This window comes from Amaranthus tricolor, chromosome 15 (genome assembly GCF_026212465.1).
Source record: "Amaranthus tricolor cultivar Red isolate AtriRed21 chromosome 15, ASM2621246v1, whole genome shotgun sequence".
Taxonomy (NCBI): Eukaryota; Viridiplantae; Streptophyta; class Magnoliopsida; order Caryophyllales; family Amaranthaceae; genus Amaranthus; species Amaranthus tricolor.
Window position 1 is genome coordinate 828916 of NC_080061.1, and position 144179 is coordinate 973094.

Consider the following 144179-nt stretch of genomic DNA (forward strand, 5'->3'; position numbering starts at 1 on the left):
AGAACTTGTCAGTCATGATTCATGATGGTGTTCTATGAAAAAAATTTGATGGGTGGGACATTGAAAGGAGGATTAATGTTGCAGGTTGTGGTTTTGAGGGTATCACTGCACTGCAGAGGTTGTGAAAGAAAAATGAAAAAGCATCTCTCAAGAATGGCAGGTAAGACTCCTTCGTCCCATTGAATTTGCATTATTTTTTTATTTTGGTTCGTTTTATTTAATTTACATCATTTTTATTTTTGAATAATAGTTTATCACTTTTTTTAATTCCATCCACACATTTTTACCCTCTTTTAATTTCATTCACACAATTTATTATTTCTCTTAATTTATTACCACTTTCTTAAAAATACATAAATTTCTTTTTGATGCAATTCAGAGAGCACGAAGTAGTATGAATTACTCTATTCAATTCAACACAATTCATTGTTTATATTTCTATAGTAAATATATTAAATGAGTTATTTTAGAGCATGTTTTACGGTAAGACTCTGTTATATAATAAATTGTAATTTTTAAATACTTTGATATTATATTTCTAGACAAATAAAATAAGCAACTTTTATATAAAATTCTCTGATGAATAAGATTTAGTGTAAATTTAAATATGAATAATTAGTTAATCTACACTTGTAAACGTATCTTTTTACACTTGTATGGTTGTATAGGCCCAATAGGCCTAGTAAATACTCAATAAATTAAAATCGTACACGTTAGAATGTGCTAACAACTCGCATGTACAACGAAAATCATTAAATTGAAGATGATTGACAGTTGATTAGAGGCCAAACATAATAACTCTCAGAATGGCATTTATACACCTTATTTCATAATGGCAATTTTATTACTACAACAGGCCAAAAGGCCCACATAAATTGCTTGGACTAACCGAACGAAACAAATAATTACTCATAAATTTTCAAATGAGTCATTTTTTTTATCTAATATATATTTATAATTTTAAATTATTATTTTTGATTTTATAGTGATTTACCTATAGTCATAAGATAATTATTATTAATTATAATTTTAAAGTATTAATTTTTTATTGTTTTAAAGTTATCATTTTTAATTTTAAAATAATCACTTTTTATAATTTTAAAGTGATGACTAAGGATTACTTGTAACTTTTAAGTGATCACTTATAATTTTAAAATAATTATTAATAATTTTTAAATGATTATATGAGTCCGTTTCATGGTAAAATATTTTTATACAAAACTGTTTAGATCTCAACTCGTCTTGTATGAGACCATCTAATCATAAGATGGACTTATATAATTAGACAATTTTTGTAATTGAATCACTTTAAAATTATAACTGATCACTTTAACAAATTAAAAGTACATAAACCAATATAATAGATATATATTATCTCACCATCAGACCGTCTCATTTAACAATTTGTAATAGTAAAGATGCCGAAGCCCACGCCTAATAGTTAGTACCGTCTATTAAAAAGATTAGCCCAATAGACAATAAGTGACTGTCAGATGATCTGCGTAAAATGAGCCCAAATCATATTAGAAATCAGTGTCACACGCCACTGCCAATGGCCAAGAACATAATTGCTGAAACAATCCGTTTTATATGAAATCGTCTCATGATGAAACGAGTCCATACAACTAAGCTTATTTCTCTAAGCGATCACTTTGAAATTGAAAGTGATCACTTTAAGGTTATAAGCGATAACTTTAAGACTATTAAAAGTCATCACTTTAAAAATAAATATAATTGGGTCAATTTAATTAAAATGGTCTAACCGTGAGACTGTTTTATATGAGAATTTGTATTGCTGAAAATAAATATGAAAAACTCAAATTCAATACAATTTAGGATGTATATTTTTTTCTTTAAAATAGAAGAATATAATTATTCAGCTACTTTTGTGAGAGACCGTCTCTCAATAAGACAATCTCAAAACAAGAAGCCTACATTCTTATTTTCTTTTTAAATTGTATTAATTAAGCTATTAGCCCATATATCTAATGTGTCTCTCGGATAAACAGTCTCTCACAACAACTTGTGATATTTTTTTATTAAAAAAATAATTGAATATTTAGTTCCTTATTCTAGTACTTTCTCTGTTTCTAAGAAAGCTACTCTTTCTAGTTTATATTTTTTTTATATTGACAATGTGACCCATAAATAATGTAACTTTTGATATAAGATTTCAACCCTGTTTTGAGAGGATTGGTCGAATAGGGGTTTAGATGACACAACTTTTTATGGGTTCAAACAAAATTTATGAATTAGACTTGTAATTTATGATTCTAACTTGTAATATTAATATATGAATTGTGAACAGGTGTAACATCATTCAACATAGATTTTGCAGCAAAGAAGGTAACAGTGGTAGGAGATGTAACACCATTACAAGTTTTATCAAGCATTTCCAAGGTCAAGACTGCCCAATTGTGGATACCTCCAATGGCATCTTCTTCTCAGCTCAACTCAAGAAGCATGCAACACCTTAAAAAATAGTCAACTCTAAATTTGAAAATTGCCTTTAAATTAAATTCTAGTTGGAATTTAATAAAATTATTTTAAAATTTGTAGATTCATGGATTTTTATAGTGTTATTAGCTGTGCTTGCTAGTTGCAACAATTTTATTAGGTTTGATCCATTTTGTTTTTATTTAAGACTAATTTATAAGGTTGTGTTAATTATCAGTTTTCTTTTATGCTTAGGTATTTTGTATAAAAATAAATGTACTCAATGACATGTTTGAGATTTTTTTAACTTCCTTTCAAGAGTAATATAATCGCTCGTTGAAATTTATATTTTGTTTACTTTTAGGGATGTTTGATTTGGAGAAAAATATTTTCATAAAAAGTATTTTATCTATTTTGTTGACTTGGTTTCTTACTTATAATTGACTCGAATCACACTTGATTGTTGACACTACATGAACTTAAATCAAGCCCAACATAAATCAACTCAACATTAACTCAAATCTACTACCTGACATATGCTTAATTCAAACAAAAAACGATCCAGCTAGAATTTAATCTGAAGTTTAAAAATTCTTATCTAAATTGCATTGACTTGATTTGAAGCTGATTCAACAAAAGACGAATCTAATCCATCTTGAAATATGTCAGATTAAAAAGTAGAAAAAATACCGCATCTCTACCATCATGTGAGTTACATTTTTTTTGACACTATTTATTAGTCAGTTTTAATTTGAATCACATTATTAATTTATAAGTTAAAATATACCCAAGTAAAATCTTATTTGATTTATGTTAATATTAATTTTATTAAGACCAACTTTTTATAATTTATAATTTTATATATGTACAACTAAAGATATTATAAATTACAATTAATTAATTAAATACTGTGTAAAAGTAAATAAAACTTGTGTACTCTAAATTAAATTAATATTTCAATATATGTTACATATTCTATACATTACCAATCCTTAATATGAAAGTATTTAATTATTATTAGGCAAACAGTAATACTATAATTTGTTTGTGGAAGAACTATGGGTACTTTAGGGTGGCATTCATCATGTTGGACCAAATTTTCTGTGGCTTGTTCTTGGATCTGCAATGTCTACCCATTGGCGCAGTAATGTCACTTCTTATAATCAAAAATTCCTAATTAATTACTATAATTTGTAAATTACCATAAAAATAAAATAAATACTAATAATTAAATAAAATAAAAGTATTAAATTAAAATCCTAAAAGCTCCACCATATCAAATTCTTCCACATAAGAGTGATTTGTCAATATTACAAATCACCGTACGTTATTTACTTATACTACTTCATTTGTAATCGGAATCACTTATGTGGGTTTATAAAACTAGTGTGCGGTTAAGGTTTAACTCGAATCTCGATCTGTCCTTAATAGATTGCAACCCTTATAATTAATATAAACTAGCGAAAACCGTGCAATGCACGATTTTTTTAGCATCGGCAAATATAAACACATGATTTTTAAAAAATAAAACCAGATATATTATGCAGTAGAGATACTTAATGTAACATCTCGGAATAACTCGGATCGTACGAAAAGAGAAGATGACCTTTTAAAAACAAGTAAATATCGTCCGAGTCAAAGCAGGATGTTAGAAGGCAGTAAAAAAAACGGATTTGAAATTAAGGAAAGCTTGCGGATCGAGTTCTATTAGTGTTATTGTGAACTACTAGATATAAGAAATTCTTAGCAGCGGATATAGAACGAAAAGTTAAATCTACTTATTACAATTTGAGAACGAAAATCGCCTCATAAAACCAAATATTCTTTAAACTTTATTAGAAGTTCTTATCAAGACTTCTGTATCCTAACGATTTATTTCTCCAAGGGACAATCCTCACTCCCCAAACCTGCAACTTAACTTACTGCTAGTCATTGCCCAGATAGGAATCAACATCATCGCAGGGTCGTTAAGACCAAAAGTACACGTCAGCAATCGTCGCATACCAAATAAATAATAACAAGAGAAAGTTTTAATTTAATAGCTGTCAATTCACAGAAAAGTACACTTCGATCATGCTGATAAAGAATAATTATTTTCATATAAAGATTAGTCAGCCATACTGCTGTACTATCCAGCCATACTGCCGGTACACTCCAATCTCCATAAGTGAGACATTACAATAGGGGGAGCTAACCCTTAGCAAGTCTCTACCATAGACACTCGCCTTACTTCGGTGCCTATGGTTAAGTATGCATACCCCCGCGGTGGCTCATAATGCCCCCATATACCGCGAGTATTTCATTTCCACCAATTGACGTCATACTACGTCTACTTTTAAGGTTAGTGAGGTCATACTACCTCTGCTTATCAAACAATGTATCAAAAATTATTTATTCGGAAAGATAACATTATTCATACTATATATATCCATGCTTTACTTTTGTATACCATTATTATATGATACATCGGACTAAATGCGAACTTCGCTGCATGTACATACCTTAAGCAAGATAACCAACTCACAAGCGTCTTAATCAATTCCCGGTCACGAATCGACTTCCTACAAGGTTCAATCGTATTCGGAAAATAAGCACACATACACATTTTCCTCAATTCATCCATAACACACATATACAATTACACCCATACCTAGAATACTACACACAACATGAATATCCATTACATACTATAACATGATAAACGCACAAAACAGGACAGCCTATATAATCTGTCCAGAAACTCAACTTAAAACTGTCAAACTGAAAATCCGACTTCACTGTTGCGTCCGAAAGGGGTCAAAACCCCCGGGTACCAATTTCCATAATTTATAACATAGTATAAGTATTTTTAACCTAATTTCAAAGCCAAAAATGTTCCAAAAACACATTTTTTTCACCATTTTCAAAACCTACGGGATTTTGTCATTTCAATTTTTTTATCACAAAAATATAAATTTCAATGCTTTATTTCCTAGTAAATCTAAACAATAATATTTACATAATTTTCATGACCATCTACAAAATAAATTTTAATTAATTATTATAATTTTTTTTCCTCAAAAATAATTCTTTTACACAAATGTATACACACACACACATCACATATATACATGTATATTTCTCTACCAACATTATAAATTCCTCCTATTAATCAATAAAAATAAATTTTCTAACACCACATACATTTTTTTTATGAGCATCCATATATATATATATATATATATATATATATATATATATATATATATATATATATATATATATATATATATATATATGTATATATATGTATATATATATATATATATATATATATATATATATATATATATATATATATGTATATATATATATATATATATATATATATATATATATATATATGTATATATATATCTATATATATATATGTATATATATATATATATGTATATATATATATGTATGTATATATATATATGTATATATATATATGTATGTATATATATATATGTATGTATATATATATATGTATGTATATATATATATGTATGTATATATATATATATATATATATATATATATATATATATATATATATATATATATACTTTTCAATCATCCATCAAACAAATCCTTCACACACATATAAACATATCTAAAACCCTAAAAAAACATACATTAATTTAGATAAAAAAATATATCATACTTTCACACATAAATTTTAAATCATGTACAAATCATAAACTATAAAATAACACACACATAAAAAAAAATCATAGAAATTTAAGTTAAAACTTAAAAATAAAACTAGGTTAAGAATTACTCACAATTGCACAAGAACAAAACACCAAAATTGATGAACCAATGGATGATTTAGACGTGAGGATTAGAGCATTTGGGAGTGTTTATTTTTCTTGCAAATGTTTTTGAAATGAAGGATGTAAGGTAAGAAATTAAATAAGGAATTATGGGATTTAATTGTGATAATTGCCTTAACCATCCAATTACCAAAATGGAAGTTACAATCTTCCCCAAAATCTCCATATGGCCGGCCACCCTTTCAAATTCCTCTTTTATTATTATTTTTTTTAAATTAAAGATAGATTAGAAAAAAGGTTTGGGTTTAAAATGGTTTTAATTGCCTTAAAAGTTGAAATCTCATGATCTAACCCACTAACAAAATAAATAATAATAAAAAAAATACTCTTCTAAAAAGAATAATAATAATAATATTACTAGTAAATCATTTAATATATCGGAAAAATATCGGGGTGTTACACTTAATTCTGACAGTTATATATATAAATTAACTCTGTTATTTTGAAAATTGTCAACAATATGTTATGCAATATATTCTTGGAAAATTTACCCAGAATAATCCAACCTATTCACGATTTTCCTACAATAATCCCAACTATTGATTAACCATGAATAATCCCAACTATTGACTCACTTAATCTGTGCTGTTGTTGCTTTTGTTTTTACCGGTGCAGCAGGTAATTTTCTGCCCGTTAGTCGTCTTCCACCTTCTTCATTCCCTTTATATTTTGAAGACCTCCATTGATGGAGAAGCAGCAACAGCTTCTTAATCATTCATTTTTTTTAACTTTCCTTTTCCATCAAATTAATCTCTAATTTCTTTCATGAAAAGCATCACTTATTCCAATTGTTGTTCAAGTAGGAGTTCAATTCCAAGAGAAACCCCAAGATGTAATCATGGTGTGAATGCCAAACTACAAATTGCTCGAAATGGGTCGCGAAAATAGAACTTGCTAAATATGTAAATGCAAATTACATTCATCATTAACCTTACATACTAAATTTGTCCAAAAATACACACTGCATATTACATTCCCAAAAGCTCATAAGTGTTGGAATAAGTAGTTACATTACAATTAAACTACTATCAAACTACACATTCATCATTGGTTTGTTGCAGATGCCTGAGTTAAGATAATATTTTGTGTGGATTGACTTTCTTTTCGTGGTCTACCCCTTCCTCGTTAACTTACTGTTTCGATGGTAGTAACAAAACCATGTGTACTTCCTTTACTACGACTACCAGTCACAGAACCACCTCTACTTCCTTGACCTGTTTGAATCCTTCTACCACCTCTTCCTATTGCACCTGGATTTGCAGATAAATCATGATGGGATGGGCGCGATGGTTGTGACTGTGGTGTTGTAGGATTTGCTTCATGTCTTGGTCTTCCTCTACTTCTTTTCAATGTTGGTTCTTCATTTTCAACGGATTTTCCTTTTTCAGGGCACTTTCGTTTGTTGTGCGTAGTGGATTTACAAATGCCGCAGCTCATTTGCATGCCATGTCTACTGAGCTTCCCTGGTTTCTTTGGGTCTTCATAAGGACTTTTTATTCTACTCTTTCTTGGTCTTCCAGGACCAATTTTTATTAGAGGTGGATCAATAGGCGCATTAACTTTGGGCCAATAACGCTCCCCTACACAAGGAGCTATGCTTCCTCCGTAAGCCCTTATGTATGCAGCTTTTGTGTAAGATTCATCCACATAGGACTCCACATCTCTATTCAAGTAACATATGGCAGCAACACCATGGCAACAAGGTATCCCTTTTAGATCCCATTTTCTACAAGTGCACGACCTTTTTTCGATGTCTACTTGCAAAACATCAATGTGATGAGCAATTTGGAAAACAGCAGGTGTTGATGGCAGTACAGTACAATTTGAAGCTTCTTCTTTCTCTTTGTCTAATAAAGCTTGTATTTTTGGACATAAAACTCCACTCCATTTAGTTGCACATTGTTCCTTCTTCGTAGCTAGTCTCTTCATTAACATAGTCCTAATGTCATCAAGCATGTCGATCAAGTGTTTTGATCTTGCGTGCATGATATAATTATTGAACATTTCTGCCATGTTACTCAAAATCACATCACACCTGGAATCCACCTTCACATAAGCTCGACAGAACAGGTGCGGATTTGCAAGCTTAAACGCCTCGACAGCAAGAGGGTTTACCTTTTCCATATCACTAATTGCCTCGCAAAAATCAGCTTCATTGTAAGCTTTTGCACACCTCCAAAATAATAACTTCATTTCTTCACCCTTGAAAGACTTGTTCCAATTGGTGTATATATGCCTCGCACAATGCCTATGTTCGGCATTTGGTAGTTCAAGCTTTACAACCCTTAAGATAATCTGCAATGTAATGTATGCACCAGAATATGCTATAATTAGTATATGTTGTAATGTAAACATAATGTGCAATGATATGGAATGATAGTCAGAATGCAGCAGTATATGGAATGATGTGCAGCAGTACATGCATCAGTTTAAGCTCAGAATGCAATGATATGCTATATGTCAGTATACTAACCGGATGTTCATCTGAAATGATAGTCCATCCCGTGCCATTCGCATGTGGAACACATTTTTTAAGCTCAGCAAGGAACCACTGCCATGAATCATTATTTTCACCTTCAACCACAGCACATACTAATGGATACATTTGCTCGTTCGAATCCCTTCCAACTGCACTAAGCAACATCCCACCCAAGAATGTTTTGATGAAACATCCATCAATGCACAAAACCCTCTTACATCCATTAATCCAACCTTCCTTAACACCTTCAAAACACACAAACAATCGTTGGAATGTAGGTGGCTTTGTCTTCTCATCGGTGACAACACAAAATTGGCTATTTGGGCTACTATTGTTCAAAGCTTGTATATAACTCATGAGTTTGCAATAATGTTGCTTCATTGAACCATGCAACTTTCTATGTGCGGCATATTTAATCTTATAAGCAAAGCCTCTAGTAATAATTATTCTATATTTTTTTCCTGACGATTTCAACAATTTCTGAAGATGGAATGTGTGGTCTGCTTTTGAACAAGTCAAGTAACTCCTCAGCACACCAAGCGGCCTTAAACTGCCTATTGGAATCCATATTCCTCTGACATGTATGTGTACCATCAACTGTCTTTACAACATAAGAAGCTGTCCTCTTATCCCAACTAGCAAAAATCTTAAATGGACACCCCTTAACACATCTTACTCCAAGCCTTTGCAATCTTTTTTTGTCACTCGCACATATGGTAACATTTCTACCTTGAGCAACAGCATATTTAATAACAGCTTGTCTAAATTCTAAAGAATTACCAAACACAATTCCAACACACCATTTAAACTTTCTAAAGTCAGTCTTATCATGAACTACAACAGGTGTTTCAGTTTCATCATCACTATTTTCATAATCAGAAAGTACATCATTTAGAGGGTACTCACCAATTTGTAGATTAGATTGGACACCACCATCATCCTCTTCCACTGACAAGTCTTCAGTTAATACAAGATCCAGTGACTCATGTCCTTCACAATCTTCCTCATCTGAGAAAATATAGTCCAGATCTTCACTATCATCACCTTCTTCAAAAACTTCGTCACTTCCTTCACGTACCTCATCTTCACCTCCATTAACTTCATCAATAGCCTCATTTAATTTTGCATCAGGACTAGGAATAGTCTCAAACCAATCATTATGAAAGTTCAGCTCATCTTCAGAAAGCCCACTTTCAATGGGGAGAAATCTACAAGTATTTTCTAGTATAGAGGTTGAAGGAAGATCTGAGTTAATACTTTGCACAGCAACTTGGTTTTCAAATTCAATTAAAGCATCTGAAATGGATGGTGGGTTAGGCTTCTTAGTTAATTTGTGGGGACCACGAGTCTTACTCTTATGTGGCTTCCTAGGAGTCAATTTCTTCCTTGAAACCAATAAACTATTGTCTCCATCCAAGTTTTCAGTTGCTTTCCCTAGTAATTTAGTGAGGTTGTCATCATCCATATTATTCACTACATATACATCTATTGCCTTAGACTCAATAATAGCCTTAGCCATTTCACCCACAGATTCATCATCATTGATTTTCCTCAACCCATCCTCAAAAGCCATAGAAGTAGGATGCAAATAGTATAGGGTAAAGGGAGATTTGTAACCCACATCTTGCTCAACAATCCCTTTGAGTTCAAACCAAGAAATTTTGTCTGGGTCTACACTAATTGTTTTACACATCCACCCACATACTCTACTCCAACCTTATTTTTCTTGAACACCCCATCATACCACCATTTTAGAGTAACTTCATCAAATAAACTACCCTATTAACAACAATTAAATTTAAAAAAAAATCAGAATCATATAGGGTTCGATTAAAAAAAAATTGCAGAAATTTAAAGCTTTCACTTACCATTTGAAAGGTCGACTAGCATCAAATACCTTGGAGATGAGAGTAATCGAGTTTTCTTCGCGAAATTGTGCTGTACTTCTTCAAAATTTCAGAAGAAATTGGATATGATACATTGATACTTGAATGGGTTTATAGGAGAGATGAATGAGAGTAATTGAGTAGTTGCAAGTTTTTTTTTTTAATTTTAAAAAAAAGGAAAAATAATAAATTTACCTATAAAACCAGTTGTAGGTAAAGTAACAACAGCACAGGTTAAGTGAGTCAATAGTTGGGATTATTCATGGTTAATCAATAGTTAGGATTATTGTAGAAAAATCGTAAATAGGTTGGATTATTCTGGGTAAATTTTCCTATATTCTTTAATTTACTCCATCTAACTATAAATAAATACTGGACAAAGATAATTTGATGGTAGATATATTGGTTAAGATTAAATGTCATGTCATTTTTCTTTAATCAATAAATAAGTTTATTTGATCAATTCTCTTTAGTTGTTACACTTTGAATTTTTCAAACTTTTTAGTATAATGTGTGATTTTAAGAAATTAATAAAAACTACTATAATAATGTGGGTATGATTAAAAATAAGAATATATATATATATATATATATATATATATATATATATATATATATATATATATATATATATATATATATACACACACACACCAGGGATCCATTGAGAAGGGGTTGAAAATAAGAAGGGTAAGAAGGACTCTACACCCTTGATTTCACTAAAATAAATAAAATCTATGATTACGATTAGCCAAAAACTCATAATTGTAAAAGTAACTATGTTACACAGAAATGAAATAATTTTTAAAATGTTCTTAATTTATAACATAGTATCCTTTTTGTATATATAGTAACCAAACAAAATTAAACAAAAATCCTTCTCACCCTTATCATTTGAAAATCTTTCATATTTGATCCTACGTATATATATATACAGTGGTTAGAATATATAACATGTATCGATCAACGACTTAAGCTTTTGGTTGGATTGATTCCTTGACGCACACGAGAGCTCGACTACAAGTATAAATGCACCACATGTCCTCCTCATACCTAACACTTAATATTCCATTCTATATAAAGAATGATCGAGATTCAAACTCGTGACCGCTTACTATGGACTCTGATACTATGTCAATAACTATGTTATACTCTAACATTACGCAAGGGGACTACTAGTTATTGGCATCTTCTAGTGTATTAGCTATTTCACCCTAATTCTAGTCTAAATTTTTGCTTTTCTTCTGATGATGACCATGGTGAATCTGATTGTTTTGGGACGAACAATGTAGGCTGTGGTGAACAATCTTGAGGATGCTCACGAGTTGATTGATACCGCGATTTATTTTGTTAATTAGGTTTATTTAAAATAGTCGACATTAATTAGGCTTCTCTTATAGACATGTCTCATACAATAATCTTTGTCAACCCTTTTATTTTGTTAGCATAGTCCAGGGGCGAAGCAAAATTATACGAAAAAATTTAAGCCCGGGTTTTATTTTATACTTTGGTCTAAAACAAACAATTAGACTAAAGCAAAAGTAATATAAGTAATAAAAACTAATATTTGAAGTTCCTTAATTTTATGGGTCTTGTATGATCGGACACCTTATATGTGCTCAAAACCACTATAGATCATTCCGGAAATCTGTCATGGTCTTTTACAAGAACTCTATTTTCTTTAATGCAGGTTGAGTAATAAAATGGGCTTACATGCTGCAGTGGAAGCAGCAGCTGAATTCCTCAACAAGGCTGTAAAGCCAGTCTTGGTAGGTGGCCCGAAATTGCGTGTTGCAAAAGCTTCTGATGCCTTTGTGGATTTAGCCGATGCTTCTGGTTTCGCCTTATCAGTGATGCCCTCCGCAAAAGGCTTAGTCCCCGAGCACCATGCACATTTCATAGGCACTTACTGGGGAGCAGTCAGCACAGCATTTTGTGCTGAAATTGTCGAGTCAGCTGATGCATATTTATTTGCTGGTCCAATCTTCAACGACTACAGCTCAGTCGGGTATTCACTACTTCTCAAAAAAGAAAAGGCAATCATCGTGCAGCCTAATAGGGTAGTGATCGGAAATGGGCCTACATTCGGCTGTGTCATGATGAAAGATTTCTTACAGGAATTGGCTAGACGAATCAACAAAAATGGCACTGCATATAAGAATTACAGCAGGATTTTTATACCCGAAGGCAAGCCTCTTAAGAGTGATCCTTATGAGCCACTTAGAGTGGATGTAATGTTCCAGCATATTCAAGATATGTTGAGAAGTGATACTGCTGTTATAGCCGAGACAGGCGATTCATGGTTCAATTGCCAAAAGTTAAGGTTGCCTGAGGGTTGTGGGTATGTTTTGTAATGTGAATGATCTTTTTGCTCATTTTTAATAATTTTCTGCTCTTTTTTTTTTGGACTTTTTAGAGATGGATTTGAGTTTTCAGGTACGAGTTTCAGATGCAACATGCATCAATATTCAATTGGTTGGTCTGTTGGTGCTACTCTTGGCTATGCCCAAGCTGTACCAGAGAAGCGAGTACTTGGAGATGGAAGTTTTCAGGTAAAAAACAATCTTTCAATTTGTAAATCTGTTTTGTATCTAGCTAAAACATGCATATTCCATTCTAGTCCGAGGAGATTCTGGGCATGTTAAATATATCTAAACATTAACGCCCAAAAATAAGGGGCCTCAAATATCAAATGAAGCAGGTCTTAGAAGATTTGATATAAAACAATAGGGTCCCTTAATGAAAAGGCACATAATTATCAAATTATTTTCATTTTTACCCTGATCCGGATAGTTGTACATATATATATGTCTAGAGACTAATTCAACTAAAAAGTTTAAGCGGATAGTTGTAACCATAAGATATGTTATATATTTTATCACGTTTCCCTATACAAGAGCCCTTTCAGCTAGTGTGGATGCTCGATTCTGTACAGACCCTTGTATTTGTTTGTTTTAATAGTTTTCTCATCAAAGTTGTTGGTTTGCTTATTAGGTGACTGCACAAGATGTATCCACTATGTTGCGATGTGGACAAAAATCTATTATCTTCCTAATTAACAATGGAGGATACACCATAGAGGTTGAGATTCATGATGGTCCTTACAATGTCACCAAAAATTGGAACTACACTGCACTTGTTGATGCCATTCATGATGGTGAAGGAAAGTGCTGGACTGCTAAGGTTTGTACTGAAACTCAGAATATTTACTTTGGTCATCTTATATATCTAATAGAGAATATAACATATTGTTTACATTATTTATCCCACATCCATGAATTAAAAATGGTATGCATACTTTATAACTCATTGAAGCCCTTTTTTTTCATTGCTATATGGTTTAGGAAGTGTGTCATCTCGGGATTATATGTTGATATTGATAATAAATCCAATTCAATTTACAGTCACTCTTTTGTGAGACGGTCTTAGTCGTGCAATTGATCCAGATCCAATAATTTTTTAAAATATGCTGACATACTAATTTTAAGACTTAAAAGGACAATGACTTAAAAATCCAATTTTAAGAATTAAAAGGTCAATTTTAAAGTTTTTAATATCAACTTTAAAGTTTGAGTCATCATATTTTAAAGTTCAAATGGGAATTTAATGCCCTACAATTGGTCTTTTAAGTCTTAAAAATGGTTTTTCAAGTATTGAAATTGATCTATTAAGTTTTAAAAGTGTTAAATTTCATGACTTAAAATGTCAATTTCAAACATTGAAATTGGTCTTTTAAGTTTTGTAATTGACATTTTAATTTATGAAATTGGTAAAAAAAAATATGCAATTGGATCGACCCAATAAGATGCGTCTCACTAGTGAGACGGTCTCACCCATATTTTTGTGTTCAATTTAACCCATATTTTGGGCTTTAACTACCAACTTGGCCAGATAATATTATATATTCACATTATTTTTGATAGTTTAGTTTTTTCACTATTTCTCTACTGAAGTCGTCTCACTGTGAGACGATTTTAATTTGGTCAGCCCAAACTATTTGTTATTTTATTTTTTCTGCACAAGTAGAAATTCAGTTTTTATTGTTTTTTTTCTTTTTTTTGTCTTTTCTTACTAATAGACCGTTTGTATTTACCCACCTCATGATGAATGGTCTCATATAAGACTGGCTGTTAGTTTTTTTATGGCCCCTATAACATCTAGGACATGGAGTATAACATAAACAAGGCTTAAAAATTTTGTGTATTTTGGTCGGTCTCTTAAGTATAATTGTTCATCAGGTTGTAAATGAAGAGCAACTCGTGGAAGCAATCGACATTGCGACTGGACCTAAGTCGGATTGTCTATGCTTCATCGAGGTTGTAGTGCACAAGGATGATACAAGCAAAGAGCTTCTGGAATGGAGTTCCAGAGTCTCTGCTGCCAACAGTCGGCCTCCAAATCCTCAGTAGGACTTGGATTTTTCTTACTTGGATTGTACAACTTCAATTTTGTCTTCCCACATTTATGTATTTTCTGATTGCAAAATTTAAGTTTGGCAATTTTAACGTTATATCATCTTTCAACCTACTTGTATGCCACGTAAAATGAATATTTTTGGGTACATTTCTCAACAAAATAATTGAAAGTTAAGACCGCTGAGTGGATTATCTTGATTCGGCCCAGTCAATCTAAGTGGATGTGAGCCAACTCTACCCGGCTTACATTGCAATGTAAATCATAAAAATAGCTCATAAATGTAACTCATAAAAACATAAATTTGTTTCGAGAGTCTATTATAAGAGTAGTTGATATTGTTATTCATTTAAAATTGAACTAATGATTTCATTTGGATAAATAACTAGGTTTATTTTACTTATTTTAAAGTCGAATAAACTCAATTCAAATAACTTTTAGTAAGTTAAATTAATTTTTTGTAGCATTAATTCTATTTCAGTGATAAATGAGGTTCACTATTATAATTCAATGTACAAATTTATGTTTTATTTATAAGATCTATTTGATTATTCATCATAGTCAATCCACGTTTTCCAATTCTTGTTCTAATCTTTACTCAATCAATGCAAATATTGTTACCAGTGCAATTCAATTTAAGATCAAGCACTACTGAACCTAACCTGTTCAGAATCTATCCGCACAACTCCAATTAAATTTGGAATGTTTATGAATTGGATTTGAGTTTGATCTATTAGACTTACTGGGTTTGATGTATATATGATCCTAAATAAGTCTTTATTAATTATTCTTACTCTTTACTTTATAAATTTTTAATGTCTAATTAGGTTTGCTATTGGTCTATGGTCTAATCTAGGGTTTAAATGAGCCCAAATGATTATAAAATGAGTCAAAAATTAAACATATGTAAGATCATGGATCGAGTTAAGTTTAAATTTGATAATAAAAACCTTAGCCCCATACTACTCATACCCATTATTTTTTCAAAATTCAGCCCGTCTTATATGAGACCGTTTTACGATTAGACGATTTTTAAATAAAAAACATATAAGTTAAAAATTTGTATTATTGGGCTATTTAACCCAAATATAAGACATGTCTCATGGTGAGACTGTCTAATACAAACATTTGTGTTCAAAATTAGACCCAAAATAAGATTTAATGAGTCTCAAAAAATGAGACTAAAACCCTAAGATTATGTCAAAGTTCGGGCAATTCCAAATAAATTTTAAACCCATAAGTCAAAAGAATTCAAATTTTAATTAGTCCAAAAGGATTCAGTTTGTGGCCATCTCAAAATTCCAACACTAGCTTTGACATTGTTAAGTATTTGAAGTAAGTAACACTTTTTTACATGACCATTATCCTGTGATCAAAAAATTATTCATTTAATTCAACCCAAATTGCAATGGCATTTGTCATCACTAAACATCCACATATATATGCTGTCAATTTTTGTTGATTTGTTTTTGTTTTTCCCCAACAAAATACTACTTGTTTTTCAATTAGTTTGTTTTCCATGTTGTGGCGGACCACTTTCCTAATGACTGATGTGATATAGCCATATAGGGAAAGCACATACATATTACTATACTACATATCCTCCATGGTCAAATAAAAGTTGAATTGTCCAAATTTCCTAAATAATAATAATAATAATAATAATAATAATAATAATAATATAATTATTTACTTTTGTCTTTTCTCGATTTCTGTTTCCTCTTATACGTATGAAGAGTAAGAGTCAGGAAACTCATCCTAAAAGATATGCGTTTCTTTTATGCTGATATAAATTAGAGAGATGATTCTCTTGTTAGTAGTACTATTTTATACTGTTTTGTTTCTGAATTAATGAAAATTTTTCTTTATCCAATAATAATAATAATAATAATAATAATAATAATAATGTAATACAGTCCACATAGAAATAAGATACTCCATATTTCTGTTTTTCTCATTTTATTCTAAATAAAATACTTCTAGCTAACAGGCACAACTAGTATTATTAGAAGTTTTTTTTAAGTTTCAATAAATACTAAATATTCAAACCTCTTCATCAATAATGTGGAAAATCAATTAGCTACCAAAATTTGAAATCATTGTACAAGATTAGCATTATTTTGGATAAAATTTTATCCTTCCAATGTTTAATCCAAATTAGTTTAATCAATTATTTTGAAAAAAAATTACCTACAATAATTCAACTTTCACCTAATTTCCTTACAATAATCCATCCAAACTATGGATTAATTATTAATAATCCGAACTCCTAATTTCCTTACAATAATCCAAACTATGGATTAATTATTAATAATCCGAACTTTAAGGGACATTTGTCAAGAGTATACTAGGGTGACCGGTTACCACTTGTAACAAGTAAATTTTAAAAAAAAATAAATTAAAATAGAATCAGAAATTACAAAAAAAATTAATTGAAAAATTACAAGAAAAAAAATTGATTACACAAACCCCTCCATCACCGCCACCCCTCCCCCCACCGCAACCCTCTCCCTACCCTTCCCCTCACCGCCACTCCCACCCCCTCCCTCTCCCCCCATCGCATCCCTCACCCTAACCCTCCCCACCTGCCACCCCTCCATCCCATCTCAAGGTAGATTAGAGCAATGATGGCAAATATATAAAAATTATACTTATGAGAGAAATTCTACATTACTTCCATGTCAAATGCACAAGGATTTCCTTCAATAGAATCTTTAACAATCAGCATTTCTCTTTGAGGCATGTGGAGGGTAAGGTGATAGTGAGGTGAGGAACCGGAGGAAGGATTGTAGAACTGGCAGTGCTTGAGGTAGGGGAAGGGAATTCTATTTTTTTCTTTTTTAATTATTTTAATTATTTCATTTTATTTTTCCTTTTTTCGTGTTAATTTACCTACAAAACAAGTCATACTTTGCACAACAATGCTTTGGGATAGGTGGCCTCTAGGAAACACGGACACGTCACTTGACACACGTGTCGTGCGTCAGACACGGACACACAAAAATCCGTGTACGACACGCAAAATGAAGTGTCTAATATTTTAATATTTTTCCGGACACGGCAAGGACACGGAAGGGATACGGCAAGGACACGTGTTTTTTTTTTTAAAAAAAAAAAAATCGAAAACAGATGAACAGTACAGTAGTACACTCGAATTCCCGCTCCACTGTCGCACTCCCGCACCACGCCACCGCCGGCTGCTCCTCCATCACAGGCGAACACTCGAACTCGGTGCTGCCCTGTGGGTTGTTCGAATCGAACAACAAATCAACTCCAATAATCCACCTAATGAAGCCATTGTTGTACCTTCTCTATTCCAGATCCAAGCAATTCAATAATGTCTACTGCAGTCTTTAATGGCGATGAAACTGCTCCTTTCTTCGGCTTCCTCGAGGTTGCTGCCGCTCTCGTCTTCTCTTGTTAGTCATCAAACCCTAGGCTTTCTTTTTCAAGTGTTCTTCTGTTTTTAGTTTGATTAGAGTCTAAATATTTTTAGATCTAGGTTTAATTTGATGATGGGAAATTGAATATTTGATTATAGGTATGGGAGCTGCATATGGAACGGCCAAGAATGGAGTAGGGTTTTTATGACTATTTTTAAATACTCATGTTGTTTATTTGGTACTTATTTGCATTTTATGTGAATTTTATGTTTTTAAAGTGTTTATGTACATATATCAAATGAAAGATTGTAAAATTATCTTTAATTTGATATATTTATTATATTACCATTTTCGTGTCCCCATGTCCGCCATTTTTAAGTTGGCGTTTTCCCGTACTCGTGTCGTGTCTGTGTCCGTGTTCATTTTAGTGCAACTTAGGGTGGCCTAATAGTTTAGATTATTCATGGTTAATCAATAGTTGAGATTATTGTAGTAAAATCGAGTAAATGTTGAATTATTTAGGTAATTTTTTCTTATTTTTACCAAAATTTTATTTTTTTATTGTACCTATAATTTCTCTAGTTAATCAAATAACAATTAATAACAAGTTTATTACTCCCTCAATTCCATTTAATTTAAATGTTATATATTCTACATATAAAAATCTCAAAGTAATTATTATATTTTTAATTATATATTATAGAAACTTGTGATATGATAATAAATTTATATATATTATATATAACAGAAAACATTACACAATTGATCTATCTAATTTTTTTAAAAATATCACCTTTTATATACGACACAAGCGTGAGCAGAGCAAAAATACACACTAATTTTAGAAATTCTGATATTTTATATTTTTTATAATTTTAAAGGCCAACAAACAAATAATTAAACTAGCTAAGTCAAAGATAATGTAAAACAAATAATATTTAAGACCCTTAAATTAATAGATTATATACAATTGGGCATTTTGCATATCTTCATAATCACCCTCTATACAAATGCTATTTCCTCCGTTTCAAAATGACCGAAAATATTTTTGTGCAATTCAATGCGTTTGAAGAATCGTTTATAACTAAAAAACATAAAAATTTGATATTATGAAAATATGCGACGAAACGAATAAATCAAAATCCTACGTGACTGTATTTTTTTCTTGTACAATAACTAAAATATGTAAATTACCATAAAAAAATAAAGACTGCAAAATTTAATTTGGTGGAAGTAATATGAAATGGAGAAATTATTATAGCGGAGAGTAAGAGTATACTTGGTAAAAACACAAAGTTGTCCGCATGTTTCATTTTTTAAAATCTTTTTAATGGATTGTCTTTACAAATATAATTTCCGCTTTCTCCTCTCTAAATTTTTCTCTTTCCTTTTCCCAACATTAATTTCTTCATTCCATATTTACACTTTTATGATTATTTGCAGTTTCCAAGGTGATGAATTTTGAGGAATGTTTATGCGTTTAATTTAAGTGTTTGGAATTTCTCCATCAAATTATTCCAGGTAAAAAGGGTAAATGATTTTTAATATTTTTTAATTATTTTTTTGCTTTTTGAATTTGTTTTTTTGTTGATTTATATAATTTGATTACATTCATATTTTTTGTCTCTGCGATTTTGTCTTATTTTTGTGACTAGATCTGTGTTTTTCTTTCCCACATGCATTACAAATTGTAATTACAGGTTGTTGATGTGTATTTGAAAGCAATACTAATTTATTTCTTCCACATGTTTATAAGAAAGACAATGCCCAAAAAAGTTGATGGAAACTTTTTTTTTTCTGATTTCCTTTTCATAATCTGGGTGGTTTTGGTGAGCCCAGATTCTCAATTATTTTATGAAAATAAATTTATTATTGTAGGTTGGGCGGGGAGGGACGACTAGGTGAGAATAAATCAAGACTTTAATGGGAAAATGATCTAACCGATTTGCAAGATATGGGGCTGACCTTGAGATTTGTGAGGCTTGGGCAAAACATATGGCCCCTAAGATTTGTAAGGCTCGGGCTAAATATATGGGCCCTACCTATTAAATATACGCAAATTTTTGTATGAGAAAGTTTTCACTACGACGTATATCTATATTTAAATAGCTTAATAATAAAAAATAAAAAATTTTAGCTTATGGCTTTCTATTTTGAGGTCGTGAGACGAAATCATACAAAACGGGCCGAGTTAGGAGTCCTAACTATTAACTATTAAAATGTTGTTTTTTAATATTTTTGGATGACCCGGGGCACGAGCTCATGCCGAGACAAAATCCAATTCTTAAGAAAATAAGATATATATGGATGCTAAAACATTTAAAAAAATAATTATATTTATGAAACTACAAAATTTTATTCGTGACATTTTGTTTAATAGGAAAAGAATTTGGAAGTTAGGAGGAATAAAAAAATTCGATATCATATAGGCTAAGCTATCATATTCACAAATCACAACTTTGAGGATGAGGCGAAGACAAGATATTAGGTCATGAGGGGTCAGGAATATAAGCCATTTTGGTGTGAGATCGTCTCTCACGTGTTCAGCCTATTATAATTGTTGTATTAATGGATTAATTAACCCATATACACATAGGTCACAGGTGTAAACAATAATTTGTTATATAGAAAGATTTTAAGTGAGGAGTCAAAAATAGTCATGATTATAAGATTATTAGAAGTTTTGCCATGTTTAAAGCGAGACCGATGAGCATCTTTTACTTATATTTTTAGGGTGGGTTGTGACCGATTTTCGCTCACTAACACTCTTGTTTTCATCTTTACTATATTGAGAATGAACATTAGAAAATTAACACCTTTTATTATTCCCCATTTCCCAAAACTCTATTTACCTATAGAATGAGTATCATTTGGAGTCACATTAACATAGTCTCAAGTTTAAGTGAAAAGAATTAAAGTTGTCAACAGAAGTCTCAAGTTTAAGTGAAAAGAACTAAAGTTGTCAACAGAATAGAGGGGGTTAGGAGGGCATATTGTTAAATGAATCCAATATAGTTACACAAATTCTTGTATGAAATGGTCTCACCGTGAGACATGCATACTTGGGTTATATCCCAATAATAGAAACTTTTAGCTTATGGGCTACTTGTTTTGAGGTTGTCTCACCGTGAGATGATGTCATACAAGACGGGCTGATATATTTATCATATTCACTATATTGAGAATGAACGTTACAAATCCCTATTATTTTAGCCCATTTCCAAAACCCTTGATTTATATTAAGATCGAGGATTGTGTAGAGTTACATAGACTTGAGTTTATGTAATATTACTCTCAATTCTCAAATCCATCTAATGCCTAAAATTGGGGTGACAAAACATAAAACCAAGGCTTGTTATTTGTTAAATGTTGCATTATGTTAGGTATTCTAAGAGTACTAGAATTACTAGAGTTTAGGAACATGGAATATCTTATTTATCTCAGTCTTTTTCATGATCATCTTATTGTAATGTTAATCAAGTTGTCTTCTTCCATATTCAATTATGTACAAATTGAACTCTGACGTTTGAAGCTGTTGAAAAGTAGAATTATATTATTACTAGAATATTTTGTGATGTTGATTTTGTTAAAATCTATAATGTGGGTCCCTCTTGACTCTAGCTAGTGGATCTACTTTTCATTTTCTGCTTGAGTTTTCCTTGGTGAGAAAAGGATAGTTTTCCTTACCAAAACTTTTGAGGATCATTCTGAATGTATGGTCTTCTTTTTGTTCATTTCTAGGCCCCTTTTTCCCTCTTACTCTTTAAGGTGTATTGGTAGTTAGTACAAGTCACTTTTGTTTCATGATTCATCAAGAAAACTTGGCCTATAAAGCATATTAATTTTTGCCTAATATGTTTTCAATCATATATAATTAAAACGAGTTAGTAAATTGTTAGTAAATTTTTTGATATATTGTCAATTATCGGTGATACTCCTTTTCCTTTGCAATTTCAAAGGGCCGAGTGAGCAGTAATTGCAATTTGTGTACTCTTTGACTGTCAAATTTCATTTCTTCACTAGCATTAGTTTCCAACTTTATGTTCAGATGTTACCATTAAGTTTTGTTGGAGCACCGGTTCAAATGACAAAGCGCCATTGGAGAGATTTAATGCAAACTTTGTACGCGAATCACTTTGATCCGAAAAAAGACGAAGAGTTGAAGCAGTCTAAAATAGGTGAAAACTTCTCTCTGCCATTAACACCTTAAAACACATGCTATGATATGTATGATGTATAAGGTCTATTTACTTCTACATTGTGTTGTGGATGAGAAAATTGGAGAGGACGGACTATGAAGAGTATACATTCGACTAGAAAATTTGTGTCCTTTATTTTGTTTATTTTGATTAGGGTCAAAGATTTATAGTTTTTTTATTTCAAATTATAATGGATTGTGTTAAAATGACTCATTAAATTATGTGCACTTCTGATTTATGTGAAATTGCTGATGGTGTTTGGTTGTTTGCTACCAAGGGTCAACACAACCTCTTTGTTATCAATAACAAGGATAAGGTTGCGTACACCCGACCTCAAACCTAGGTACGTTTGAGCTATTTATAGCATTGGGGAAATGAAATGTTTATGTTGCTCGACTAGAATGATTTGGATGGAAAATGCAAGTGCATGGCTCTCTCCTCTCTTTCGATACCTTTTCCTTCCCAATTCCCTCAAAAATGGTAACCAAACACACAACAACAAGAGTTCATTGCTCCAATGCCATAAGTGGCTGGATTTGAGGTATTCTTGATGTACATTTGTTAGTGATAATAAACACGTTATTTACAATTGACCCTTGGTAGTAAGTCTAAAATAGACTTAGTCCACACTATTTTTTATTGTGCACCCTTTCTTACTATTCCATTCACAAGTCCACATTCCTCACTCTCCACTCTACTTAATCACACTCTCTAACTCACGCTTAAAGGTGCTCATTTAAGTCATCGAGTCGATTCGGCTCACGAGTTTCCTGTTAGTTCAAAATCGGGTCTTGTTTCCACATTGATTTTTACATAATTTTAAATTCATTTTAAAGTGGGGTTCGGTTACAAGGTCGAATAAATATTGGGTCATCTGTTAGTTTTGAACACCTCTACTCACACAGTCACACTCTTTAAATTTAAGGTTGGTGCATATTTTTTTAGTATAAAACCAACTCTTAAAATTAACATTGCACCTATTATGAATATGTAATAAGACTCACATGAAAATCTGGTACATTTCAGATGTAGAGAACAAACTGCCAAAGATTTTGAAGCTCGTAAAAGAGCGACGTCATAACAGCAGGAAGAACAGAAATTCAGAAGCAAATTTGAGAAAAGAATCAGAACTTATTGAACTGATTGAGGATTTTCACAAATATTTTCAATTTGTTTATGACCAATATGAAGATCTGAGAGGACACCTATCTCAAACTGTTAATGGAGCAAAAGAAGATGAAGGCTACTTTACGGCCGCCACTTCTAGTTCAGATTCAGAGACGGAGTCAGATGTGGACGAGTCGATTCACATATCTGTAGATAAGGAATCCTTGATGAACAAAATAGAGGAAAATGAGAAAATTATAGAAAATTTAAAAGAAAAATTCGACAAAAAGGGAAGAGAAATTTCATCCCTTGCTGAGAAGCAGAAGCTTTGTGTTGGAGAAATTTCGGGTTTGGTTAAGAAATTAGAATCAGAGCTCGGTTCAGTCAATGTTAAGTTGGATGGAATGTGGTCAGGAGAAAAGGCGCTAGAACAGCGAGTGGAGAACGAAGAACTGCAAGATCAGGCGTGTAAATTGGAAGCGAGGATGAATGAGATCAACGAAGGGGTATCTCGACTGGTAACGACAAATGGGACTGATGGTGTAATTGAAGTAGATGTGTCGGTTTTTGAGGCGCCTGAACTAAAGGAGTTGGTATTACAGGTGAAGAATCTGAAGCAAAATGCGGATTGGTTGATCAATGCTCGGAAAAATGAAACGAAAGAAGAAAAGGGTCATCGAAATAATAGCAGCTCGATAATGCATGAAAACTTGCTCGATCAGGTGAACAAAATGAAGCGCGATCTAGGGAACATGAGAAAGAAGAATTCAGAACTCGAGTCGAATATCAAGAAGAAAACGAGAGAAAATTTGGAGCTCGTGTCGCAGGTAGAAGAACTTCGGAAAATGTACAAGGAGAAAGAGGATTCGCTTGTGAGAATGAAGAATGTAGATGTCGAGGTTCAGAATTTGCGTGGAAAGTTAAGTGAAAGAGAGAAGTTGATGGGAAGAAAAGAGCAAGAAAATTTTAGGTTATCGCGGGAAATTGAGGTGTTGCAAGAGAAGGTGGCAAAGATGGAGAAGATACTAAAAGAGCGAGAAGAACAATTTGTTGTGCTTCAAACGAGACTTGAGAATGGCGATGATGATAAGTCGGCGCAAATTGTAGCTTTGACGGCTCAGATTAACCATATCGAGCAGGAGCTTGAATTGATGAATGAATTTAAAACAGAGATCAACATAAAGAACAATGATATCGGTAAGCTAATTGAAGAGAAGGATTCGCTTCAAGAAAGAATATCGGCACTAGAGAAGAAGCTGGAAGATAAAGGAGACGAGTTTTCAAACTTGCCGATTGATATGTCTACGCAAATAGTGGCCTTAACTCGAGAGGTAAGCCAGCTGCAACGAGAGAAAGACATGGAAAAGAAGCTCGACGAGCAGATAAGTTTTCATGATCGAGAGATTAGCGAGTTAGGAGAAGAGAAAGAAAGCTTCGAAGCAAAGATTTTGGAGCTCGAAATAACATTGACTGAACGAGAAGATCAGATTGTCGATCTTCAGAGAAAGAATCAAATCGCGGAGAATGAAATAAGTTACTTACAGGAAGAATTGTCTGTCGAAAGGAAAAAGTTTTCGGAAAAACTTAGCCAGCTCGAAAATTTGAACTCTGAGCTGAGTTCCAGGGTTTTAGATCAGCAAATCGTCTTAAAACAGCATGAAGAAACCGCACACAAGTTAAAGGAGGATTGTAAATCGGTGAAAGGACAGTTATTACAGGCTGCAGACAGGAAAATGGATGAAGTAGCAAAAGAATTTAGGAAGAATTTCGAGGGTAAGCTTCGTATATTGAGTCAGCGTATAAGAGTAGCTGAGCAACTTCATGGCGAGATCAAGGAGACCTCGAAGAGGATGCAAGAGCGTTGTAAGCAAGAACATCCCGGTCTTGAGAAAAAACTTAGTCAATTCATGTCATCGGGAAAAGCTGAGCTACAAACAGTTTCTCGAGCAGTCGATGAAATGATGAAGGGAATGGAGTGTTTGATAACGAAATTTGAGACCAAGGAAGGGTGTTTTTTACAAAGGTTATCTCGAGTTTCTGATGAGATTCAAGTTGTAAAGAACCGAATGAAATCGTGCATGAACGAACATCAAGGATCGCCCTTTACATTGAAAATGGATGAGAAGGAACAAGATAAAATTTTGAAGGAAAAGGTGAAGAGGTTAGAGGGTAAGGTGAATAAGGAGAAGGGTGATAAGCTGAAGTTAATGAGAAGTGTGTATGAGATGCAGAAGAAGGTGGGCGATTTGGAGAAAGACATTGTGGAGAAGGATGAAGAGTTGTCGAGATTAGGCAATGAGAAGGTGGAGGCGATACGACAATTATGTATGTGGATTGATTATCGACAAAGCCGCGGATTTGATCAGCTCAAGGAATTGATGTTGGTAAACAAGATAGTTAAGGATCAAGGAGGAACTTAAACCTTGTCTTCCCTTTTGTAGCATTCATTCTTTCATCCACTCTTTGAATTTTGTTCTACTATTTCACTTAGGAACTCCTACATTCAAACAACAGCAAAAACGACGACTCCCGCCTAAACAGATATGGAGATCAGTTGTATGCAATCTTATCATTGTAATCACTTAATGGATTAAATGAATATGTTTATTAAAAGTACACAATTTTACTTTTGTAATGACAAAGAAATTGTTTTCGATAAGGAGTTCCTACAACTCCAAACTCTATTTTTGGGTTAATGCATCACTTTTTTATTTAGAGGTGTTTTGCTAAACCGTTAAGTAGAAAAAAATTTAGTTAACCTAATAGATAAACTATTTACTATTAATAGATAAATAAGATACTCTATGATATCTTGTTAGTAATGGATTATTAAGGTCTACTAAGTTTAGACATTTTTTTTTTTGATTTGAAATTAGTTTTACAAATTATTGTGTGCTTTAGTTGGCTGGGAATTCATGGGTCCCAATGTAGAATGTGCTCTTTTTGGCGTTGATGGTAAGAATTGATGCAGCCAAGGGCGGCGCTGCCTATCACAGAATCCCAAAATAATGGGTCTCTAATGGTCATTTACATTGTACATAAATTTAGCTTTACTCAAGTACTCCCAAATTTTTCATTGAACTCCCGAATATATATAATAAATAAAATGGCTAATAGTTGATCTTGAGAACGGAGTAATTTATTTGACCAACTATATGGAGCAACTAATTTTATCAGTTCATCATGATACCCAGTGTATCTCGTTTATAGAAAACTATGGTCAGGGTTTGAGGAGGGAAGAAAGACGACAGTTCATACCCATAGAGGAGAGTGCGGTCAAAGAGTCCCTCGGTTCGAGAAAGGTCTTTAAAGAGAGAGAACCCTGCAACTTACAAATAGAATAAATAGAATACGTACAAATAATTAAAAATAAAGAAAAAAGTAGAGAAGAAAGTAAAAAGCGATAATCAAAGGCAATGAACAATAACAAATAATGGGTAGAAGGGACAAGTTTAGTAATCTAGGACGTGGATAAGGCGCCGCCAACTGCTCCTATCCCTAGTCAGGTCCTTGGAGAGGTGAAGTTCATGCAGATTACTATTAATCTGTTCCTCCTACGTTCTCTTAGGTCCTCCTCGACTTCTCTTGCCCTCCACTATGATGCATTTGATTCTTCTCACTGGGGCGTCATGGGTCTTTCTCTGCACATGCTCAAACCATCTCAACATGTTCTCCACCATCTTCGCAGAGAGAGGTGCAACCCCTAACTTCTCCCTGAACTCCTAGTTTCTTATCCTATCCATCATAGTGTTACCACACATCCATCTCAGCATATGCATTTCTGTTACTTCCATCCTTTGTTCGAAAACCTACTTTACGTGCCAACATTCTGTCCTATACAACAATGTCGGCCTAATCACAATGCGGTAAAATTTACCTTTTTCTCGGGAACTTTTTATCACAAAGCACCCCGGTTGCTGCTCGCCACTTAAGCCAATCCGCTTGTATATGATTGGTAACGACTCCATCAATCTCCCCATCACTCTGAATCACCGATCCTAAATATTTGAACTTGGACGTACATGCAACAACTTCTCCCCCTATGGTCACCTCTGGTTCCCCTATCGATTCCGCCCCACTGAAATTGCATTGCACATATTCTGTCTTCGTACGGCTTATACGCAACCCCTTACCCTCCGAGGTTTTCCTCCACTCTTCCTTGGTTTCTGCGACCAAAACTATATCGTCGGCGAAAAGCATGCACCGTGGTGCGGTCTCCCAAATGGATTTAGAGATTTCCTCCATAAAGACCGTAAAAATGAAAAGATTTAGTGCTGATCCTTGATGTAGTCCCACTTTAATAGGGAAAGACTCTGTCATACCCATTGGTGTATGTATGTTAATCGACACTCTGTCATACATGTCATGTATTATCTCAATGTACCTTTGTGAAATATCTCTATTCTTGAGGCTATCCCAAATGATGTTTCTAGGGAATATACTATCGTACGCTTTCTCCAGGTCAATGTTTTTCGCTCCTTATACTTTTCCATCAGTCTCCTCAAATATGAATTGCCGCGGTGGTTGATCTTCCCGGCATGAATTCGAATTGGTTCTCTCTAATTACCGTCTCTCGTCTAATTCTTTTCTCAATCACTCTTTCCCATAGTTTCATAGTGTGGTTTAGGAGTTTGATCCCTCTATAGTTCCCGCATACTTGTACATCACCCTTGTTTTTAAACAGAAGGATAAGCGTGCTAACCCTCTATTCTTCTGGCATCTTACTAGACCTCACGATGAAATTAAAGAGGTTAGTGAGCCAATGAATTCCCTTATCTCCTAAACCCCTCCACACCTCAATCGGAATGTTATCAGGTCCAACTGCCTTTGATCCCTCCATATTTTTGAGAGCTTCTCCTACTTCCGCCGTGGTGATAATAATAATCGACCCATGATCCATAAATCACGCTAGTGACAACCATTTATCGTAAATCAACTGATTCTAACATTCAATTGTTTTAACTAGTTAATTTACCGAATAGTAACATTAGACGATTTAACCGGCCATTTAATCATCTAATTGTATCTAACATGAACAATTGCTGCATAACTATATATGTTGTGGTCAAGAAGTATTCTTAATCTTGTCAAATTTTAAGTGTAATATTACATCATAATAAAAATACTTGATAAATGATACTCCATTATAAAAACATTTAACTTATGTATCTTTTAACACTGTGTTTGAATAGAAAAGAGAATAATTTAAAAGGATGATAGAGTCCTTATTGGATAACAATACGGGAGGTTAAGAATTTGGATGAGAGGTATTTAAAGAGAAAATATGAAATAAAAATTAAGAATACAATATCACTTCAAGTGGAAAGATTTGAAGCAAAAACATTCATTTTTTTTTATTTTTCCTTTTATTTCATTCTAAACAAAAATTCTCTCTTTCTTTTTATACTTTTCCTTCATTTCCCTTCCTTACCATTCACTTATTCTTTTTTTTTTTATCCAAATTTACTATTAGAAATGACAAAAAATATAATATCCAACAAAACAATAAAACAACAAAAATTCTTTTTATGGATAATAGAATCATGGAAAGTAATCTTCCGCACTTACTCTCTATATTTCATATTTGGTTACAAATCGTTATTTTTTGATTTATTGTGCAAACATATTATATTATTAATAAAAAAATATTTTAATTAAGTTAGTGGGAAATATGTGAGACTTTAAACAATTTAAAATGTTAAAATGAAGTTAATGAAAAATATTTAAAAATCATAAGCATTATTATTAAAATGAGGATGAACAACGCTAATTATATCTAAAATTTATAATATAAATAGAAAAATTCTTTATATAAACAACAAATAAACTAACATAAAATGACAAAAAAGAATAACGTTAAGTAACAAGTACTATGTTTTATCGGTGTAAAACACTATCAAAAATCTACATTTAACAACAAAACTTCTAAATTATTACTCTATTATTATTATTATTATTATTATAAATAAAATAGGGAAAAATATTTGTAAGAATACAACACAAGTGCAAAAATGTGATCTTATTGTTAAGTCTCACATGTACAACATATCATTATGTGTATGACTGTATTCTCTATATTTTAGAGAATTTTACAACTGTTTTTTTACTTTTAAAATGTTTCATTTAACTTTCTATGAGTCAAAAATAAATCTTGCTAATCAAAGCCTTCAACATGTTTATTAACAAGGATAAAATTAATTTTAAATATTAATAAGAATATATTTTGTATCAATTACATTACCTATCATAACATAAAAATTAAAAATTATTATGAAACCACATGTTAAATTTTTAAGGTAAAGTAAACATCTATCTATATACAAACTAAATTTATGATTTATTGTAATGTACAAATTAACATTAAATTTTTATTTTTACTAATATTAATCAAAATATTTTCCATATTCCATCATAAATTTATTTTGAGATTCATACATAATATTCAATTCTTCCTTTATTTTCAAATGTATTTTCAATTTAAAATATATTCTCTAGAGAAATTCGAATAAAGTTTTTAAAAGATATATAAAAGATAAAATATATACATATAAGATCATATATATTCTTTTTAATGTATAATTTTTTGTTTTATACATTTATAATTTTTTATAATACATATTATTAGATTTTGAAGGCTAAGTTTAAAATTTGCTCTAGAAAAGAAAAAAAAACACTATTATTAATTAAATCAATTCTGAATAAGATCAATTTAGTTTATTAGAAACGAATAGTATTAATTAGATGAAACCCTCGCTAAAGATTCCAATACTAAAATTCCATAATTCCTTCAAAAAGAAAAAGAAGATAAATTTGGTTGTTCTGAAGCTTAAAATCATATACAAGTCATTTTATGCCCTTTTGTTTTCTAGGCTCCAAATCAGACAAATCCTCTTTGCAAAACGCTCTCTCACCCCCATCACTATTTCTCTCTCTTGAATCTTGGTGGTTCAACTTCTACTAATTCTGCAGAAGGAGAAGGAGCGGAGTGTTTCAGCGTTTCTCTTCTGGTAAACTTCATATTTCTGGATGACTAATTCATCAATTATCGTATTTTGGATTGATTTATCGAAATCAGATGATTTTATGTTGAATTTGTGATTATGATTTGTTCTTTGATCATTTTAAATTGCTTAAAAGATTGTGATAAGCTTTAACTTTTTCTGAATAGTTTTTGCTCTGCTTATGTGGAAAGCTGTATAAGGTTCTTTAAATTTCTGTTACTTTATTGAAGATTCATCAGATTCACGCTCCTGAAATCTTGATTCTTATTTTTTCTCTCTCTAATCAAGAATTTCGACGGTTATTTGAGTATTTGAACTCGATCATTCTGGATTTAGAAGTACGTGACATACTCAATAGTATCTGGAATTCTAGTCAATTGGCATAAATTTGATTAGTTTTAGTGACTCAATAATCGTTTTCTTTATTAATTTTACTCCATCACACAAAGAATTTGTTTAGCTTTTCGATCATTTTCGTCCTAATAATTCCGATTTTGATGTTTTCCGTAAAATTTTCCGTTTCATGCACTGTTTTAATATTTTGTTTTTAAAAATCTACGTCTGTCACTTTTCGTCGTAAACATTTATAAGCTCGTATTATTATCTGAACAAGGAGAAAATAAAACGAGGTGTAAATTAGCATATTTATTTTTAGTTTTCAGACTACTGTTCCCAAATTCTTTTGCATCATTTATTTTGTAATAAACCTTCTTTTTTTTTGCTTACTAATAAGTTTCTTGGTGATTATACTGTCACGTTTCGTTCAATTATCATAGTAATATTTTGAACAACGTTGTTTAAAATTTTAAAACTAATAGTCTTTGTTAATTTTAATTTTCTGTACTTATTATGTGATTCCTTAATAGGTGTAGCAAATTCAAGGTAAGACTACTTTGTATCATTTCAGAATGTGTAATAAAAGTATAAAACAAATCAAAGTTCAATAGTTAGAATTAAATTGGTAACAAGAATAATAAATTGCAAAAGGAAAGAGATAAGGCGCTAATAACTTAAAGCGTTTCTAGTGAAGAGTGATTACGTTTCACTGTTATCAAATTGCAAATTTATTCCTTAAAATTGCAAATTATTATCGGTTACTTATTTTGATTTATTCCTTTAATTCTTTTTACCTGAAAATGTTATCACAGTAGAAATCTGGAGACGTTGAAAATGTTCTTTTTACCTGAAAGTATAACTTATTGAGAAATTTCCTTTGAATCTTTAATGTTATCAACGAAGATTATGGGAAGTTTCATGTGAAATGTGACGTATGTTTGGTCATGTATACTGTGGTTGTAACATCCTTTTTTTTTAAAAAAAAAAAGAAAAAATTAAAATTACTTCTTATTAACAAATAATTTTTCACTTCTCCCTCTAAATCTTATAATTAACCTCATTTACCCACTATAAATTAAATCAATTACCCTTAATTCATTCACATTATTACCCATACTTCCTTTTTCTTCGACAAACTACTTTCTCTATCTTCCAATTGCTTAAAATTTAATCAAAAGAAGACAAGATTTTGATAATAAAAGTATGAATTTGAAAAACACCCAAAACACCCAAAAACACCCAAAAAAAAAAATTATACTATTAAATGAAAAACACCCATCTTTTTTATTTGAAGAATATATATATATATATATATATATATATATATATATATATATATATATATATATATATATATATATATATACTTCCTCCGTTCCATAATTGTTGCTACATTTGCATGGGCACGAGAATTAAGAAAAGTGATTGACCTATACTGTAGCTGATTGTTTACTTTATAGAGTATAGTATTTTATTATTGTTAATTGAAAAAGAATAAGGAAAAATAGGTTGTTAGGTTACTTTATAGAGTATAGTATATATTTTATTATAGAGTATAGAGTATAGAGTAGGATAAAAATAAGGGTAGATAGAACTTTAAATGATTGTTTTATTACTAAAAACAGAAATGTAGCAAGTAATATAGAACGGAAGAAGTATATATATATATATATATATATATATATATATATATATATATATATATATATATATATATATATATATATATATATATATATAATTTTTTCTGACCTTAGTTTTCCGGCGATACGGCGATCACTGGGATACCACCGGCGGCCACCGACGGCTGGCAGCTAGCCCTTCTTCCTTACTCCTCTCTCTTCTTTCCCTTTCTTTTCTTTTCGTGGGTTGGATTCTATATAACCCAATTCTATTTTTCCTAAGTTTAACTTTTCTTTTCTTATTTTTTCTTCTTTTCTTTTTAAATCCTTTTAATCATATTACGGTTTTAACCTTTCTCCTTTTCTTTATGCACTACTCTTAAAATTCCTAATTACTTTTTTTGGAACTGCCATTTTAAATATATATAAAACGAGAGTCTTTTAATTTATTATTGGTTGATTGGGGTATTAATTTGAGATATATTATTTTATCGTGTAGACAGCGGATTCGTAGACAAAGATTATTAGGAACGTACGTTTGTCTAGGATCGCGTGACAAGGTAATTCTCAATGTTCATCTAATTAGGACTATCCCGTTAATATTATGTGCTAAGTGATAATTAATGTGTTTCAATAGAATGCATGATTTTATATGACATTATTTTGTATGATATTATGTTTTATATAATCTCAAATTATATCTACTATTATTTTTGTCAAACTTGAATTTATAATTACTATTTTGATAAAATTTATATTATTATTTTGATAAAGAAATTAGATACGGTTTAATTTGAAAAAGAAACACTTATAATTTTATTATTTTGATGAAGTTATGTTATTATTTTAATAATGATTTTAAATGTGATTGAATTTGGGAGAAAATATTATGATATTAATATTGCAATTGAATATTCTTGAGATATATTTTTCTTGGAAAAACCTATGATTATAAAATAAAATGTGTAATGTATGTTTGATTATATGTTTGTATGCTCGCGACTAATTATTAAAATATATTAAATCACGTAAAGTGTAACATGAGGGAAATGAAGCTCTTATATTTATTGTAATCTAAGTATAAGGGTGATGAACAGGTTGTTTTGTTTGGTTAGTATAGCTGCCGACAGGTATTATTATTTCTGATACTTGATACGATGTTTGGTCTTCCTTTTATTTGTTGTGATCCAAGTAGAAGGGTTGTGCACACTAGGGTTCTCTGAGACTACCCTGCTGGCCTTGAATTATTTGGGGTGACGACCTCTTGATGAAGTAGGTATAGGGGTAAAGCCTCGGCCTACTGGCGTTCTCGTACCCTCAAATTAAAAAGTGATTATGTGTTTGTCATTATTAAGTATCAAATTAATAAATTGGTTTATGTGATATTATATATATTGTTTTCACAAATTGTTTTTTTTAAACTCAGCTATATATTATTTTCTAAAATTATTTCAATTTGATTATATTTTATTTTCAAACTTAATCGTTTTATGGGATAGAGTTGGAATTACTCAATTTCCTGATTTTAGGAGTTTTTCCCTTGTTTTTCTTGCATTCTTATGTTGCAGATTATTGATTAAGTGGGAATTGTGGGGTGAGGATCACTTAGAAACATAGCTTTTATAGAGTCGTATTTCAGTTTAAATTTTATTTTAAGTTATTTAAATTTTATATGGACATAGATTGCGTTTTAGTCTTTTCGTATGTTGTAAGACCCTTTGTTGGATTCAAAGTTATTAAATTATTTTTTAGTTGTTAAGCCTTATATTTATTTTATTAGAAATAAATGTGGTGGTAACACTTTCATGAGTAGATTTTAGCTCATGTTTTTCATTAAAAGTGTTTTTAAAATTCGACCTATTCTAAGTGTTTTTAAAAGTGTTACAGTTATAAGTGGCGCCAATCTCGATTGGTACGCAGTGTGTGTTAAAGACAGTAGACAATTCCAAAAAAAAAACAACTCATTTCTGTCATGCTTTCGAGCTGTTTTCATTGAGTTTTTTTCCTAAAAGAAAATGCTGATTGATTTAGCTTCTTGTGTGACATTACGTGGCACCACATGATTTTTGTCATTTTAAGTGCAGTAGACACTAGACAGTAAGTAGTCAATGATTTAAATTAAAATACTTCATGCGGTATTGCTTTTTTTTAGTCATTTAGTATTGATGGGATATAATGTTTTAAGATAATGTGATATTTATGTGTATGAGTTGTTGTCAGTTTTTTTTTTTTCAGATTCTGCTTATAATTTTATGGGCGGAATACACTGGATAAGATGATGATATTTAGAAGTAAAAGAAATAATATAAAAAGTATAAGCAATATAATTATATTGAATAATAGAAACGGAGCAAAATTATTGAAACATATTAAAACAAAAAAATAATGTAAATTAAGGAGAAAGAGTAATGTTGAACTATTGACAGAAATTTCGGAATCCTTTCTTGTTATTTGAGCTTCTTATGATGACCAGAACATTTACTGATGATGATTGTTTTTACGTGTTTTTAGGAATGCTAAACTGCGAGTATATGTAAGCTGTTTTTTTTTTTTTTTTAATAAGTATATGTCAGCTGGCTATCTTTAATTTTATTGAAATAAAGTTGGAGTCCGCTAAGTTTTAAATACTTCCTCCCATTTTTTTTATATGAGATATTTTATATGGTAGATATAAATTTTAGTAAAAATGTAAGTGGTGGTAAATCTTAAAATAAGTTCCACAAAAAATATTGTACTTTTGGAATTTAAGTTGTTGTAACATTAATGTTAAAAAACGTTAGATTATACATTAAGTTGTGAAATTTTATTTTACACTTGTCCTTTTTCATTAAAATACAGTAATCTTCTTTCCTTAAAATTCCACAAAATAATATTGTACTTTTGGAATTTAAGCTGTCGTAACATTAATGCCCAAAAAACGTTGAATTATAAGTTCAGTTGTGAAATGTCAAAAGTATAATGCTATTTTGTGAAATTTTTTTAGAATTTGCTACCATTGATGTTTTGCAACAGTTCGTTCTTATTATATAGAATATTTTTTTTATTTACACCCAAACACTTTTTTGTGCAATCCATATATTCGTCAGATTGTTTTTATTATGTGATTTGAGGTTTGCTTTTACTAATAGGAATAATATCTTTTCATTTTGGGGCTAATTTTAATTGCGCAAGCTTACATAATAGTTGGTATTGTTTATTTTGGGTCAGTGGATCGTTTGACGCTCTCTTATTAGAAAGTCACTATTTGTTTCTTTGGTGATGTCACTTATGTCAGAATACAAATTCACTTATGCATACAAAAGACAATCAAAATGATTGTAGTGAAGAGCAAAGATTTTGATTGCTATCCTTTGGATCCCTGTAGTGAAGATCAAACAATTGTTTAGTTTGGTTTTAAAACACAAGACTAGGTTGATCGACACCTAGGTGCAAGTTTAGTCTAATATGGGATAGTTAGATTCTAATTATACCCACTACTTATAGAGGTACCATGGAATCTCGTTGCGTTGTAACATAGGGTACACAATTATGTTATTGTACATAATATGCATGTAATTTTAATAGAATAAATGAGTTAATTTCGTAATAAAATAGGCTACTTAAAAAAAATTAAAAAAAAGCTCATTTAATTGATTTCAAATCAATAGAATTTATTTAAGAACGGGGCTACTTATAAAACACACAATGGTATTAAAACAATGCTATTATGATGAGGAAGTAATGTAGAAAATATAGCAACTAAAATAAAGTAAGTTCAATGAGAGAAAAATAACTTTTACACCAGTATACAATAAATTTTACGTTTATGTAGTCTAGGCACATAATATTTTATAATGTATAAGAGCATGAACATTCATGAGGAATTGCCTTCCTCATGAATGAGTCTAGGAAGGAATAGTGGAACCTTATTGATGTTGAAAATGAAGAGATGATACTCTCTTCAATAGGAATGTGGTTGGGGGAGAGAAAATCCTCTCTTGGAAATGAAATAATTTTTGTCATTGGAAATATGTAAAGTAGGAAAGAGTATTAAAAAAGATACTCTTGATGTGAGAAAAATAAAAGGTCGATGATTGGGGATGACGAAGGAGATAGTGCGAAGCTAAAAGGAGAATTAGAGAGAAAAACCATAAGATTGTTTGTACTTCAAATGGTGGTAGTACTGTAGCAAGCAAATGTAAACCAAAAGTAGTTGCCTTCCCGTGTTCCACTCAATTATTAACATTTCAAATTTCCTTTCCCTGTTCCACTCAATTGTTAACATTTCAAATTTTGATGCTAGAGCTTTTTAAGTTAAATGTTCAAAATGAAAGAGACAAAGAAATATATAATCAGGAATTTCTATTTGCTGCTGCCAGTAACAGAACTTAGCTTGCTAATGCATTTTTGTAACCCAGGTGCTACATCATCTTTCCTGTCTTGAGCTTCAACAGATGTATAAATTTTAAATTTGAAGTGAGAAGCTTAAGCCAAAATGACAAGGAAGCATCGCATCAGAAGTTCAATAAAGTCTTTTATTGAAAAGCATACCGATCCTGAACAACATGAGAAGTTCAAAGAAACGCGAAAAGGTACGCTCTTTCAGCATGGAAACCTCGAGTTTTCTTCCAGCCTTCTGTGTGTTTCAGTGGCCTATTTTGGGTGCTACAGCTTAGCTATGTATACAATGAAAAGATAATTTTATGAAAATGCACTGCAAATACGACAAGCGAAACTGCAGAATAATTGCATATCTTGGCTTCTCTGTATTTCTGAAAATACAATTTTACCATTTTTTTTGTAGCAAATTACATAATCAATGCATTCATTAACTTTACCTTCCCCATGGCAAGTAGCCAAAGGTTGTCAGTCTAGACAAGTCCACACTTGTTATTTGCTTTTGCTGAAATAAGAAGTCTTTCGTCTGGAATAGATCGATTAAATTCATGAACTAATTAAGTTCTTGTATGTTCTCAGATATGGAGGAGAAGAAGAAAAAATTGCTAAACCTTGTGGAAAGCAATGAAGAAAATGAGGAATCGAAAAAAGGGCCTATTGCTGAACTCATAGAGGATTTCCACAAACAGTATGAATCACTCTTTTCTCATTATGATCATCTCACTGGTAAACTGAAGGAGAAAGCTGACAAACCACAACAGGAGAAAGAGAAATTTTCTTCTTCCTCTTCAGAATCGGACTCAGACTCTGATCATTCATCCAAGGGAAAAGAAAGCAAAAACGGTAAACTAGAAGATGAAAATAAAGCCAGTGATGGATTACAACAAGAGCTTGAAGCGACAAAACTCGCAGTTGCAGATCTCAAGAATGAGCTGGCGGCCATACATAATGAGAAAGTGGCTCTTGAATCAGAGTACAAGGCAGTATTATCAAAGCAAGAAGATTCAGACAGAACAGTTGAAGAATTGAAAGCAGAGGTTCAAAAACTGGATTCTGAGAAATCGGATATCCTGGCAGATAGAGAAGCTTTGAAGTCAAAATTAGAGCACTCTGTCAAGGCAGAATCTGAACTGAGTCAAAAAATTGAAGAACTCATGAAAGAGCGAGATAATATAGCCACTGAAAAAGAAGATGCATTTAAAAGACTTGAAGAAGAGAACCACAATGTAGAAAAGTTAAAAGGCGAGGTTGATCAGTTGCGGAGTGAGAAGAAAAACCTTGAGCTAGAATTGGAGGCGACTTTAAAGGAAGTGTCTGAGATAAAAGTGGAGCTAGATTCATCAAAACAGGAAATTGAGAGCTTGAAGGAGTCCATTAGAGTTGCTGAAGAGGCAAAAGATTCTCTTTCTCAAAACATATTGCAAGTGACCGATGAACTCAAGCAGGCACTGAATACTGTGGAAGAGCTGAAAGCAGAGTCTGCCAACTCTAATGAAAAGTTGGCTGAGCGGGAAAAAGAATTCACTTCCCTAAGGGAGATGCATGATGCTCATACAGCTGGTTCGACTGAACAAATACAAGCATTGGAGAAACAGATCAACAACTTGAAACTCGAACTAGACTCATCAAAGCAAGAGACAGAAAACTTGAAGGGGTCCGTGAATGCTGCTGAAGAGGAAAGCAGATCTCTTTCTCTGAAAATTTCTCAATTAAACGAGGATCTCAAGATGGCACAAGAAACCGTGGAAGAACTGAAATCAGAGGCGAATAACTCAAAAGAAAAGTTGGCTGAGCGGGAAATCGAATTATCATCCCTGAGGGCGATGCATGATACACATATAACTGAATCTTCAGAACAGATAAAGGGATTGGAGGAACAGATCGACAGCTTGAAATTCAAACTAGACTCGTCAAAACAAGAGGCAGAAAACTTGCAAGTGTTATTGAAATCTGCGGAGGAGGAAAAGAAGTCCCTTTCTCTGAAAATTTCTCAATTGAACGACAATCTAAAGGTGGCACAGGATACTATTAAAGAGTTGACAGTAGAAGCGAATAACTCGAAAGAAAAATTAGCTGAGCGGGAAGTTGAATTCTCATCCTTCAGGGAGATGCATGATGCTCATAAAACTGGATCTTCTGAGCAAATAAAGGCATTGGAGGAACAGATCAACAGTTCGAAACTCGAACTAAACTCATCAAAACAGGAGACAGAAAACATGAAGGATGCCATGAAATCTGCAGAAGAGGAAAACACCTCTCTTTCTCAGAAAATCTCTCAATTGAACGATGATCTCAAGGTAGCACGGGATAGAGTGGAAGATCTTGAAGCAGAGGCGAATAACTCGAAAGAAAAATTAGCTCAGCGGGAAGTTGAGTTCTCATCCTTCAGGGAGATGCATGATGCTCATAAAACTGGATCTTCTGAGCAAATAAAGGCATTGGAGGAACAGATCAACAGTTTGAAACTCAAACAAAACTCATCAAAACAGGAGACAGAAAAAATGAAGAATGCCATGAAATCTGCAGAAGAGGAAAACAGCACTCTTTCTCAGAAAATCTCTCAATTGAACGACGATCTAAAGGTAGTACATGATAGAGTGGAAGAGCTAGAAGCAGAGGCGAATAACTCAAAAAAAAAATTAGCTGACCGGGAAGATGAATTCTCATCCTTTAGGGAGATGCATGATGCTCATAAAACTGGATCTTCAGAACAAATAAAGACCTTGGAGGAACATATTAGCAGCTTGAAACTCGAACTAGATTCGTCAAAACAAAAGACAGAAATCTTGAAGGAGTCCATGAAATCTGCAGAAGAGGAAAACAGCTCTCTTTCTCAGAAAATCTCTCAATTGAACGACGATCTAAAGGTAGCACATGATAGAGTAGAAGAGCTTGAAGCAGAGGCGAATAACTCGAAAGAAAAATTAGCTGAGCGGGAAATTGAATTCTTATCCTTCAGGGACATGCATGATGCTCATAAAACTGGATCTTCAGAACAAATAAAGTCCTTGGAGGAACATATTAGCCGCTTGAAACTAGAACTAGATTCGTCAAAACAAGAGACGGAAATCTTGAAGGAGTCCATGAAATCTGCAGAAGAGGAAAACAACTCTGTTTCTCAGAAAATCTTTCAATTGAACGACGATCTAAAGGCAGCACATGATAGAGTGGAAAAGCTTGAAGCAGAGGCGAATAACTCTAAAGAAAAATTAGCTGAGCGGGAAGTTGAATTCTCATCCTTCAAGGAGATGCATGATGCTCATAAAACTGGATCTTCAGAACAAATAAAGTCCTTGGAGGAACATATAACCAGCTTGAAACTCGAACTAGATTCGTCAAAACAAGAGACAGAAATCTTCAAGGAGTCTATGAAATCTGCAGAAGAGGAAAACAACTCTCTTTCTCAGAAAATCTCTCAATTGAACGATGATCTAAAGGTAGCACATGATAGAGTGGAAGAGCTTGAAGCAGAGGCAAATAATTCGAAAGAAAAATTAGCTGAACGGGAAGTTGAATTCTCATCCTTCAGGGACATGCATGATGCTCATAAAACTGGATCTTCAGAACAAATAAAGACCTTGGAGGAACATATCAGCAACTTGAAACTAGAACTAGATTCGTCAAAACAAGAGATAGAAATCTTGAAGGAGTCTATGAAATCTGCAGAAGAGGAAAACAGCTCTCTTTCTCAGAAAATCTCTCTATTGAACGACAATCTAAAGGTAGCACATGATAGAGTGGTAGAGCTTGAAGCAGAGGCGAGTAACTCGAAAGAAAAATTAGCTGAGCAAGAAGTTGAATTCTCATCCTTCAGGGATATGCATGATGCTTATAAAACGGGATCTTCAGAACAAATAAAGACCTTAGAGGAACATATCAGCAGCTTGAAACTCGAACTAGATTCGTCAAAACAAGAGATAGAAATCTTGAAGGAGTCCATGAAATCTGCAGAAGAGGAAAACAACTCTCTTTCTCAAAAAATCTCTCAATTGAACGATGATCTAAAGACTGCACATGATAGAGTGGAAGAGCATGAAGCAGAGGCGAATAACTCAAAAGAAAAATTAGCTGAGCGGGAAGTTGAATTCTTATCCTTCAGGGAGATGCATGATGCTCATAAAACTGGATCTTCAGAACAAATAAACTCCTTGGAGGAACATATCAGCAGCTTGAAACTCGAACTAGATTCGTCAAAACAAGAGACAGAAATCTTGAAGGAGTCCATGAAATCTGCAGAAGAGGAAAACAGCTCTCTTTCTCAGAAAATCTCTCAATTGAACGACGATCTAAAGGTAGCACATAATAGAGTGGTAGAGCTTGAAGCAGAGGCAAGTAACTCAAAAGAAAAATTAGCTGAGCGAGAAGTTGAATTCTCATCCTTCAGGGACATGCATGATGCTCATAAAACTGGATCTTCAAAACAAATAAAGACCTTGGAGGAACATATCAGCAGCTTGAAACTCGAACTAGATTCGTCAAAACAAGAGACAGAAATCTTGAAGGAGTCCATGAAATCTGCAGAAGAGGAAAACAACTATCTTTCTCAGAAAATCTCTCAATTGAACGACAATCTAAAAGTAGCACATGATAGAGTGGAAGAGCTTGAAGCAGAGGAAAATAAGTCGAAAGAAAAATTAGCTGAGCGGGAAGTTGAATTCTCATCCTTCAGGGACATGTATGATGCTCATATAACTGGATCTTCAGAACAAATAAAGACCTTGGAGGAACAGATCAACAGTTTGAAACTTGAACTAGATTCGTCAAAACAAGAGATAGAAATCTTGAAGGAGTCCATGAAATCTGCAGAAGAGGAAAACAGCTCTCTTTCTCAGAAAATCTCTCAATTGAACGACGATCTAAAGGCGGCACATGATAGAGTGGAAGAGCTTGAAGCAGAGGCGAATAACTCGAAAGAAAAATTAGCTGAGCGGGAAGTTGAATTCTCATCCTTCAGGGAGATGCATGATGCTCATAAAACTGGATCTTCAGAACAAATAAAGTCCTTAGAGGAACATATCAGCAGCTTGAAACTCGAACTAGATTCGTCAAAACAAGAGACAGAAATCTTGAAGGAGTCCATGAAATCTGCAGAAGAGGAAAACAGCTCTCTTTCTCAGAAAATCTCACAATTGAACGACGATCTAAAGGCAGCACATGATAAAGTGGAAGAGCTTGAAGCAGAGGCGAGTAACTCGAAAGAAAAATTAGCTGAGCGGGAAGTTGAATTCTCATCCTTCAGGGAGATGCATGATGCTCATAAAACTAGATCTTCAGAACAAATAAAGTCCTTGGAGGAACATATCAGCAGCTTGAAACTCGAACTAGATTCGTCAAAACAAGAGATAGAAATCTTGAAGGAGTCCATGAAATCTGTAGAAGAGGAAAACAACTCTCTTTCTCAGAAAATCTCTCAATTGAACGACGATCTAAAGGCAGCACATGATAGAGCGGAAGAGCTTGAAGCAGAGGCGAATAACTCGAAAGAAAAATTAGCTGAGCGGGAAGTTGAATTCTCATCCTTTAGGGACATGCATGATGCTCATAAAACTGGATCTTCAGAACAATTTAAGTCCCTGGAGGAACATATCAGCAACTTGAAACTCGAACTAGATTCGTCAAAACAAGAGACAGAAATCTTGAAGGAGTCCATGAAATCTGCAGAAGAGGAAAAGAACTCTCTTTCTCAGAAAATCTCTCAATTGAGCGACGATCTAAAGGCAGCACATGATAGAGTGGAAGAGCTTGAAGCAGAGGCGAATAACTCGAAAGAAAAATTAGCTGAGCGGGAAGTTGAATTCTCATCCCTAAGGGCAATGCATGATGAACATGCAACTGGATCTTCAAAACAAATAAAGGCATTCGAGGAACAAACGAATAGTTTGAAACTCGATTTGGAGACATTGATGGGGGTAAAGAGAAAATTGGAAGAACAGTTTGGGGGTAAAGATGCAGAAGCCAGAGAGCTGGGTGAAGAAATAACAGTTTTGAAGGGACAGATTTCACAAATGGAGATGATGTCAAAGGAGAGAGAAGAGTATATTTCTTCTCTCCAGGAGAAACTAGAATTTTCCGAGAACGAGTCAAATGTCAGAACTGAAGCCCTTAATTCCCAAGTAAATGAAATCACACAGCAAATAGAAAAGTTGTGCACTGAGAAAAGTCAACTGGAGGAACTGATAGTTACAAAAGGCGACGAAGCATCAGCTCTGATCGAAGAATTGCAAGACCAGATCAGCTCATTGGAACATGAAATGAAGACTTTACAGATTCAAGAAAAAGAGATGAAATTGGATCTCGAGAGAAAAGATGAGGATATTGCAGCATATCGGATGCAGGTAGAAGGTTTGCATGAGAAATTCACTAGCAGTGATGTTCTTCTGAAGCTATTTTTTGAAGAAAAGGAAGCCCTGACAGCCCAGTTGAAGGACCGAGATCTGGAAGTTGAAAAGCTTCACAGCCATAAAACTGGACTAGAAGAGCAATTGAGGACAACCAGAAATGAGGTGACTCAACTAAGAGAGGAGATAGAAAAGTTGCAAACCAGGATTCAAGAGCTGGAGAAGTCATTGCAAGAGAAAGAAGAATTGTCAACTGCTATGCAGAAAAGGCTCGAGGATGGGGAGAATGAAGCATCTTTGAAGATCACAGCCTTAGGGGCAGAGATTGACTATTTGAAGCAGGAGTCTGAAGAAATTCGGGCCATAAAAAGCCAGTTGGAGGCTCAGATTGAGAAGGAGAAACAAGAATATTTAGAGGGTCTGAATCTGCTGCAAACCGAGAATGCTGAACTGAAAGCACAAATAGGAAATCATCTCAAGACAGTGAAGGAATTAGAAGATGAAATGAACAACAGAAAAGAGCAGTGGGAACAGCTTGAAAGTCGTGTTCAAGCAAGGGAGTCGGAGATCCAAGAAGCAGAAAGGAGAATCAAGGAATTAAAGGAAGAATTGAGCATGAGTTCTGAATCAAAAGATGAGAAGATTATAGAACTTGAGTTACTAGTTGAAAACCTGAAAAAAGATCTAGAGGTCGCTACAGATGAAGAAAAGACTGCGTGGGAGAAAACCCGCACTATTGAAGTACAGCTTCGCCTAACAAACCAAAAGTTGAGGATCACAGAACAACTACTGATCGAGAAAGAAGAGGGGTTTAGAATTGCAAAGGTGAAATATCAAGAAGAATGCAAAGAGCTAGAAGATCAAGTCACAAGGCTCTCTCAAGTACTTGCTGCTAATAATGAAGCTTATCGCGGAATGATAATGGACATTTCAGAGCATATGAACAGATTGCTAGCTGAAATGAAGTCCACCACCAAGAAGTTCGAGGATGATCAAGATAAGTTTTCAAATATCATCTTCAATATGTCAGAACAGGTTCAAATTCTGAAGCATTGTGCAGTGGGGAGGAATGTTGAAATATGCGAGTTAAAGGATCAGCTAATCAGCGTCACTGAACATTTGAGAAACGAGAAGGAACAGAGACTAATGATGAGTGATAAGATTGGAAAACTCGAAGTCGAGTTTGACAGTGAAAAGGGTGAAAAAGAAAAATTGTTTGTAGCAGTGAGCGAGCTAAAGAAGGCAACTGGTGAGATGGATGTTGCACTAAAAGAGCAAGAAGAGCGGCTAACTACCCTAGGGGAAGAGAAACGGCAAGCCATTAGGCAGTTGTGTTTGTGGTGTGATAATGTGCGGATCCAATATGAGGAGCTGAAGATGATGGTCTCCAAAGTGAATGCACAGAGAAGCCAGGGTAGATAGAATACCGTCTGGTAAATTTTGTTTTCCCTTTTCTCGGGTTATATTTGGTTTTGAATTTTGCATCAAGTATTGTTCTTAATTCTTATAATTTTCAGCTGTCATCAATAGATGTATATCCTCTAATGTCTTTATCTTGTCTTTTGAATTTCTAATAAACAGATAATTTTTTTGGTGTTTTCTCCTAAATCCAGAAATCTGAGAACTGGATTTATTCTTTTACCTGATACTATCAAAATAAATGTCTTCAGTTTCTTAGTTGATCTTTTTTTCCTAAGATGTTCACCTTCAATTCAACTTGTTTTAACCAATATGATGATGCAATAATGCAGTATTGGTAGCAATTATCATAACAGTCATTATGATGCAGTTTCAGTTTCCAGGTAATTTCGATACAATATTATATGCAATGTAGCCTTATCTTCGCACTTTGTTCAAAACTATTAAATGAAATACATTTTCAGGATGAAAATATCCATCTCCACTGTAATCGTTGCTAAGACACGGAGCATCTCTAAACACTAACAGCAAGTCGCAATAATCAATAATATTACAATATATTTAAGCCTCTAGAACAATTAAACTATTTTTTAGACTGAGCAGAGCTAAACTGAAAGAGCAATGAAAATATTAAAAGCGATATGCTGAACTAAAAACAAATCAAAAAAATAACGCTAAATGATTATAATGCCAATTTCAAATCAGAAGTCTTAGAGCATCCAGCAAAATGGATAAAATTTATTTCTTGCAGATCACTAGTTTAAGCGATGCAAAATTACAAAGTCTGATACAAATATAGCTATCTAACGACAGCCTGCTCTATCACTGACGATAGATAAATTTTATCGGCAAACTACAAAGCAAATAGTGTTGCAAAACAACCTATGAATAGTAGTACGAGGGTTATGGCATCATACATCTCCTAGGAATTCTAGAATAATACAAACTATTCTTTATTTATATTATCACATGAACGAACTCCGTAAAATCACAAGGGCAGCTCTAGATGATCACCTCAATATCAAAATATAACTTACATAAAGGGTTGTGAACCACTTGCGATTAACCTTTCTGGAGTCATTCAAACTCTAATACAGAAACTACATATTCCGTCCGTTTTCATTCAGATATTCTCATCTCCACCCCAAGCAAATCTTTCACCACTTCATAAGACACGAATGCAATTGCAATCGACGGGACCACCTAAAGTAATTAGCATTTCCAAAGTGAGAAGGTGACCAATACCAGCACTAGATTTGAAAAAAAAATATATTTCTCAGAAAGAGGAAAGGATAACTACTTTTACCTTTACTGAATTTGGGACCAGGCCTTTGTATAAGGCTCCAAACCCCTCGTATTGAACTGTCTTTCTGAAGGCATCAACCATTCCAGTATACTCAAGTGCAACCCTTTTACCATCTCCCGTAATAACTGTAGATGCATCTTTCCAACCAACCATCTGCATTCTTCGACGTACAACATCAAGAGGGTAAGCAACAGTCTGGCCAATTGTTCCAGCAACAGCACCACATGCAAGCCTCGTTGTCACACTAAGCTCATTGTCCTGAACAATTCCAAATGGTTTTTCTTTGATCAACCAGTCTTTCAGAGATTCATATACTGCAAAATTGAGACCCACATAAGGTACCTGTAGGAAACAGATCATTGTTAAATTTGTCAGATAAAAAATATTTTCACACATCAGAGATGTATGTGCAACAGTATCATAACAGCTACAAACTATTAATTGTCAACTAAAAGAATACAACACCAAAGTCCGATGGACAACCCGTTCTACCTTTACTTTGATTTGCATCAAGATAAAAGCACTGCCGAGGGTTATAAACTCATAAAGGTTAATGGTATATTCTTTTTCACAACACCATGTTACATTGCCGCATAACGTCTATTTTTGTGTGTGTGTTGGGGGGGGGGGAGAGGATTAGGACCATTGTGAAAAAACGCTGTGACGGTCATAGTTGCGGTAACAATCATGAAACAGCTCTCACAATTAATGCAGACAGTTTTGCGGTTATGTCAGCCTTTGATCACGAAAAGCTTAAAAATAAAATTGCAGTTCGGTAATGTGGACAATAATATGCACTATGATCAGCAGTTGCAAATTCACAATGCAGGCTAGGATCACATCAAATGTAGTCTGTACCCTGTAGTGCTAACTTGTGCTGTTGTGGTTGGAGATCTAAAGATAGTGGACGAGGAAAATGTTACAGGAAAAACTTTTTTTTTGGGGGGGGGGGGGGACACTGAATCTACTAAGTAGCAGGAAATGAAATAGTACGATGCTACATTTTTTGAAAGAAAGCTTGGATTCATCAAAACTGTAAAATAATCGACTTCCAAATCAGAAATCCTTTTCTAGAAATGACAGACATACTAATTTGGGATGTTCGGAAAAAGTATTTCCCTTTCCTAAAATAAGATAGGTTTGTGAATGGTTTTTTCCCTTAGTACCACAAAGCAAGCAATATACATGGGATCTTTCCAGCAATGTAAAATGTTTTAGTAAAAATGTGACGTGTGATGTATGTTATTATGTGGGGATGGAAAAGGCGACAATTATTGAAAATTTAACCATAACGTGAACCAATACCATAATTACCAGTTTCTTAAGAAATTACTACACATTCAACACACAATAGATTGTAAGGTAGACCAGTAGTGCTACAACTGACATGTAGATCAAAATATCAGGTTCAAAGTGGAAGGGAAATGCAACACACTACCACTTCAGATGGCACTACTGAATGTATCTAAGCACGTGCAAGGGAACATTCGATCATCAACATCTCATCACTAGTTGACAGTAAGCTATCTAACTCAATGCAAGTATGCAGCAAGTTGCCTAGTCAGATACACTCATTTAAAAAAGTAATCAGACTATTCAGATATTACTTTGAATACTTACCACACCGATGACAGAAGGAAGCCACCCTTTATACAAGGCGCGGGCACCCTCTTCACGGAAAACGGTTGTGAGAGCATGGTATATCCCTCTATACTGTTGAGGAGATGTCGCAGTCTGTAAAAGGATCAAATTATAATTATAAGTTGTTAAAAGAGTAATGTTATTCATAAAGGTAGGTGATAATCAAAAATACTCTGCTTCATACCTGAACAGTCAGTCGGCCTCGTACCATATCCATTGGATAAGTAGCTGACATGGCAATGATTCCAGCACATGCTCCCGCCCCAAGACGTAAAACAGGAGACAGTACAGCATCCTCTGTAAATGCAAAGCAACAACAAATCTGAATCTCCTCACCGAACAATTTATCATCATAAAATACATTGAATCCAAGGCGTGTTGATAAAAAGCTTGTATAAGCAAAACGCAATGAAATGTATCAAAAAAGATATGACGATGGAGTATGAATGACCACTGAAATTTTATACACAAGTTTAGAGTAGGTGTATCAAAACATTAAAACAAACTCCTAGTAATTGACTCCTCAGATATCTAACTCCTGACAATAAGTGCAAATGAGCTCTTGATTGGTTAAAGTTTGATTCAACTTGACTTCAGCTAAAAAGCTCTGGAGCAAACTTAAAACGTTTGCCAAGTTATATAGATACATTTGAAATTGTTAATCGTATTAATATGTTCATTGATGTGTATACATTTACTGACCAAAAACATATACATAAACACACGGGACATTTTTATGAAGAAAAGGAATGCATCAGATGATCAGAGATAAAGGACACAGTTCTGCTATAATAGGTTAGAATGTTAAAATCCTAAAGCCTTTTGCACAATTGCACCGTAACTGCTCTCTCTCTCTCTCTCTCTCTCTCCCTCCCTCTCATACATACTCTTTCTTGCATTTGGGGAAGTGGCTCTATCCAATGGCCACAGGCCCAAAGCAAATCAAAACCAAAACTCAGAAGTGATAGATCATACCAAAGCAAATCAAAATCAAAACCAAATTCCTTCCCCCCCCCCCCCCCCCCCCCCCCTCTTTCAATAATAACGGGTATTGTAGTCATAAAATTTTGTTTCAGTTCATGCATCATATAATTTGAATGTAGAACAGCAAGCAAATTATCCCACTCTCCACTATCAAAGTCATCATCATACCCATTATAATCTGCTCATAGAAGCTACGATTATGGTCTAAAGAGGTTAGATGACAATAGATCATACCCTCAAAGAATTTTCTTTTAATGTGAAAAACTCGATCTCTAATTTGTGCAAAAAAAAAAAGAAAAAAAAAGCCAGTTTTACGTCAGTAAAACTTAGCATCACACTGAATAAACTCTCAAGTGTTAAATATGTGAACAGTAACTTGGCTAGCCCAAAAGAGGTAAGAGCTGCAGCTTGCTAAGCTGAACTCAAAGCAAGATTTCCTAGGCCAAACTTTTTTAGCTCAATAGACTTTGATCTCAAGCTGATCCTACCCAAGATCAAGTTTGGTATGCTTATTTAGCACCAAACTGTTATGTCCATCGAGTAAATCAGTATTCATGCACAATTAGGAGAATTCAAATGACATTAAACCATTGCTGTATAAGATGAGGTCCTAATGTATGCTCTTACCCTCCCCCCCTCCAAAACTATCTAAGACTTTATATGTCACCTGTAAAAATAAACGAATCTAAAGCTGGCAATAAAACTCGCAAGATACAATCTAGTTAAGGTAGTCTATGAGCAGTATGGCATTTGTATGCAACAGAAAACGCTGTTGCTCATACCATTTCCAGATTGCTGCTGATAAAGCCACAGAATTCCCCTGTTTGATTAAAAACTGCGATCAGTAAATTCAAAGAAAATATCTTATGAAAATAAGACGACAAAAACAATTGATCTAAAAGCATTAGGCACCAAAACTTTTACTTTTTCACTAATGAACTATTGCAAAGAACCAAACCACAATATATCATATCTCCAATTAAAACAAAGAATGTATTTTAAAGAGCTTCAAAAATTCAGCACTCCACAAGTGAACATACACAAAAAACCTTAAAATATGCCCTTCATCCCTATGAGATTGCTACATTTAATCTCCTCACGTAAGAGCTTTTAGAAAGATTTATAACAAACACAATGGGGCAAAAGGAGTAATAAAAAGAATCACGATGTTAAGTGAGCACAGTTATGTCATTGAACATACTTGGATGCCTGCTCGTAGCTAAAGAACTTGACTGCTGAATTTGGAACTATACGAGCACAGTTAGTGCCGTTGCCTTTAAACAAACCACGAAAGCCTTCGGTTTTCCATATGTACTTCAATCCTTGAATTGTTCCGTTATACTTGATACTGTGAGGATTTTGAACCTGAAAAGCAAACCAACAAAGATTTTAGAAAAAATGCTTTATACAACTCATTTGTAAAGCCCACCATAAAAAACATAATATTCAGAACATAAATTCGAGAAATACACCTTGAATGCATTTAAATGACTACTATTGACATAATAAAATCATAATACAAGTATACATCATTTGAAATTATCAAAAGCTAACTTCTAGTTTTATACCCAAGAAAGTTATCATGTCTTCAATTTGTTCCCATGGATTTAATTCAGACCAACCATGGACGAACATCATATAACAACTTCAATGACTCACGCAATTGTGAGTATGTTATAGGCTTGCAATTGGAGGACAATTTCCAAATGGTTCCAACATAAGTTTCTAAGAGGAATAAATCTCATCATATACATACTCACATGCCAAACAAACATCATTTAACAATGCAGTAAAACACAAAACAAAAAGCCAACAACAACAATGTTAAAGTCTTGAACTCAACAACGCGATATCTCCTACATGAACCAAAACTCATCAACATGGAAAATCATAAACAAATATTTCACTTTATCTGCATATCTATTACTAATCGACAACTAAGAAAATCAAATCCACTAATTATTTACATTTATTTTCCTCCTCCATTCATTCATGCCTATGATGCTCCTTTTCCCCCCAAAAAAGCAAGGTTCTAATAAAAAAGCAAATAGTTCAATCAAGTAGGATGATAAAATTAGCTGCATGCCATACACCATTACCATTTATAGCATTTATATGTATAAATAAAAAATGGTGGCCTTCGCTAAGATATAATCATATAGCTCGATCAAGTTTCAATAATCCTTCAAATGTTCACCAAAACAACAAGAAGCTAAAATCAAAGTTATCTTAGTTTCATCATGCAAAAAGAACTATATACAATATAATTACAATTGAGTAGGATAGATGTTGTTGTACTCATGGGTGATACGTAAGTAGCATTGAGTCTCAAAAATATAGCACAACTAAAATGTAAAGTGGTAAGCTGGTAACTAAACTTCATGATTCACATAATCCAAGCACAAGTTACAACTTTGCAACTTCAGTTAATAACTGCAGCAAAACAACAACATTATAAACATGCCAAACTTCTGGACTAAAGTGACAATTGAACGATCACCAAAACTCACCTGCAGCAAAATTTTCAACCTTTCCAGAGGAGCAACGGCCGTACGTGACCTGCGGTGAATTAGATGAAAGTTAAATAGACAAATAGATGACAGTTTTTTATGAAAGTTAAATAGACAAATAGATGACAGTTTTTTTTGTCACAATAAATAAATTCGTAGAAACTGGTCAACCAATACTCAAATTTAATCACTCTTTTAAGAGAAATCTAAAACCTAATTAAAGAATCACTTTTATACAATCCTTAGAATCAAAGTAACATCTTCATCTAAAACTTAAATTCCACGGTCGTTTGATAATCAAATAAATTACTAAAAAAATATTCAACTGACTTTCCACTTCTTTTCTCTCAAACACATTACTAAACACTTAACACTACCATCTACCAAAGAATTGCACACATACAATAACCGAACAAAAAGTCGCAAAGAGTAAGCTAAAACATTTTAATCATTCATAATCATAACACAAATCACACACTTATAACACGACAATTTATTCACAAATTCAATTCAAGTTAAATCTAAACAGCACCGAACTGAAAAAGATCGATTTGTAGAAAATCTGCAAAGAAACAAAATAAAAGCAGCTCAATCTAACCATTCATGAATTGACCGAAAAACTCGGTATATTACGCCTTCTTTCTTTTGGACATTTAGTCGAACACTAACACTACGTCAAACAGATTCAATCACATAACAAAATACATCAAAAAATACGAACAAATACATCAAATTCACACATAATTAACACAGATAATTAACAAATATCACGCAAAACATTTTAAATGAAAATCAATCAAAACACTACCAAAATGAAAATTAAAAAAAGGACAAAACAAGCGACATACACTCCACCAGCAATACCACCAGCAGCAAGAGATTTCGCAATGCTAGCAAGCGCATAGCTAGGAGGTTTAACACCTTCAGTGGCAGCTTTCGCCTCTCCCGCTAAATTTACGATCGTCGAAACTGCTGCCTCGCCTCGTTGTTTCACATCTTCTGACGCCATTTTCGTTCTGCTCTGTAACTACAAAATCAACAAAAAAATCGACGAAGAAACCCTAGAAAACGACAACGGACGAAATCGAATATGTAGTCGTTCGTTAGATACAGGCGGAAGAATTGAGCATGCAGTTTCTTCGAGAAAGAGAGAGAAAAGGTGGTCGAAAGGGGAAGAAGTTTTTAGGTTACTCCATAGGAAGGAGAGAAATGAGAATAAGAGAAAACAAATGTTTTAAGAATGATATTGGATGGTTGCCGTGTTTCGGCGCTGGTTAAGCTCGAGGGGGCGTTTTGCGTTTTTAGGGTACGATTGGTACACTAAATAGATTTCGTTGGCATTTTTTAGTTGATTGTTGCAGTCGTAGACACTATAAAAGTTATATATTTATTTCCACTAAGATAACATACAATTAAAAAAATAATAAAAATATCTGATTATTGATTGTCAATTGATATATTAAATGACAATTCTTTATTAGTCTCTTTGCATTTTGAAGGTTACGTTTCGGATATATATTTGATATTTAATATAATAAAAAGATATTTGAATATAATTATTTGTTATGACTATCTACAATCTAAAAATTGAAACATATTGTTGTGAGATTTTATTAGGTTAGTGTTAAATATTGAGACTCGAATTATAATTGAAAATTATACAAAAAGTCAAATATTATCTTATTACAGAAAAAATAAGTTAAATGTCAAACGTAAAAAACTATTAAAAACTAACTCATATATTTCATAGGTTTTGGCTTAAAATTCATCTTTTTAGTTGGCTTAGAAGTACTTTTATAAAAACTTTATTTAGTTATTTAACAAATCAAAAAGTCCAAACCAAAAGTTAACAATAAAAGTCATTTGTCAAACAAATTCAATGTCTCATCATACTTGTTTTAGTACAAATAAGTGTACATGAGAGTGATATTATAAAAATCTATATTTTTCTTGCAGTATTCTAAAATTATGGATTTATTGGAACATGATTTGTTTTAGTAAAAATAAGTTTAATTGTAGAAGTAAGTTTAATTTAGTAATAAAACTTCATTAAATAAGTAAAAACAATTCAATTGAATAAAATTAAATTTAGATCGTAAAGTTATCAGAACCAACAAAAATATTCTTGCAAGCTGTTAAAAAGTTATCAAAAATCAAAATAAAGAATACTCGATCCAGATACTCTTTATTCTGCTAAATTTGTCCATATGTATTTGGTGAGAAACAAAAAAAAGATAATTTAGTATTTCATGAGAAAATATCAAGTGTGAGATGAGTCACGACCAAAGATAAAAAGATAACAAATTAAGTATGATAGACCAAGATAATTAAAGTAAATTTCGTGTCAAAAGAGTACTACTTAATTAACAAAAAATTTAAAGCTCAAATTTGAACTACATATATTGACTTTAAACGTGACTCGAAAGCTATGCCCTAAGAAAACCAAACAAACCGACCACTTAGCATTGAATTCAACATAAAAGTACAAGTCGGATCAAACTAAACTATGGCCTGATCAGCCTCTACTAAACACACTAAAATTTACAAAGACACGTGTTTGAGTTATATATTCAGTTATATTTTATTTAGATTTTACATACAAGGTTATAAGCATGTTCAATATATTCAATCGTATAGAATTTGATAAATTAAGGGTTTTAATATAAATTATGTAGTATATATTTAGTGTTTAAAGATACAAAGTTTTTAGAAAATATCAAAACTTTTTAAATTGCATAGGACCTTCAAATAATTTGTTAATCTTTACTCCATTTTTATCGGAGAAATATCATTATCAATAACAATTTTAAAAAGACAGATGGTATATATCAATTTTTTTCACGGTGCAACATAGTTTATGGTTTCTTTTGATTCGATTATTCGACATTGCAAGAATATTAATATTAATAACATTACAATTATGTCGCAAAATGGCTTGTATAAGGTGTCATCAGTCCAATAATAGATTAATAGCTAGAAGGTAAAAACAGTAACTTATGGCTGTAAGTCTGCATAGGAGGTTTTGAGCATGTTTAACATATTTGATCGTACAAAATTCTAAAAAATTAAGGGCCTTAATATTAAATTATATATTATATATTAAGTGTTCAAAGATAAAAAATTGTTAGAAAAATATCATAATTTTATAAATGGCACATAAACTTTAAAAAATTTGTCGTTTATCAATAACTGAGCAAGAAAGTAACCAACTAAATAAATAAAATAAATAATTAGAAGCATGAATGATTCCTTCATTGTTCATGGGTAATTGACTTTTTGGGTATCCATCACACACATGCATGTTGATGTTATGGAGGACGGGGGCACTTCTATAGTTCAACTCTACTCTATTACTATATTAATAAACTCGTATTAAATACGAAAATGTTCGATTTGATTATATTTAACTAAAAAGTTGTATGATAGCCTAATTTGAAGATTTTAAGTGTACTATGTACTATTTATGTTGTTATTCATAGAAAAAAATAGTGCATGTTTCAACTAAAAAATGTTTAGATTCTCGATTAGGGATGGGCATGGGTTAAATCTAAGTCGAGTTCAGCAAGATTTAAATCCAGACCCTAATTTTTTTATTGGACTCGGACTCGAACCCGAATCCGTAGGGTCTAAAAATTTTGGACCCAGACCATTAGAGTCTGACGGGTCTAGAGTGTGGATCTGGGTCTAGAATAATTTTTTTTTTTAAAATTTTTTAAAAAGTATATTATGAAGTACAATTTTTGACCATTCGCATAAAATTATTTAAACATTTTTTACTAACGAGGATCTTCTAATACTGTATACTAATTGAATGAAATATATGAAGTCTTTCAACATTTAAGTTCTTATAGCGAAATATTTATCAAGCCTTTAATTCTTAAAAATATAGATACAACGACCACATTTTAAATTACATAAACCGACAAAGTTTAAAATCATGCTGTAACGGCCCGGTTTAAGCGACCCGGAAATATCCGATAAATTACGGGGTGTTACACATGCAATGTTCAAATATATAACAAAATTTCAAATCAACAATTAAATACACATGATAGCTAATATATAATTTTTTGAAAAAAGATGTAAATGGGCACATGGGTCGGATTTGGGTCTCAAATGTTTAGACCCGGACCCTAAGGTCATGGACTCAAATCCAACCCGAATCCATAGGGTCTAAAAATAGGTGGACCCAGACCCTTAAAATTAGAGTCGTGTTGGGTCTAAATCCTTAAGGTATAAGACTCGTGCCCATCCCTATTCTCGATAAGGCATTAAATTTTCCGTTAGTATAACATTAAGCAAACAATCATAATTAATTTAATTAAAAATCTACTACTCCAAGAAGTAATTATATTTTTAACTAGATGATCACCATAAAGCACGAGACATTTAGAAATTATTATGCATAAATAATATAATTGTTACAAACAAATTAAATAAAAGTTAAGAAAGAGAACTATAAATAATAATTTTTAAAAAATCACAACAAAGAAAATTGAATAATAAATAATGATATTTACACATTATTAGAACATAATTGTTGATTATTCGTGCTAAGCACGAGCTATTTAATAATCACTATATACTAAATGTATGTATTTAATATTAGTTGATTACCCGTGTTAAACACGATATACAAAAAGTTATTTTATTAAAAATTAAATAGACTATAAATACTCTAACTTATGTAATAGAGTAGATACACAAGAAAAATGCATGGATAAATGCTTATTTTGATTTTTAGATTACATGAAAATAGAGAGTACTTGTAAGATAAGAAAAAAAATATATTCTTGAAAAACACAAAACACAAAACACAAAACACAAAGCTTCTCTCTCATTTTGACGTTCGAACAAAAAATCAATTTCTTACAAATTTCCAACTTATCTTTTAAAAAAACCTCTCTTTGAGATACCTTAAACTCCTATACCATATTTAGTTTTTAACACTTCTAATTATTCAAATTCAACTATACTTAAAACATACTCGCTTCATTTTCCCAATTTAGATTTTAACATTATTCCTAACACTCTTAATTTGAATTATTCCAAATATATAAATTAAATCATAGTCAATTGAGATCTTATTTGATTCGTTATAATGCAATTTATTAATATCAACTTTTTATAATTTATAATTATGCAAAAATAAGATGCATTAGGACATCGATTAATATATTTGACAATGTGCACAAATTAAGGGAGACAAAGATAGCGAAGTCATCATATCATATCATACAATAATCTAAAGAAAGACCCCTTAATTTTAAATGACGTTTTTTCAATGACTGAGTACTTGGCGAAATATAATCAACTTAAATTGTTGATATAATTTAATAAATTTCCACATAGTAATATTTGTAAATATAAAGAAGAATTCTAACATAGAAAAATTATCAAATTACAATTTTATCTCATTTGTCATAGGAGACTTTTCTTTTAAACGCAACATTTATTTCTGGGTGTTGATAAATAGGAATAGTGTATGAAAGTCATAATCTTGCAAATGACAACATTTTATACACCTTCACTTTGTTGCTCACCTCATTTGATTAACTTTAAGCCTTTATAGTTACGCATTTCATTTTTAATCGGAAAATTGATATTAATAATCAAACCTTTTATCCATCCGTTGTGAATATTCCCACCTTTAGATTATTTTTTAATAATCCAACCTTTGTCTTTAGTTTGCTAGCAATATTTTTTATCTTTTAATTATTCAACCTTTGCCCTTAGTTTGCTATCAGCATACCTTATTAGTATGCTGACAGCAAACAAAGAGAAAAGGTTGGATTATTAAAAAATAATCCATATATAGGTGGGAGATTATTCACTGCAGATGAGTGAAAGGTTGAATTATTAATATCAAATTTTCCTTTTTAAAAATAATAAGTTTATTTATTTTTGTTTAACCTCTTTTTGTCTTTGCTTCGCAATAGAAGACAAATATTATTGCTATTAGCCGCTTAGCCGATCAAGTTATCTATCAACCTCATTTAGTAAACATTTTAGTATATAGAATAATGACTAATAATATACAGTATAAATAAAGAGGCATGCTCAATTTAGAGGTATTAATAAATAGAAGATAAATCTTGAATAGAAAATTTATTTTCAAACTTACTAAAATCATATATAACATTCCAACACATATAAAGGCAAAAAAATGTATTTTCAATCTTACTAAAATCACATATATTAATCTAATTGGTATACAGATATAAATCTCCTTAATCTTAAATAGGCAATATTAATAGTAATATAGAATTGCAATAGCATGCATTAATGTATAGTAATCTTGTCCTGAAAGCGACAATAAAGCTATAAGAAAATTTATGTGAGAAGCTAATTTAAGCGGAAAAATATTTTACCAGAGACTGACACTTATTATTAGATGGTCTTTGTTTTAGTATATAGAATGATGGGTACTTTCATTACTCAACGTCTCTCCGGGCTAGTTACCTAATCAATCACAAACTGAATAGGATTTAGTATATATATGTTTTAATTGATAGTGAATGGCATTATCACTTGGAGCGTTTGGGAGCGTTCACAGCAAATCATTTTAATTAGACAAAATTAGCTTTACTATTCAAAAAAGATATATGGAGTAGGGAGTATCAACCAACCAATTAATTTTATAAATTAACCTTTGGTTTTTATATTATATCAGATACCAACTCAACTAAAAATTTAAAGCTAAAAATTGAATTACAAAATATATTATACAATTTTTAAACACCTACTTTTAAATAAATTTTTGCACCTATTTTAAAATTTTAAAAGTCATCAATTTATTATTTGGTTGAATAAACCCAATCAACTATGAGTAATAAACTTTAATTCTAAGTTTTAACCATCACTCATAATCAAACTTGTTAAAGTGAAGTGACTATTTATTACTAACATGTAAATTGTTTCGCATCAAAAAAATTAAGAATATTCATCAATTTATTATAATAAATTACATGAGTAGTTTATGTTAATACTAATTAGTTTTGTAACAAACTCATTTGAATTAATATATATGTGGCTGGATATATTTTCGAAAATATATAGGTAAATAATAGTTATTTAAGAAAATAGTAAATCACATTTATATAACCCTATTTTATACTCTATGAGGGCTTTTGAAATTTTTATTTTATGTTTTTCTTACATAATTTATTTTAATATTATTAATTTAACCGTTATTATTTAGGATTTTCTATTATATCTTATACTCCTTTGAGTTCTCAAGCTCATTTCACAAATTCTATCAACACTTAAAACAAACAAATGAAGAACAATAGTCGGTACTAAAAATAAGCTAATAAATCATACATGACGCGAAAACAACTAATACTTCTAATACAAACGCATTACACATCAAGCATGCATGCATTATATGTTCGGCTGGTCAATCGCTAAAAAAATTATTATTTCTCTCAATAATTACACTTTAATGATAAAAATTTCCAACCTGAAAACCCCACAAACTGAATTTAAAACAATATAATTATTCACAACAACGGTCCAAAAGTTTACACCACAACCACTAATTTATATAAACAAAAAGAAATTTAAACGTCTATATGATCGAAAAATTAAATCAAAAAAATCATTCTCCACTTTCAAAAAAAACAACAAAAAAAGAATGAAGCAAAATCAAATTGAAAATTCAAAAACAATTCCAATGATATGGGATTGTGGAAGCCCTTTATATGATTCTCATGAATTAGCTTCTTTATCTCTCATTATTGAGCGTCATATGAGGGCTCTACCGTCGTCGTTGTCGTTATCGTCGAACAGGTCGTCGTCGTCATCTACGAGCTCATCATCGTCGTTGTCGTCTTCGTCATCGAGTTTTGATAGGTTAAGATCTGAAGATTCAAGCTTAAAAGCTAATGAAGATGTGGGGAAATTATGTGATATAAAGGGGAGGGAGTGGAAGAGGAAAGTGTTAGATTGGGATGAAATGAGTAAGAAGAAGGCTAATAAGAGGATTAAGGTTAGTGGGTGTTTTAATCTTAATTATAAACTTTGGAAGAAGTAATTAATTATAAGAAAGTTGTATATATAGAGAAATATGAAGTACATTTGTGTACATGATTATCTCTATGTTTGTGATTTAGTTTATTCTTAAACTTTCCAAAAGTTAACGTAATCCGATCATTACTTGTTGGTGAATTTTAGAATTTAGCTTTATTTGCATAAGCTATAAAACTGGTATTTTGCGGATACTAATAAGATTAGCTGATTCGACCATTCGATCGGCACTCTGTAGTATATTCGATGTTGAAAAAATTTAGTTAACTAGAAACGTAAAGGATAAATTACCGTTTTACAAAAATAAAATGTATTTATAATTAGTAATTTGCATCAACAATTTTGATAATTAAATAGTTTACATGATGAGTAGATATAACTAAATTCCGATTCATTTAAGCCATAGTAGCTTATTCCTAAGTCCAAACAGTTGTGTAGCAAACAAGTTACAAATCGACAAGTAATTTGCTAATTGCTAGTGCATGTTGGTTAGCGGCCAAATTGCTCAATATTCAAACATTTTAGGGTTAATATATTAAAAATGGAAATTTGACTTTTAATAAAAAATTCAACATAATGAAGAACCTTTTATTCCGGTTGCTTTTGAGTATTGACAATTCTATCCATATTAATTTGTTGCATTGTTGTTTTGTTCATTTTATGTTTTTATGAATGTGATTTAATTGATAAATTTGGGCATATAAACAAGATTTATATAAGAGACTAGTTAACTGCACACAAATTTAATGAGGTTTCATTCTAAAATGAATTGGTAATAGAAGGAGTAGCCCAACAAGTATACATATATTAATCAACCTCTTTCTAATTTTTCAATGTGTGATCACATGTGAGTTATTTTTTAACATTCCGCCTCACATGTGAACTCATTTTTTAATTGAGTGGGAACATCATTCTTTTCGAACCCGTGTATTTTTTAATGGAAGATCGAGATTTTTTTTTTCAGTTGATCGGTGTTCATCGGTTCTTATACCATGATAAATTTGGGCGGGTACACAAGACTCATAAAAGAGCAGACTTGACTGTATACAAACCCGATAAGGTTCATTATAAAATCAATTGGTATTAATTTTGAGGAGTAGCCCCATCAAATATATATGTTAGTCAACATCTCTTTAATTTTTTGAATTGGAATCACATGTGAGTTATTTTCCAACAACAATAACGTGTATGATCGTACTATTTTTCGGTGATCCTTAAAAGTTTAATTGGAAGAGAGGAAAAAAATTGTGGATAAAAAGAATGAGAGAAAAATTATAGATGACTGAGATGTGAAGAAAAAATTGGTTTAATTATCAATTAAATTAATAAATGTCCCTTAAATGAACATTATAAAATAAAACAACAATAAAATGAGTGGAACGAAAATAGTACTTCTGTCATTCAGTGTCTCCTAAAAGATTGGAAAAAGGTCCTACACCCAATCAAGTCCTTATTGAACCCTACTCTACGACCTACAATAAGGCTAAGGGTCCAAACCCTAAAGATTCGGGTTTAGGTTTCGACTTTTGAAATTTAAAATCTTAAGGATCCAGCATAGAGATTAGAGTTTAAATTTTAGACACTTAAAATCCACTTAAGAAAATATATTTTAAAGATTTGGGTCTCAGTCGGAATAAGAGTCGGGTCTAGATGCAACCCCGACTCTTAAATGCCCATCTCTATGAAGAGGGACGAGTATATATGAATTGAGATTATTTATCAGCAAATAATAGACAAACTCAAGAGAAAATAATGTTTATTCGACGAATTATGAGAGTTTAATAACATAGTTTCTTAAATTTGCTACAAAACTAAAAGTATAAAATTTAATGGGAGTTAAGACAAATAGATAATGTATTTGAAAAATAATAAATGAGAACTGAGATGTGTTATGATTTAAGTAAGTATTACTTTTTTTTAGATAAGATTTCAGAGCAATTCTCATCTAATATTTTTCTTTCCTCAGCTTTCTTTATGAGGATTTTTCTCGAGCTAAAGGATTCTTTGACCGCATCCTCTTTTATAGGTACGAGTTGTTGCATTCCTTTCCTGCCCAGACCGACATACCCTAATTATAATTCGTAGGACAAAATACACTGAATAGGATGATGATGATGAATTTTCTCAGCCTTTTATGTAATAAAAAAGACAATGAATTTATGGATAAGATTAGTATAGCTAGGATAATGCAAAACTGCTTAGTACTTTGAAGTTTGAATGTTTTAGCATCACTAATTTTGACAGAATTGTTTAAATATCATAAACATGGCTGAAGATATATAAGTTACTAAAAAAAATTAAATCATAAAATATAATTATTCATGAGCTAACTAAAACAACATTAATTCCTTTAACAAGAACAGCTCAATTTTTTTTCAAGGACAAAGTCAACTTCAATTACAGTATAAATCCACCTGTTATTGACTGGAGTATTTAATTAGCAGTTATCACGAAGAAAAATTATTTAGGGTACGATAATATTCTATACGAAAATTCATCCTTTGAAGTTAAGAGATCGTTATACTTTTTTTTTTTTTTTTGGTTTTTGGTTTGTTAAAATTTTGTTTCATGAAAAATATATTTATCACTTTTTTTTTCAATACTCATTAACATATTTGATTAATTTTCTTTTAATATTATCAATATAATTTAAATAATCTCACAATTTCTTAATTTTTAAATTTTTGTGTAATTATGATAATTTCTTAGAGATGAAAATTGTAACTTAGTTACAAATTAATCACGTTTTTTTGTTTGTGATAAGAGTAAAAACAAGTTTGATTATGTTGTTTTTCAATTTACTTTATTTCTAACTAACAAATTGAATTTATTCAAACTTTGAAATTTTTACTATTGAATTAAACTTATTTTCAATAAGTGTCTATAATATTCTCTTCTTTAAATCATTTACTTTTATTGAATTAATTTATATTATTATTATTTTTTGTTGAAGTAAACATATTTGCAATGAACATAAATAAATATTTCCTTTAATTTGCTCCTTATTATCTACTCCTTTTAATCCTAAAAGCTATCATATAAAATGGTCAATAAAAACAAACTCAAAGAAACAAAATAGTAAGAATCATTCATTTGTGAAAATACTTTATAAAATAACTCGATTTTCAACCGAGAAATAAAATAGGTTCATGGCTGATCTTTATGGATAGAGAAAGAAATGCTTAGATTTATCAAGTTTATGGGGTGCTTCTAACAGGAAAAGAGCTACTTTTGTGAGAGACTGTCTCTCAGTGAGACGACGATCTTAAAACAAGAAGTCCATATATATAACATTGCATCGAGATAGAAGAGCACTTGTTGCCTACAAGCGAAGCCACATGGGTGCCAATAAGGGCCCAACCCTTGCGATCTATATCCACAGCGGTTTAGATTTTTAGTTCGGTCCTTGTAAATTCTTTAATTATACATTGCTATTATTATTTTATATGGAGGTATTTTTTTTGGCCCTCTACCTTTTATTTTTTGGCTTCCTATAGCTGCCAATCCTACTCCCATAGTCCCATGCATGTTCAACTAACATATTCTATACAACAAACAACCTAATTAAGCTCAAGTCTAAAATATTTCTGATATTCTGACTTTTTATGTAATATATTTATCTATTTTATTTTCAGGTTCAAGACTTTATTTTTCAATTTCATCATTTGATCAACTCAGACTAAAACAACACGTTTAAACGTTTATTAGTCAAACGTTTGGTGCATAAGTGCATGGCGTCAGAAGAATTTCCAAGCTTACTCAAACAATACGCATCGTATAAGTTTCTCAACAACTTAAACGGTGTCGTTTAGGATGACAGTTGACATTTCCTGGGATTTTAGTTGACTAATTCTTTGTTCCCTCCAAATTCATTCTTCGAGAAGAGACTTCTTCAGCTCTCTCAACAGAGTACTACCAATTACCATATTCGCATTTTCTCTCTCCTAATAAATTCAAACACCATAAATAAAGGAAGAAATTCTGAAGATTTCCAAATTTTGTTCTTCTTCCTGACAAATATTGGTGAATTTTCTTCTTCTGGGTAAGTTTCCTACAAAACTTTCTTGTTTTTAGATTACTCCAAAAAAAGCATTTTGTAATCTTTGTCTAGATATATTAAAAGTCAAATGCTACAAAAAACGCAATCTTATTGTCGTTAGCAAACATTAATGCAACTTTCACATGAATAAAAAGTGCATGTATATATAATAAGCTATGTTGAATTTTTGGTGCATTTTTAAATTATGGGTTGGTTTTTGTTGTTCATTTTATGATTGTAAAAATTACTGGAAAATTGTGGTAGTTGATGTCAGAGATTCGACTGGTTCGTTGCCCGAAATGCAATAAGGTGTTACCAGAGCCTCAAGTGTGTACTGTTTATCAATGTGGTGGTTGTGGTGCTATGCTTAAAGGTAAGTTTTAGCTTAATTTCTTGTTTGTTTTGTGGTGCACATATTATGTTTGTTGAAATGTCTGACAATTATTTTGGGGTCTTTTTTTTGTTGATATAAATGAATGAGCAGCTAAAAATAGGTCATCTGAAAGTGGGAATTTGGTGAATTCTGATACATTTGTTGACAAAGGGATAGAAGGAGAAGAGGGGATCAAGGATAGTGGTGAATTAAGTAAAGAGGATATTGTTCACGAGGGTGGTTTTGATATGGATAGTAGATCACCGGCCCGATCCGCATTTGTGGTTGTTAATAGAAGAAAGTTGTTAGTTGATGAGAAAGATTTTGCTGAGTTTTATGGGGATTTACCTAAGTCACCTATGAGGGATAGGTTTTTGAATGATCTTGGTTCAACACCTCAAGGTTCGAGAAATGTTAGCCCTTCACCAACGAGGGGGACGGGTTTGGGTGATGGGAATTCTGATGGGGTTGGTACATCACCAGCTAGGTCGAGAGATGTTAGCATGTCGCCTATGAGGGAGCGAGGGAGTAAATCACCGATGAGCGTGAGAACGAGATATGTTAGCATGTCTCCTTTGAGGGGGGCTAATGCTGCTAGAAGATCACCTGTAAGGTCAATGGATGGAGACATTTCCAATAAGGAAGGTTTTATATCTAATTTCGATGAGAGACGGGTGAAAGAAGAAGAAGGGGAAGGAGTGAGGAAGGAAAAGATGACTCCTAAAACTTCATTCAATACATGGCTTCCCGAGGATAATTCTTCTAAACCATCTAATGATGATTCTTTAGGTAGAAGAAGAAAGCAGTGGAGAGACCGAGTTACTGGTGATGAAGCTGATCGAATTAGTGAAGGGAAAGAATCTGTTTACGCTGATGAACATGGGATGACATCAGAAGGATCGATTATTGATGATCCAATTCACGGAGGGGAGTCTAGTAGGGAAAGATCAGACAGAGATTTGAGGTTTCGGGATGACTATGCTGGCGGGTATGGGAGATCCAGGGCAAATGCAGATCAAAGGTTTGCTGGGAGTGACGGGGATGGGTTGTTTCACAGAAACTTAAGGGTGTCTATAGAAAGTGGGAGGAAGTCGGCGTCTTCAAGCGCACTTGATGCGTCTGCAAATTATCATCTCGATTCCATTCATAGTTTTGGTCGTTCAAGACACAGTTTTGAAATTCGAAGAGGACCTGCTAACATGCACTATATGGAGCATCGTGAGTTCCTTCCGAAGTACCAGGGATCTATGAAGCAATATCCATCAAAAGAACTAAGTCATTCGGATGATAATCTGTTTTCTTCTTCGGGGTTTTATACAGGAGCTGATGATCATACAGATGATCTGAGATACAGACGAGGATCTAGGCAGCGGTATTCACCAGAGAATTATATGCCAAGGCGTCCATACTTAGATCATAGACCTGGACTGGATTATGAGATGAAAAATACATCTAGCCCTTCCCCTTTATATGATGATCCATATGCAAGCCATGTGAGAAGCGCATATCGCTCTAGGAAACAACAATTTTCACAGCATGGGATGCCAGGCTATGTTGCTGGGCAGTCCTTGGATTATGATCGAGATTCTTTCATGTCATATCGAATTGGGATGCATAGTCACCATCCTGCTGATATGCAAGGCCATGATTTGCCTTCTTTTGCGTATCGGATGGCTCCTATTCCAACTTCCCATCCAACGTCCAGTCGTAGTATGAATCTTGAAAGACCTGATCCAAGGGCGTATGATCCTCGAGTGGCCCAAACCAATCCTCGAGAACGATCTTCCCACCTTGCTCCACGCCATACTAGGAGAGTTCAGCTAGCTAACCAGAACAATCGGGTTTGCCTACCAATTGTTGGTGGTTCTCCATTTGTAATATGCCACAAATGCTTTGAGTTACTCAAATTGCCTGGGAATTTCATGACTAAGCATAAGAAAGAGTATCAACTTCAATGTGGGGCTTGCTCTTCTATCATGTCATTCGATCTTCAAGACAAGTCTTTTGGTGTTGTTTCTTCACGGAAGAAAACAGATACCGTCAAATCTACTGGTGGTAGTGGTGAAAGTTTCAATGAACCTGGTCCTAGACATACTCGTCGTGAAAGCTATGCTGCTACCAGTACAGGTATTGGATCCTATGATTTCGATGCACCAGGAAATAGCTTCCAGACTACAGAGTCCGAAGTCATCGAAGCTTCTAGAAGGCAGAAATTGAGTTCAAATGTTGATGATAATGCTCGAGCTATTTCTCCATCATCTTGTTCTTCTAAGGAAGAGCGGGTTTCACGCAGAAGCAGCTGTCCCAATTCTTCAGAGCTGCCCTTGATGAACCGTCCTCCACCTGGTTCGCCTTTGCGCGAGCATCTGGATTATTCTAACCATTTCATCATTGCTGGAGTAGAAAATGAACGAAGTTATGCTGGAAAAGAGAAGCAAGTTCTTGAAACAGATAACTCTCAAGATAGCTCTGTGGTAAATCCAGCAATTGCCTCAGAGACTGAATTTCACTCGCATGAGTTGTCTGACTCTGGGGATGTATCAGGAGAATACAAAGATAGAAGTAAAGATAGACGATCCTCGAGCCCTCCTTCCTGGAAAGCCTTGGCTTCGAAATCTGGTCGTAGTTCTCCTGGAAAAAGTGAGGTATATGTCAATGGTCAGCACATACCAATTCATCTTGTTAGAAAGGCGGAGAAGCTTGCTGGACTTATTCAACCAGGAGAATACTGGTAACTCCATTTTGTGCCTTCTAAATGCGTTCATTTATGTATGTATTAGAACTGTTATGCTGACTATTTAATCTTATTTGGACGAGAAGATTGATCATGTCCTTAATTTGATGGGGCAAAAGATCTGTAGTGCTTTGGTTTCAGATTCTTATGGACTATATTGGACTGACTCATTAAATCATGTGCACTTCTTATTTACGTGAGGTTGCAGACTATGTTACTCGGACTCTTTATTTTGCTTCACGTACCCGTGTCCTATCCTTGATTCTCGGACATTGGTATGACACTTAAGACACTCATTTTAGCCGTAAAATTGAATATTTAGACGTATCCGGCACTAGGACTTGTACTAGCATCCGACATCAGTAACCGAGTCCAAGTAACATAGGTTTTGAGATGTGGTTTGCTACCAAGGGGCAATTGAAGTAACCTCTTTGTTTTCATTAACAATGGTAACATTACGTATATATGGCCCTAAACCCCGCCTAGGTGGGACCACTTAATGGTCTTGGCCCTCTTGGGGTAATCTAATGGAATGTGGAATAGAAGATTGATCCTAAGTTTCTCACTTAACACATTTCAAATGACATTCCTCATTTTAAATTTGAATTCCATTACAGGTATGATTATGTAGCTGGTTTTTGGGGTGTAATGGGCCATCATTGCCTTGGAATACTTCCAGTGAGTTTATCTGTTACTTTTGCTCTCTTTTTCTTGCATCAATTTGATTGGAATTAAGTTTGCCAAATTGTTAGTTTTTAATGAGGCATCCTTGTTTGTCATGCAGCCTGCTATTCAAGAATTCAGTTTTCCCATGCTAGAGAATTGTTCTAAAGGGGACACTGCTGTTTATGTGAACGGAAGAGAGCTTCGGAAAAAGGATCTTGATTTACTTGCTAGTCGACAACTTCCAATTACGAGGGACAAGAGATATATCATCGATAAATCTGGGAAGGTTTTGGAGGAGCAGAGCAAAAATTTCGTTGTTAACCTTGGAAAACTTGCCCCCACGTGAGTGTTTCCGAAGCTTTTGTTACCTCAATTGAGATTATTCATGGTTACTTGCATATGAATCAGATTAAAAACTATGCAGCATTCAGTATTTTAAAATGTGGCCCCATAATTCTCTCGGCTTTCCATTAATCTCACCTCCAAACCTCGCCTAGACAAGAGCCTAGGAGCTTGTTAGGCGCAAAGTAAGTTGTGCGGGTAGCTGTTACCCGTCTAAGTAAAAGCCAATTAATAGCATTCTTTTTAATATTTGAGCGGTTATGTTTTTACAAGGGTAATGAATAAGGTTGTGTTCATCCTACTCTTCAAACCCTACCTGAGTGGAAGCCTAGGTGGGAGCCACTTAATAACATTGTGGTAATGAAATGTTGTTTTAAGAGGTGATGAAGGCATGTAGTAATATAGCATTGCAATGTTAGATTTGGGCCATTCTACTGTATTCTGCAGTAATAGGTGCAGAAACTAGTCATGTTCAGGTTCAATAGATTTGATTCGTTTTAAGTCTCAAAAATTCATTTAGAATTTAGATACTATGGCTGAGAGCCTGACAATATATCCTCTTAGACATCCAAAGTTGTAGTCAACCTAGAGACATTTCTTCCCGTCTTAAGAGATGGTCAATTTGTCCCACTCATCTTCATCATCATCATCATCGAACCCAGTGTATCCCGCCATAGGGACTCTGAGCAGGGCCTGGGGAGGAAACGAGGCGGCAACCCATACACATAATAGAGGATGCGGCCAAAGAGCCCCTCGGCTCTAAAAAAACTCCTCAGAAAGAGAGATACCTGTATTCCTCAATTCTTTGTTACTTAATTATACGTGAAATACCGAATATATTTATCAATATGATAATGTGTACTCATTTGTCCCTCTCGATCATTTTGCTACATCTGTAACAAAAAGCTCTCACATTGATTTTCACAATGTAGCAATTGGGAGGGACAAAGGAGTACTCATAAAAGCTTCAGCACATTAGTGTCATTGCCTACTCTTTATTTTGTTCGAGTTGTGTGCATCTAACTCTTTTTAAATTCCGCATAAACCGGAGAAAATTTATGCCATTGACGTAACAAAATATTGTTTCTCGTCTCTACTAACTTTTCCCCTTTTGTCGGGTGTTCTAACATATCAGTGTTGAGAAGAGGAGGCAAGGATTTGGTATGCGCGTCCCAGAGGAGTTCATGGAGTAACAGTTTTCAAAATATGCACATTTGGTATTGCTGACTTTAATTGAAGTTGAAGCTTGAAACGTGAAAAATACCATGCTGATTGTTAGAAGTCATTGTTTGTCATCAAGCTGTCCAAGCTTGATTTGTAAAGTAAAATGTATTCAAACAGATTTTCTGTGTATATCATTGATTCATTCATTGTTGTGCTGTATTTATAGTTTGCAAAGTTTTCAGAATTTTAAGAATAATTTGCGAATCATAGCCTTAAATGTAGGTTATTTTTGCGAATTACAGTTTCAATTTATTTTTTTTGCGAATTATAGTTTCAATTTAACTTTTTTGTGAATTACAATCACCAAGGTATCAATGTTTACAACAATCAGGTCAAATTACGAAATTTTAACCATTTAACGTTGTTTTATTAAAAGTAAACATAAGTGTTATATTCATTTTAGCTATTCATTTACTAAAACCACTCACAAAAGTATAAGATTTTTTTTTTACACTTTTTTATAAAAAAAGCCCTATTAAGTAGTGACAGTAAAAATTTATAGGTAAAACCACTAACTTCAATAACCATTTTATCTATAAACCTCTAAATCTCTAATGATATTGGAGTATATAGGTAAAACTGCTAATGAAATCAACAATTTTCACTTATGAATTGTTAGTGTTATTAGCAGTTCTTCTAACTTTATTAAAAAAACTTAAATTTGTTCATTTTCGTAAGAATTATACTTTAAAAATATTTTTTGTTTTCTTATTCAAGTACCCCTTAATTTAATTGGAAACATGATCATTGTGAACCTAGACAAGTTAGACATTTGCCTAGGGCTTAAAGTTAAGGCGGACTTATTATCTGAAAATTATGGTTAATGAGGTAGACACTTAAAAATTTACAATTTATAATAAGTTCTTTTATCAATTAAGATGTATATAACATACATTATAGTATATAATGTCCGTTTTTGTTATTTTTTCGATCGCCCATTAAAGTTCATAAACGATCCTTTATAAAAAGAGCCTATTTCATTTAATTTGCTTAAAGTCCATAAAATACTAGTAACCGCACTTATTGGAAATCAGTAAAAACCATTTTTGACATTGGTTGAATACTTTTCTTTTACCTAATAGTGACTAGATTTGATTCACATCCATAAATAATCAAAAGTGAGTTTAAAGAGAATTCTGTCGGCATCATCCCATTCCTACGCAACTCACTAGTCACTAGTGCGATCGCTCCTCTGCGTCTCACAGAATTGCTATGCAGAAAATTTGAGAGATTATTTATTACAGAAGCGGGTTTTCAGAGAATAATGAAGTGGTACGTCAAAATGTTGGCTCTTCACAAGCACAAATCTTCAATACTTAAACTAATTGTAATGATCATAGCCACTTTTTTCGCGCTTAGAGTTTTTATTAATAATTCCACTGAATTTCCTCCTGATTCTTCCCTTCTTCAAAAACCCACCTCAATTCAATCACCGTCTCCTGTGTTTCTTCAGCCATTGCATGATTTTTCACCTGATGCTTCAAAATTCAGAATTAATGATGAAGTGTCTGAAAAAACAGGTAAAGTTTGATGTTTTCACTGTTTTTTTCACTGTAATCATGATTGTTTGAATTATTGGGACTGTGAATGTAGTGTTAATATGATTGATTTTCCAATGTTTGGTTTGAGGATCTGAATAATTTGTGTTTTGGTAGAGAAAAATCAAATTTTACATGGGTATTGATTAGGTTTCTATTTTTGGGTAAATGAAAAAATAATCGATAAATCCAGTTTAATTTCCAGGGAAATTATGCTTTGATAAGCAGAAAATATGAACTTGTTTCTTTTTGCGTTATGCTTAATTCTTATGGTAATTGTGTTGAATTTTTCTGTGGGTGTCTTCAAAAGTATAGTTTTTGTTTTGATGATGAATTAATGTGTAGATATCCTAGGTTTTGCACTTGATTTGATGAGGATGTACCAAGAACATTTTCAATTGGCAAATTACTTTTTACTTGATATGTTTAAGGGTTTTATCATAAGGAGGGAATGCTATCTTCAATGGAATCACTAACCCGAGCAGTTTTTATGATTGTAAATGTGAAAATAGCCTAGAATTTAGGTGCAACCTCATAAGATTGAATCTTAAAACCTAGCCATTGTTGAAATTTATCTATCCCTTGCACATTGCAAATTGAACAAAGGAGGTTTAGGGCCTTAGGCCGTCTTGGGCGAGTTATGTAGCGAATTAGGTACACTGGTTTGTTTGAAGTAAGATAGTTATGAATGGAAGTTTCCCGTGCTATATTTGCAGGAACATGTGATCTTTTTGCGGGGGATTGGATCCCGAATCCAGCTGGACCTGCATATATTAATGAAACTTGCAATTTCATTGAAGAACATCAGAACTGCATGAGGAATGGGAGGCCTGATTCAGAATATCTCTACTGGAGGTGGAAACCAAAAAATTGCGAGCTTCCTCAGTTCAATGCCTTGAAATTTCTCGAGATGATGCAGAATAAAACATGGGCATTTATTGGCGACTCTATCTCTCGGAATCACGTGCAGTCGTTAATCTGTATGCTCTCGAAGGTAAATTGGCATGTTTTTTGTGTGTGATGAACCGATTAGTGATGATCATGATCAATATCTTGAGTGATTAGAATTCTTTACCGTTCATTGTTTGTATTGCTGTGTTCATACGTATATGCTTGTTTATGCTCATTAATGCAGTGGTGGATCCAGAAAAAAAATAAGAGTGGTGTCAATTTAAGTAAAATGCGCTTATTAGGTTTTGATCCCTGGTCTAACCAACTCATCTGGAAATTATACATGTAATATTTGATTTTATTTTGGATCTAAGTGATGCCAACTGACCTCAGTGACATTATGCTATATCCGCCATTGCATTAAATGGAGGGTTAAGTGCCTCTTTGTTTTGGTACTGGAATAATAGAGGGTGGGCGTGGTGGGATAAATTGCAGAGAGACTGTTATTCTCATACATAGCACAATATCATATGTTAATATTCTAGAATTTGATTATCAAGTGCTAGTTTATAATTCCCTAATTCACATAGCACAATATTATCCTACCTCCTTTAAACTTTAACTGGTATATTATGAATTAAGATGTTTGAATATGCATTTCATTCCGAAATTCTTGTTTAAATACTTTGGCTTTTTAGATGGGAATGAGTATGCACTTGTCAATTTGGTCAAAATGAGAAATCTGATATTTTCTTTGTGTACACTTGTATAAAACGAAAGAAGTACTCTTGTACAGTTATTGCGTCTTGAAAATTTCCGCTTCAGACACTTTGATCGATGCCCTAGGATTTTCACAAATTCTTAAATGAGACGATCTCATGGCGAGACCATCTCTATTGGGCTAATTAAAGTGATCACTTACAAGTTCAAAGTGATCAATTACAGAAATGGGCGAATTATTTAGGTTCATCTCATGGTGAGAAGGTCTCATACAAGACGAGCTGTAGGATGTTTCACACTCTGTTTGGACATCATAGTTGCTAGTTCCAATTACCAGCCATGGGGAGTTAACCCCAAGACTTCCATTCTGCATGACTAAGCATTAAAGTTATATTGTTATGGACAATATATGACTTAAGCTGACCCATCTCTTAGGAGCAAGGACTTAAGTTGAGCCATCTCTTAATGCTTTGTCATTGTTGTAGTTGATTGTCGCCTAGGATAATCAGCCTGTTATTTTCTTTGTGAAGTATTGAAAATTAAGGAACTCGTATATATTTGATGGCCTATTACAGTTTTCCCATGGGAATCTTTTTCTGCTTGAGGATTCATGAGTAAACATAGAATTGTAAGATGTTTTCTTCAATATGTTCTTCAGGTGGAAGAAGCGGAGATGTTTTATCACGATGAAGAATACAGATCTAAAGGATGGCGTTTTACGTCTTACAACTTGACCATATATGTTATATGGTCTCCCTTCCTTGCAGAAGCTGCGATTTTTGAAGATTTCAATGGTGTTGCAAGTCGGGATATTGAATTGCACCTTGACAGACTCGATAAGAAATGGACTGATTTATACAAAAACCTTGACTACATGATCATCTCCTCGGGAAAGTGGTTTATGAAGAACGCGATATATTACGAGAATGAAACAATTTTGGGATGTCATCACTGTCAGAAGAACTACACTGACCTTAATTTAGAGTTTGCATACCGTAAAACTCTGCGGTTTGTGCTCAATTTTATCGCTACATCCGATCATAAAGGGCTGATCTTTTTTAGAACATCAACCCCAGATCATTTTGAAGGTGGGGAATGGTCCAGCGGCGGAAAGTGCAACAGAACGGTCCCATTTAAAGAAGGCGAGGTTGAGATAAAGTATATGCAAAAGATGCTGCGACAAGTCGAGCTGGAGGAATTCAGGAGTGCAGTAGCACGGACTTCTGAAAATGGTGTGCGTCTAAAACTTCTCGATTTTATGCAGCTTTCTTTGTTGAGGCCTGACGGACACCCTGGTCCGTATAGAAAGTTAGACCCGTTTGCAAACGATAAAAATGCACAAGTGCAGTATGATTGTTTGCATTGGTGCTTGCCTGGGCCAATAGATGCTTGGAATGATGTTATTATGGAAATGGTAGTTGATGGATGAGTTGTTTTTGAACTTGAAAAGTATGAATGGTAGTTGATGTTATCATTCATGAATCATGTGTAAATATAGGATAGTGCCCTTTGGTTGGGTTGTACAATAGCTTAAAATTCAAATCCTCCAATGTTTTCCCTCGAGGCATTATTCCTGATTTTGCTGAGTTTTTTGTGTGGGTATTGTATTTTTTTTTTTTTCAATTTTTCTCGGTGTAAGGAGAATCCCTTTATGTTGCTTTCAAAAAATCATTTAATTTTTAAATTATTTATGAATTATAGCTTGAAAATTTAAGATTTTTACAAATTATAATATTATTTTTTTTTTCAAATTTATAACCACTAAAGTTTTTATTTGTAAAATTCAATTTTACTCATTAAAAATAAATTACAATGAGAAAATATTTAAAAAATGATGTACATGAATTGATTATAAAACCAATCCTGAATCAAAAAAATATTATAAATGATGAGAAAATAATTAAAAAAGCTAGAAATCGATAAAATTAGTATGTTGTTCCTAATAAAGAATTATATTCAATTATGCTTCTATTATCTAATAAAGACAATTTCAAATTAAACTTGCAAGATAGTAAGTTTTTTAAGAGAGCAAATTTATTATTTGACATTCATTAAAATATCTCGATAATAAGCAACTAATAATTTTTTTTTCCAAATCATTGTTTTATGTGAGACTGCCATTTGGAAATTTTCAATTCTTTTAGTATACAGTATGATTTTCTATTGAAGTCGTCTTACCATGTGACGACTTCAATTGGGTCAGCCTAATCTGTTTAAAAAAACTGCTTCCTGTAAAAGTGAAAAATCGAATTTTATTTTTTTAATGCTTTTTTTTACTAATGAGTTTTTTATATGGACCTGTATCACGGTGAAATGGTATCATACAACTACACAAGACTAACTGTATTTTTATGTACCTTTTAAAATTGCATACTAGGAGTAATATACTCCTTATATACCAAAATCTATTCCAAGACTTTTTTTAGGTGAAATTGTACGATATAAATCAATATTTATTCGATCTGCTGATAATAAACTCAACTATTTTTTATTTTAAAATAAACTTATCTATTCGGTATAATTGTTGAAAATGAACCTAACTATTATTTATTCATAATTCATAAATTACAAAGAAGTTATAAATTATAAGTTGATTTATTTTTAACAAATATATCTAATCAATAAATTTATTTAAAAATAAATAAAATATGAGTTTATTTTTAACGGATCAAATAAAAAATTGATTTATTATTAATAATTTATCTATTTTTTTTAATTTCATAGGGAATCAACCCAAAAAAACCTATTTGGCTACTAGAGGCGCTTGAGTGACCAAGTTTCTTTTGGAATCCGAAATCAGCCCTGATTCCCACTAACGGTCAACTACACAATGAATTTGAATTTGAATTTGAATTTGAAAATGAATGACCATTACCTTCTCATCTTATAAACTTCCCTTATCAGACATACCAAACTAACCAAAAACTATCACTCAAAAACCTTGAAACTCCATTTTCTTTCACTACAATGGCCACCGCTACAGCATCCGATCTTCCAATGGCTACTAACCCGATTCCAGCTAAAAAGGGAAAGAGCAGAAAAGCCTTAAAAGAGAAAAACCCATCAACAAATGAAGCAAATATTTTGGCAGCAAAATCAACTGATCAATTTGACGTACCATCAATTGAACCAAAATCAGATCTAGGAAAGGAGAATCTTGAGAATCTTTCTCATTCTAGGTCAGAGAAAAGGAAATCGAAGGCGAAATCGAAGACAAAAAGAGTAGAAGTGTCTAATGATTTTGAAAAGGACTTGCAAGAAATGCAAGAAATGTTGGAGAAATTGAAGATTGAGAAGGAGAAAACTGAAGAAATGTTGAAGGAAAAGGATCAGATTTTGAAGAAGAAAGAAGAAGAGCAACAGAAGCTTCAGCTTGAGCTCAAGAAGTTGCAGAAAATGAAGGAGTTTAAGCCTACCATGGTATGTTCTAATTTAATTCTCCTAAGAAATTTGAAATTCATGTTTATAGATGATAATTTTAAACCCTAATATTAGTTTACAGCTGATGAATTATTGAATTTATACCCAATCTTGTAAAGGGGTGTTTGGTTTGTCAGAAAACACTTCGGTTTCGTTTCAGATACAAAATTTAAATGAGAATTAGTTTTCATTGTTTGGTTTGATGAAAATTTGTTGAGAAATTGAGGTGTCGTAGAAGAAAGAACTGGAGAAAATGTTCGAAAGGAATTCGAATTTGTTATTTTGATTTCATTCTAGAACCGACCAACAAAAAATAGAGATAACATTTTTAATGAAAATGTTTTTTCCCAACCCAAACACGCCCCAAGTTTGATGCCAGTTCAATTTTTGGTTTTTGAATTTCTGAGTAGTAATTTGATCAAGGGATTTTCTGATTGTTATGGATTTTATTATTGTAATCAGACTCTTCCAATTAATCAATCAAACAAAGATCCAGAGAAGAATGATAAGAAAAAGAAGGAATGCCCAGAAAGGAAAAGGCCAGCTTCAGCATATGCATTATGGTGCAAAGATCAATGGAATGAGGTACAAAAACTTATTATTTTTCTTCATTTTTGAACCAAATTTTGCAAGTTAATGTCAAATAAATTGGGTTTTTTTTTGATATGTTATAGATCAAGAAAGAGAACCCAGATGCAGATTTCAAGGAAGTTTCAAATTTGATGGGAACAAAATGGAAGAGTCTCACTCCAGAAGACAAGAAGCCATATGAGGAAAAATACCAATCTGAAAAAGAAGCTTATTTGCAGATTATCAGCAAAGAAAAGCGTGAAACTGAAGCATTGAAACTGCTGGAGGATGAACAGAAGCAGAAAACTGCAATGGAGTTACTTAATCAGTACCTCGAATTTATGCAAGAAGCTGATAAAGAGACCAAAAAAACAAGGTACTAATTTCTCATTTGTTTTACGGTACTGTATTCCTGGATTTCTTGTTAAGATGTTAAGCTCGCACACCCTTATGTGAAGTTGTGTTTGTTACCCAAGTTCAATCCCAGGTGGGAGCTTGTATTGGGTAATAGAAAGTTCATGTTGTTGTTGCATGAAGCTGTGGATAATGTTTGCTATCAAAGATCAATCGAAAATAACCTTTGTGTCATCACATAGGAGGAAATACGGTATTAGAATGTTAAGTATTGTTGTTGCTACGTGAAGTTGTGATTAGCTTTACTACCGATGTTCTTTTTTGTTATCTTTAACAAGGTTAATATGACACATAATCGACCCAAAATCCTCGCCTATGTGGTAGCTCGTATTGAGATAATAGAATGTAGATTTTGTTGCTAAGCGAAGTTGTAGATTTGCTACCAATATTAAATCAAGAATAACTTATTTGTTATTAGTATCTCTAACAATTTAACAATGGTATGATCAAAAATATTTGACCCTGAAATCCTGCGACTTGAAAGAGCTGATACTGAGGCAATAGTGTGTTGATGTTGAGAGCCTTTTTGGCTAATAGTGTGGATGCAAGTCAAGCAACACATTTCTTATAAGTGAATCGTGATGCCAAGTATTCTACTAGAAAGGATTGTATGAGTTTTGAATCCGTGACTGTTATGTGATGTTAGCTTCTGATACCAAGTTAAGTGGTTGGGGCTTCTATTATCAGTTTAAGCTTTTGGTTGAAGCCCCGTGATCTCTTATATTCTCTATCATTGTTACGTGAAGTTGTAGATACTGTTTTCAATTGAGTATCACTCGAAGCAATCTCTTTGATTTCATTAACAAGGGTAAAAATAAATTTATATACTCGACCTCCAAATTCCCACCTAGGTGAGAGCTGGCATTGAGGTAATAGAATGTTGATTTTGTTACTGTTTAACAGGAAAGAGAAGGATCCTTTAAAACCAAAACAACCCATGTCTGCATACTTAATGTACTCTAAAGAGAGGCAATCAGATTTGCTTGGAGAAGGAAATAAATTGCCTGAGGTAATTGAATTATAGCCTCAATTAGAACTTTCTTATGGTTGTTCATTGAGTGAAATAAAAACTGATATTGTGTAATATATGATCATTATAGGCTTCAAAGATCATTGGTGAAGAGTGGAAAAACATGTCAGAAGAACAAAAAAAGCCTTATGAAGAGGTTAGATTCTGTTCTTTCACACCACAAAATCACAAACAGCCAAGTTTTGTGCCAAGTTTACGTTTTTATGTATATAATAACTATTTTTTTCAGATTGCTAAGGAGAACAAGGAGAAGTACTTGCAAGAAATGGAGATTTACAAACAGAAGAAAGAAGAGGAAGCTGCAAGTTTGAAAAAAGAGGAGGAAGAATTTATGAAAATTCAGAAAGTTGAGGCATTGCAGCTTCTTAAAAAGAAAGAAAAGACTGAGAATATCATCAAGGTAGTTCTCTAATTTCATACTTTCTCTGTTTTTTTATTTGGACCCAAGTATACTTTCACTCGCCCCAATACACTAATTCAATTGTTAATATTTCTAATAATACACAGCAAATAATTATATTATTGAACCTAAAAATCAATTGAATTCACATTGAGATGATTCAAACTAGATTTCATATGACTATGTAAAACTTATAGATGAACGGCAATATTAAAATTAAGTGACATTGATATATAGTGTTAAATTACATCTGGATGCAACTAAAAAAACTGAGGATATTACATTTCACATTTTAAATAATAAAATTTTTCTATGATTTATTTAGAAATTGTTGACATATCATTTAGCAAAATATATTATTAAATGATTTTTTCTTATAGAATTCCCCTTAAAATTTGCAGAAAACTAAAGAGATGAAGAAAAAGAAGACCAAGGAGGAGAAGAATGTTGATCCAAACAAGCCTAAAAGACCTCCATCATCCTTCCTTCTATTTAGGTAAAACAAATTTATAGCTCTCATTACTTCAACTTATATAAAGAAAGTTCACCCTTCATGTAAATTACTAAGTGGTTTGTTTATATATATATGATCAAATTTAGCATGGAAGAAAGGAAGAATTTGCACCAAGAGCGGCCTGATGCTAACAATTTCACCATCAATGCACTTATTTCCTTGAAATGGAAGGTATATTTTATTTCTTCTAGCTTTCAATTTTACATTATTTTCTCATAGAATGAAAATAGAATTAGCAATTGGACTCAAACCCATAAATTAACATGGAACTCATGGGAAACACTATTGATAGACAAGTCTATTTTAAAAAAAAAAATTCTTAAGGGCATGTGCCACCTGGGGCCCATATGTAAGTCTGCTCCCGCTGCCTAGGGCCTTCAGAATATGGGTCATATATATCAAATGATACATGATATAAGTATATATTAGGATTGAATAGAGGTAGAAGGTTTTGATATGAAACAATAGAAGCCTCAAAATGGAATGCACGTATAATCTTATAAATATCTGTCAATTTAGCTCGGGCCCTGGTTATACCCGTTTACATAATATTAAAGGGTTTATATACTGATTTGTTGATCACAGGAACTAAATGAAGAGGAGAAGAAAATTTGGAATGGCAAGGCAGCAGAAAGCATGGAAGCGTACAAAAAGGAGATGGAAGAATACAACAAACAAGCTAACAAGGGAGAGGAAGCTAAGAAAGACAGCAAATAAGACCCATTTTAAACAACTATGTATGGGTTGATGATGTTCAAGTGACACTGTTGAACATCTTACATTGAGAATTTAGAAATAAGAACTTTGTTTCTCAATGGTATTAGAGTACCTTTTGATTATTCTAACATAGGACTAAACTTTGATGTATTTGTATTCTTCAAGTGGGTTGTTAGTTATTTGATCATCTATTGAAGTTAATTGGTTCCTAACATACTACCATCAATTATTGGTTTTTTTTTTCAATGTACTTAATTATACGAAATGATGTCAAAAAGATAATATCAAAATGAATTAAATAAAATTTTATCTTATAGATAATCACTATTCTAACAAACTTAAACATAAAAAGCTTGTTAATACATCTTTCTTCCTATTCTTCCTATTAGTTTCATTTATTTTTGTGTTACTATTCATTTATCATTTTTAATATGTATTTCATACTTAATCTACAATTTAAAACATAGTCTAGTGGGATCTTGTTTGATTATTAGTATCAAATTTTCATAATTTTTATTTAAGTATAATTAGAGATATTAAGAGTTAAAATATTAACTCGATAGATGTGAAAAAAGTAAATGAGACTAATAGGTTAAATTGAAGGAAGTATATTAATAATTTGAAGACGTTTTTTTATATTTTCAAGACAATTTTACAATTTTTGATATTTAGTTCATATGCAAATATTTTTTGGAATTTGAAGATTCAATGTTGGATAGAGTTGAAAGTCTAGTCAAACAATAGAGTCAAAGAGAATTGCCCAACTTAAAAAGGGTGAGAGAAAGTCAACCTTTAACAATTGGTGTGAAGTCAGAAGTGTGAATATGCTGTAGTAGATGACACTAATGACAGTAGAGAAAACTGAGAAATTGATCCCACGCGTGGATAATCAATTGATCATCATCAATCATGAAGCAGACAATATTGGACGACAGTCCACTTATTATAATTTTCAAAATCCTTTGTGCTAGTTTTGTTTGATGGAACGGAGACGTTCATTCAGATCATATGGTTAATTTTAAGTTAGATGTTTCAAATTGGTTTAAAATCAAATTTTGCGTTCATATTGGTTTTTACTTAGTTTCTAAATTGACTTAAAAGTCGAGTTTAGATACGAAGTCAGATTTGGTTATAAGGTTGAGTAAATATCAGATTATTGAATTTGTTTTAAATATACTCCTACTGTTCCTATGTAAATACATAATTTGACTTCAATATATGAAAGTGTTTTTAGTTATATTGTCCTTCGTTAGAGGATGATGAATATTTTTTTGACTTTTGTTTAGAAAGCCAAATGATTAGATTACTATTTACTCCCTTCGTTGATCTTTTGCATATTGATTCCTTGAAAATTAGTGAAATGAGCTATCTTATGTGAATGTCTAATATTGTAAGAATCAAATTTGAGGTGCATTTGATGGATTTGCATTAAATTTCTTTCCATTCTTGCGATCTATTATATAATATTAATAATAATAAAAAAAAGTTCAAGGAAGTCATCTAGTGAGAGGGGGACAACCTTTTCAAGAGGTAACCATGTACTACAGATCAACAAAATTATGGTTGGTTGGCATGTCCTATTACCCATCTTAAATTAATCCCCCACTTGGACCCACCATACCTCATTCCTTCATAAACTTCTACTTATAGGTTATGGCTTCTTCCCACTACCCAACAAACCCATCTAGGATTTGAACTTGTAACTTAAATAGAGATTACAACTTCACATCTTTTCAATTATATTTACTCTAATATTATAAAACCCTAAATAAGCCAAAAAAAAAAATGTTTTGATTGAAAAACTTTTAAGTGTTAAATCATGGAATTGCTCACCAAAAGTTTGGTATTAATCCTCCTCTTCTAAAACTACCCTTAAAATTACTTTTTCTTCATTTCAAGTTTGATGGCTATAAATCCATAACCACTCTCCCTATATTTTCTTCCCATTTCTCTCCTCATAATCACTTAAACCCAATAAAATTAAGGATTACCCAATTAAATTAAGTAAATACCCAATTAGATTAAGGATCAAACCCTTAACCCCACTTTAATTCCTTTGCAAATCAAGACAAGTAAAGCATCATAGTAATAGAATTCCTTACTCTTCCTACCTTCCTTTTTTGTCTTCTTTTCCATTCCAAAGATAATAGTAAGATTATATTGCTTGTCTTCTACAATCACTAAAACACCCATTTAAGGCAGAATTTTGTAACAGTAAACCACCCAATTCTTCTACAATTCCTTCTTTTTAGTCCTAAAAGTTTTGGGACAAAAAGTTGATCTAACACGATGCCACCACAAGATCCCATTATAACAAAGGAATATGTAGGCCATATTCCTATCTCTTCCTCCTCCTTCCATGACGCTGGCGCACAATTCGTCCTTGAATCCAAAGGTACTTAATTTAATTTAATTACTCGTCTATTCATTGTCACATTACTAGTTTAAATTATAATTTATAATTTTTAGCAATATATAAAACCAATCTTGAAAATTCAAGTTTTCAAAAAAAAAAAATCTTGAAAATTACTTTAAAGAAAAATCGAACCGAAAAAAAGAAATAGTATTTATTTTTTAATTGAGTCAAAAACTAATTCTTCTTTGTATAATCTTAATTTTATATTTACGTTCGGAATGACAACGATAATATGTAATTGGGGAATTTTTTTGTTGTTGTAGGTAAATGGTGGCATGCAGGGTATCATTTGACAACGGCAATAGTGGGGCCAACAATACTAACATTACCGTATGTTTTCAGAGGATTGGGATGGGGATTAGGCTTTGTATGTTTAACAGTGATGGGATTAGTAACGTTTTATGCTTATTATCTAATGTCATTAGTGCTTGATCGTTGTGAACGTCAAGGACGCCGTCATATACGTTTCCGTGAACTTGCTGCCGATGTTTTAGGTACTTTTCTTGTACTGTTCCTTCTTCTTTTTCTTTTTATAATTACGTTGGTTTAATGGTGATCATGTGTTAATTACTTACTAAATTAGTCAATATTTTATTAATAGTAATACTTTTTTCTTTTTATAATAGTAATATTTTTATTAATGTGGCTTCAAATAAAAATTAAAATTAGAGTTGACCGCCGGCGAAGTTCTAGGATCAGATTAAAACATTACTAATAGTAGTTAATCTAATCCAATGAGGTTTTAATATTATTTATGGAAAACTTCAATATTTGGTAAAGTAGTTTTAGGTATTGTTTTGTGGTTTATGTAATATTTTTTATTTATAACTTTTTAAAATTAAAAATAACGGTTTAAATATTCTCTATATTTTTCTTAACAAATGTAGTACATTCTAATATTTACTCTATTATATAATTGTTATTTTTACCAAATAATACTAATTTACACAACTAATTAAATATCTAACGTCGTCTATCAACAAATTACAACTTTTGCTACTTATAGTTTAGACAACTAATAGCTATCCGACTTTCGAATATGCCCTAACAAGTCAAATGTAATCAACTTTGTGGGAGTACTTCCTCCGTCCTCTTAAATTGGGATGCACTTATTGTAATGTCATCTTACACTTGGGAAAACGTAAAGTGTACGTATTTCATAAGCTAATGAGATACTATTCTATAACCATATAGTGTGATATCATCCCAAAACCATATAGCAATTGGAGGAATGATTCTAAAAACTTATAAAGTGTGCATCTCATTTTAATTTATTGATGTCGGATAAACCATCCTGACATATCCCATCCATAATCCATTTAATAGCGTTTGTGATTTTTGTTTATCTTATTATTTTGCATCATTTTTATTTTTAGACCCATTACTTTCTTTTCAATCTCATCCATATAATTCTATTAATTTCATCTACATAATTTTTTCTCCATTATCTATGCATTTGTTATCAAATATTAACATTTTAATTTTCTTAAAAGTATTATTTCTCTTAGCTACTACTCTTAATTCAAAGGGATGAGATCATAAGAGTATAGTATATAAAATACAGGTAAACGGTGACTGATAAGTGTAGTAATTTAATAGGAGTGAGAAAAATTTAATGTTTGGATAAATTGTAAAGAAGAGGTGGGGGTTGTGTTTTCATGGAGAAGAGATGATGAATATAAATAAAATTTAGTCAAATTTGTCTGTTTTGTCGCTTTTCATACATTAATTTGCGCCTGTGTAAGATGTAATACTAGTATGGAATGATTCAATGGTGTTTATTTGGAAGATATATAGTTTTCAAATTAGGCATTTCAGGTTGATTTAAAGTCGAATTTTTTATAGTAAAAATTTTTACAAATAATTTTAAATTGATCATTTTATACAAAATTAGGTTAAAGTTCAGTTGAGTTATAAAATTAGACAAATATTTAATTTTCAAATCTGTTTTAAACACCTTAATTAATACCTTTGACTAATTATTGCAAAAGTTAAGACATCAGAGTTTAACTTTTTTAATGTGAACTAATTTAAATTTTTGTGTTAATGACTAGTATGATCATATTAGTATATTATTAGACTTATACATTGTTTAAGTCTAATTTTTTTGATCTATATATGGTTTAAAAAGTTAACATATTGCAACTAATTTGAGACCAAAAGAGGAACATATTTTGGTTCAATATTTCCTTAAGAACAGAAAGCCATAAAACCTTACTTAATTAGACAAAAAATGATCTTACTAATTAATGAATCGGGATTAAAGTCGTCTGTATATGTAATACATATGTCTGCATGAGATAATATAACAATATTGTTTCTTGCATTGTTCATTAGCTTTTGTGACATATTAAACGAAATTATAATTCATTTAAAATTGAAATGAGAGGTATTCATTACGATAATCGAATTAATTTTGATCGGGTTTTTTTATGTAGGTTTTATATCGTGTCGTGTATCTATATTGAATTTTACATAATTTTAAATTAGTTATAATAAAGTCGGGTAAAATCAAATTGTATTGCAAAGTCAGATAAATAATGGACTTCATGTCTATTTTATATATATGTATAAGTAAATCCTTGTTTTGTTTGTGTATGAAACTCAAATTTGAGCAGGGTCTGGCTGGATGTTTTATTTCGTAGTATTCATCCAAACGATTATCAACACCGGGATAAGTATAGGATCTATCCTCTTTGCTGGACAATGTCTTCAGGTATACCCCACATTCACGATTAACAAAATATTATGAAATTTTTTATTTTCATTTTTTTTTATTATTGATCTCAATAATACATTATTGTAGTCGGTAGATCAAGTTCCAAATAAAATATTAAAAAAATACATTATTTTCAATAGCTAATTGAGAGCTTTAAAGAGCAAAATGTAGTCGAGAATTGATCTCTAATCGTAGGAACCAGTTTTAAAAAACATGTGGTGATTGTGGTATTAGTCTCGAAACAATTTCTCAATAAATATAAATGATTTTGCGATTGTCACGATCTATATATAATATTTTTAAAAAAAATCTTTTCAATATAATGCAGTAAATTAGTTAATATCTAGAAACGTTTAATGGTGGGTACCAAATTTTTTTCTACTCTCAATTCATTATCTAATTTAATTGTTGGGCCTATTTATAAATGGCTGTTAGTTGAAATTGTTGATAGCAGTTAACTATTTAGTTATGGAAATATTTACTAAAAATTGTTTGCTGACTATTGTAAGTAGTTTTTTGATATTAGTTTAACAGTCGATTTTTTAATTGACTTTAAATTTATTTTTCAAATATTTTTTAATTATTTAAACAATGAAAAAGAACAATGAAAAAGCAAAAGTTAGTGACAATTTACTAGTCAACAAATGTCTAATAGCTTTTTATTTTCAATTTTGTGTGCTTTAAGAGGTTATTTTTCAATAAATGGTTGAGTTAGTTTGCTTGACTATACTCGAGGGATGTTCCAATAATTATTTTATGACTTTTACACCACAAGTAGCTTTCATCTAGAAATCAGCTTTTGACGTAAATAGTTTTGTGAAACATCATACTCTATCCGTTCTATGGAATTGTTGTATGGTTTGCTATCTTTTTTATTTTAGTCTATTAAATATGATTTATTATATTTATTTTTATTATAATTTATATTTTCTTAAATTCTCATTTAGAAATTAAAATGATTTTTTTATATCATCCATATATTTCTTCTACTTCGTTATAAATTATAGGAAAATTGTAAAAATAAATTAACTTTTGCTTGATCCTCCGAAAGCAAACCTAAGTATTGTTTATTTTAAATAAACTCACCTATTTGGTACAATTGCTAAAAATAAATTCAACTATTGTTTATTTCTAATTCTTGACTTACATAGAAGTTTTGAAGATTATTATAAACAATAGTCGATTTATTTTAGTAAATATACATAATAGATGATTTATTTAAAAATAAATAATAGGTTGATTTATTTTCAGCGAATTAAGTATAGATTGCTTTATTATTATTAACGATTAACCCTAAATTATATACTATGTAATGCATGCATAAGTAGTTTGAATTTGTCAATTAACTCTCTGCTTGCCTGGAGATAATTTTAGCTGGATACAAAGGACTTTATTACTTAGACTAACTTTTTTATTTCTGTTATTTTAATGCTTTAAAGGGGCTTTTTTTTTTAACTCCCATATAACCAAAGTTTTTGAGGAAAGATCACTTGGATATTAGCTTCTGTATTATTAGCATAAACGTTTTTTAATTTTAATAATATGTTACATACTCTATCGTCCTATCATCCCATATTAGACTAAAACAACGGATACATCACAACCTTTTCTTTACACTTGACGCTAAATTATCCCACTTGTAATGTGGGATATATGGATGAGATTCGAACCCCTAACAAGACATTTAATATGACGTCAAGAAACATATTAAACCATAAGCTTAAGCTTAAGCTGATGATTGTAGCCTCATAATATGTTATATACTTTATCAATAACTAATATATGCAATTGATTTATTCTATGATGAAGTTTAAACTTACACTCTGCATACTGAAATTATATTTTTTTTGTTGGTTGTTGGAAGATCATGTACACAAGCCTATCACCACATGGAACAATGCAATTATATCAGTTCATAGCAATGGTGACAGTAGTGATGATCTTACTCTCCCAATTCCCATCTTTTCACTCTCTCAGATACATCAACTTGGGTTCTTTGCTCCTAGCTTTGGGCTACACTTTCCTAGTTGTTGGTGCATGTATTCATGCAGGTTTGTAATTTTATGTCTATCAAAAATTCTTAAATGCGACGGTCTTGTGGTGAGACCATCGGGTTAGCCCATGTATATTTAGCGTGTTTAAGTGATCACTTGCAATTTAAAAATAATCAATTAGAAAAATAGTTTAATTATAAGTCCATCGCGTAGTGAAACGATTTCATACAAGACGAGTTGATATCTATTTGCTCACATTCATCCGTAAAACTTTCAATCTTTCTAATCATTTAGACATGCATAATGTAAAGGCACTGCATTTGAGAATCGGGTCAAATACCGTTTTCTCTACGAAAGGCGATGGATTTGATTCTCACCTAATCATGTAATCGAAGAAGGTTAATTAATTGCTAAATATATTAAAAAATCATAAAATTTTGCAGCTAGATCAAAACATGCTCCTCCAAGGGATTATTCATTGGACTCTTCAGAGGGTATAAGAGTTTTCAATGCTTTCAACTCCATCTCTATTATAGCTGCCATTTTTGGAAATGGTATACTGCCTGAAATACAAGTAATTTGTTCTATAAACTTTCCCTATTCCATAATTTTATTCCCATAAAAGTTTTAAAATTATGTTTGGTCTCAAATTATAATGAACTATAGTAAACTAACTCTTTAAAACTTGTACACTTCTTATTTATGTGAAGTTATAAATGGTCTTTGGTACCAATGGTAAATAAAAACAACCTCTTTGTTATTAGTATTACTGACAGTACAAGGGTAAAGTTCATAATAAATCTAACCTCTAAATCTTGCCTAGATAGAAATCACTTAATGACATCAGCGTAATGAAATGATGTATAATAAACAGACTTGTAAATTTACTAGTACTTTTAATTCAATTATATGATAAATCGAAAAAGATCTCTTTTTTTAAAAAAAATGAGATTGTGTACCTCTAAACCTGGGAAAATGAAATATTAATTAATTTTTTTTTCACACTTAGGCAACTTTGGCCCCACCAGCAACAGGGAAGATGTTTAAAGGACTTCTGGTATGTTACACAATCATCTCAATCACATTCTATGCAGTGGCTATTCCTGGGTATTATGTATTTGGAAACAAATCAGGTCCAAATATACTTGAGAATTTTTTGAGTGAGGATGGACCTTCTTTGGCTCCAGAATGGGTTCTAGCAGTTGCTGTTGTCTTCATTCTTCTTCAGCTTTTTGCTATTGGCTTGGTAAACTCAACTAATTCCATTAAATTGACTTGCTTTTTCTTTTCAACTTAAAGTTATCACTACAATTTCTTTTGAATTTGATACATACAATTAAAGTTATGCTTCTCTGAGTCATAATATATGTTCTTTGACCTTGTGATTATCATAGTAAGACTATTTAATGAAATATTAATATTATACTTTTGACTTCATTTTTTTTATCTATAGGAGTCATGAAGGTTTGTAAATTAGATTAGATATACATACAAAATTTATATGTGATTTAAGCACAAAATCTTGCATATTATGGCTCAAAACTTGATTTTAATGTAACGTATTTATTAGTATACAACAATGTTAAAGCTTTAATTCCAAAAGATTAATATCGACTACATAAACCAATAAATTACTTTTAATGGTCATCTGCATGCTTCCTCTCTATTCGTTTCAATTTTTTACCATCTGAAACAGTAAATCTTAATCGTTCTGAATAACAACCTTTTCCACTTCTGCCCTCCAAGTCACCTCCGGTTTTCCTCACCCTCTTTTAACTACGTCAAGCTCCAACTTTTTATCTTCCTTAGGACTTACTAGCCGTTACACGTGTCCAAACCATCTTAATCAATTCTCATTTATCTTCTCTTCAATATTTGCAACTCCTAAACACTTTATGACTACCCCTTATATGGATGTATTCTTCCGAAATTTATTTCAAAGTGAAAGAAACTAAACAATAGTTATTTCTTTAATACTTTTCTATAAACTAACTCGGTCAAAAGCTTAAGTTATAATTAATGTTTTAAAATATGTTATATACTCAATCAATACCGATTAACCAAACATTACAAGATCCAAGACTCTTAACTATTACTTCGAAGATTAAAACATGTTTTTGATTTTACAATGCAAAAGCTGCGTATATTCGAACCTTCAAATTCTATTTAAGTGGAACTGCGGAAACACTGAATTTTAATCCTTTAAATTAAAGGATTTGACAGATGAAACCAACCGTTATGACAGGTTTACTCACAAGTAGCATTTGAACTCATGGAGAAGAAATCAGCAGATCCAAAGCAAGGGAAATTCTCAAAGAGAAACTTGGTCCCAAGGATAATACTTCGTACAATATACATGGTAATATGTGGATTTTTAGCTGCAATGCTTCCATTTTTCGGAGACATAAGCAGTGTAGTTGGAGCCATTGGTTTCATCCCTTTAGACTTTATTCTTCCTATGCTTCTTTACAACATGACTCATAAACCATCAAAAAAATCTGCTGTTTACCTAGTCAATATTACCATTATTATTACCTTTACTGGTGCTGGACTTTTAGGGGCAGTTTCCTCTTTTAGAAAGTTGATTCTTGATGCTAAAGAGTTTAAGCTTTTTAGCAACAATATTGTTAATTAGAGTGTTGATACTATATATACTTCACCAAGATATACCAAATTTGTTGTAATTGTATACTCTCTTCTGTACTTTTGAGTTTGTCCGTAACTTGTGAAAACATATAGCAATTTGGGATGGAAAATGAAGGAAACTTAATTGAACGGAGGATGAAGCGAATTTAATAGAATGGAGGAAGTAGTTTTCTATAATTAGTCTACTGATGCTATAGTTGTCGGAGATAGACGAACTATGTTGCGATCTTTTTACTGTTTAGTACCCTTGAGTTTGTATGTAACACTTGCGCACTCGGATGAAAAATGGAGCAATCTCAATGCAACGGGTGATGAAGTAAACAAAAAAGAACGGAGGAAATAGTTTTCTAAGATGTAATTTGTTGAGTGAATTTGTGTAAGTTTCGGCTTTTTAAAAGTTTGTTATGTATTAACAAGAGTTGAAATATATATTAACTAAGAAATTTAAAAAGAGAACATCTTTTTGATCGTTGTTGTCAATTTGTCATAAGCGTATATGTTAAGGAAGAATTTGGTCTTGATTTGCTTCAATCTATGTCTTTGTTTGTACATTAAATTGTATGTTATAAAAAGCATATCTTGTTTCAATTGGAGAAATAAAGGCTAAATATAGAGAGCAGTTTCAATTGGAGAAATAAAGGCTAAATATAGAGAGCAGTCAAACAAAGACTTCAATTATTCACAATTCTCATTAAGGGGTCGTTTGGTATAAACTTATGACATGTAACGGAATGGAAATAAATAAGAATAAAAACGGTAACATTAAGCATTATTGTTATTATTTGTTTGGTATAACATTTAAAAGGAATCATATTTTTTTACTCTTGTTTTAAATTCGTGTCATTACCGATCTTTGCAACAATTGTTTGAAGCATCATCTTCAACCTATGGTGTTCAATCTTTAACTCCATCATTTGAAACTCATTCATCTCAAAAATTGCAGAAAATGGACAGGTATTTTGGTACTCTTTTTTCGCCTTTTCTCGGATCTTCCCTCTTCAATATTCCTTCTCCATTTCAGAATATTCAACAACACCAGCAATCCATATCATTTTCTCTGCCTAATACTGAGATTCGACTTGGATACTACGCCATTTTCTACTCCTCTTTTTAAAGCCTTATCCCACTCATAGAAAAACTATGGGCATGGTTTGGAAAGGGCAAAACGGCGGCAACTCATACCCATAAAAGAGAGCGCGGCCAAAGGAGTTTCCCAGAACGATAAAGAGACGTAGTTACACGGAAAAGATAAATACAAAGCCCGTAAATAAAAAATAAGTAGAACCAATTAAAAAAGAAAAAAAAAAAATAACCTTCCTCACCCTATCTAAATATTAACCTTCTTCACCCTCCATTCATGGATACCAAAGGAAGCAAAATCTTAATTGTACCCTTCAAGTGCATGAAATTACAAATTGTAAAACTAAATCTTGTAACAGGTATTTGCAGAGTAAAATCGAAATAGAGTACATAAACTTTATCGCCTTCATTAAGAAAAATGTCTGGAGATTGGGGGTAATTTTAGGGCTTACTTTGAATTAACTTTTTTAGTGGACGAACATAAGAAAGTCTCATGTATTAGATTTTTTGCATTTCTTTGTTACCGCCTGATGAAAAACTGATACTCGTATTAATAACAATGCATTTCATTGAGGTGTTTTCGATCGAAACCGATACTCGTTGTTCTCCCTCTACTTCTGTATCTTCTTGTTGTTGTTCGAATCGATTGGAACTAAACTTCGAAGAATCAGTACGAACTTTAATACTTCTACAATTAAAAAACAAAATCCATTTCCTCAAATTAGGGTTACAGAAAGAGGATTTTTAAAAACAAAAACTGGATTTATTTGTAGATTTGGATTTAGAGCGTTTGACTCTAACTTGACCAATGCATGTAACTTTAGGAGAAGAAGGTTTTTGAGTTGTTTTAATGGCGGATGAAGACGGTTTTTTTCTTCTTAAAAATAATGATTTTGATTTTGATTTTGGTTTTCTGAAATTTCGAAGCTTAAAGCTTAATTAAGAAGAAGGAGAGATTTATTAAGTGACGTGACACTCACGTGATGGTTAACGGGTAAAACTAACAGTCAACAAACGGAAATCGTTAACAGGTAATCATTTGCAAACATTTGTATTATATTAAGTAGTTTTTTTGTAAAAAATTTTACATAAGGTAGTTTTTTAAAAAAGAAGGTATAAATTAGGTAGTTTCTTATAATTTTACCTCATTATAAATTAAGCTAAATAACCTACTTTAGATATTAGAGTGCATATTTTAATTGTTTAACCGAGTCACTTTTAGACCTATCTAACCACAAGATGATTTCACCAAAAATTGCTCTTAACTGAAGTATTAGACAAGAGTTGAGTCTAAAATTTTGGCCCAAAAGAGAAGAAGACCCTTCAACAATCGGCCCAATTTGAAGTTTTACGCTAAAGTTGAGCAGTAACTTGCACAAATCTTGACAAAATTTTTGAACTATTCTGGTGAGAGACTGTCTTTTAAAGAGACGATCCTAAAATAAGAAGTCTATATTCTTATTTTATCTTTAATTTGTATTATTGGGTTATTTAGCTCATATATTTATTGTGTCTATCAAAAAGACCGTCATTTATAAAAATTTGTGATTTTTTTTAACAATTCTTGTATGAGATCGTTTTACCGTAAGATGGGCCAATGCAAGGAGCCCATTAGTAAAAAAATATATAAAAAATAAAATAAAATTTAAATTTACGCTTATATAACATGCAGTTTTTTTAAATAGTTTGGGCTGAAACAATTTAAGTTGTCTCATGGTGAGACGATCTCAATAAAGAATTAGGGTTAGAACTAAACTGAATTAACAAGAATTAGTGAATGGATTTAATTTTTTTTTTTTTGAAAGTACAGAGGGGGGTTGACAGGAGAGGAGGGGGCAATTGACAAATCCTTTATGAAAACAAAAATTTTTATAAGAGACGGTTCTTATGAGAGACCATTTTTAGTTGGACTGGTCCAAAAAGGAACATATAGAGTAAGTTTCTCGGTAGATATTAAGAATATTGTAAGTATGTATTTACAATATTGTAAGTACTTAAGCACTTACTCGGTGGACATTAAGTATATTGTAAATATGCATTAAAGATATTGTAAGTAAGCATTAAGGATATGGTTAGTAGGCTAATAGGTTGTGTTTCTCGGTAAGCATTAAGAATATGATAAGTAAGCATTTTAAATACTTTTTTGGTGGGTATTAAGTATATTATAATTAGGCATTAAGGATAATGTAAGTAGACATTATAGATACAATAAGTGGACATTAAAATTTAACGAAATAGGCCTAAAAAATATCTCTCAAAAAGACAATCTCTCAGAAAACGGACCGTTTTGAAAAAGTTATACATACTTCTACTGTCATAAGACCAAATTCTCATAAATTTTTGTAAGTGCATTCTTAATTCTAAAGAACATGTTTTGTTTTGGTTGGATATCTTCAATAATATACACTATACAAGTTGTTGCTTATGTTTTCCATTTTTTTAATTGTATATTTGTACCTAGTCAATTTTGTGCTCTGTCCATAATGTAACCTAATTTATTAATTAATCTTGTAATTATGTAGGAGATTAGGTGGTGGTTGATATGATCTCTACCCGCTAAATATGTTTTCATTTCTTTAAATAAATAAGTATCTCAATGTTATGTCACTTTGTATGAATTCAATTACCGATAAGAACAAGAAAGGTTCAGTTATATATTTTATATATGTATAATTTATGAAGTCTAACACTCTAATTAATCCCAAAAACATAGACAGATTTTTCTAATAAATAAAACATTATTTGGCTGTTTACAGTAACACTTGCAGTTCTAATCCAACCTATCAAACATTTGGTAAATTTTGACCATAAATCCTACCTTAAATCTTGTATATATATCAAATGTGTATAAGATATCATCATCATCCTACCCAGTGTATGCCGCTCATAAAAAAAAATTATAGATAGGGTCTGGAAAGGGAAGTACGGCGGCAACTCATACCCATAAAGAAGAGCGCGGCCAAATGAGTCTCCCGACTCGAGCAAAATACGAAGACGTAACTATGTGAGAAAGATAAATAAAGGCCTTATACTAAAGAACACAAAGAAGTAACCTACGAGAACATTAGTATTCGAAAACATGGATATGGCGCATCCAACTACCCTTATTCTTAGTCAGGCCCTCGAAGAGGTTTAACTCACGTAAGTCAACTTTAGTATATGATAAAATAATGTGTTTTAATTCATTGAGTGTAACATTAAAATTAAATGAGTTGTTTTTGCAATAGAAAGAATCTTTAAGAAGAAAATAACAAACAAGGTTTTTCTAATGAAAAAAAAAAATGTAATTTTAATAATAAAATAAACTGGTACGTTTAAATAAATTATATTCTTAAATTGGAAAAAATAAAGATCAAATGATGTCTTTCATGTTACTATTTAAATTTGTCCTAAAAAATTTACCATAACGTTTAAAATGAGTAACTGAGAGATTATATATATGTTACTATTAAGGTTCCTCGAAGGAATATTTAGATGGTTATGACGAATACTTAATTCCATCTATTAATCTCATATAGGCACTTAGACGTGCATTATTGTGTTTATTACTAAGATGTCAAGCATCTAAATCTTTAACGTGCCTCAAGAATTATATTGTTTTAGTATTAGTATATTAATCCCAGCACTGTGTAGCTCAGTTGATGAAGAAAGAGTCTCCATGAATACACTCTTCTTTTTTCTTGGTTTTTTCTAAACCTTTGGCCTTTTGAAGAGGTTGTAAATGTCACCTTCTGATATTTTGAGTTGAGACAGTCAGCTCTCGATTGATTTACATGTTTGTGGTTCTTTGCCGGACAGATAATTTATCCTAAACGGATTCCACCGATACCGAAAGAATATTATTTTAAAAATCATAGTGTTTTACTTCATAAATCACAACTAACTTAAAGAAATCTTGCAACTAATTAACCATCATGAATACATTTACAACTACCTACAACACATGGATAGATGCTAATCAAATCTATTTTAATCTTAATTTTTATTTTATTTTTTATTACAAATAGGCTGAGGGGAGGGTTTGATGAGATTTGATCCCTAAATCTTGCCTGAGAAAATCTCGTCTAAGAAAGATGTTAATTGCTCTAATTAAGACAAAATTCGATTCTCATTTTACTCTTAGGCTGAAGAGAGGATTTGATGAGATTAGATTTTAAGACCTTGTCTTTGTAATTGCTCCAAATGAGACAATATTCGATTTTTATTCTAATTTTAAATTAATTGTAGTTAAGTTAATTAACTCTCTCAATTAGAATAGTTGGATAGCAATTTATGAGCGTGGATTCTTGTATCAAACGAACACATCGATCAACTGTGAAGATTGGCGGTTCTTAACTCTCTAGAGTCTACTGGCTCAGACTTCTCCAAGTAAAACATTTTAAACAATGTCGGCTTTCAGAGGGACTATTCAGATTGAATTCACGGCCTTCTTGAGTAGAATTTTTCGATGATACAACCACCTACCAACCATGAATACGTTCACACTAAGAAATAAACTAAACCAAAAAACTAAGCTGATAGTCATTAAAGCCTTATGACCGATAATATTGCTCAAAATTAAACAACCCTAAAAGTTACATCAAAACTTCAAGTAATTATATCATAAAATTTTTATTAGATAATTCAAATTAATACATAATTTAAGTGAATGATTTGTCTAAGTAGTATTGGAAAATAAAAAATTTTCAATTTGAGGTTTACCAAAATTTATTTTCTAAACTAATGTTCATTAAGAAAAAAAATTAATTAAATTTATTTGATAGGTCGAGAAATTTCAAACCTCTTAAATCTCTCCAAAAAAAACTAAACCAAAATTAAATTACTTCCATAAATCATTTAATTGTCCTTTAAAAAAAAATATACAACCAAGTAGTTTAGCATATTTGAACCTAATTAAGACCACTTGGTTAAAGGGAAAGGACACTACCAAATAGGCTACTTTAGTTTTTTTACTTAAGAGAACCTAATCATACTAAACCTTTGTTTCATAGCACTTCAACGAGAATTTAATGATGCGTTCAATTCAAAAAGCAAGTCTATTTATTTATTTTCTCAAATCCCTAAAATGTATTATATTTTACATTAAAAACTCACCTGATTTTCTATAATAGATCACAAGGATAATATTAATAACAGATCACAAGGATGATGCTAACAACATATCACAAGGATACGCTATCTTCGACAAACATCTATATTGATTTCTTTTGGACTTGATTGAGATTTTTGGTTGTATATAGAATTATTTTTTTTGGACATTTTACTCTTTCTGTTAGACTTGTGGGATTTTTTTAATTTGTTTAACGAATATATTTGCTTAACAAAATAGTTTTATCCTCTTACATGTTTGGAATTACCAAACGAAAAAAATATAGCTTAGTAAAACTATTTTATATATAAACACCATTTTAAAAATTAAATTTTAAAGAACATCAAAGTTGAAATTTTTTTAATTTTTCAACCCCAAGTAGATTCAATCCTAAATTACCCTATTCAAAAGGAGCTCAAATTCCTTTTATTGCATTCAACTTTTCACTCCCGACATAGAGATCCAAAGGAATTTAATTGGTTTGATCTAATTACCAACCTGGCTATTAAAACAATAAATGATACTCTATATTTTATTTTCTCCATTTTATCTTTTATATACGCTTTTATAGCTGCTTTTATGCATTTATATCTCTTAACAAGAGTCATAAAAAATTTAAAAGTATATATTAAAAAATTTTACATTAAAATAAATTTACAAAATCCCATACACATGAATATATTTTATTTTTAATATATACCTTAAAAATAATATCTAAATTTATCTCTTCTAAGTAAAATGAACAAATAGAAAACGAGAGGGAGTATTATCATTTGACTTTGTCCATTTTATCATCAAATCGATTTATGCCCTAAAATTAATTAGAGTAATTAATTCCCATTTATGGTAATCATACAGATTTTATATAACAAAACGTACATAGGAGTATGAACAAAAAGAAATGATAATATAATTTAGTCATCTAAATTAGTCCCAAATCTAATTACTTTAATGTCACTAATAGATGTTTACTAAGTGTAATAATACTCATTAATCAAGTAAGCTCATCAATGACGTCCTGCATTATTGATATTTCAGCATTCTTGGATGCATGTGGAATATGATTGGACAATCCCTTGTATAGGTGTCATTCTTGTGTAGTATATTTATATACTTGGTTCGTCTTTTCTGTTTTACTAGCTATATTTGACTTTTTAGCAATTTAATACGCATGTTTTTTGGTTATTTATACATTGATTTATGCACATTTAAAATTAAAAAGTTAATATTATAAAATTATGCGATTAAACAATTTAAACAAGATCTTACTTAACTATAACTTTATTACATTAGTTAGTAATATTTAAAATATGTTAGAAAATATTGGCAAAAATGGTAATATAGATATTTCAGAATGAGGAAGTTAATTATATACCAGTCTCCTGATTTTGCCACATATAATACTTTAGTTTGTTTCACCGAGTTGACCATGCTATTGTTATTGTAGGATATTACCCTACTTTTAATATTTAATTAAGTCCACAATTTATTTTCTTTTCTACATTAACATCAAATTATCCCACACATTTAAAAAGCTAAGACATGTTTAATTACTATAATATCTTGCTAATATACTCACTTTTCTATTTTAATCTTTGTGCTATTTCTGAAGAGCAATCTCAATAGGACATGGTAGTATACGTAAAATATACCTAAATAGATCATGAATTGATTATCATAAATTATAAAATTATAAATTATTAGGTCTTTCCTTAAATTAAGCACTAATATGTTGAACGTGCTTTCGTGACTTATATTACAACAATTTTGACAATTTGTCCTGCATGTGATTTGTACGAGCTAGTAGTTCCATTTTGATATATATAAATAATTTAAACTTGAGTATAATTTGTGTTGAATAAAAATTAGTTGGTATATAGAAATCAAATCAAACCGTTAGAAATAATTATATTTATATTATTTAAGACTTGTCTTAAACATTTACATAAACTAACGCTTTTAATTAATTACATGAACATATATATATGTACTTGAATAATAATGATTTATTTTCATTATTGTACTCACATTGTTCAAGATGCTTGCTAGTTGCTGGTTGCTGGTTGCTATATCAATATATATGGCCTATATATCATATATGGGTTACCAAACACACATTAGATATGTGCCCTACTCATTAGGGCATATCCCATGATCATGCTACATCATCAGAACAGCTTGCAAAAATTAATTAAGCTCCAAAGTTTAATTCAATCCTTGACTTTGACTATTATTTTCAATTAACTTCTGTTGAGAACAATGTATAGTTAAAAAGATCAGCTCTATTTTAACTTGAAGCTTGTTAAATTATATATATAAATCATAAAAGTACAGTGAGTTTAAATTTAATATTCATAATTTTTACTTTCTTGAAAATGTCTAGAACCACTTTAAAAATGAGACTATATCAAGTTGACAATCGAATTTTATCTCAGTTATAAAATAAGTGCTATTTCTCAGAAAAAGTTTTGGATTTGATTTTCACATATCACTCTTTTTTCTCAGTTTACCCTCTATAATCAATGATAATTATAAATTTGAAATATAAAAAAGGGTCGAACAATATTCAGAAAATTTTGACAATTTTTTTCAGAACTTTAAAAATTTGCTAATGATTATTCCCTCTTCCTTTGAGAAAACACTATTTCATTCAAAAAATTCTTACATATTTAAATCAAATGATATTTTCTATTTTAAGTAACAAAAAAAGTAATAATTTATTGCATATTCACACCTATATGTAATATGAAGTATATAGACGATATGAAAAGGTGTTTACCGTGTTTTCACATCTTTTTCATAATAAGTAACCTTAATTATATGGAAATCATTGAGGTAATGTCTAGCACAATCGAGGCTAAGAATTCAGACTATTCATAAATTAATGAATTTTTTCAAGGCCACGTTAAAAGCACCCTTTAAATAATACTTCTTCTTATTCACTATAATTATCTAATTTTTTTTTACACTATTTATTTTTTACTTTGAATTTGTATTTTATTATTAATGTATAAGTTAAAATATAGTTAAGTGAAATCTTATTTAATTCGTCTCAATGGAAGAATTATTTATATTAACTTTTTATAATTTTTAATTATGTATAATAGAGATATTACAAATTAAATAAATACATTGAATAGATTGTATAAAGAGATGCTTATGGTGAATAATTGGAAGTAAAATAGTGCTTGCAAATACTGACGCGTCAATATCCCTTCCCTCCAGTTTCTTGATTAAAGGTAACAGCGGACATCAAGTCAACCTACTCATTGCATGATTTGTATCACACAACTCAAAGTCTTGTTTTTCAATTTTAAAAACTAATTTTAGTTGAATTTAATAAATTAATTAATTAATTAATTAATAGATATCAAGCTCACACTCTAAAAATGTTGGAAATTGGAATTCATTTCAATATAGTTAAAAGCCTTTTAATTATTTGTTCTCATCATGTTTTTTTTGAAGAATTTCTTATAGGTAATGATAATATAATTTATTTTCCTGTAAATAACGAGAATTATACTTTTCTCAGTAAAAAAAATTTTCAACCATTTAATCATACTTAATTAAATTTTAAAATCAAATAAATATTAAATCGTTAATTTTATTTTTAACTTCACACTTTTCACCGTACACAAAATAGCTAGATAGCCCCATGATAGAATCCATTTATAAATATTGGTCCCATTTCAAGAAAGCGCCCAATATATTGCTACCCTTTTCCTTTATTAACACCTTAATAACTTGATAAGTCACAAGTCTTAAGCCCTACCCTATTTATTTCTTAGTTCTTACCCATCTTTTTAATTAACTTTCTCAAACCAACCCTTTTCTTTCCCATCTCTCTTTCAACTTCTTCATTTTCCACAAACATGGATCATAAACCTCAACCTCAAAAAACCATACAAAATTTACCAAAAATACATCAACAAAACATATCAGAATCAAATCTAGATTTGGGTCTGGGTCCGAATCTGAGTCTGAATATAAATCCAAAACAAAATATTAAGAATCTCAATACAAAAAGCACCATTACTAATGATAATCTTAACAAGAAAAAACCAATATGGGATTGTGGGAGTTCTCTTTACGATTCCTTCGAGCTCAACTCGTTCCAAAAACAGCTTAACTCAGCTATAATCAACTCTTCTAGAACCTTCTCCATGCCACGGCTTCCATCAGAAGATCACCGGGCCCCACCAGTAACACCGTCGAAGAAGTCAAAACTTTCCAGATCATTCCAGAAGCTTCTAAAGTCTGTATTTAGGGCCCATAATAAGTCAAGTAATACTTCTAAGAGTACCGATCATGATCAAGAGTATTATGATAGTAGCAGTCCTGATCCATGGTATTTGGATCATGATCATGATCAAGATCATTATGATCATTCTATACAAGAAAAGGATAAAGGGGTAGAGAATGGAAGGTATTTTGTTGTCTTTGAAAAGCCCAATGGGCTTTCAACTATTCCTGAAGTTCCGGAAGTTGGACTTTCTCCTGAGATTAAGTCGTTGGTCACCAAAACGATGTCGGATCGTTTCAGTTTCAGACCTTCTAACGGTATTTACTGTGTTTAATTAATCCTAGTGATTAGAGTATATGTAATATTATAATTTTTATTATAGTTAATGTTAATATTATATGTGTCGTTATTATTGATTTAAAAATCAATAACTATATGATTGATTAGGATTTTAACGTAAGCTTCAATCACAAATAATGTCTAAAATTTGTTGTGTTACTATATGAATTATGATCATAGGCTAATTACGCTAGTATTAGCCTATTATATAAATGTAATTTTGATTGAAATATTTGCTTTATTTATCACTTTGAATTTGCACCATATTAATAAAAGAAACCCTTATATTTTAATTTATATATACAGTGCAAATTCAAAGTTAAAAAAAAGGTATATTCCTATTAATAAAATTTGGGTGGTCAATGTATGTATAAAGTTTGTAATAATGTACTATTCTCGGTTTAATTTTTAATTGATAATCTCACTTTAATAAAAATAGTAAATATTTACAATATCATTATTGTTTTACATTTTTTTGCACATGTATATTAAAAAATATAGTTAATTGAAATTTTACTGCAATTTATATATTCATTATATCAACTTTTTATAGTTTACTATTATGTACATTTAATGTTAAAATAGCACGTAAAATAATAATAATAAGATTGAAAATATAGCTATTAAAAAAAGAGAAATATTATATTACTCCTATATAGTATTAATAATTATATTTTTTTGTATAGATAATGGTGGACCTACTGTTTTAATGTATAGACATTGAATTGGTTGTGAATTGTACGTTACCATAATTGGATTTGCCATATTTCAGTCAAATTAAATATTTTTCCAGAAAAATTGAATTTTGGTTGTTATTCTTATTAATATTAGGGCAAAAGAATAATATATGAGCCTTGTGTCTTTAGTGTTACACCATGGCTATTTGCTAATGATTTATACCAACTTATAATAGATGTCCATTTAATTTATTATGAGTTGTATTTTACAAATATGATATGAAATGAAATTATGAACGTAGTAGTACTTTAGTACATTGTAGAAGTACTTAATTCATGATATATAGAAAGCATGGAGTAATTATTGCTAAATATGAAAACCCTATTTTCTTCAATATCGAAAATTTAATTATTTTTATGATTATTAACAATATTTGGAATTTGAAAATAATTCATTTTAAAACTATTAAACATTTATTTAATTTGGCATAGTTTTAAATTGATGATTGTTAATGATACAAAATATCAAACAAAACAAAAACACATTACACACTTATTCATTTACAAATGTGTACAAGGATTTCTAGAGAAAAGTCAGACTTATAGCTTTCTAATTTTTTTACAAGTTTTTTCCGGGTCTTTATTTGATAAAACAAGGCTTTAATATACACTATGCATTAAGAAACAAACTCATTCTATTTCTAGGCTAAAACTTCAATAACTAAGTGCGTTAATATATACTATTATTATACTTATTTTTTCATTCACAAATGCATACTATACCTAATGATGCTCCTTCATTGAATCTTTTTTTATCTATTAATAAGTTTTGCTGAAAACTCTAAAAACTTGGCTTCTAGAAAATCATAATGCGGAAATAAAACTGATTTGAGTTTTGAATATTTGATTTATATTGAACAATAATAAGAGGTACTACCTCTATTTATACAAGTAATAAAGATTAAAATAAGAAAATAAAATATTAGCCTAAACCTAAATAATAAGGAATTAAAATAACGTTAATATTCTAAATATTAAAAAGATCTTAATTTCCTAAAACATAATATTTTAGAATGATCTCTTTATTTTATTCTACTTCCTATTTTTCTACAATGCTTAATGTCTACTTGTTCGAACACCGCTCTTTTCTGTCAAGCATGGTTATAAGTAGCAAAATTCAAACACCGTCTAGCATTTCAAGTCATTTAAGTTTCACAACAACACAACATCATATACCCACCCCAATTCACCATATATCAAAAGCTTCATCATATCAACATCTAACAACGATTATTGAGTCATCAAACAATCAATCTTTGATCGGATATGGTTTTTAAAATGTGTATCTAGTTTCTATGGATCGGCACAACTGTAAAAGAACTCTTACGACTTGACTCTAAATCTAACATTCTCTCACTCTTCACTATAAGAGTATTTGACAAATTTTGACAGTATATTAGAGAAATTGATTAAACCAACTCATTTTATGAGTTAGTTTGATCCAATGATAAGTCAACAAAGAAAGTTGAGGAACCTTCTTGTCCACTTCACAATTGTCAACTATGAGTCGTTGATACCCACATCAAGTGCACCAACTTTTCGTTTGTTAAGGTGTACATGAGATTTATTTATCATATTAAACAACAAAAATAACTCCATTCTATTAATTAAACTAATGTTATTAAGTGACTACCATTTAAAGGTAGAAATTAATGACGGATGTATGCAATTTGTCCTTATTAGTGATAACGCTGTTAAAGAAGTTATTTTCAATTGACCTTTGATAGCAAACATTATGATATCTAATTATTATATCATTATTTATTTCATTAACTCACATGTTGGAATTTTGTGACTCGAACAAAGACTAAGATCGGGTTTTAAGATGAATCAAGAGATGGGTCGAAGTGCGCAGGGTGCGGAGTACTACGCGGGGTGCAGAGTAGCTACTGGATTGGAAGACGCCCAGGTCGCGGGCCGTACGTTTGGTCGCGTGTCGCAAGTTTCTGAAGGAAAAGCTACTGTTTTGGAAAACAGGTAGGTCGCGGGCCGCGACCTAGTACGCGAGCCGCGACTTGTGCAGTTTTTTGCGGGTTTTCAGTTTTCGCACGTTCTTTTGATGGTTACTTAGTTTTTGGGCCGGTTTCTTTGTAACTGTTAACCTAATTTCTTTTTATTAAGTGACATACTATATAAACCCCTCTTGTAATTAGAATTATGGTATGATGCATGAAACACAAAGTGAGGAAAACTAAGAGAGAAAAAGCTTGGAGATCCATTGTTGTGGTTTCTCGTTCATCTTGTAATCTCCTAATTTATAGTGAAAAGTTTATTCTCAGTGCCGGTGGATGTAGCTATCACATTGATAGTGAACCACGTTAATTTCTCAGTGTGATTTCTTTATTGTTTGTTTGAATCTTTACTTCTTTTTGTTATTGTTTTCGATCATTGCTTTCGCTGTCGCACAACATCGCACTTTTTTACTATCTCCATTCAATAACCTACACTTCCTGCTCTCTATTTCTTTAGTCTACTACCATAATAAAGCTGCACATTATATTAGTGTATACTAAATCCATACGAAATTTTATCGTCTTTTAAAAGTCCCTCCGATCCATAATCTTTGCCACGTTTCACATCTACAATTTTTGTGAACTTTCTAATTTTATTTTGTTTCATTGTTGGTACATGGTCCCGCCATCATCTGTTCTCTATCGTTAATCGTATGGGCTAAAAATTAATTTACGCTCAAACAATAATTCTATTAGGCCCAAATTAAGATAGCCCTTTGTTCATATAGACATCCATACAATGTTAGAGACAGTGGAATATCAGCATGTGGACCTGATCGGGTAATTATTGGTCCTAACTCAAAATAAACAAACATCGTTCTATGTTTGATTCGGTTTCACTGTAAAGCATGTCATATATATAGATTAAATAACTTAATTAATATGAATTGTCAAAATATGAATTTTTTATTTTAACATTGTTTCACTGAAAGACAAGTTTTCACAAGAATAGCTGCAAAGTAAAATAACCCTACTCATAAAACATACTAATTTTAATTTTGAATTAGAAAAATTCTCCTCAATAAATGCTTGTATTTTTTTTTTCTATTTTCATTTACAATTTCATTCTCTGTTTATAGTAACATGCACAAATATCGTGCTTGTGTGCTTTCAATGACTTGTTGTTTCATATTAAAACCTTTCACCGCCTAATTAACTTATAATATTTATGTACATTATGTCATTCAACATTTAAGACCCTTATTTGCAAAAACTTTATACGATTAGACGTCTCAAACATATTAAGAACGTCTCCGTTTTAAACTCTATCACCTAAAAGTTGGACTTAATTCCTCGACGATAACATAGTGAGCAAAACTAAAATTAGTATACTACGGAGTAGGAAGTACATGCAGCCTGCAATCTATATCATATATATTGCATGTAAGAACTAAAAAGATGAACTTACAGCTAATAATCCAAAAGAGGGAAGGGTTGGGCAATGCATCAACATCATATTTTGGCCTATCTTTGAGTAATTGATTATCACCAATTCACACCCCGTCCCATTTTTGGACATATAATGCATTATTGATCACACAATACAATTTTGTTCATGACACAACTTTACTTTACATGAGACATGCACGATAAACGACACGACATATAGGAGATCTAACATATACAATGCAATTTTAAGTGGTTAAACTTCGTTTTGTTATATACAAGCACATCGTCACGACACGACTTGAAATAACATAATTTGACATGAGTCACGACAAGCAGGCACGTATAGACTACCCGACATGACACGATACAGTTCCATGGTTAGGTACTCAGTTCACATTGCATCCTTGTCTTATGTAAACCCCTACAACAAGCAGACAAGTATAGACGACTTGTTGAGCTAGCATTAGGACTAGAATTAAATGGTCAAAGATTTTTGTGGGTTGTAAAAACCCCACATGATAAAGCTAATGCTTCTTATTTTGGTGTTAATCATAGTGATAACCCAATTGAGTATTTGCCTCAAGGGTTTTTAGATAGAACCAAAGGGTTAGGTTTTTTGGTACCCTCTTGGGCCCACCCAAGTGCAAATCTTAGCCATGACTCGGTAGGCGGGTTTTTGACTCATTGTAGATGGAATTCGACTTTAGAGAGTACAGTTCATGGTGTGCCTTTAATTGCTTGGCCGTTTTTTGCTGAGCAAAGGTTGAACTCTGTGTTAGTATCAGAAGATATAAAGGTTGCGTTGCGAGTAAAACCGAATGAAAAGGGTTTGATTTCAAGAGATCAAATTGCTCGACATGCTAAAAGTTGATTCAGGGAGAGGAAGGAAAAATACTACGAGAGAAGATGAAGGTATTAATGCATTTAGCTAATGTAGCTTTAAATGAAGATGGATCATCAAACAATCATTGACAAAAGTAGCTAAAAAGTGTTGATGAATCGCAAAAGGTAGAAAATGGGTATGCTTCCATCGAGAAATCATAAATGAATGATGTTAAGGCCAACCGATGGTCTATGTTTATGATAGTTATCAATATACTACTTAGGACTTAATATGATTTAATAAATATTTTATGGGTTTTTCTAACTATGCTTTGTGGCATACTTTAAGATCATTAAATTTTTTTATAAATTTATTTTATTCTTTTGAATATGCTTTTGGAAATAATGATTTTATATATATATATATATATATATATATATTAATTAAAGTAAGTAAAATGTAATATAGATAAGAGAATTCTTGAATAAAGTTGGTAGATGAAGGTAATTAATACCCCTAGACAAGCTAATATTTTATAGTATTAAACTGATATGATATAGATGAAATTATTAGTGTTGAACTAAATTGTACTTAAGATTATGTATTTTATTTTTGAGTAATTAGATAATCTTATTATTATTATTATTAAGTTAGTCAAGTCAAATTAAAAATATAGTTAAAACTACAAGTTTTATCGTTGAAAAAAATATGTACTTACTGTTATATAAGAAGGAACAATTAGTTTATTATCTTCTAATTTGACCATCGAAAAACCATGATCGATTATAACTAATCAAAACAATTTCATCCACTGTATTTAGATAGGTTCATTTGTAAGCACATCTAATTTTTATATAGAGGGTGTTTTGCAAATGGCTGATAGCTGGTAGCTGATTGTCGATTATATTAGTTGATTTGACTAACTAATTTTATTAACTGGTTTAACCAGTTAATTTTGAACCTACTACTATAAACAACTTGTTCAAAAACAGCTTATTTATATCAATAAGCTGTTTCAACCAACTAAATTCACCAAACACTAGCATGACTCAAATTTTTCTTAATTCTACATTTAAATTAGGACAATAAAACTATCACAAAATAATAATAATAATAATAATAATAATAATAATAATAATAATAATAATAATAATAATAATTTAATATCATTTGACTTGATTATCCGAAGATTGAATTGAGATACAATAACACATATTAAACCAATTTAATATAAGCTCAATTTGAATTTAAATGGACTCGAATTAATTAATGACTCAAATTTAATTTTAACCCACTATTTCTAAAAAATAAATAAATAAATAAAAATTATCCCACTAAATCGACATGATAAACATATTTATAGTCGTAACTTTATTAGCCCTAATAAAGCTTGTCAAGGAACCAACTCAACCAAAAGCTTAAGCTGATGGTTGAGGCCCCAGGATATGTTATATACTCTAACACGCCCCCTCACACGAGACCCCATTGGGCTAGAAGTGTGGATGCGCATAGGCGCTGAATATTCCACTTTAAATGAGGGGTGGTTGAGATTCGAACCCGTGACCTCTCACGTTGGCTCTGATACCATGTCAAGGAACCAACTCAACTAAAAGCTTAAGCTGATGGTTGAGGCCCCAGGATATCTTATGTACTCTGACAAAGCCAAACTCAAAAGTGTGCCCTAAATTTTCCGCAAAATAGAGAACAACGGGGCACGAAGAGGGCGCGGGAACTTAAACTAAACCATAGTGGGATACTCAAGGCTTGGTAGCCGTGGAGAAGTGATAGCGTGAACTGAGAAAAATGGAGAAACATATGGCGACGTTGAAGAGTGGAACAGTTTGCACTGCTTGGAACTATAGTGCCCAAAGATTAGCAGCTGGCACCATTAATGGCGTCCTTTCCATCTTCGATTCTCCTGACCCTGCTTCCTCTTCTTCCTTCTCTTCGTCTTCATCCATTCAGGTATGTTTCTCTTTGTCTATTTATCCATTTTTTTCAATGTCTATTATTCGTTATTTCAATTTTTCGCAATTGATAATGATTAATTTGATGTTTGTTCTTCATTCGGTTGTTTATTTGGTATTTGAAGTATGATTCCACACTCGATTAAGTTGATTTTTCAAACCCTAGTTTGTGATTTTGGCAGTAGAAGGTGAATTTCTTACAATGATAAGTCGCTTTTTTGATAATGATAATCATGTTTTTGATATACGTTCTTTCTTTCGGATGTTTGTTTGATTGAAGTTTGAAGTTGATTCTCATTTGATGAATTATGATATTTAAGTTTATTTTTCAAACACTAATTTGAGATTTGGGTGGTAGAATGTAAACTTTGACAATGATAAGTTGTTATTTGAATTGATGATAATGATCATCCCTCATTCCCACTGTTTTTCACATAATCAAAACGATGTTACCAGGGATGCTTGTTCTTTCTTTTGGATATTTATTGGGTAATTAATGTATGAATTTGATTCTTATGCAGTGCAATTGTACAGTTTCATAATGACATTTAATTTGATTTTTCCAAACCCTAATTTATAATGTCAGTGTTAAGTCAGTAGCAATGACAATGATTATGTCAATTTTTCACATTTCAAAACGATATTATACCGGGGATGTTTCTTTTTTGGATGTTTATTTGGTAACTGAAGTATCATGTTTATTTTCATTCCATTCACTTGTACCATATAATAAGTGACATTAAAGTTGATTTTTTTAAACCCCTAATTTGAGATTTTGAGGTAGAAGTTAAACTTAGCAATGATAACTCACTATTTTGATAATGATACAGATCATCGCACTCTCAGATAATCAAATGATGTTATGTCAGAGTTGTTGAATCATTGATTTTATTTCATGTTGCCCCTCATTATCCGGAACGTAAATTGTGTAGTGGTCTAATTGGATCATCTAAATGTAAATGTGTTTTATATTTTGTGGATATGGAATTATGATGGAAGGAACTGTGTGGTGAATGAATAAGGTTCAGAAGTTGTATTGCGCTACTATTATTTTGACATGGTATTAGATTATAATTTTAGGTACACGAAGGTAGTATTCTGAAGGTTGTATGGGTGCCACCAGAGTATGGAGACGCTGTTGCTTGCATTTTGGATGATGGTACTCTGTCGTTGTGGGAAGAAGTTGCTGAAGGTAACTCAAAGCTATTGTTGCATTTCAATTCACTTAGGAATTCTCTTTGATGTATATAATCAACCAATTGTGCACATTTCAGTTCACTTTAGTCTTTTCGATGTATTGGTTGATGCTTCCACCCTTGCGCTCCAACAAAAGTTTTTGAATTGATCTTCGGTAAAAAAGGACATGTACTAGAATTAGATGCAAAATTTGGTATTTGTTGCAAATCTTGCAGCTAAGATGAGAGTAGCGAAAATTCGAATGTTTTGATAAATGAGTGGCCATATCTTGAGGGATAAAATTCAAAAGAAGATATGAGAAAGGGTATTAGCGTATTGGTAAGGAAGATAGAGTTCGAGCTCCGGGGACTAAAAAGAGGTCGAGGAAGGCCGAAGATCACTCGGAGGTTAGGATTGGAAAATGATATGAAGGATCTAGATTTACAAATTGAGATTGTATAAAATTAAACTGAAGAGAGAATCCATGTGGGCAACCGTCCAACCATTGAAACTGATATATTGATTAAGGTAGACAACCCAATCTTTTGGGATTAAGACTACATTGGTCTTGCAAGTCTTGTAGCTGAAATGTTTTCCTTCATCATCATGATGTATGTTACTGTATTTCACAAGTAATCATGACTATAATGTTATTTTGCACATGTTAAACTAGTGTTTATACTACTGTATTAAAAAGTGATGGATATTTCAGAATTTTTAACAGGTTTCAGTATCTGTTATTTTGAATCAACACATTTGTGCATCTTCCTTCAATGCAGATGGTCAATCTCTTCGGTGGAAGCTTTGTACGTTGTTTAAGAATGCAAGTGCACGTGTATTAGATATTCAATTTGGAGGCTCTTCATCTTGTTTAATGTTGGTGAGTGTTACTTTTCTGTCTGGGCCTTTTACATTTCCATACTTAACTGGTTGACTGTTCTTTTTGGTGCATAGTGAACCCCTTGAATTCTCAAATTTGTCATGTGTTTCTTGCTTGTAGGTTGCAGCATATTCAGATGGCTATGTCAAAGTCTATGAGCTCCAGAATCCCTTGGAACTGAACACTTGGCAACTTCAGGTATTTTGCTGCTTGAATATATGATGTACTTATGACATTAACATGATGACTACTCAGCTAAGAATTATGAGTGAGTCTCTATGATACTGGTTGTATGCAAATAAAATTGTAGACTCATATACAACTTTGAGGTACAACTGTGAGGTTCTGATTGTTGATTAATCAAGTGTATCTAATATGTTCAGGCAGAGTTCCAGAATGTCATTGACTCAGTTTCTAAATTTGCAAAAGTTTCATGCTCATCAGCATCCATTTCATGGATACCACAAATAGGTGAAAGCCATCAGTTGAGCTTTATTTTGGGCTTCAATTCAGATATACCACAGCTCAATTCTTCCAAGGTACTCAATTCTTCCAATCTAACCAGCACTCGGTGCTGCAGTGCCCGTGGGCTTATGTATCAGGATACCAGGCCCCCTTGTATAGCCTTTTTTTTTTGTGTTGTTCTAGCTTATATGCTGCAACTTGCATGGAAGCTTTGCCTTTTATGTGTGTTTCTTTTCTTCTTAGTTATCAATATCATTATTTTTTTGGTACACATAAATTTATGTTGTTTTTATGTTCATGTATACTACATAAGTAGCACTACACTCCTGCATTTGTCATTTTAAAAATGTATTTGCCAGTGGATAGTAGTAATATAAGTAAATTGCTCCTGTGCTCGATGGTCGATTAAAGTGAGGTCATCTACATTACAAATATACAAGTGACACCCTAGTGACCGCTAACAAAGGAAATAGGGGATCCACAGTGAGTGTCGATTATGTTTTAATTATTTGTGGATGCAATGTTCAGTCTGCTTGTGGTTCAAATCATATATCTAATGTTTGCTTAGAACATCGTTAACAATTTAGCTTTATTTTCTTTCAAATGCTTGTTCCTTTTCTTCATCTTCATTTTTTGCAGTGTGAGTGGGTAGTAGGATGGAACAGGGTGCTGAAAGACTTGCATATTGCATAAAAGACATGTAAACGGAAACTTCATATGAACTTTGTTAATTCTTATGGGATCCATAAGCAAAGAGTAATCTATGGCATGGCAACAGTGTCTGTGATGATGATGCATTAGTTCGAAATTGAAGTAGATTGGAAGTCTTGGTTTTGTTTACCTATGGGTTCCTAATGTTCCAAATGATATCCTTTTGCTCAATCATACCATAAGGTTCTCTAGATTTATTGAGTAATCATTATCTAGTTGGATAAAATCGTGAGAATTCTATCTGTAGTAATTATTTCTTCATTTCTAAAAATTGTGTTTTCGTTTATGCGGTGGAGACTACTAATTTTCGAGTTATCTTTCTCAATACCCTGATGAATTCCTTTTTCTGATTCCAGAAAATTTGAACTCGCTTCAGTTGTAGGGTGGAATGTGTCTTAATGTCTTATTCTGCTTAATAGAATAACTTAATCAAATCAATCTCATGTTAGATGATATCAGGTCTGGGAATTTGACCGACTACATCAAAGGTGGCTTCCTGTTGCTGAATTGGCTTTATCCGAAAATACTGGTGATCCAGTATATGCTGTTGCATGGGCTCCCAATATTGGCAGGTGCCTATCTCCTATCTTTCTTTTTATCTTTGATTCTGTTATCAAATAAAAATTATACATGCTGATTGTTATTTGAGGCTTTGCTGGATCGAGGCAACGTAATCTAATGAGTAATGAGTGTGTAGGATTGACATTCATGATCATACATTTTTGTTGTTTGCATTGACCTTTTATTTTGGCAAAAGAGAAAAGATGCTCCATAGCATTTCATTTTAGAATGACTGTTGTCCTGCGGATTTCTCTTCTGACAGGTCATATGAAATAATAGCTGTTGCTACTCAGAAGGGTATATCAATGTGGCATGTTGGTTTGCACCCTGATGCGGACGGGCATCTCTCCGTGGAGAATATTGCTCTGCTGTCAGGTCACCAGGGCGAGGTTTGTGATTAATTTCTTGTTTCATATTGTTGCTTTAAAAGAAACTATTTCTGTTCAGATCATCAACTGTAAATGGAAAATTAAGCCGAACTTGGCCTTTCAAGTTGATCAATGACAACTTAAAAGAATTATGCAACACAGTTACCATTTCCTCGGGATAACTAGGCTAAACTTTATCTTGAAGTGATTCATGATTCGTCTTGAAACATTAAAAAACTGCTGATTATCGTGTGGTTCTTATTTATAAACTGATAGGTTTGGCAAATGGAGTGGGACATGAGTGGAATGACATTGGCAAGCACCGGGAGTGACGGGGTGGTCAGGCTTTGGCAGTCTAATTTAAATGGTGTCTGGCATGAACAGGCAATCCTAGAACCTTCTTCATAATCTTGAAAAAGCGCTATGTAACTCTAAGTTTGCTTGTATTTATATTATTTGACACCATTTGGCGATGTTTTTTTTTAGTATGGTTGACATTTCTATAGTCGACAAATTTTGAGCGATTACTCGCCTGGTTACAGGAGCTTTAGATGATCCGAGATTCAGCCTCATATTATATCAAAATTTGGTTGATCAAATTTTTTCATGTTTGTGCTTTAATGCGCACTGAATATCAGAATGTTCACTTGGTGCACGTCGGATGTCCCAACTTCTCTGTTACGACCCCCTTTACAATATCTTTCCAATCAGATCCTCTCGTCGCCAAAATGAGCTATAAGAATTGCGTAATCAACTTTTTAAAATTTAGACAAAAATGTCATTAAATTTTAGAAATATTAAAATTACATCGACATAGTTAAAGTTCCAATAACTTTTCATTTTTAGTGGGTTTATAATTGAAATATAATAGTTCATATAGGTCTATTGTGATATGCAAAATTATATTTGTACAATTGAAGTACTAAATTTAGGGTTTTTAAATTGGTTATTTTGTTTGATTTAGTTTGGGTCTTTTATGCTTGGTATACGTTATCTGAAGTTGTTGTGTCGAGTGTCCGTCTATATAGTATTTAATCAATTAAGATGGTTCAAGGTCAATTTATGGTTGTTAAATTTTTTTATTTGATGTAGAATATCAAATTTTTATAGGTATATTGAGAAAAAGAAATCTTTTTCATAGATACTGAAAATGGCTATTAATCGAATTACTTACTTGAGCCAATTGCTTAATGGTAAAACATCAAGTTGAATCACTACTTCCAAGTTTGAAACTTCCAATACATGAGGATGGATTAATAGTAGTACTAGTATTACACTATTAGTCTATAGGTGGATCATTTATGAGTGACTTGTATACAAATAAGTAAATAACACATAGGGAAAAATCCTAAATGAAAAGGGATGAAATTTGTGGACAAAAAATAAAAGTTGATTATTGAGAGTTTTTGGAAATAAAAATAAAACTCAAAGTCCAGTTACATTTGTTCAAGTTTTTCCAAATCAGACAACAATGGCTTCCAATTACATTTGTTCTGTTCATATCACGCGAAACCCAACTTCAATTTTCCCTTCAATTCCTTCATCTTTATTTCTGAAGATAAGAGACCTTACCAAATTCAACTCCATTAACAATGGCAGTGTAGCAAAAACAAGAGATAGAAGAAAGGGAGTTATTGTGTGTGGATTATTACCTGTAGACCCGTGGGCACCCACCATTGATTCTCAAAGTATTGCTTCTCAACTCTTTGCCTTTTCTCTCTTCCCTTATTTGGGTTTTCTATACTTCATCACCAAGTCTAAATCTGCTCCAAAGCTTACAGTTTTTGGGTTCTATTTCTTGCTTGCTTTTGTGGGTGCAACTAGTAAGTTCTCATTTCGCTCTTCTTTGCTTGTGTTCAACCAATTCATGATTTGTATTTTATTGCTTTAGGTTACTTTTGTGGGTTTAGATTTTTGAAAAGGATTTGATTACTTAAGATTACTTTTGTGGGTTTGTTACTCTTCATTGCTGCAATTGTGGGGATTATGCCGGGTGCGAAGCAAAACTAAACAATACCTTTTTAGGCCTTGTTTGTTTTAAGTTTTTTTCCAATAATTTAAGTCCTAAAAACAAGCAAGTAAACCTAAAGCAAATGGAATACAAACTAATACAAATATGTATATGTTATTAAGTTGGATTCTTTCTTTGTTTAGTTTCCGTTATATTGTGTATGTAAGTTTAGTAGAAGCTAGGATAAGTTCTTAGTGAACTTCAAAATTAAGGAACTTCTCAATGAGTAAGAATATTGTCAAGAATGTTTGAAACTCAGAATTTTATATTATCTTGTTAGGATTTTCGATAGATTGCCAAATTCTAGAAAGTGCTTGAAGGTGGGAGCACTATATGCTGTCTGCACGAAACTTATCGATGATTGGGAATCGATTTTTTGATTATAATAGAAGTGGTGTAGGAAAGTTTACCATCTTCTGAGATGCTCATATTCTGTGTGATGAAGATGGAATCCAATTCCTTGTGGTGGTCTTTAGTAGAAAGTGTGGTAATCCTAGCTCAAGGCAGCTTCTATGCACTTAGACAGCTAAGGCATTGTATGGGTAGGATCCTTGTGAACAAAATATAATGTGCTCCTATTTATCAACACTTTGCATTTGGCAGGGTAATTGATATAGTGATTTAAGTTTCTGTATCGAAATCTATCTAGTTTAGGCTCAGAAAGAACATGAATACCTCAAAATCTATGTTCCAGGAGGAAGCTTTGGATGAAGAAAAGCTAAGGGCAATATTCAAGGAACATGACGTCAATGGTGATGGCCATTTGAACAAGGAAGAACTAAAGGGTGCCTTTCGGAGACTTGGTGCATATGTGCCTAGTTGGAGGGCAGATCGTGCCATTTATTACACTGATATTGATATCGATGGAGTCATAGGTGAAGAGGAGATCGATGAACTAGTGTCTTATGCAGTAGAATACGGTTATTCATTGGATTAGTTGACTTCTATGTACTTAAGAAGTGGTGATAGTGTTCTATATTTCGTCTTCTCTAAGTTTTGTTGAAGAATAAAAAGTTCATGATAAATGCTAACTTATGCTTTTAAAGATTTCTATTGCCTTCCTGCTTTCCATGTTGGTTATGTTGTTATTTTAATTGAGGGCATAACTCACATTTTTTCTCTTTTTAACATGAATATGGGACTATTCCTTTGAATATTCAACATATTTTTCTCATTCTGTTGTATAATTTATGAACTATCTTGTTAATCTACATGGAAATATTTGCATTTGAATTTCGATGGAGATTGATACTTGAGTTTCATTCCTTTTTTTGAAGGGGTGTCCTTGGTTGGTTGTTCTTTAAGTTAAACTAGAGAATTCTTTGTTTAACGCCTATCGAAAGGCACTTGATGAGACGAAATTTGTATTCAACTCAAGGTGATACTTGAGTCTTGAGAGTGCACGATACCAAATGATTTATAAGAAAAAGATGTTTTATATGGTGTAGGTCTAGTAGTAGGATGTGTTTAGTGAGGTTTGAGGCTCCTTTCATATTGTCTCATGTTTTTAAGATGTTGAAAGGCCCCTATGTCACAAACCCAGTGGCCAGTACACGAGAACCACGAAAATTCATAGAGCAATAATAGGGTTCATTGAAGAATGCTGGTACTCGAGGGGTTCTGCTGTGGTCAGCCTTGAGAAGTTCCCTTCCTCTTCAGCAAGACTTCCTGTTGGACTACACGATAATTCTCAAAGGCAGTTACAAGACTTACACTAGTTCACTTAAGGTAATCCACAAGTTCGTTTGGCAAACTTTAGAGTTTAGATCAAATGATAATAAATGGTAAAGATATGAATTTATCAATTGCTTAGCTTTGATATTTACGATGACACCTAACTCTCTAAGTTTTGCATGATTATGAATTCTCTCCCCCTTCACTTGGGTAGTAGGGTTGTATTTGCTTCTCACAACTCACATGTTTGATTCAACAATCTATATTGTTTATAAACCATATATTGTGAATCACATTAAGAACCATTTATACTATTTCACTCTTCATAACTCAACATTCTTAAAGATTATTAGGTCACTTTGGCTTGTTATTTGGATAAAAGCAAACTTTTAAATGTCTGTTGAACATTCATTAGTTCACTGACCTAAGAGAATGCTTGTGGGGATATTAGATGGCCCTTGTTCACGGATTTATGTCTCATTGTCGTTGTGTTTAAATGGACAAAAAATCTTAAATGTAGTGGGGACTATAATGGAATGGTGATGAGACTATCCCACATTGGTTGTATGGGCAACTAATGTGTAATTTGTCTCTCTTACCTACTAGGCTAGTCTTTTGGGTGTGTTCTCTTGTTTATCCTATAACAGGGAGACATAGTTTATCATCATTAATTTCTATCAATCATTTGTTTGTACTTAGTATGCTTCACTGATCCTTTATTAAGTTTGTCCTTTTCTATGATCAATTAATGTTCTATCTAGATTCTTGTGTCTTCTTAATGCTGGAGCCTGGAAGCATTAGTGACTCAACTACTTGAGATTCTTCTACAATTTAGGCTCCTGAGAAGTTTCGTGAAAGTCGGGTTTAATGTGGCCATTTGAGTTGACTATATCCTGAAAAACCCAAAAAAACTACTATGTTCTTTTGAGATTATACATTCAGGTCTATTATGTTCTTTTTATTGGCCTTCAGAAAGGAGTTCTCAGATATTTAAGCACTTTTTTATTTTTTGATATCTGTTTACTGATTGCCCCCTGTTGATTGTGCTACTCTGCGTTCTTCATTGGCAGTCCCTGCTGGAATCTATGGTTAGTTACTTCATCAAGATTCACCGATAATCCTTTTGATTTATAATGACACGATTTGGATCGAGGCCTAAATTTCATTAATTTTCATGTGGTAGCAAAGGTACACTACGGAACTTCACTATCTAATGTTGACTGGCTGCATGGTGGGGCAGAATCTCTGCTCACTCTGTCAAACTTATTTGTCGTGTTGGGGTTGAGAAACGCTCTACGGGAATCTAAAATGTCCGAAGAGAATCTATCTGATGAAGTTTCAAACTTAAAGGAGGAGAGTCCTTCCTCATAGGTATTGCGGTGTGTATCCTTGTTTCGTTTTATATTGCGGGAATTTTTCAAGTAATTTAGCATATTACATTTACATTTTGCAGGTACAACTTATGCAACTGCCGCGTCGACTTACTTGTTCGCATTCCACTATTGTCAATATGTAGCTGCATGGAGCATCTTGTTATGATTTTGGATTCTCGCCAAAATGTAAATTTTAATTCTATTATTGCAATTACTCACCATCTGTTCACACTCTTCTTATTCAGGTAATGTTTACTTTGTTACCTGGACAGTATTCTTCTATTAAGGTTTTACTATCTGAATCTACAGAATTTTCGGAAACATTATGTTTATTTTTCCCTCTCTTTTTTTTGTCTTTGGTTTATTTAGCATGATCCATGACACCCATCCAGAATTGTAAAGGTGTTATAAGTAAAATTTTACCATTTAACAAATTTGGATGCTTGTCTGTATTTCAACCTGTTTACTAGAGTTGAATCCCTTTGGTAGTTAGATTTTAGGTGGGGATGAAAAGTTGGTAGACTATATAAACATTATCTAGTCTCCTTTCCCATGCCATGATTGGAAATTCTTTCAAATTTAGTCTGATGACTGATTCCTTTGTTCTTTTCCTACTTGGGTCTATATTGTACGTACAAGAGAAGAGACCATTCTTAATTTGACCATGATTTTTTCTTGTCTCCTTTTAGGGTTCCATGAAAATTTTCATTGTCTTTATTTTGAGTCTTGCTTGTTTTTAATTTTTTATGTGTCTATGCATTGGTACTAAAAGCCTAATTAATGTAACATAATTTGCGAATTAATTTGCCGTATAAATTCGCAATTCGCAAAAAAATGCCCCAAAATAGTCCAAACCAACCATAATTCACTTTTTTTCGATTTACGATTCGTGAGAGATTAGCGAATCATGTGACACTAAATCTAACCATATTTAATCCCTGCGTAGGCTTCTTGGCTTGCTTTCCTTCATGCATGGCAAAGGGAACTCTTCACGAGGGTTGTATTGTAGAGCTTATTCTCGTTGTTATAATATTCCTTAATGTCTAATTGAAATTGCTACGCTTTCGTTTTTAGTTTTATACCTTTTACTTTGCCACATTTTCTTTTAAGGTAATGTTCCTGCTATTTTCTTTAATTCTCACCCACACATTTATTCACTCTTTAATACCATCTACACAATTTAAATGGCTCTTCCAGTCCTTAATCTTTGTGTCAACTTTCGTTGTTGCAATATCAAATCGACGATGTGTTTGTATTAACCTTGGAACAACTATGACATTGACCCACTCCTCTTCATCCACCTTGATTCCTCCAAATTATTTTGGAAGGATTGTACTTCCCATCCTCTTCTCAACTTGGGATATGATAGAAAATTCATCCATAATTTTACATTGATTTAATTCTTCCAAAGTTCCACATTTACACTTCCTCTAGGATTTTAAGCGTTTCTCCTTTTTTTGGGTGTTAATGGAGTAAGTATGTAATCACTATGCGAGTATGCGGATAGAAGGAGACAGTAGAGGGAATGCTTTGTAAATTTAACTAGACATCGGCAGTCTTAGTTAATAAGCTAATGAATTTGTTCAGCAAATGACTATTGTCTGGAGTTGTCGATTGGTTATTATGAAGCTATTTGATAAAAATTAATTGTTGGTTATTGGTTATTTGTTAGAGAAAAGTGGGTTAAAAAAACAAAAGCCAAAAGTCAATGAAAAATCTACTCATTGTAGCTTTCTAGTTCTGGCTTAAAAATCAAAATTTTAACTAGCTTGAAAAACATTTATTAAACATTTGTTTTGGCTCTGACCAACCAAAAAGCAACTAAAAAGTCATTTGCCAAACACATTAAATGCAAACTAAGTTAAGTTTTAGGGAGAAATATTCGCTCTATTTAATTAAGTTGGAGAGTGTTGGAATACATTGATAAATTGCAAGGCGAAAAAACAAACAAACGAAAAAACAAAATACATTGATAACTTGCAAGGCGAAAAAACAAACAAACAAAAAAACAAAGTTACTTTCTACTATGCATGAATCTGTTTGCTTGTACCACTGATCCCTTGCATACTAGAGACAAGACTAACTCTATTCCTCTAGTTTGTATACTAGTATTAGACATATTACTTCTTTCCTTTTCTAGATGCTATTTATAAAAAATATACACTTGAATAAAAGTTTTATTGTTTACTCTCCTTGCGTGCCTTGTCTAGTTAGATACTAAAGCAAAATTGAACTTCTTGTTAGAGTATATAATATATTCTGGGGTCTCAACCAAAAGCTTAAGCTGATGATTGAGGGCCCATAATATGTTATATACTCTTGGCACTTCCTGTAAACTATCATTTGTAGGATTTGTTGGACTGTTTTCTATTAGTTGATGACTATTCTTTAGTCTGAGAGAAAGTATTGGTGAATGCTTGATTATCAAATGGGAAATAGGGATTGCATACTTCATATAGATTTGATGGGAAATCAATGCCCATAATCGGTGAGTTAGTTCCTGAAGTAGCAGCCGAAATTATCTCTCCGATATCTGATTCAGAATGATGTCCACAATGAATCCCGCCAAAGGCACTTATATTGCAGGGGGATGTCGAGAAATAGGTTGACTCTGAGGTGGCCGGTGATGGCATAATCGTTTGAGCATAACCGTTATAGAGTTGACTGTCATCGAGTGTTGATGGCATGAACAAATAGTTTTCATACGTCAGCTCACTTGTAGGAAATATGAACCCCGTATCTTGATTATCAAGATTTTGAATTTCGACTTTTAGGCCCGTCTGAAAATTCAGCAGCAGATCAGGCTGCTGCTGCTGCTGATACTGTGTGACAGGAAAATTGTTCTGTTTTTCGGATACTTGTTTTTGTGGTGATGTTGGTGCAGATTTCGAACGTGGGGTCAGCGTACAAGTATGTTTTCCTTTGTACGTGATGTCGAATATCATGGGATCTTCATCGTTTCGTTGTACTTGCTTGGTTGCGACACAGCCTTGAATGTTACGGTACGTGCATCTATAGTAGCTCCTGTAAATGTGAAAATCTTGCTGTTAATTTATGATCACTTGGTAGTTGAAAAATTTATTATGAGATGTTTAGCTGATTATTGGGGATTTGAGATACCTTTTCAAACATTATGTCTATATGATTTACATTTTAAGTCAACTGTCTGTGGACCTAATTTTCCTGTCTCTTTTGTGGATATACTTTTCTCTCATTTAATATATAGTTTGACTCTTGGAAAAAGTCTATTGATTTCAGTTTCTAAGTACAAGGATTAGATGAAATTTCCCTTAAGGTTTTAATGGTCTAAAATGGGAAATCCAGGATACTAGTATAGGATAGACCGAACACCACCTCTACATGTGTGTTGAACCAGCTCAACTGCTATTTCTTGTGTGATATGTTATTCAATTCAATATTAATATGGTTTTTAATCAAATGATCCGGGACGTGACCTAGGCAGACTCGGGCCCAAATTTCCTGTTGTCCATATAAGATTATGCTGTGCTGTACTTTTTGGCCTTTTTAGGACATGGTAAACATTCTTCTGACTAAATTGTATGATGATCTAATGTTTCATTTTGTTGGGAATTTACTATATTGGTCTTATCTTGGTAGGTAAGTAAGTTGAAAGCTTACCTAGGGTTTTTGGCTCCTAAGATATCCTTCTGGCCATATTTCCTCCAGCTAAAACCATCCTCAGGCACTCCTTCGCCTGCCTCAGAGCTTGCTCGTTTTTGAGCAGTCCATGTTGGCAACATCTTTCTGCAAATAGTGTCCCAAAACCGTTAGAAACTTCCTCTGAAAAACCAGGAAATCTACACATCTTTGACACCCAGGGCTCAAAAACTTACCTCTTTCTGCTGTCTTTTGGAGTATGATTCCCGGGGCTGAAATCTTCACTCTTAGGACTTCCAATGACCGAAAGAGGCGATTCAGGCATCGTACTTGATCCTACCAAGTTATGCTTAAACGTTTCCCTCGACCCACCACCCCATTGTAGAATCAACAAAGCTCTCTGAAAGCAAGAATATATCCTTTCTGCTAACATCCCTCGAGTTTCGCCTATTTCTGCACTCATTTGATCTTTTAGCTTTGTTGCTAGCTGAAACCCTTGGGTTAACTCGCTGATCAATGATTCTTGCTGATTACTGTTTGCACAATTGAACTCCATTATCTTCTTTCACTTCTTCGCGTAATTTTTAAACCCAAAAAACCAAACCACCAGCGTTTTTTTATTCAGAGGTAGGCTAAAGAATCTCTACAGACAAGAGGGTAGTAGCAATAAATCCTTCTTACACCCCTGATCTCGAACTATACACCAAATATTCTCGTCAAATATTAATTTAGTTATGATCGTTTTGTTCTTCTCTTTATGTAGGTTGCATGTTCTTTTGTTGTACTACATACAACGTAATGAACTCGAAGAAAATAACGAAAACCCGAAAAACAGCTAGAAACAAAGTGGAAGTTAAGTGTTACAAAAATGAATTAAGTTAAGAGAAGAGAAATAAAGTGAATGCAAGTGCAAAGTGTTGATGGGTTTGTGTTGTTTTAGAATGCTTTAGGTTGGGTTTTTAAAGTACTTATAAGAATAGAGAATGAGTTTGGATGAAAAAGCGAGTTTTTGACTAAACGATAGGAGTATTTGTAATTCTAATTCTAATTCTAATATTAAGACAAGTCTTTGGTCAATACAAAATAATAAGAGTAATATGACAAGAAATGGAAAATACAAAAAAATACCAAGTTTTGAATTTGACTATTTGAGACTGTTGACCAATTCAACCTTTGCTTAGTTGGACTCGTTCAAACTTATGTTTCCGCGTCTTTTTTTCATTTTACTGGAATTTTCTCACGTTTTTGCCAATGATTAGGATTTTTTCAAGTGCTTTTTATGTATAATCAAATTTTAATTATTATTTATTTTTTTTTCTACTCTTCCATAATTAAAAGGATCTATAGGATTTACCTATGACCTATTAAATTGAAGATATTTACTATGTTGAAAAGGGCTTTTTTCTTCTTAAATAGATGATTCTAAGGATTATAATTAGTGATAAATGTTAATTTTGATTCGACTTAAAATTGATTTGAAATACTTTTTTCCGATTCTTTTCAGTTGTCCTATTTAGTTTTGGTAACTATCTAATGCACTAATTCAATTCTAAATATCTTTAATTGTGCATAATTAAAAATTATAAAAATTTAATATTAATAAAATTTACATTGACACGAATCAAATAAGATTTTACATGATTATATTTTAACGTCTAGATTAAAAATAAAATACAAATTAAGAGTAATCGATGAATAGTATAAAAAAAACTAAATGAGATAACTGAAAAGAATCGGGCGAGTAATATTTAGTGGGTTCTATGTTGTAAAAATAATTCAATTTTAAAATGTTTGAAAGTTTTAGTCAAATCTAATTGTATTTTGATGGACCCGTTTAAATATCTTGGTTAGTATTTTGAGTTTAGTTTTATATTTTTGAGTCCTGTTTTATTATATTTTTAATCAAGTTTTGTATACTCCATGCTGGAATAATATATTCTTGTTAATAGCCTTAAAATTTTTGTTAGTACCTAGCTATATAAATAATTAATTTTATAAAACAAAAATATAAAGCATTATTTAAAAATAAAAAATACTCCACATTTGACTCACTGTGTGGATATGAATCTAATAGAACAAAAATGAGATCGATCGAAGATAACTCAACTCAAAGTCGATTAGCCAAGTTAATGGTATTTGTATATTATTTTTATTGTGAAATCTTGTAACTGATAGCGACATTTAACATGTTATATGAAGAAATATTACTATCAATTGCTAATACTCATAATGGAACTGAAGAAATAAAATATTTGTGTTAATTATACTCAACCTAGTTTTTTTTTTTATTTTTTTTTTTATTTTTTTTAAAGATAAATCTAGTACTTCATCTCATAGTGAATAGTGGTTTTGTATTCTACGCCTATGATTTACAGGTCTTCTCCTAGATCCTAAAAAATTCCTCATTCTTTCCACCTTTCCAAGCCTATCATTCATTGTTTCTTTGACTTCTGGTCCTTGGATTCTAGAAGATTAAAGTTAAAATGAACAAAATTTCCTTCATTGTCCTCCGTCTTTCTAAAATAATAAAAGACTTGAGTGAAACTGTTCAAATAAAGGAACCTATTGTGCTTGTAATAACCTAACTAGAGTTTCCCCTTAAAAAATCTAAGTAGAGTTAATCAATTTTTTAAGCGTAAAATTACAAATTGTTAACTATGTTCTGCTTGGTTTGTAATAGGCAGAACGTATTTGCCCAGGAATGGGGGTATAGCTAGTAGCTAGATTGATTCAGTTGATTTTGCTAGTACCGAGATAGTGCTGCAAATGATTGCTCCTCCACTCTGTACCCTTCCTAAAAGGTGGCTTAATGGAGGTAAAAGATGCATTAGCATTATTGGGTTTGAAGCCCGCAGGGCGAAACTTTTTGTGTACAGTTTTAATATAATTAATACTATTACCTTTACACCAAAAAAATTACAAATTGTGTATTTATTTGTGTTTAATTTTATATGTAATTAAACATAATCTTGATTTATATTGAATGTGTTTTTATGTTTCCTCATACTTTAGGTGGGATACATGTAGAGTTGTTCAAAAGTGACCCGACCCTAAAATTCGATCCGAAATTGAAAGTAAACCTATCTGAAAATGTGTTTCTTTTTTAGGTTTATCGAACCGATATCAGCCGACCCGAAGCTATACCCGAGTCGGTTGACAGCCGAAAATGAGAAAACTGAACCCGAGCTGTAATCGATTTTTCTAACTGACACGTAACTATTAACCGAGATTACCCGAACTTAATAGTGACTGACCCCAGTAATATCCGACCCGAATCATGCTCAAAACCGAACTCGATCCGGCTAAAACCGACTTAACCCGAACGAAGTTTAGATCGAACTGTTGTAAACCTGAGCCAATTTTTTCATAGAAATATGATTGACTCATATTCAATCATCTTATTAGTTATTCTAATAAAGTCATAAATATTTTAATAAAATAAATTTTATAAATACATGGTTTCATATATTTAGAGTTAATAATCAATGGTCAATGTTTATTAACTACTTTTAATTAAATTATATGAAAATTGATAGAACTTTATAATTTTAATTTCCGGTCAAACAAGTAAAAGTAACAATGTAATAATGATCACTAATTGATTTGCATTTTCACTATTTTGCTTTAAATAAATGAACCTTATCATCAATTAAAAAATGACTAACAACTTAATCTGATACTGACTCGATCAATGGCAATTAGTAATTCACAATTCGTTGCCGAATTCTACTTGAAAAATACCCGAACCTGATCTGAATCCGGTAAAACCGAACCAATTATTAACCGATGACAACCCGAGACCGATTGAAACTCGACAGGAACTTCAACCGACACCGAATTGATGCTAACCCGATAGCTCGAATAACCGATCTTCAACCAAATCGTGACTAATCGACCGACTCGAGTATGACCTGTCGCAACACGCATCGAAATATAACCGATCTGAAATACAACCGAATCGAATGACACACGTCCGAAACCGACCCGATTACCCGAATGAACACTTCTAGATACATGGTAGACTGAGGAAAATAAAAAATTAATTGAAAATCAAATCTATTATTTTATCAACTGAGATGAAATTTAATTCTCGTTTCCCCTATTAAAAAGGTCGTTTCAATAACATCAAATGCTTATAAACCTTAAATTCATCATAATCCTTGCAAAATATATCAATTAACATATATGAGAAAATTTTGAAGCATAAGAAGTATTAAAGTATACTATTATCATATTATTATATACTACAATTACAATCAAACATAAAGTACTTTTATGAAGAATCTAGAATTTTAGTACAAGATAGCATGCATATCCATATATAGCAGCAAGTAGCAACAAGGTCATGTCTAATGTCTACAAGGCCAATCAGGGAAGTCTTATTCTTCTTAATCCTCGTATTAATTAGATGTAGTTCTCATAATCGCTTAGTAATTCTGCAAAAAAATTAAAACAAATATCAGTTATTTGTATACTCCGAGGAAAAATTATTTACACCAAAAGGAAAAACTATAGAGAAAAGAATATAAAAATAATTAACGTTTCCATTTCATGCATAAATTAAGCTAGTGGTGAAGTGGACACATTGTAAGTTTAATTTTAAGAATTAAAATATATAATTGTGCGAAGTAAATCATTACTCAAATAAAAAATATAGAAATTTTCAAAATTCATTACAAGTATAATATAAAATGGTATTAAATACAATATATATTTTGTTTATTCTTGGTTGAAGCTTGAAATTGATTTTACCTCAATATTATTTACCAATTATGCCCTACATATATTAATTAATGTAGCTCGTCTATATGAAACCGTCTCATTTGAGACATATCCATATAATAAGTTTATTTTTTTAATTGATCATTTTAAAATTATAAATGATAACTTTAATAATTGAATATACATAGTCAATCTAATGGAGATAGTATTACCATGAGATCGTCTCATTTTAGAATTTGTACAATTTGTAATTATTAAGGGCTTAGTAAAGAATAGCACTATTTATATATCCTTAAAACAAAACTAGACTCAAATTTGATTAAAAAAAGACTCAAGTTCAAATAATTAAATGTTTCCATTTGTAATTTTAGGAAGCTAATCATACCATATTCCTCCTATAGGAATCATAGGCATTATCAACAATGCGCTCTTCCACCCTTTCGATGACCTCGACGGGATGACCACTGTGGTGTCGGTGGCGGTGACCAGGTATAACCTCGGCCATAACCTCGCCACGGTGGTCATAGCGAACATCCGGGTGCATGACACGGTTGCCATACTCGTCGACTCGATTGTACTCGGAAGAGTAAGAGCCATAGGGGCTCTCACGTATAACTTCCTTTTCAGCCTCGTAGTAGTTGTTTCCGTAAGAACGATTGTTCATGTTGTAAGCCATATTTGTTTTGGTTTAAATAATGCAAAGAAGTACGTTGCATGGTGTGCTTTTATAGTGTTAGGTGCAAATTAAATTGTGCTCATTTTGTAGTCGATTTGCTATGGTATCAATACCTTAGATTTCGTGTTGAATTTTCTTACGTTGTTTATATTGAAAAAGACCAACACTAAGGTTGCTAATTAGATGTTATACTGAGATCATATCAGATTCTTGTTCTCTATTTACTTTTTAATTTCAATTATGAAAATAATTTAATTATACAATCATTTTTTAAATTTTAAGACCAAATCGACAAGTATTTAATTTGAGTCTCGATTTTCACCTAACTCTTTCTCTTCCCAGCCTATTATCCTACAATAAAAAAATGATGGCAATTTCAAATGTAAATAATTGTAACCCTGGGCCAAGGATCCTGGCTTTATCGGATAGCCGGTGACTACCTATAATACTTTAGACTGCCCCACAAATCAACACATGTTTTTGCAGCGCACTTTAACCTTATTCGTGCGAACTTAAAAAAAACTTCCCAAAATGACATCTATTCTTAGATTACTCTTTACTTTACATGCTTAACTGCGCAATACTTAACAAATGAAATCCCTTTGAAAGAATTAAAATAATATGAATAGATCATCAATTTTTTAAAGCTCAGCCGAAGTATCACCATAATAATTCTATATGTTGTTAATTTGACTAATAAGTAGTGAAGATGTGATTGGTTCACTTAATATGTATCTTAATAAATTAAGAAGCCTTTGATTTAATATGGTAAATTATTAAGTCATATACCATACTACATTTGTAAGGAACTAGAAGTATTATGCCTTACGTTTTACAATATTTTAACATTTAATTTTTTTATCATTTTCAAGTATAATTCAAACATGAGTATATATATATATATATATATATATATATATATATATATATATATATATATATATATATATATATATATATATATATATATATATATATATATATATATATATATATATATATATATATATATATATATATATATATATATATATATATATATATATATATATATATATATATATATATATATATATATATATATATATATATATATATATATATATATATATATATATATATATATATATATTTATTTAAAATTTAATAATAAAGATGAATTTACAAAATTTTATATCAATATATTTTAACTTAAAAATTCATGTTTAAATTTCTCTGTTACTGTATCGAACATCAAAACATTCCAAACACAATTAATAATACGAAATGGTAGTGTCATAAAAGGGGATTATACGTCTGATTCAGATTTCTTGAATTGAAAGTAGTTTGACTTCTAATATTAATTAGCCTAGACTTTAGACCGAATAGGAGTAGAAATTATTTATATCAGAACAAATCCATTAATTAAAGTGCTAAATTAAGTGAACTGATCTCTCTTAACATGGAGAGTTAATTATTGAGCATATGAAGTGCATCAACTATATATGCGGAATAATGTTTAAAGTCTTAAATGATCACCAAACTTCAAACTTATAATTCTGCTCTAAAGTCGTCCATCCAATACTCCTCTTACTCTTCATATGTCTCCATTTTTATCAATTCATATTATACTAGGATTATATATTTATATCCGTGTTATTTATGGTTGAAGTTTACTTTTAATTTTTACAGATTATTTGCTTTATAACATGTTGGACATTTGATAAAATTTAGCAATGTCCTCATATAGAACCTTTTACCACCTCTTGATTATGCATGATAATTATCAATTAAGGCTTAAGCATTAGCAATTTATATTAAATGTGATCATCATAATACATAAAATGCTTATGATATCATAGTGACACACTTGAAAAGATTTTATGATTAGATATTCCCTCTTAAATTAAATGCTTGAATTAAATCTCGTAAAGGTATACTGAAATTGCCGAGGGACTCTTTGACCACACTTTCCTTTATGAATATGAGTTGCCGCCTTCCTTCTCTCCCTATACCCTACTCATAGTTCCTATGAGCGAGATACACTAGGTATGATGAGGATAATAATGATGGTATACTAAAAATGGTGAACTTGTATGTTCTTGATAAAAATTGAATGTAGTAGTAATTGAAAAATCTTCAATCATACCATATAATGTTGTTATATGTGTGTTTTGTTTGTATATTACATACTATGGGTATCTTTAAAGTGTCTTTTATTGAGAATTTATAATATATAAGATAAGATAAGATTGTATAAATTACTTTTAATGTATTACTCTTAACTTTATTTTTCAAACTTATCGCCTTCTATAGTAAACTTTCACTTTATAGTACATTACATTTGAAAATGTGGATGGAGGTGTTAAAAAATAATTATCTTACATTAATTAGTCTTACATGAATTTGTGGGTTAGATTAATATTCATCTATTAATATTAGTATGAATTTGTGGAGTTTATGTCATTACCAAATTGTTAAATTACAATTACAAACACTTTAAATAAAACTCTTCATTGATGATTTGCATTTCATTAAAAATTGCATTGTAAGTGGGACACTTGGCACAACATGTTTGTAATATGCAATAGTGACACATAGCACAACATGTTTATAAAATGCATTGTAATAGTGACACATGATACAAAATGCTTATGAATTAGTATATTGTATGATAATGATTATTCAATATTAATTAAACGATCAAATTATTATTGTTGGAAAATAAATAAAAAGTTTTAAATAATTTTTTCAGATAAAATTTTCTCCATAATGACAATCTATCACTTCAAGAATTTAAAGTAATTTTAAAAGTTTTGTTGATAGCCATTTTGATTAACTTAAATAAATTTTGTTTTTTACTCACCATGTGAAACTTAAAATATTGATATGATTTGAATACAAATTTATTGATTCGATTTCAATATTGTCAACTAGATTTGTAATTATTTGTGGACGAATTCAAGCTTAAATCAAGCGATACCAAGTCAAACTTTGACTGATATCTACTAGAGTCAATTTTAATATTCTCAACTTGATTAACATATATTATATCCTTGTTGTTCATTAACTAAAGAGTTAATATTTAAGTGTAAAATCAATTAAAATTTTATCATTTAAACAGAGTAAGCATAAAATATGGCCCCTACAGCACAACTGGCCGGGGGTGCACATTGTTCGCGTGTTCGGATTAAATCAAATTAAAAATTTTGGTTTGAAAATATTTCAGATTGGACAAAAATATTTAAACTTCTAAATTAGACCAAATTAGACCATTTACGATGGTTTGGTTTGTTTTGATATATTTTTCTATTTTCTGAAGTAATATATGTGTTTATGTAAATATTTCATACCTACAATTACCAAATATAATAATTTATAATTTGTTCATTACACCAACATGATTCAAGTATATATATTACAATAAAAATAACTACATTTCGAAATCTCAAGGTACCAGCCTATTTTTTTCTAAAAAAACTATGGTTTCTATCATAATAGAATTTGCGGTCTAAGCTGGGCTGAAAAATGAAAAACGGGAACAAGACCAACTGTAATTACTTTTGAAAACAACTAGACCAAACTGTTCAGACTGTAGACCAGACCAAATAATAAAATTAATAAGTTATAATTTGGTCCGATTTGGTTTGTGGTTTATATCAAACTTTGTTCATCCATATGCACAACACATACTCATGAGTCATGAATGTCAATATGAAAACATTTTTAATTATTGGACAGGCTAAGAAAAGCGAAAATATTAGATGAAAATCGCACTAAAAATATTTTCTGAAAAGTAATATTTATTCTACGAATAAAATAAAACTCAATCCTCCAATACAAAAACACTTTAAAATCTAAAGAGTGAGGAACAAAATCCACTTGTTTAAGATTCTTACAATGACAAAATTTAGTGAGAGTAGTTATCATGATCTTGGATACAGTGTATGTATGGAACAAGTTCTAATTTTAGTGATTTGTAGAATCATGTCATCTTCAGCCAGCAAACCATACATATGCTGTACCTGTACATACACATTTTTAGAGATACACATTCTAATGAGTACATGATACGCTAAGGAAAAAAGAGAGTTAAGAGAGAAGGATAGCAAAAATCATTCATAACCAAATCCTTAAAAAAGCGATATATATTTCAACTGAAATAAAATTTAATTCTCACACATACATAAAATTTATTAAAGCTAAAATTATTGAATTAATTTTTTAATTGAATTGAAAAAAATAAATCAGTTATTTTTATGAGAGATCGTCTCTAAAAAAACAACCGCAAAAAAAACCCACCTTCTAAATAAATTCGATCCGGCCCAATCTGGACCGAGAATTTAGATATTTGGGGTAGATTTGGCACCTAAAACTACCATTCAAAATGGCGGTATTCTAATAGCCCTAACGTTCTAGAAAAAGGGAGGAATATAAATTATCATCCACTTATATACAAATGTGAAATGTATTCCAAAGGCGAATAAAAATTACAGTTTGCATCGATGGACTGCTCCAGAAAAAGAAAGTTAGATTCGACAATGATGATTACCTAGCTGAGCTCAAACACAGCTTTTTAATTCTTACATTTGTTCTTATAATAATCAAGAATATTATCCATATAGAAGTATTTTACTCCCTCCTATTCTTCTTAATTGTTCTATTTACTTTTGGTTACTATTCACTAATAATTTTTAATTTGTATTTGTTCTTAATCTATAAGTTAAAATATAATCATGTGAGATCTTATTTTATTCATCTCAAATTCTCAATTTTTGCTAAAAAAACGCATAAAATTAGGAAATTTATAAATTGGGTTAAAAATAAATAATTCTGGAAAAAAAAATGTATTTTAGTGTTACTGTATTTTCTTTTCATTTAAATTATTTTTTTTTGTGAAATTTCGTGATATTTAAATTTTAAAGAAATAAATTAATAATCTAAATTGTTATTATAGGCGAAAAGAAAGAAAAATGAAAATAATAATTAAAATTAAGTTATTTTGGTGAATAAGAATATACACAACTCATTTAATAATAAGTTATTTATTTTAAAATATTTCGTGTAGATTTTAATCTTAAGGAAATTAATTATTCATGTACTAAATCTAAAACTAAGCTATTAAGAAATTAATTAAAAAAAATTATTAATATCAATTTTTTATAATTTTTAATTATGCACAAAAGATATTTTAAAGGTTAAAATATTGTCTCGACATGTGTAAAAAAGATAAATGGAACAAATAAGGTAAATAGGAGGGAGTATTACATAACCATTAAACTAAGACATTTTCATAATAATTTTTCCTTTTTATTATACTTCCCATTTGATTATATATTTTCTTACACCTTAACCATAATATATAAAATAAATTTGAACGATAAATAATGACCATAGCTGTAATGTAGCAAGTATTTCAAAATGAATAAAGTATTAAAGATTCCAACAATAAAAGGCATGCGTGGATAAATTTGTATGAGACCATCCTACATGGAACGAAAAAATTAATTATTTATAAATAATAAAAATTAAATTCCTATTATAAAAATGAAAAAGACAAATCATCAGGTTGAATGGCGAATTGTCAACTAGGTTTAAGTTTTTTTGTCATTATATAAAATTAAAACAATATATAACTATTATTAAAAAAAGATGTGACTTAGTGGTTAGAGGTTTAATTTTTGATATACATCAGATCAGGTTTAATATTCGAACTTAGCCTTACTAATTTTTGTCTGTTTAAACTATAATCTTGCCCTCCTTATCTTATTTTTCTATGGTTTCTTACAAATTATTTAACAAGATGCTTTACTTATAAAGCAAAAGTTTTAATGGTTTGCTAAAAATGGAAATCGTAGTGAGTTCGAACTTTTGTCCATGTTTCATAATTAGTGTTAAAAGCAAATCAAATTGAACCTTAGCTTGTGCAACTCTAATAATAATAATTAATAAGTTACTTACACTAATACCAATAATTAAAGAGTTAATTAATAGTTGATATAATTATAGGAAAATTAACAAAAAAATTGTATTATTTACGATAATTTTTCTTAAAAATTAAATCATTACTACACGGATGAACGAAAAAAATCTTGGACCACTTAGTGATCTATAATTGTCATTTTATTAAAGCACTCTTGAAACCCGACTCTTCATGATACTCAAGAACGCAAGTGACTCGAAATATTCCCAAACAGAGCACTATATAAGCGTAACATGCATGGGCATAGCTAAACTTGCCTCTCACTCAAGCTAAGCAAAACAATCTATCAGCTAAGTAGTAAAAACCCCCCAAAAGAAATTATATAAGAATGGATTACGGTTACAACCGCCCCTACGGAAACAACTACTACGAGGCCGAGAGGGAGGTCATCCGTGAGGGCCCGTATGGTGGCTACCAAGCTGAGTACAGGCTTGATGAGTATGGTAACCGTGTCTCTCACCACCGCAGCGGTGTCGGGAATGTTGTTACTGAGATTGTGAAGGAGGTCATCCCTGGCGGCCACAGCCACAACCACCACCACGGCCACCAGCACTATGGCAGGCCTGCTGAGATCATTGAGAGGAGGGAAGAACGCATTGTTGACAGTGTCTACGACCCTTACGTGCAGAGGGTATGTCTTTTTAATTTTTAATTAGCATATATCTTTCTATCTTCGCAAAAATTGAAAAAATTTTAAAGGCTCGTGCAATTTTAAAAATTATGATATTTTTCTAAAAATTTTGTATTTTTAGACACTAAATATATACTACGTAATTTAATATTATGGCCTCTAGTTTTTCAAGGCCCTTATAGTTGAACATGTTGAGCATACTCAAAACTTCCCCTGATTTTCTTGTATGTTCCACTGATTTATTTGGTTACATGTCTTTCACATGATATATGTATGCTGCAAAAAGTTAAAACTACAATAAAAATTAAGGTGATAAATGATAAATATAAGAACTAACTCAACTAAATCAACTAAAAGTTTGAGCTTAAGATTGAATCCTATTACTCCTTCGGTTTTGTTAGAGTAAATAACATATCCTAGGACCTTAAGTATAAACTTAAACTTTTAGTTGAATTGGTTAATTCTTTGACAGGTTTCAGCATCATTGTCCATTTGGTCTATTGACACTATTAACAGTTTACTTTTAATTTGTATTTTATCCTTAATCTATAAGTTAAAACAAAGTTAATTGAGATCTTGTTTGATTCGTCTCAACGCAAGGATTATTAAAATCAATTTTTTATAATTTTTAGTTATGCCCAATTAAAGATATTATTGTTTTAATAATTATTTAGACAAATATGTCCAAACCAAATGGGACAAAGATGGTGAAATGGAGAGAGTATATATTAGTATGCTTTAACACTTTATCATGCTCCCATCATGACAACCCCAAGGGCTAATATGTGGATGCAACACAAACATGTCTCATACTTGACGCTAAAGAAATCAACCACATGAACTGAGGGAAATGAGATTCAACCCATAATATTTTGTCATATTTAACATCTATAAGATCATGTTAATAATAAATTAAATCAACTAAAAAATTAAATATATGTTTATTTCAATATCATGAAAAAAATCAATGGTGATATTAAAATATAGGCCATTAGTTTTAAGTTTTCAGTTTTCTATTACCCTATATATGCATCTATATATTGATCATTTAATAAACTAATTAGCCTTATACTTTGGTCTCTTTTTTGTTGTGCAGAGGTACTAAGGATTGGTGCCCAAATTATCCAGAAAACTGACAGCAACAACGGTATTAGTATAGAATAAAACTTACCCGTAGAATCTAGATATATAGGCTAGTTTCTCCGGGAATTCGTTACGATGTGTGCTTTGCTGTCTGGTACTACAACCATACTATGTTTGCTGACGATGTATTCTGGTTCTTTTATCAAACTTATTATAATATAGTCTTATTTTTAGTGTTTATCTTTGTGTTCTACAAAATAGGACTATAAGTTGTTTGATTAATGATTTTTAGTTGACTTTTAACTTTTGGCTTGTTGGGTGGTGAAATAATCAAAAAAATAAGTGGTAAAACGTTTTTGAGCCAAGTTGGCTTTAAGTCAAAATGAAAGTTTATTACCAAGTTTTTGTCTAATAAATAGCTAATAACCAATACTTAATTTACCACACATCTTTTTAAATTATCGGTTTATCTAGCTCTTAAAAATCAATAAAAACCATCAAAACTTTCAAATGGTCAAACACGCCAACTAAATAGCAGACCAATTTCTAAGTGATAAATTATAAACGACACTTTATCACATGACAACTAACCTTAGTTTTAAGAGGAGTTTAGCACCTTAAGGCGCTAAAGATTCCTAGAGCCTGGGAATTAGGCATAATTTGCACCAGGCGAAGATGGTAGATTTATGGCGTGAGGCGCCCTAACGTCCATAAAATCTAATTAAAAACCTCATAAATTACTTTATAAAAGCAAATATGTTATAAAGAAGAGGAGAAATAAAGGCGAAAAGAAGAAGGGGATATATAGAGCCTTCATCAAATGGGTTATTCCTTTAAGGCCAAGACCATAAGACACTGAGGCCCTTGTTTTATGCTCTATATAAGACTGTAATGGAATTGATTTGAGGCTATAACAAGGTTATGGGACTTTGTCCCACATCGGTTGTATGGGCATCTAATATGGAGGTCACAGAGTAAATGTGCTCTCTCACCTACTATGCTGATTTTTTGAGTTAATTCTCTTATTTATTCTATACCAAAGACCCATTAATGCGCCAAGAAATCACCTCACCCAACTCAAGTCTTGTCTAGAACATCACCCGCCCAAGGTGGTAGCCTTAGGCACGCCAAAGCGAGCTTTTAAAACTAAACTAACGAAACCAGGTGACGTCAATTCTCTAGTTATCTAAGATGTACTATCTCCGTTTCCTTTAATGCGCATCAACTTCTATTTTGAGTTTCCATACTCATTTTGTATCATTTCTTTATTTAGAAATGGCCACCCACAACCTTCTTTTAATCTCAATTCTACAATTAAACTCTCTTTTAATATCATTCACACAATTCATTCTCTATCTTCATTAAATATCACATTTTCACAACTCTTATACCTTTCATAAAAAATCATCTTGGAAGAGAGGGAATAGGATCTAACAAGCTATACCCGAATGACTAATTATAGTAATTAATGTTGGTGAAAGTGAATGGCTAGGATTCAACAATGGTTCACTAAATCACCATTCAATATGGCAAGAGTGAAATAGTAGTCCATTACGGGATTAGTCTACTTTCTAACTTACATTTTTACTATCGTGAGACTTCACTATAATTGTTTTGGTAAATTAAAATTTATTACTTACCAAAAATCAATACAAATTCTTGTATGAAACGATCTAATTTTGAGACGGATAAAGATTACTACACTAGTGTGAATATTTGTTTACGGGCACCTTATTGCCTTGGAGAACCTTAATGTTGTGTTTCTTTCTCTTTATCCCTAGTTATGAAAATTCTCAAACATTTAGTCAAACAAAAACAAACAGCCTTTGAAGGTTGTGAAACTTACTTAAACCCCTCTGAGAACATTTTCTGGCCTACTAATACCCTTTTTGCAAACAGCTAGTCTCTTGAGAGATCCTATCTTTGAAAGATGTATCTCAAATCTAACCCATTAAAGATTAATATCTACGTACCGTATTCTAATCTCTACTTACATTATCCTTAATGCTTACTTACAGTATTCTTAATGTCTACTTTTAATATCTTAAATGTCTACTTACATAATTCTAAATGCCTCCTTATAATTTTTTTAAAAATATATAATGTTAGAAATGGTCTCTCATAGAAACCATCTCTTACAAAAATTTGTGTTTTGCAAACGAATTGGTCGTCATCCGAGATTATTGAAAGTAGGCATTAAGAATACACTAAGTAAGCATTAAATACAATATAAGTTTGAAATCAAAGATTCACTGGTTACCTGATGTATAATGCAAGAGTTGTATGGAATCATTCTAGATGGAGTGTGCTGATTCCTTGTAGCTGAAACAAAGGGTGCAGCTCTTCGCAACTCCTTTTTCAAGTGCCTATTACAGATAATCTGAACTTGGATCACTCCTCTGAATTCTCTGTAGTTGGCCAGTAAATTAAAGCTTACCAAAATTATTCTTTTTGCTGATAAGACAAAAAAGTATCATCTACAAGAAATATAGCATGTACAACCAAAGATAGTAATTTTTTGGCAAATAGGAGTAGCATTTCCAAGCCTTTTTCGTTAAAATGACCTAAGTCAAAAGAATTATCTAAGATTGCTTAAAGGTGCAAATTTTGATAAACGCAAGCGCCCGGTTTACGTGTAGTCGCGAGTCGAACACAAGGAGGTGAGTTAATCATTTTGTTTGTTTTATGATTACAAGACACGGATTAAGAAAATGATATGATGGGGAAACTAATACTAAGATGCAAGAACTAAAGCTAAAACAACAATTAATATGAAGATAACAGTGATATAACAAATTCTAGGGTGTCGGGCATCCCCAAATTCTAATATGGGAGTCGATCACTCTCATGAATGTATGAAACTGAGTCATTAACATAATTAAATGTGATCTAATTAATCTCAAACTTCCGCTCTATTGATTAATATCGGTTTAAGACCAAACTAGTGTTAGTCCTCAAACTTCTGTTTTATTGGCTAAACTAGTAGGAATTTAACTTAAATATATCTCAATCCTAAATTAATCCTAATCTCAAACTTCCGTTTTATTGAAAAGGTTAATAAAGATATTTAAACTGAGATTCATTAAGCATAGATTTAATTATAGACTCAAATTCACACAATCAATCAATAAAACGTCATCCCATGCTTCGAATTAGGATTTATGCCCTAACTCTAGAGAGGAAAACTACTCTCTAGACATAACAATAAAGAACACATAATAAACAATAAATAAACTCTCAAACAAAATACTAAACATGAAATTAATAGATAGACTCATTACATAAAAGTAAATGATAAAGCAGTAAACAAAGTAAACTTACTAATGAAAATAACATAAATGAAAATGGCAAGAAATTAAATTTAACAATGGAGTTTTTACTCAATAAAAGATAATGGAATAACAAAGGAACAATAAAGAAAACTCAGAAAAACTAAGGGGAAAAACTTCCACTTACAAAAGAGAAACTAACTCTTTTTATAAAAACTGCTAAAAAAACGTAATCGTTGCATGTCAAAGGAAAAAGCTGAGTCGGCGGTGGAGGACCTCAGCAGGAAAGCGAGTCGGCTTTTGATGAAAACACAGACATACTATTCCTGAACCTACAGCCGACTCAGCGGCAACTTTTTTCCCACAAAAGCCGAGTCGGCGTTTTGTGCTGAAAAATTGCAGCAAATTCAAATGGTCGTCATTTCTTGCTCGGTTGTCAGAATTGAACATATAATTTACAGTTGGAAAGCTTTTGAAGTCTAGTTTCCAATGCCGCAAACCTTGCATTAATGCAATCTTTCTATCAAAAGTTATGACCAAAAGAGTAAGCATGTATCAAATTTCACTTTAAAACTTTTGCATTTTAAACACCTTTCAACTCTTTTGCCCATCTTCATTGTAAAACATCTTCAAACGAGAAATAATCTCCTTAGTAAACCCCGTCATCATTAAAATCATAAGAATTATGCTTAAAAACGATCAAATCCGCTCAAAATCAACATGAATAACCAAAATGGGTAAAGTAACATAAATCTTCAAACTAAACACGAAATTACTAACAATAATCATCATTAAGGAGTATAAAATGATATGAATAAGTGCAAATAATTGCACTTATCAATTGCGTTTGGAAACAAGTATTTCATTTCAATTGTAGATTTCAATTATGAATTCATAAAAGAATTTGAGAATGACAAGGTTAGGGAAGTCATTCTCAAATCCTTATTTTTAACCGCTTCTAAAACATTGGTGGATTTGACTCAAATCCAAATTTAAAAATTTTTTATTTGCCAAACACTAAATTTGACCCAAATCCACATTTTCAAATGAAATCAACATCCCTAAACACAGCATTAAATAATTCGAATTAATATTATCTCGATGAAGCTAAAGATTTATAGTTCTTTGGTATGCTATTATAAAGGACTAAAGTAAATATGACTTATTAAATCATGTGTACTTATCTATATAAAGTTGAAACTATATAAGCACACCACATTGCTCACTTGTAAGTTGTAACTCACCAAACAAACAAAAATAATCACAAATAACCAGTATTACCAAGAAAAGTTAACCAGAATGTCACATGAGTTGAATCGGACACTTACTAGAAAGATTGCAATTCTTGGACGCATAATACTTTCCAGTACTCCAGCTCTAGGAATGCAGTTGTAAATAGAATCAGAAAGCTATAGCTCTGGGAAGAATTGAGATCAATTCAGCTGATGGACGAAAGACCATGGGAAATTGTTCTAGGAGTAGTGGAGGACGCATGAAAGATGCTTACGGACTTTATTTTTTCGCAGGATAAACTCGAAGCCTTGAAAGAAACACTTTGATTTAGGGCTTGTTTGGTAAATAGCTGTTAGCCGGAATTATTGACTGATTTGACCAGTTGGAAATATTAGCCGAAAAGCTAGTGTTAAAGGCCTAAGCCAAATGGTATAGAGATGTTGATAAAGATTATTTTTGGCTGTTGGCTAAGTCATTTACCAAAAAATTTATTTAGTTGTTTGAGCATAAGATTCAAATAATTTTTTTGAAGGCTTTTGCAATTCAGTCTGTTTGAGCATAAGATTCAAAAATACACGGACATTAAAAATAACACAAAAATGACCAGAAAAACTAGTGCCAGAATAAATTCTAATCACAATACTTGCAAAAGAGTTGTTTCAATGAGTATAATTGCTATTTAATTATGAGCAATTGGGCATGAATCTATACCAGACAATAGATGATGTCATCACCATAAACTTTTGAGTGATAAGAAATTGAAACCAATTCAGCCGAATGTTTAAGCTGATGATTAAAGCCTCATCATATGTTATATATTCTAACACGTCCTCTTATACAAGAGCCCTTTAGGCTAGAAGTGTGGATGCAACACTGGTTCTCTTTATATCTGGCGCTAAATATTCCAATTTTAAATAAGGGGTGGTTGAGATTCAAACGCGTGACCTCTTGTCACATTGGCTTCTGATACCAAAGAACCAACTCAACCAGAAACTTAACCTTATACTTGAGGCTCCAAAATGGCATAATATGTTATATACTCTAACAAACACAGCATTTAGAGAGATTTGCAAGTAAAGACAAGAAGATTTGAAATTTATTTTGTTTGGCAATAAGAATCAATTATTTGGAAAAAAATATGGGAAAATAAAAGTGATTCTTCTCTATAATTCTGCCACTATATAAGTGTACCAATTTGCACTCGCATTCAACATTGAACTAGCCAAATCAAGCACCAAGTTTCGAAAGCACCAATCGTGATGGCCTACAGGTACGAGAGCTCCCACTTTGAGGCTGAGAACGAAGCATTCTCCTACAACTCAATGGGGCACATGGGCCATAATGGCCATAACAGCCACCTTGGGTTTGGAAATGGTATGGGTCACCATCAGATAGGCGGGTGTTCCAACTATGGCCAAGCCAATTCAGGATACGGGATGGGCCTTCAGCATGGGACGGGCCACCAGCTCGGGCTGGGACATCATCATGGGATGGGCCACCACCATGGAAACGGCTTCCATCATGGTCATGGAGGTGGACAGATGGCTTCCGGTTATGTCATGAACCAAGAGAGTAACTATTACTCATCCCATAATTCCTACAACCCATGCAAGAAGGTAATCTTCAGATACAAAATTTTTGGAAAAATTACCGTAAATAATACAACTTTTTGTTAATTTCTCTGTAATAATACCAACTATTGATTAAGCATAAATAATACCAACTTAGGAGGTATTTTCCTAAAATAATACAAACTTTAGTTTGATTTTTAACATGTTAGGGATTTTCTAAGAAAATACCCCTTTAAGTTGATATTATTATGGTTAATTAATAATTGGTATTATTGTATGAAAATCAACAAAATATTGTATTATTCACTGTAATTTTTTAAAAAAATTTTCCAATTGTTGTTGAGTGTGTTGTCCTTATTGTTGTTTGTTCTTTTATATTGTGTTTTTGCAGTTTTTCTGAGCTACAGATTGTCAGATCAGACTAAATCGGACCGCATACACCTCTAACTCATAACAGCGCTCCAGATTTGGTAGCCATATGCATCAAGTAATGTAGAATAAATAAGCCGCAAGCCACTTTTAGAGGTGTAATTTGCTACTGGTGTATTGCAGTTGTACTGTGTCGTGAACTCGTCAGTCGTCATCTAGTATGTCTCCCATATACAGCTTATCAAGAAGTATGTTTTGAGTGGTTAATGTGGTTCATTAGTACTGATTATTTCTTCTCGTTAATCTATCAATTCAGCTTGTAAACCTTGGTGAAAAAGGCTAACTAGCATACTAGCATTTTATACGATAAGGCATACCTATGGAAATGATTTAAGCATTTATTTTCACAAAACGTTCTCTTGGGGGTGAATGCTTTGATAATAAGAGCTATAAATCAACCCAACATACCTAATTGATTGAAGATCTTACTTGAACAAGGGATGTTTCCGTCATTACTCCTCCAAACTTGGAAATAAAAGAACACAACACCGTCATGTTAAACCCATCTAATTCAAGCTCACACCATCCTAACTAGGCCTGTCAAACAGATCAGGTTAAGTCGGGTTCGGATTTGAATCATATATAAACAAGTCAGAAAATCCTTGACCCTAACCCAACCCGTTTAGTTAATTGAGTCGAAAATCACAAACCTATCCTGACCTGCAACAGATCAAGTCAACCTGATTTCAACCTATTTAACCAGTTTATTGTTTTTGTTTTCATTTTAAGGTTTTAGTATTGATTCTATCTATTTTTTTGGCTTTCACTTTAAACTAAATGTTTTTTATTGTTTATTTTGTATTTACCATGAAAAATAAGAAAATATTAAATGAATAAGTTTAGATTATACTTATTGATTTAACTTGACTTGGACCTGCTCTCTTCGTCTGATCTGATTGGATCTGATCTGAATTTACTAAGGTTTGATCTGATCTGATCTGATCTGGTCTGGTCTGATCTGGTTTGATTAAGTCTGATTTGATATGAATCTTTCTGATCTGATCTGATCTGGTCTGATCTAATCTGGTTTGGTCTAATCTGATATGATCTGGTCTAATCTGATTTGATTTGGTTTCATTGAGTTTGTTATTAATAATAGTAGTTAAGGTGTTATTGTTATTGTTATTGTTATTATTATTATTATTTATTTTTACTATTTTTACTATTATTATTATTATTATTAATATTATTATTATTATTATTATCATTATCATTATCATTATCATTATCATTATTATTATTATTATGTCTTATTATTAATATTACATACTACATAGTTTCTCCATCTAATAATAATATACATTACATTCTACAAATTAAACATCAAAAACTACGATGTTTCTGCTTCTCTTTGAATTGATGCCCAAATATCGTTGGCTATATTTAGTTGATTCTATCCATTTCATTCTTGCGCTCTGTGTTAAACATGTTGGTATCACTTCTTAGTTCAATGTTAACCCCACTTGATATTTGGATACCTAATTGATATAGGCGAATAAAATTATGAAGCGTAAATGTGGACGCCATAATAGCCAACTAATATTTGATCTCCATACTAGGCATATTTTTCAATATCTTCCATTGATTTTTTAGCATTCCAAAGCATCTCTCAATTGTCGTACGCGAGGATGAGTGTCTGTAATTAAAATGTTCAAGCATCCCTGTAGGAGGTGGACTAACACAAAACTGAGGCATATGATATCTAATATCATCATGTTTTATTGGACTGAGGTATCCAAGAGTGTTAGGATATCCGGAATCGACCAAATAGTATTTTCCTAAATTTATAACAATAGTTAGACATTTATATTTAAACATGGATTATATGAATATGAAATTGTTGTGTAATACCTGGAGGTGGATGTGGAAACATAAATTTTGGTTCAAACAAACTATGACTCCATACTGTTATGTCGTGGGCACTACCTTCGAACCCCACATTGACAAATGTGAAAAGTTTATCAAACAAACATGAAGCCAAAACATTCCATGTTTTATTCCCTTTGCGTGTTCTGAAAGGTAAACCATTTTCATCTGATATAGTTGCTTCAATAAGGGTCCCGTCCAAGCTCCAACACAATGCTAAATAAAAATATTAATGTATTAGAATGATTATAAGAATAAAAATTTATAGCCACTAGTACGCAATGAAGGTACCTCAAAAAATGGCCAATATTTTGAGTCGTTTGCTATTTTATCTGGAACATCATTCAAGTCTTGGAAAGGTTTAATAATCTCCATGGATAACATAATCAGCGCTTGTAATACTTTTCTAAAGTATTTGCTAATTGTCGCTAGACCATGCTGAAACTTATCGGCTATTGTGCGGTATGAAGCCCCTTTAGCCAATATATATAAGGCAATTCCAATTTGCTCAGCGATTGATATGTATCTACCATCCGATAGCCAGCCTTTATACTCTACGTATTGGACTAGTTTAATAAATATGTCTCTATCCAATCTTAATTGTTCCCTACATAAATCAGGATGAATATTCAATAATCTATGTATGTAATCGCAACCCGGTTCTCCTCCGACTCTCAAAGGTCATCGTTCGAGTGGAGTGAGCAGTCTCTTTAACTCTTCTAGTGCAATGATCATGGTACATGTTCGCACTCGAATAATGTCCATCTTATAGTGTAAAAGCAATGCAATAACATATATTTAATAAATATTAAACTTAAATTTTATAGAGCCATATGATAAATAGCATCGCTAAGTACAATATTAATACAAAAGTTGCTCCAACTACGTTAATGTCAAGCTTTATGGAGCCATATGATAGCATTACTAAGTACTAGTACTAGAATAATGCAAAAGTTGCTCCAACTAGAGTTATATATAAAAGGCTTTATGGAGCCATTTGTTAGAAATATGACTACTAACTTTTAGATCAACGCAAAAGTGGCTCTAACTAAATTAAGATGCTATAAAATAGATTTATGGAGAAGTAGAGACACATTCTACTTCAGGTAGATTAATATCAAATGTCGTCTTCAAGAACATAAGTTTTTGTTGATTTGATGACAATGCTAGAAAATAGTCACCATTGTCTCCTGCACGTAGGAATTGCATATATTTAAAAATAAACTCTTCACCCTTTTCTTTGACTTCCTTAAGATCATTTAGAGCTGTAGCAACTTGAGAGTGTTTGGAAACTTCAAGAGATGGCAACCCAGATAAAATAGACATTTTGAGTATCTCTAAACAAGTCTCAATATCAGTCTTAGCTTTTTTAGAGCTACTTGTACTCCCTACATTCTTACGTTTACCCTTTGACTTGGTTGTGGGTGGACTTTTGCTCTCTTCATGACCAGAGTCACACTTTTTTTCTCCTAATTCTGTTTCAAAACAATCATCACTATCACCAATTTCTTCGGTATCATTTCCATCACCTTCCCCTAAAAGTGATTTACCACTCTCACATCCAGGAGAATAACTATATTTGCTAGTTGCAAAAGATTCACTATAAAGACTACGTAGCAATGCCAAATTAGCTAAAGGCTTCTTCAAGAACCTGGCATGTATGCCTTTATGTTTTTGTTTACACAATAAAATAATATAACTACCTCATAAACACATAAATTAATTTTATCAACAAGCATTCAAGTATTTTTTTACCTCCACAAATCCAGCCCATCTATCATCTTGGTCAACTTGTGGACATCCACTCTCGGGATCAAATGAAAGACCAGTCCTCTTCAATTCCATCTCATTCCATATTTTAAATTGTGCTTTCAAGTCATCACACTTATTTCTAGCTTGTTTATCATTAAAATTTTTTCCGGTTGTTACATTTAAACCTTGAACAATTTTTGCCTAATATGTTTTGCGTCCACTTGATCCTGCTTTTAATTGGATACAAATCTCCAAGAATTTTTTAGTATCTTGCTCACTCCATGAGAGTCTCTCTTTGGGAGCCATATACTTTGCTCACCATAAAAACACAAAATGAGCTAAATTAATTTTATTTAAAAAAAAAGAACACAAACTAACAAATCATGTACATTGAAATATTAAGCACAATAGGACCTAAAATCTCTAACTTTATCCCTAAGAATCACCCAAGACTACAAAAATATATCCCTAAGAAGCACAATAGGACCTGTGTTGTTCATAGCACATCATAACCCATCTCACATTGATATAATAAAAAAACTACAAAAATTTACAAAATATCTACAAAAAAATACATAAATATATACACACATATCACTATCATCCAAAATGTGAACACAAAGCATGACATCAAGAAGGTAAAGATATATTGTATAATAAAAAATCTACAAATAAATACATATATATATATATACACACACACATATCATAAAAACTTACAATATTTTGTTGTATTCTTGTGAACTGATTTCTTTATTTCTTTCTCTTAATCCACCGGTGAAGAGCTTGGAATTACAGGAAATGCATATTTACTTTATACATGTTTATGTAGTTATATAAAATGTTAGGTAATAGAAATGGGAAAAGGTGAAGTATTTACTGATGGCTCTTTAATACAACAGGAAAATATTAGATACATCATTAATTGCTAGAAGCTAATAGAAATAAGAAAAGGTAGTTGTAAGTCAATGTACAATGACATCAATGTTTATACTCCTGGTTCTTAAAATCTCATTTCTAAAGTTTATACTCCTGGTTCTTAAACAATGACATGATACAAGTAATTAATTTAATGTAATATGTGTCTAATTACACTCCTGGTGGACCTCTTTCTTAACCTCATTAATGTATATGTATCGATGAATAATAATAATAATAATAATAATAACGGTATGATTTGATCTGATCTGATCTGATCTGATCTAGTCTGGTCTAATCTGGCCTGGTCTGATATGAAACTTTCTGATCTGATCTGATTCCAATAAGAAGAGAACACCTTCTTAACATGTTTAATTAAATGAGTTATAGAAATTTATTTCAAATTTAAAATTTTAACCTAAAAAATCTAACACCATTTAATAAACAGATCAGGTCAAATCGACCCATTTAATTAATTGGGTCAAAATCCTCACACCAACATAATTCAACTACTCTTATGAGAGACTAACCCCTCAAGACAATAAACTTATTTGCTCTTTAATTTATATGAATTAGACTATTTAACTTATATATTTAATGTCTCCCTAAAAAACCATCTCTAAGAAGATAATTAAATCTCAAATCTAACCACTTACTATCTTATTTTTATTATTCACTAATTTTCACTAATCAGCTTATCTGCTAAGTATTTTCCCCAAAACCCATCCCTTTTTAATCCTCAAAACAAATATCTCAGTTTTAAATCATGTCGAAACCATCACCATCATTCTCATTCCTCTTACTCATTTCTATCTTGTCGCCATTTTTCCTCATCAAAGCTCGAGATCTCCACACCATT

General features: G+C 31.8%; 16 protein-coding genes and 1 pseudogene across 20 annotated transcripts in view; 13 read left to right on the top strand and 4 right to left on the bottom strand.

The window, feature by feature from the left end:
• The window catches only part of LOC130801500 (protein SODIUM POTASSIUM ROOT DEFECTIVE 3-like), a 5544-nt gene extending 2762 nt beyond the window's left edge, over positions 1-2782 (top strand). The window contains exons 2-3 of the mRNA XM_057665365.1: positions 85-160; positions 2309-2782. Coding sequence (XP_057521348.1) covers positions 85-160; positions 2309-2484 — 252 coding nt within the window. The 3' untranslated portion in view covers positions 2485-2782. The remainder of the gene's footprint in view (positions 1-84; positions 161-2308) is intronic.
• A 4445-nt stretch (positions 2783-7227) lies between these two features.
• On the bottom strand, positions 7228-9132 carry LOC130801726 (uncharacterized). The gene is made up of 3 exons (XM_057665610.1): positions 8770-9132; positions 7431-8591; positions 7228-7257 (listed from the first exon to the last, which is right to left on the bottom strand). Exons 1-3 carry the CDS (start codon positions 9130-9132, stop codon positions 7228-7230), a joined length of 1554 nt encoding a protein of 517 aa, XP_057521593.1.
• Positions 9133-10679: 1547 nt separating this feature from the next.
• LOC130801727 (pyruvate decarboxylase 2-like) lies at positions 10680-15070 on the top strand (annotated as a pseudogene).
• Positions 15071-19796: 4726 nt separating this feature from the next.
• Positions 19797-26455, top strand: LOC130801745 (COP1-interactive protein 1). 2 transcript variants are annotated; one of them, XM_057665624.1, is made up of 3 exons: positions 19797-19978; positions 22506-22635; positions 23683-26455. In XM_057665624.1, the coding sequence occupies exons 2-3, from the start codon at positions 22506-22508 to the stop codon at positions 26181-26183; spliced, it is 2631 nt and encodes an 876-aa protein (XP_057521607.1). In that variant the 5' UTR covers positions 19797-19978; the 3' UTR covers positions 26184-26455. The 2 variants fall into 2 exon arrangements, with proteins under 2 accessions (XP_057521607.1, XP_057521608.1); XM_057665625.1 differs by lacking the exon at positions 19797-19978 and having other exon boundaries at positions 22185-22635.
• Positions 26456-30525: 4070 nt separating this feature from the next.
• Positions 30526-45114, top strand: LOC130801511 (COP1-interactive protein 1). Of its 2 annotated transcripts, XM_057665377.1 has the most exons (4): positions 30526-30770; positions 33222-33282; positions 37120-37293; positions 37679-45114. In XM_057665377.1, the coding sequence occupies exons 3-4, from the start codon at positions 37197-37199 to the stop codon at positions 44857-44859; spliced, it is 7278 nt and encodes a 2425-aa protein (XP_057521360.1). In that variant the 5' UTR covers positions 30526-30770; positions 33222-33282; positions 37120-37196; the 3' UTR covers positions 44860-45114. The 2 variants fall into 2 exon arrangements, with proteins under 2 accessions (XP_057521360.1, XP_057521361.1); XM_057665378.1 differs by lacking the exon at positions 33222-33282.
• A 452-nt stretch (positions 45115-45566) lies between these two features.
• On the bottom strand, positions 45567-52628 carry LOC130801512 (mitochondrial adenine nucleotide transporter ADNT1-like). The gene is made up of 8 exons (XM_057665379.1): positions 52146-52628; positions 51298-51346; positions 49989-50152; positions 49570-49607; positions 47988-48100; positions 47783-47896; positions 46163-46504; positions 45567-46059 (listed from the first exon to the last, which is right to left on the bottom strand). Exons 1-8 carry the CDS (start codon positions 52304-52306, stop codon positions 45976-45978), a joined length of 1065 nt encoding a protein of 354 aa, XP_057521362.1. The 5' UTR covers positions 52307-52628; the 3' UTR covers positions 45567-45975.
• A 10374-nt stretch (positions 52629-63002) lies between these two features.
• LOC130801589 (uncharacterized) lies at positions 63003-68936 on the top strand. 2 transcript variants are annotated; one of them, XM_057665466.1, is made up of 6 exons: positions 63003-63367; positions 63629-63737; positions 63849-66468; positions 67089-67149; positions 67256-67479; positions 68615-68936. In XM_057665466.1, exons 2-6 carry the CDS (start codon positions 63632-63634, stop codon positions 68670-68672), a joined length of 3069 nt encoding a protein of 1022 aa, XP_057521449.1. In that variant the 5' UTR covers positions 63003-63367; positions 63629-63631; the 3' UTR covers positions 68673-68936. The 2 variants fall into 2 exon arrangements, with proteins under 2 accessions (XP_057521449.1, XP_057521450.1); XM_057665467.1 differs by having other exon boundaries at positions 63180-63367; positions 63639-63737.
• An 889-nt stretch (positions 68937-69825) lies between these two features.
• Positions 69826-73438, top strand: LOC130801649 (protein trichome birefringence-like 24). The gene is made up of 3 exons (XM_057665530.1): positions 69826-70223; positions 70958-71235; positions 72511-73438. Exons 1-3 carry the CDS (start codon positions 69968-69970, stop codon positions 73279-73281), a joined length of 1305 nt encoding a protein of 434 aa, XP_057521513.1. The 5' UTR covers positions 69826-69967; the 3' UTR covers positions 73282-73438.
• Positions 73439-74656: 1218 nt separating this feature from the next.
• LOC130801715 (high mobility group B protein 13-like) lies at positions 74657-79204 on the top strand. Its single transcript, XM_057665601.1, has 9 exons — positions 74657-75272; positions 75735-75857; positions 75947-76218; positions 77160-77265; positions 77357-77422; positions 77516-77686; positions 78088-78182; positions 78287-78371; positions 78786-79204. The coding sequence occupies exons 1-9, from the start codon at positions 74820-74822 to the stop codon at positions 78915-78917; spliced, it is 1503 nt and encodes a 500-aa protein (XP_057521584.1). The 5' UTR covers positions 74657-74819; the 3' UTR covers positions 78918-79204.
• Positions 79205-80565: 1361 nt separating this feature from the next.
• On the top strand, positions 80566-89143 carry LOC130801258 (probable GABA transporter 2). The gene is made up of 7 exons (XM_057665064.1): positions 80566-81312; positions 81597-81827; positions 83952-84049; positions 85917-86103; positions 86490-86620; positions 87056-87292; positions 88292-89143. The coding sequence occupies exons 1-7, from the start codon at positions 81207-81209 to the stop codon at positions 88679-88681; spliced, it is 1380 nt and encodes a 459-aa protein (XP_057521047.1). The 5' UTR covers positions 80566-81206; the 3' UTR covers positions 88682-89143.
• Positions 89144-98565: 9422 nt separating this feature from the next.
• Positions 98566-99879, top strand: LOC130801318 (uncharacterized). Its single transcript, XM_057665143.1, has one exon. The coding sequence runs from the start codon at positions 98734-98736 to the stop codon at positions 99436-99438; it is 705 nt and encodes a 234-aa protein (XP_057521126.1). The 5' UTR covers positions 98566-98733; the 3' UTR covers positions 99439-99879.
• Positions 99880-106114: 6235 nt separating this feature from the next.
• Positions 106115-111185, top strand: LOC130800840 (protein SEH1). Its single transcript, XM_057664544.1, has 8 exons — positions 106115-106369; positions 107452-107563; positions 108327-108427; positions 108548-108625; positions 108811-108966; positions 110063-110175; positions 110427-110553; positions 110809-111185. The coding sequence occupies exons 1-8, from the start codon at positions 106208-106210 to the stop codon at positions 110938-110940; spliced, it is 981 nt and encodes a 326-aa protein (XP_057520527.1). The 5' UTR covers positions 106115-106207; the 3' UTR covers positions 110941-111185.
• A 521-nt stretch (positions 111186-111706) lies between these two features.
• On the top strand, positions 111707-115911 carry LOC130800841 (uncharacterized). 2 transcript variants are annotated; one of them, XM_057664546.1, is made up of 4 exons: positions 111707-112355; positions 115288-115305; positions 115401-115596; positions 115671-115911. In XM_057664546.1, the coding sequence occupies exons 1-3, from the start codon at positions 112004-112006 to the stop codon at positions 115586-115588; spliced, it is 558 nt and encodes a 185-aa protein (XP_057520529.1). In that variant the 5' UTR covers positions 111707-112003; the 3' UTR covers positions 115589-115596; positions 115671-115911. The 2 variants fall into 2 exon arrangements, with proteins under 2 accessions (XP_057520529.1, XP_057520528.1); XM_057664545.1 differs by having other exon boundaries at positions 111796-112355; positions 115401-115588.
• Positions 115912-116049: 138 nt separating this feature from the next.
• On the bottom strand, positions 116050-120230 carry LOC130800839 (probable WRKY transcription factor 53). The gene is made up of 3 exons (XM_057664543.1): positions 119445-120230; positions 119230-119355; positions 116050-118614 (listed from the first exon to the last, which is right to left on the bottom strand). Exons 1-3 carry the CDS (start codon positions 119762-119764, stop codon positions 117972-117974), a joined length of 1089 nt encoding a protein of 362 aa, XP_057520526.1. The 5' UTR covers positions 119765-120230; the 3' UTR covers positions 116050-117971.
• A 3189-nt stretch (positions 120231-123419) lies between these two features.
• LOC130800842 (uncharacterized) lies at positions 123420-124628 on the bottom strand. The gene is made up of 2 exons (XM_057664547.1): positions 124316-124628; positions 123420-123644 (listed from the first exon to the last, which is right to left on the bottom strand). The coding sequence occupies exons 1-2, from the start codon at positions 124604-124606 to the stop codon at positions 123636-123638; spliced, it is 300 nt and encodes a 99-aa protein (XP_057520530.1). The 5' UTR covers positions 124607-124628; the 3' UTR covers positions 123420-123635.
• Positions 124629-130735: 6107 nt separating this feature from the next.
• On the top strand, positions 130736-132520 carry LOC130800843 (uncharacterized). Its single transcript, XM_057664548.1, has 2 exons — positions 130736-131199; positions 132296-132520. The coding sequence occupies exons 1-2, from the start codon at positions 130897-130899 to the stop codon at positions 132302-132304; spliced, it is 312 nt and encodes a 103-aa protein (XP_057520531.1). The 5' UTR covers positions 130736-130896; the 3' UTR covers positions 132305-132520.
• Positions 132521-144086: 11566 nt separating this feature from the next.
• The window catches only part of LOC130801729 (uncharacterized), a 1080-nt gene continuing 987 nt past the window's right edge, over positions 144087-144179 (top strand). The window contains exon 1 of the mRNA XM_057665612.1: positions 144087-144179. This exon is cut by the window's right edge and continues 987 nt beyond it. Coding sequence (XP_057521595.1) covers positions 144087-144179 — 93 coding nt within the window.

Excerpts from the sequence above, each read along its gene's own strand:
- LOC130800842 (XM_057664547.1), bottom strand. The coding sequence starts at position 124,606 with ATGGCTTACAACATGAACAATCGTTCTTACGGAAACAACTACTACGAG.
- LOC130800840 (XM_057664544.1), top strand. The coding sequence starts at position 106,208 with ATGGAGAAACATATGGCGACGTTGAAGAGTGGAACAGTTTGCACTGCT. Across the intron at positions 108,967-110,062 it reads CACAGCTCAATTCTTCCAAG|GTCTGGGAATTTGACCGACT; the intron begins GTACTCAATTCT and ends AGATGATATCAG. Across the intron at positions 110,554-110,808 it reads TGTCAGGTCACCAGGGCGAG|GTTTGGCAAATGGAGTGGGA; the intron begins GTTTGTGATTAA and ends ATAAACTGATAG.
- LOC130801649 (XM_057665530.1), top strand. The coding sequence starts at position 69,968 with ATGAAGTGGTACGTCAAAATGTTGGCTCTTCACAAGCACAAATCTTCA. Across the intron at positions 70,224-70,957 it reads TGAAGTGTCTGAAAAAACAG|GAACATGTGATCTTTTTGCG; the intron begins GTAAAGTTTGAT and ends CTATATTTGCAG. Across the intron at positions 71,236-72,510 it reads TAATCTGTATGCTCTCGAAG|GTGGAAGAAGCGGAGATGTT; the intron begins GTAAATTGGCAT and ends TATGTTCTTCAG.
- LOC130801726 (XM_057665610.1), bottom strand. The coding sequence starts at position 9,132 with ATGAGTTATATACAAGCTTTGAACAATAGTAGCCCAAATAGCCAATTT. Across the intron at positions 8,592-8,769 it reads TCATTTCAGATGAACATCCG|ATTATCTTAAGGGTTGTAAA; the intron begins GTTAGTATACTG and ends ATTACATTGCAG. Across the intron at positions 7,258-7,430 it reads TTGTTACTACCATCGAAACA|TGTGTATTTTTGGACAAATT; the intron begins GTAAGTTAACGA and ends TGTAATATGCAG.
- LOC130800839 (XM_057664543.1), bottom strand. The coding sequence starts at position 119,764 with ATGGAGTTCAATTGTGCAAACAGTAATCAGCAAGAATCATTGATCAGC. Across the intron at positions 119,356-119,444 it reads CCAAAAGACAGCAGAAAGAG|AAAGATGTTGCCAACATGGA; the intron begins GTAAGTTTTTGA and ends CACTATTTGCAG. Across the intron at positions 118,615-119,229 it reads TTAGGAGCCAAAAACCCTAG|GAGCTACTATAGATGCACGT; the intron begins GTAAGCTTTCAA and ends TCACATTTACAG.
- LOC130801745 (XM_057665624.1), top strand. The coding sequence starts at position 22,506 with ATGTTACCATTAAGTTTTGTTGGAGCACCGGTTCAAATGACAAAGCGC. Across the intron at positions 22,636-23,682 it reads GTTGAAGCAGTCTAAAATAG|ATGTAGAGAACAAACTGCCA; the intron begins GTGAAAACTTCT and ends GGTACATTTCAG.
- LOC130801318 (XM_057665143.1), top strand. The coding sequence starts at position 98,734 with ATGGATCATAAACCTCAACCTCAAAAAACCATACAAAATTTACCAAAA.
- LOC130800841 (XM_057664546.1), top strand. The coding sequence starts at position 112,004 with ATGGCTTCCAATTACATTTGTTCTGTTCATATCACGCGAAACCCAACT.
- LOC130801258 (XM_057665064.1), top strand. The coding sequence starts at position 81,207 with ATGCCACCACAAGATCCCATTATAACAAAGGAATATGTAGGCCATATT. Across the intron at positions 86,104-86,489 it reads TGGTGCATGTATTCATGCAG|CTAGATCAAAACATGCTCCT; the intron begins GTTTGTAATTTT and ends AAAATTTTGCAG. Across the intron at positions 86,621-87,055 it reads GTATACTGCCTGAAATACAA|GCAACTTTGGCCCCACCAGC; the intron begins GTAATTTGTTCT and ends TTTCACACTTAG.
- LOC130800843 (XM_057664548.1), top strand. The coding sequence starts at position 130,897 with ATGGATTACGGTTACAACCGCCCCTACGGAAACAACTACTACGAGGCC.
- LOC130801589 (XM_057665466.1), top strand. The coding sequence starts at position 63,632 with ATGTCAGAGATTCGACTGGTTCGTTGCCCGAAATGCAATAAGGTGTTA. Across the intron at positions 66,469-67,088 it reads ATTCAACCAGGAGAATACTG|GTATGATTATGTAGCTGGTT; the intron begins GTAACTCCATTT and ends ATTCCATTACAG. Across the intron at positions 67,480-68,614 it reads CTTGGAAAACTTGCCCCCAC|TGTTGAGAAGAGGAGGCAAG; the intron begins GTGAGTGTTTCC and ends CTAACATATCAG.
- LOC130801715 (XM_057665601.1), top strand. The coding sequence starts at position 74,820 with ATGGCCACCGCTACAGCATCCGATCTTCCAATGGCTACTAACCCGATT. Across the intron at positions 77,266-77,356 it reads AAGGAAATAAATTGCCTGAG|GCTTCAAAGATCATTGGTGA; the intron begins GTAATTGAATTA and ends TGATCATTATAG. Across the intron at positions 78,183-78,286 it reads TCATCCTTCCTTCTATTTAG|CATGGAAGAAAGGAAGAATT; the intron begins GTAAAACAAATT and ends GATCAAATTTAG.
- LOC130801512 (XM_057665379.1), bottom strand. The coding sequence starts at position 52,306 with ATGGCGTCAGAAGATGTGAAACAACGAGGCGAGGCAGCAGTTTCGACG. Across the intron at positions 50,153-51,297 it reads GGTTGAAAATTTTGCTGCAG|GTTCAAAATCCTCACAGTAT; the intron begins GTGAGTTTTGGT and ends TTTGCTTTTCAG. Across the intron at positions 46,060-46,162 it reads TGGTCCCAAATTCAGTAAAG|GTGGTCCCGTCGATTGCAAT; the intron begins GTAAAAGTAGTT and ends TAATTACTTTAG.
- LOC130801511 (XM_057665377.1), top strand. The coding sequence starts at position 37,197 with ATGACAAGGAAGCATCGCATCAGAAGTTCAATAAAGTCTTTTATTGAA. Across the intron at positions 37,294-37,678 it reads GTTCAAAGAAACGCGAAAAG|ATATGGAGGAGAAGAAGAAA; the intron begins GTACGCTCTTTC and ends GTATGTTCTCAG.